This window comes from Jaculus jaculus, chromosome 6 (assembly GCF_020740685.1).
Source record: "Jaculus jaculus isolate mJacJac1 chromosome 6, mJacJac1.mat.Y.cur, whole genome shotgun sequence".
Taxonomy (NCBI): Eukaryota; Metazoa; Chordata; class Mammalia; order Rodentia; family Dipodidae; genus Jaculus; species Jaculus jaculus.
This window is the reverse complement of record NC_059107.1, coordinates 145,264,246-145,408,424: the sequence shown is the minus strand read 5'-3', so window position 1 is coordinate 145,408,424 and position 144,179 is coordinate 145,264,246. Positions and strand designations below refer to the sequence as shown.

At 41.1% G+C, this 144,179-nt stretch overlaps 1 protein-coding gene across 2 annotated transcripts; it reads left to right on the top strand.

The window, feature by feature from the left end:
- The first annotated feature begins 27,331 nt into the window (after positions 1 to 27,331).
- Positions 27,332 to 110,841, top strand: Igf1 (insulin like growth factor 1). 2 transcript variants are annotated; one of them, XM_045151917.1, is made up of 5 exons: positions 27,332 to 27,694; positions 32,732 to 32,888; positions 90,131 to 90,312; positions 91,958 to 92,009; positions 104,967 to 110,841. In XM_045151917.1, exons 1-5 carry the CDS (start codon positions 27,632 to 27,634, stop codon positions 104,990 to 104,992), a joined length of 480 nt encoding a protein of 159 aa, XP_045007852.1. In that variant the 5' UTR covers positions 27,332 to 27,631; the 3' UTR covers positions 104,993 to 110,841. The 2 variants fall into 2 exon arrangements, with proteins under 2 accessions (XP_045007852.1, XP_045007853.1); XM_045151918.1 differs by lacking the exon at positions 91,958 to 92,009 and having other exon boundaries at positions 27,338 to 27,694.
- The last annotated feature ends 33,338 nt before the right edge of the window (positions 110,842 to 144,179 follow it).

Genomic DNA, 144,179 nt, shown 5'->3' with positions numbered 1-144,179 from the left:
AACTCTACACCTAAATTTGGGCCAACCATAAAGGAGCAGCCCAGCTTCAGTGCTGTCCGTGGGGTCAGGCAGGTCTTGACGACATTGCACATGAGCGCCACTTCTCTGTTTTCACAGTCTGCTTCTTTCACTTCCCCTGCAGGTGCTGACCCTCAGAGAGCTCTCCCGAACCCCCAGCCCACAATCTCTGTTGCCAAGTATTTGTAAAGAGCCCAACCTGCCGCACTGTTCTTGACCATGGCGAAAGCATGGTGGAGTGATGTGCTTCCAAAGACAGCCGACCAGGGGGAGCTCAATTAGCAGCAGTTGGTGAGAAAGCGCAGAGGGAATTGAATCTAGATACACATTCTTGATCAAATACACTCACCTATTATGAATACAAATATAGACCCACTACCTTTATCTAGAAAAGTTTACCATCTAATAAAGGGTATTCATAATGAAGCATAAAATTTCAATAGAGTATGCTAAGTACTGTGATAATAGAGACAAATGCCACAGAGGGCCAGCATCTCTGAGCCTAGAAATACAGGGGAAGGTGAGCTTCATATAGTAATTAATTTACTCCATATAGTAAATATTCATGAAAATACAAAACTATGGAAACTGGTAAGTAATATGACTAGAACAGTTGATAGGGGTGGACGATAAAAGGCTTTGAGTATGCTGGCTAGTGAAACTTATTTCACTTTGCAGGAAAATGGAGTGCCATGAAGGTTTCAATAAATGGATAATTAGAGTTAAGTTCATGTTTTAGCAGGATTGCTATACCTATATCTTGGAATGTGATTTAAAAAGTGAGTGGGGCTGGAGGGATGGCTTAGCAGTTAAGGCGTTTGCCTGCAAAGCCAAAGAACCAAGGTACAATTCCCCAGGACCCACGTTAGCCAGATGCACAAGGAGGCACACGTACCTGGAGTTCGTTTGCAGTGGCTGGAGGTCCTGGTACACCCATTCTCTTAATCTCTCACTCTTTCTCTGTGAAATAAATAAATAATAAAATATTTTTTAAGTGGGTGGCTGGGGACATTAAGAGTATGGAGAGTTGTTAGTGTAATGATCTAGATGAAAATTATGATCCTTGTTATTCTGAAACTCCAAGAGACAGAGGGATTCTCTACCTCTATTCATACTGTTTACCAAAATGTAAAACATCCAATCTGGACAGGCTATATTCAGTGTGGCTATCTGTCCTCAGTAAATTGAACAATGAGCTGACTAATCCCATCCTCCGTGAAGAGGCTGAGGCAGCAAGGGAAACGGTTCACCAGTTTCATAAGAGTAAATTTGTTCCTCTACCCCCCTGCCACCAGCTCTCCAGAGAAAGCACCAGTTCCTCAAAACAAATATCTATGCTAATTAGTCACTTCTGTGAAACCACAATACCTAGTCAAATGTTGAGACATCCTGGGCACCCTCGATCAATGGTTGTCCTCCTTGAGGGAGCCACGACCCCTTGAGGGGCTACCTTAAAGGATGAGAACATTTCTACTGGCAACCTGCCACCAAGAGCATTTGGTCTGGCTTGAGCCAGAATTTATCATTTCTATTTGTGTTGAACATTCATCATCCACCATGACTTTGGGTCAAGAAGAAGACATCTTTGAACAATAACAATAGTAAGAGAGACCTAGAGGAGGTCACTGTCATAATTAACTTGGAATGAAAGGATCCCAACATCAGAGGAACGAGGAGCTCCAGAAAATTCCCACAATCCTTTGGAATACCATTCCCTCAAAATTAAAATACAAAAACTAAGGATGGATGAGACGTTTGTATTTTATTTTATTAACTACAACTTATACACATACAACAATAACAATTCCACTTCACTTTAGATTTTAAATTATTTTGCAGATCCCCTGGTTTCTCTTCAGATCATATAAATCTTGTGACCTTAATTATTTTTTTGTTTTGTTAAAATTTTTATTTATTTATCTGTATGTGCATGTGTGTGTGTGATGGGTGGATGTTTATGCCAAGGTCTCTTTCCACTACAAACAAATGTCTATCTGGCTTTCTGTGGGTGGCTTGGGAAGTGAACCCAGGCTCTGCAAGCAAATGTCTTTAACCACCAAACCATCTCCCCATCCCCAAGGTTTTAAGTTCTTTAAAAAAGTTATATATGGGGCTGGAGAGATGGCTTAGTGGTTAAGCGCTTGCCTGAGAAGCCTAAGGACCCCGGTTCGAGGCTCGGTTCCCCAGGTCCCACGTTAGCCAGATGCACAAGGGGGCGCACATGTCTGGAGTTCGTTTGCAGAGGCTGGAAGCCCTGGCGCGCCCATTCTCTCTCTCTCCCTCTATCTGTCTTTCTCTCTGTGTCTGTCACTCTCAAATAAATAAATAAAAATTTTTTAAAAAAAGTTATATATGAACATTTGTTTAAAATCAGCTAATACAACAGATTACAACTCTAAAGTGTTTCCCTTCCATCTTATTCACTTTTCCTTCTATTCTCAACATCTGTAGCAAAGGAATCAACCATCATTTCTAGTTTCTTGGTGAACCCTTCTATACATAAATAAATAAATAAATACAGATCATTTACATTTGGCAACATATCACTCTATTTAAGTCATTTGTATCTCGCTCTTTACAGCTTAATATACTGTAGATTTTTTTATGCTAATACATGTAGATAATTTATCCAGCTCCCTTCTGATGAGCACTGAATTCTGTCTAATATTTTGTTATTTAAATAATTCTGCAATGAGGACCCATGGGTAAAAATGTGCGCATTTATCAAGCATGTGAGTTTGTGTAGAAAGGGTAGGGTCACTGCATGGGAGGGGGCAAGTGCATATAAAATCTTGAAAGATGCGGCCAAATTATACTGTGGCTTTGCTCTTGATGGCCCACCCCAGCCTTTCTTCAGTTGCTCATGCTTTGATCCTGCAAGCACTTGTGGGGTAGGATTTTCCTAGCTCTGAGAATGTCGCTTGTGCACTCACATGTTAGGCTGAAGCGTTGAGTGTGGATATGCACAAAAGTGGTTCTCATCTACTGACAAGCAGGAGTGAGGTATACGTACATGCTCCAGTTTTCTTATCCCTTGGCAGGAGACGACCCCGCACAGTCTCTCATACATGCCCAGGGACAATGAGCATCCATTAATCACAATAATAAGTCTCTCATTAATGCCATCTTTTATCATTGCCTTATCATTCTCCTCTCCCTCTCTTCCCCATTCCCTTATCGGGGTTCCCTGAGATAGCATGCCAAATAAACAACTGCTCTTGTCTGAATTTGTCTCCCAAAATTTATGTGTGGGAAACTTAATCCCCAAAACAGCACTGGGATGTGGGACCCACAGAGAGATGTTTAAGTCACAAGGACTCTACTTCATGAAGGAATTAATGCATCACAAGAAGGGCTTCTGGGAGTGGGATCACTTACTCTCACCTGTCACCTGCTGAATAAAGGCACAGTAAGGCCATCCTTGATGGCAGCTCTCTGAGCTTGGACTTCTCTGTCTCCATAGGGTGAGGATTGCATTTCTGCTCTTTATTGCTTACTCAGTTTCAAGTGTGCTATTACAGCAACACAAGATGTGACTAGGCAACTATTTACCCTAAAGTCTTTGTCTCAAGCTCAACTTCTGAAAAAATTCAAGTAAGGTTATAGCACTCCATACACCCTGCAGCATCTGTTCACCATCCTCACCCATCTCAGTGTCATTCATTCAGCCAATGTTCATTCATTCTATAAATACCTGCTGACTGCTGACTGTACTGAATAGCTTCCCAGCTCCTAGATCTAATGCAGTCACTGGAGATCAGATATACTATCACCTTTAGTGAACTCCCTCTTTCTTTAAGTTGACAAATCTCATTGTCCACATGTTTTATAGCAAAATACTCAAGGTTTAGTATTTTATAAAGAAAAGAGGTTTGGGCTGAAGAGATGGTTTAAGTGGTTAAGGTGCTTGCCTGCGAAGCCTAAGGACCCAAGTTCAATTCTCCAAGTTCCACATTAGCCAGATGTACATCATGGTGCATGTATCTGGAGCTTGTTTGCAGTGGTAGGGGCCCTGGCACACCCATTCTCTCTCTCTCTCTCTCTCTCTCCCTCCATATCTAATAAATAAATAAATTTTTTTAAAAGGGGGTTTATTGAGCTCACATTTTGGAGGTTTAAAGTCCAAGATCAAGTGGCCCTATCTTAACACCACCTAAAAAAAGAAAAAGCCTTCTGGCTCAGTCATAAAATGGCAGATGGTGTCCCATGACGAAAACATGTGTGAGAGATCACATGGTGAGAAAGGAAACAAGGGAGTGAGCCAAGAAAGAGCTTTATAACCACCTGCTCTCCCATAACCACTCCAGTCCCTTGAGACCTAACTTACATGCACACAAAATAAGCATTAATCCCTTCGAGGGGTTGCCTTGGAGGATCTAATAATCACCTCCCACTAAGTCCTCTCTAAAAGATTCCACTAACTCTCAATAATGTCTCATTGGGGGATCAAGTTTCAAGAACCTGCACCTTTGTGGGGACAAATCCCATCATAGCAACACCAAATGTTCCTTAAAGGAAGAAAATTCCAATATCATTCCATAGTCAAACCAAAATGGTAAATCATGCACAGATAGATAGATAGATAGATAGATAGATAGATAGATAGATAGATAGATAGATAGATAGATGACCATAACTAAAGCATACATGATTAGGGATGGCAACAATCTAATCAGCCATAGAAGTATGAATGATTAAATCCTTCACAGGTTTTCTGAGAGGCAGAGCTTTGAGGTGGGTCAAAGAGACCTGGGGCAAAAGAGAATCTGTAGAGATTTTAAATGTTTATCTCGGTGAGAATCTGGTCCAAGTTGAAGAGAAACTGTGTACCAAGCAATTTTGTCATAAGGCTACACGTGTTCTGCTCTTGTGATTTATGGACCTGTTTTTTTTGTTTTGTTTTGTTTTTCAGATGGCCTGTTTTCATAGTAAAGGGTTTTATTCCCAGAGCACTCATTAATGGAGGTAGTAATATTGTTTTCATAAAACAGAAGGTCACTTCTACCCTGAATAAACCCACAGTCAGCCTTCTCTGCTTCTAAACCAGGCTGTTAAAGCACTGTTGGGGAGAAGTGTCTCTGCTCTGTGGCCTTCAAACACAACTGAGCCCTTGGTGTGTTCCTTTTCTCTCTGGCTATTTGAAACGTTCTAATCCTCTGCTCTTCTACTTTCTTCCTTGCTCTAAGCACATCAGCCTGTTTTCTATTACAAGGGGAAAAGACTGGGAAATCCAAGCATAGGCTCCACCATCCATCAACTTTCTACATCCTTCTCTATCCCCTGCTCTCACTTGCTGGACCTCCTGTGATGCTCTTGTCTCTTTTTCTCTGGTCCTACAACTCATTGTGTCAGCTCGTCCCTCCATCCTGCCTGCATCATCTGCTCTCAAGTTTCCATCATAGTTCTTTGATGGCTCAAATCAACATGCTCAAATTTATTCCACCTTTAAAAGGCAAAAGATTTACATGATCTGAAGAGAAAACAGAGTAGTATTCTATCTCTAAAGCAAGAGGCTTTCTATACAACTTCCTTTAGCTCACTTCCTCATTTCCTTGATAATTTCTCATTTAGTAGAATCATCTATTCTGTCTCCACATGACTTCCCAACTCCTTGTATCTTCCCCCACTCAACACAACTTAGCTCTGTTCTCCTTTTACAAACCTTCAAGTCCAATAAGCCCTTTTCAAATCTCACTTTATTCAAAACCTCCATGTCAGTACTTTCAAATATACAAAATTAATATCAACTTGTAAATTGCCAGGCATCAAACTTACTGACTCAACCCAGTCTACTAAGATCTATTAAGGTCCAGTATTTTGTATTTTGTCAAGTCTCCCAAGGGCCTCTGATGTACCACTGGAGTCTGATTCCCATGCTGCTAACCTCTCCTCTTCCTTTACTGAATCTCTTTCTTTACTTGGTTTCTGTAAACTACTCTTCTCCCTCTTTTTACCTTTTCTGCTAATTCTTTGTTGTGTCTTTTCTTTCATCCATTATATATCATAATTCCTTGTGTTCCAGTCTCACATCATCTGTTCTGTCCATGTGACTTTACCTTCGCCTCAGGTCATTTCAGTTACAACTTGTATAAGCCCAGACCCTTTTAGTCTTAAAGGGCAGAAATACAGTAAAGCAAGATTGAGTAAAGCAAAAAAAAAAAAAAAAGATAGAATATATTCACCAACGTACCATGCTTGTCTCAATCACGGGTCCTAACTAAGGTCATTAGAATTTTGCCATATACATTTTCTATCTCAGCTCTGCTTTCATTCAAGTTGGCATTGTTTTCAATCCAGAGTACTTTAGGTGTCTTGAAGTCTCCAACATATCTGCTAATGCTTTCAGGCTGTACTGGTTTATGTGTCCATACTAAACCAGTCAGTGTAAAATTTTTTGATGCCCCTAAAATAGTCACTTCAGTAGTCCTTAATACAAGCATGAGCTCAACCTTATTGCAGAGTGGCAGTTATTTATTTAACATACACTGAATACATATTATGTGCCAAGCATTCTTGGTTCCAAAACATTAATGAACAACAAAGTTTCTAACCTCATGAAACAGACATGCTGGAGGAAGATAGAGATAATAAACAAGATAAACAAATAAGTAAATAAGTAAATCAATGCAAGCCTAGGAGGATAAGGCAAACAAGAGCAATGAGTCTATTGAAGACTGCTCCTCCAAGAATATTATAGTTGTATTAATAGGTTAATGGATTCTATATTGGCAAAAATCAGTAGATACACATTACAATTCCCAATTCTCTTTAACCATTATATCCAACTTCCTAGTAGACCCTTCGCCTTAATATGGAAATGGAAATTTCTCACACTGAAGTTGGCATAATCCTTCCTTCAGTTTGGTTTGAGTATTTTCTTTATAAAGTAGACATAGAGCAAAAATCATTGGAAAGTAGTCACAGGAAGTCATAGGGAAGCCACCTACCACATCTCCAGATGCTGCTGTGCTATGGTGCATACGATACAAAGATATTGTTCAAGTTTAAATCAATAGGCAAATGAGTTTCAGAGCAAAAAAAAAAAAAAAAAAAAGGAAGGAAGAGAAAATAGAGAAATGGGAAATTTTGCTGACAATGTGCAAATAGAGGGCACAGGAAAAGGGGTTGGGGGAGGGTGAAAAAGGTTAAACCAGATTAGAGATGTTCAGGGAAGGGGAGAGACTCCATGATTGGTACATAAAGAGGGATCAAAACATGTAGAGTTAGTCTGTGTGGTCTTCTGAAAGTAAGTGAGTAACCATAGCTCTGCTGATAGCTTCCCTCTTGAGATTAGTCTCAGATGCAGTTTAATGATGAGGTGAGAGGTGCTGGATGGAAGGCAATATAGTTTCAGTAATATATATATATGTGTGTGTGTGTGTGTGTGTATTATATATATTATATGTGTGACATTCATTTGCCTTGTGGGGAACACAAATCAATTAATATCATGTACCCATTGAATCACACCCTTCCTAGAGAGTGTTTATATATTAAGCGAAGTCGTTTTTCTGGAGTAGTCAGAAGGAAAGATTTTAAGCCTTTGAGCCTTACCTCTTTTGACTCACAATTTTTATAGACCTTAGCTTTGACTCAGTACTTACACCTCTGTCCCCAGTTCAGTCAGCTGATCATCTGAAGGGTTAATATGGCAGAACAAAGATTACAACTAAACTGAAATCACCAACACATCAAAATCAGGTGACTACTCAGGCATGGCATTCCCTAATATTTGGTAGGTTATCCAATAGATTATACTTGTATCTGTGACATAAAGGATAATACAACCCATTCCTGATTTGAATCAAATTTCATAACTGTAATTTCTTTGGGATAGCCATTGAGATCAGACACTTGGATTTGTCATCACTTTGGATTAGTGAAAAAGATGGAGAACTTTATAGTAGATGACACATCCTCAGCTTCTCAATTATTCATATTAGATGGATTATATCTCCAGTCTTAATTAAGTTTCAGAATATTAAATCAATTTGAAATAGGTCACCTTGACCTTGACCCTGACTCAACTCTTATACCAAAGACAGGTCATCAGGAAACACTGTCGATAGCCATGTTAAATGGGTTCCAAATTAAAGAATTGTACAAATGAGTGGTTTGCATTAAATATGGACAAATACCCCTTATTAATAACATTTATTCTATTTATACTTTTTATGCGCTTAACCTATGAGATAGACAGAAATATCCTAATTTTATAAGTAAAAGGATTTCCATTGAACATACAAATTGCCCAAGGTCACACTGTAAATGCTGTTGATGGAATTGTGTTTTGTTTGTTGTCTTCCTATGTAGACCATGCAGGCCTCAAACTCATGATCCTCTTAACTCTACAACCTGAGTCCTGAAATGACAGGCATATACCATCACAACAACCCCAGTTTCTGTCGGCCTGAGACAGACAGGAAGGCTGAGAGAATAAGTAAACCACCCAAAACCAGAAAACTAGATAGTGATGCTTTGTGTCCTATCTCAGCCTCACTGACATTTACTTGGATGTCAAATGCAGAAAACCATTACAATCTTCCCTTCTTGTGATTAAACCTGGACACACCTGATGCTACAAAAGAAACCAAAAAAGTGGAAACCCAGTATTTAAAATAACTCTTACCTGTGCTTTGCTTAGGTGCTTAGGGGATACAACAAAAGCACATACCTACTACCAGGATGAAACGTGCCATGTTTTAAGATGAGAATATAATAAAGAGTTTTGGGCTGGAAGAGAAAAAAAGATCACCATAAGTTCAAGGCCACCGTGAGACTACACTGTAAATTCCAGGTCAGCCTGGGCTAGAGCAAGACACTTCCTCAAAAAAAAAAAAGAAAAAGAAAAAGATAGGCCAGAGCATGCCTTCTTTTTTATTTTAATACTGGGTACTATCTTGGAGACTACCAGTAGGTGTGTATTTACCAAATGACTGTGTTATTTCTCTAGCTGTCTAGAGACTGGCCAGTTTGGAAAAAGTTTGGCTGGTTATAGGTTGAGCTTTGCCTGCAGTCATTTTTAATTTTTTTTTTGTTTATTGTAATTTATTTGACAGCAACAGACAGAGATAGGAAGAGACACAGAGAGAGAGAGACAGAGAGAGAGAATGGGTGTGCCAGGGCTTCTAGCCACTGCAAATGAACTCCAGATGCGTGCGCCCCCTTGTGCATCTTGCTAACATGGGTCCTGGAGAATCGAGCCTCAAACTGGGGTCCTTAGGTTTCACAGGCAAGCGCTTAACCACTAAGCCATCTCTCCAGCCCTGTCATTTCTTTTTATTTATTTTTGTTTGTATTTTCGAGGTAGGGTCTCACTCTGGCCTAAGCTGACCTGGAATTCACTATGTAGCCTCAGGTTGGCCTTGAACTCACAACGATCCTCCTACCTCTGCCTCCGAAGTGCTGAGATTAAAGGCGTGCACCACCACACCTGGCTGCTGTCATTACTTATTGTTCATGATTTCTTTTGAATAACTATCCACCTACTTCTAACAGAATTTGGTGCAATTCTATAAGAGATATTATTCACAACTCCTAGACTAAAGTTATCATGGTTCTAAAAGCAGCAATACCTAATCTACTAATTACTTGGATTCTAAATATTCATTGCCTCAAAAAAATCAGAGCTATATATTTTTTAAAAAGGCTACCTGTGGTTATTAATCCATGGGCTAGACAGTTGTCTATGAAGCCACATTAGAACATATAAGCTATGGTTTTATCCCAATACATACTCTACCTTATTGCATTAAGATCTGCAGAAATTCTAAGCACTGTCATACTAATTCTCATAGTTGTACATTTCTTAATTAAATGGAAAAATTCCCATAAAATTATGGAAAAGAGAAAGAGAGACATAAGTGGCAGTAAGAAGGGGAAGTAGAATCAAGATGGGATAATTATCATGATATTTATTCAGTAGAGAGGATACTGCAAGGGAGAGCAACTGGGGATTCAAGAGAGCTGGGAAGCATTTCCGAGTGATGTCCTTGAATGGACAAGAAAAGCTGAGGGTGGACCTCAACTAGGAACATGGAGCTCTTCCCCCACAAACAGGAGGCAAAACAACACGAATGGGGTCAGGGTGGTTAGGTGGGCAGATGGGCTCGGAAGGCTCTCAGGGGATCTCATTGGCAGCTCTTCTTCTTCCATGAAACAGAAAGTAAGCTACTCAACTACATTCTATCCGAATCGTAAGTGGTACGCTTTTATAGGTCACTGTCCTGCCACCACACAGAAATACAGCTCAGCACTGGTATCAATAAAAGCAGGAGGAACTCTTTTTGGCAATTCTGGCTTGTAAGATTGGCTTGAGGGTCATGACTGGGAAAACAACTGTCCCCTCTTAGAAGTGGTCTGTCTGCTCCAGGTACACTTTATATTACACGGTCACTTTGGAAGACTTTACATGTGTTCATTATAAGGTCTCCCAGCAGGCATGATGAAACCCTACCTGCCCCTTGCAAATATACTAAATTTTTTATCTGTTGCATATGGATGAGTGAACTAAGATCTGCTCTCAGTCCATTTGCTTGCTCATTTCTCAAAAGCATGAGCCGATTTGTTTCCACCTCTGTGCCCTCAACCTGTAGGGACTACAATCTCTAATGAGGGGACCATTTGATTCAGCTTGCAATCCTAAATTTAATCTGCTAAACTAAGAAGTTTGAGGCAACTTGAGATTTCAGCTCTTATAATTTCTTTCTTAAAACATGATTATTATAAAAGGTGATCTTACTCCAGGTGTGGTGGCTCACGCCTTTAATTCTAGTACTCGGGAGGCAGAGGTAGGAGAATCGCTGTAAGTTCAAGGCTTCCCTGAGACTACATAGTGCATTTCAGGTCAGCTGGGGCTAGAGCAAGACTAGGCCTCAAAACAAAATTAAAATCTATAAAAGGCAATCTTTACATTTTCATTTTTTTAAAGAACTACCTCTGAATTCTTATATTTCTACTTTTATTTCAACTACAATTATCTTCCACCTTTCAAGTCTAGCCCATTCCCTACTTGCAATAAGAAAAATGGCTTGGGTTCAGGTTATTCAGCCCAAACCCATACCAACCATTTGTCCTTTGTGTTTCTAGGAGCTGTCTTTTCAAAGTGGCTTGATACCATAGTTTACTAATCCGGGTACTGGGTGGCAAAGCACAGGTGGCACAAAGTTATATCACTAATACTATGTACATGAAAATGATCAAATATGGCACCTTGGCATTGAAAAAGCAAAAGAAGCAAGAAGATCTTTCTGGTCTCCCACACCTTCTTTTCTGAATCAAATCCTAAGACCCACATATGAAAGCGGCCATGATGACAAGAACCTGAAAAGACAGGACCTCCTCACTCTCTCCAGTTTCTCACCGTTATGTCATATCTTTAGTACCCTCCCATCATATTTCTAACTGAGCATAAAAGTTCCCATGTGCAACATCCCTCATACAGCCTCCTGTACCAGATAAAATGCATATTGAATAAAGGAAGATGAAGTATGTTCAAAGCATATTATATGCATAGATGGAGACATTGTAATTAAGCCTATCATTTTGTACAATCAGGATATGATAATAAAAAGTTTGCCAGGCATGGTGGCGCATGTCTTTAATCCCAGCACTCGGGAGGCAGAGGTAGGATTGCCGTGAGTTCGAGGCCACCCTGAGACTCCATAGTGAATTCCAGGCCAACCTGGGCTACAGTGAGACCCTACCTCAAAAAACCAAAACAAAAAAGTTTATAGAAGATTCTAACATTTGATAATTCGATAAGTCAAATCATATTTTTTTCTTTACATTTCTTTAATTGTTAAGAGAAAGTAAACCATTTTTGAAATGTTTATTGCCCACTTATTTTCTCAATCATAAACATAAAACTTAAACTACAAATGTGTATTACAGAAATGAATACATTCATTCTGCCTCTCAGTATGCCCTGCATGTCCCTAATTGATAGCAACATTGATACATAAAAATGTAGAATTTATGATAATTAAATAAACACTGTTAAAAGCTTTTAAATACCTTATATTAAATAAATTTGCAAGCTTTTGTTCAGCCTTTTGTTTATAGGGAAATCAGCCATAAACACAGCATAAAAGAGGAAAAAGTTTTTTTTTTTTTTTTCTCCTGCACTAGAGATCAGCTAATACAATGGTGGCTTCTGAAAGGAAGCAGGGAAATGAGACAGAAAAGGGTCCCTCTCCTTCACATGGGGTCACCCTTGGGTCACTTTTCTGTATCTCAGTTAACCCTTGCTAAGCCACTCTACTCTGCTACTGGAAACGTTATTGTGTTCTACTTTCTCAGTTATGTTGAACACTTGTGAAAATTATTACTTTTCTTTTCTGTCATTGTTTTCCACTCCTCCTCACACACACACATGCACACTTACCAAGAATGCAAGCCCCATGAAGGCTGCATCATAGTTTCATTCTCCACCGTATCCCCACAGCATGCAGCAGGGTTCTATAAACACATGATGAATAAGGGAATGATTTGTAAACGAATGAACCATCCAAGTGTTTATTCCTCACCCATGCCATCAGCAGCAAAACAGAACAAACAGAAAAGATGGAGTCCCTCCAGCTTTGCTTGGAACTCTGAGAGACAAAGGTGGGTATTGAGTGAATTCAGTCCATAGTAAAAGAAATAGAGATACAAACCTATAGTCCCTAAGGAACCCTTCTGTGTGTTCTTCCATTTCAGGCCATGCTTTTGATCAGGAACTTTTGTCACACTGCTTAAAGTCATAAACAAATGGCAAAGAAAAACAGCAATTTCCCATGGGATATGTAGCTCTGCTTATAAGTATCCACCCATTCATATGCCTAGTGAAAGGACAGTACGTTCCCTGACAGGAAGGATGGTTTTGCTTGTCATATATCTCGTTCTCAGTGTACATAAAGCTCGGTTGCTATTTTCTGAATAGGAGCATATGTGGACTAGGTGAGTAAATGTGTATGTGCTTACATGCATGCCTACGTGGATAAAGTAATTTAGGAGCTCACAGGAATGAACCATCCCTTCTAGTTGGTGCAGGGGTCAGGGGCACAGAGAAGAGGAGAGGAGGACTGATAGACTCTTAGTAAGGAATATGCTAGAGTTTTAAAGTGTGGAGGCAAGGGGGAGATGGAAATCCAAGGCTCAAACGAGACAAAGCATGTTTTGAGTCCGGTGAGTAGTCCAGTGTGGCCAGAAGAACAGAGGACGCTATGCAAAGCCAGGTGTTTGCTTGAACAGCTGGGGTTGGGCTTCAGATGCCGTGCTGATCCCGTAGCATCCCCAACAAAGAACATTTTGAAGAAGATTTCTGTGGTCTAGAAGACTGCATACTACATAACTTTTTGTGAGAAAACATGGATTGATTTTGCCACTAGCAAAATAACAAGTGTAGGACTTGTTCCAAAAAACTATACACATGTGAATGGAAGTCAACTACATCTAGGCAAGTTTTGTATTTTCACTACTGTTTTAACTGCAATAATTTCTTAAAGGAAAACATACATTCTTTTTAACATATTAGAAGTCACTTAGAACTAATTGTTGTTTGGGGAAAGTCTATGTAATTTAAGCAACATAACAAAGAAAAGACCCATCATTTTCTAGTCGTGCAGGCCATGGAAGAGTCTGGTTTTTACAGGTCAGTTGTTCAGTGATACAGTTGATTCGATTCACATCTAAATTTGCTTTCACGGCCCTGAAACTTTCTGGCAAAAACTCATTTTGACAGTAGAAAATGGCATGGTGTATTCAGCCTGAACTGGAGAGAAATATGTCAGATGGAAAAGTCCCATAACATGACCTTTACTTATCCTTTCTCTTGCTTCTTTTTTTTTTCTTTGTTCCTTTCTTCACTATCTTTCTCAGCCCCTGTCCCCATGCTTTCTATATGTTTGTTTTGTTTGCACTAACAGTTAACTGTAAGACTGGGATTTAGCACTATAACTCCAAATATATCAAATTTCAGCCATGTCTCTGACTCAATTATTAAAGCCAAACTTCATAAAACAAGGAGAAAGCAAACCTCCCCCTTGCTCCCGGCAAAGGCTTGCAGCAGAAGGAACATCTGGCATGGATACTCGACTTTTGTATATGACTGCTGATAGACTCCATCCACTCGGTTTGCCAAGGACTGGGAGATGTGTTAACATAGTTACATCCCACACATCAGTTGCTTTATAACCAATGTGATTTTTCCACAGGACATCTGTTTAAGAAAGCAAGTAATAGACCCATTCAAAGTAACATAGTAGTTCAGGGTGTGACCGCATGGCAGGACGGAAGGTATTCTAAAAGAACACTTGGGCCCTTCCCTTTGCCTATCAGACAGTTGAAAGAATGAACCCCAAGAACTTGGAATTTCCTAAGGAATCTCATGCTTGAGAAGAAAAGGCCATCCCCTGGCCTGGATGAAGGGGAATCCCAACTCCCCAGAAAGGGATTTCACACAATATTGGCAACTTGTTAGGCCACCTTGAAGGAGAAAGTGGAGCCCACACACTGTTGGACGAGACCATGTCTTCACCAGGACTTCTGAGCCGTGCACATCTCTGAGCATCTACTTAAACCACATCTCAAGTCAGGACCCCAAAGATGGACTTGGGGGGAGGCACTGGACCCTCTTGTTCTTCCTTCCCTATGTGGCCACATTGAATGCCTCCTTTCTCCATGTTGCACTATGAATTTGTCTTGCTTAACTGACTTTATTGAAGACAAATGGCCCAGTGGTGGGCAACTCTGTTAGTAAGGGCACCTGTACTGCCCAGCCTGACCTTCCCTGGACTGAGCCAACTTGCTTGGCGATGATTTACCTCAACTTGCTTTCCAGGTGGTGTAGGTGTGTAATCCCAAGACAGCAAAGTTGTCTCTGGTTTGGGGTGCCCCCAGCCTCGACATGGGTGGTTGGGCTGTCTCCCTGATGGGTTGTGCCCCCCAGTTATTTTTAAAGTCACAGCATTTCCATTCTCAAAGAAGACCATTTCCTCCTCCATGTAGGAGAAATGCAGTGCTCATGCCACTGAAATATTTCAAAAGAGCCCAATGGGGATCCCGGGAAGCTGTTATCTATAAACTGCAAAACAATGTGAGTAGAGGGGCTGGGGAGATAGCTGACTGGTTAAAGTCACTTGCTTGCAAAGCCTAACTAATTTAAAGCCTAATTAATTTAAAAAAAAAAAAGAAAGAAAGAGGTGCATAGAGGAGGAGAGAGAAAAGGCATGCCAGGGTCTCTAAGCTGCTGTGGGGAACAGACTTCAGAAGCATATCTGGCTTTACATGGGTACTGGCACAAAGAAATTGGGTCCTTAGGCTTGGCAGGCAAGCACCTTTACTGCTGAGCCATCTCTTCAGACAAAGTGCAAATATATTTTTTTAATTATTTATTTATTTATTTGAGAGAGACAGACACAGAGAGAAAGACAGATAGAGGGAGAGAGAGAGAATGGGCACGCCAGGGCTTCCAGCCTCTGCAAACGAACTCCAGACACGTGCGCCCCCTTGTGCATCTGGCTAACGTGGGACCTGGGGAACCGAGCCTCGAACCGGGGTCCTTAGGCTTCACAGGCAAGCGCTTAACCACTAAGCCATCTCTCCAGCCCCAAAGTGCAAGTATTTTTAAAATGCAAATAGAGGGTCTAGGAGGGGTGCTCAGTGGGTAAAATGCTTACCGTAGAAGCATGAGTGCTTGAGTTGAGTTCTCCAGCACCCACATAAATACTGGGCAGGTTTGGCAACCCTCCTGTAAACCCAGCACTCAGGAGGTAGAGACAGGAAATCCCCAGGGGTGAGGTGGCAAACTAGATTAGCACTGAGCTCTGCATCCAAATGGGTGATCTTGTCTCACGAAAAAAGGAGACTAGTTGAGGAAGATACCCGACATCTAACTCTGGTCTCCACATGCATGTGTTCTCAAGTTTATCTACACAGCATGAGCAGACTTATGTAAAGTCATACATACACACATGCACACTCATGCCCCCTTCACCCTCATACACAAGCAAATTGCCACTGGTGTGGAATGCCAGCATGCTATTACCCAGTTCGTCCTGCCCTCAGTTAGCATCCGCTCTTGGTTCTTCCTTCCCAGTGTAAAGATTCCATTCTATCCCCAGAGGCTTTGGGTTTTATGGTAAGATTGTTTTATATTTGAGTCCTAAGAGTTGGCTGGATTTGTACCCAAAAGCTCTTTGCCCCACTGAGCCTGTACATGGGACAACACTTGGTAAAGGGTCTGCAAAACTCACAAGAGTCAGGCATCTGGAAAAGGCCAGGTGTTGAAAGGCTTGACCTAGCAGCACCTTGGAAACAAGACGCCCTCCCTCGGAAGCCCCGGGGGCTGCTCCAAACACTGCGAATGCTACAGTCATTTCAGGATGCCTCTTGCTTTGCAAGGCAATAGGGTGAGTTTAACAACCATGACACCTTGCAGAGGAGCTTGCCAATCCGAGATGTGGAATTGTTACCTTGATGGGAGCCCAAGTGGGCAGGGAGCCTGCCAGTTGGATTGGCAGAGCTTTAACTCCAACTTGCTCCAAATCTGGAGTCACAGTTTCCCTTGTGAAGAATCAGGGCTGCAAAGCCAGAGTTGGTTGAAGGGAGCCAGTTCAGCTAGAGCCATTATCCACAGAAAGAGAGGAAAGAAAGGGAGGGAAACTTTCTCTCACACACATGCTCACACATACAATACCTGGCAACAAAACGCCAAAAACCAAGTCGGTAAGGGTACAGTCTGCTCCCACCAGTGTGCCTTACTTCCAGGAATGTCAGGAGGGCTCTGGGAACTCAATGCCTTCTCACAAGTACATTTGGGAACTGCCAAGCAGGAAAAATAAGCCTTGTGAGGACACCTAAACTGCACTGTGTCTAGGGCAGGTTGAAGAGACCTTCCCTGTTACCTAGCTAGGGCATCCTGTAGATATTGCCTTAACCTTAGAAAATTATGGTACCAACGGTGAGGTTTGCCCTAGACCCTAGCACTCTGAGAAGTGGGACACTCAGTCATTAAGTGAGAACTGTCAAAGGCTGTGTCCCATCGGAACAAAGCTTTTCAAATCAGAGGATGCATGTCTGGCTCTGTGCACTGTCTTAATACAGCTCCCACATGTAAAGCTTTAGGAATATGTCATGTCAGAAAGCTCGTCCCTTACTCTTACCCAAGCATGTAGGTATAAGTGACTTCAGTCAGAGTCCAGCATTGCTTGGGCCTCTAGCTTGGACTTCTGTACTTCTTCCCTTGAGAGAGAGAGAGAGAAAGGACATGTCAGGGCCTCCACCCAGTGCAAACAAACTCCAAATGCACCTGCCCTTTGTGCATCTGACTTTACCAGGATAATGGGGAAATCAAACAAGGGCCATTGGGCTTTGCAGACAAGTGTCTTAACTGCTGAACCAACTCTCCAGCTCCACAACATCTACTTTTAAAAATCTGGTATATTCCAAGAACTGTACTGAGTACTTTGAAGTAAAAATTGAATAACTCATTAAAGTACATGAAAATTCAATGAGATCATTAAAAACAATGTAAAATAAAAGAGTTGGATGTGAGGCACTAAATAATGGTAGCATTACTATTATCATCATTAATTAACAAATTCTTACTGAACAACTATTAAAGACCAAGTATGATGTTAGGAACTAGGATAACGTGGGTAAATAGGTTAGTATGAGGACGTTATGATGGGTTTTAGCAACGGATGAGGTTGCTGAGGAAGGGGTGGCTTTGTATGTTAAGAGTGGGACTTACAGGTGACCAAAGGACTCTGGGGACCCACAGCACATGTCTAAAGAAGAGTAAGACGCATGAACATGGGACATGAGGAAGATGACCCCAGCAGCCAGACATTGACTAGATGGCCACAGGGAAGATCAGGGAGAAGCCCCCACAAAAATCGGGCACACATCACTTCAGTGTGGAGCAATGCCAGGAAATGGAAGCAAGGAGATGGGCCTTAAAGACTTTATAAGAGAAAGGATGAGGAGGAGGTTTGATGAACACGAACCAAGAAACATTCTATAAGAAGCCATGACCAAGATGATGCCCACAGAGGTTCAAACCCCTTGAAGAGTAAAGAGGAAAACAAGTTGCTAACCCTGCATCTACACAAAAGCACATATGTCTGCTGCAGTTTCCATTAGCGTTAGGGGCAGACAGCAGAGATGGTATCTAGCAGTGCTGTCTTGCAATAACAGCTGTAATGCCTGTTCAGTGACAAAAGAAACCAGAAAAGTATTAAGAATGTTAAAAATTGAGCAGGAGATATGGCTTAGAAGTCAAAGCACTTACATGCAAAGCCAATGGACCTCGGTTCGATTCCTCAGGACCCACATAAGCCAGGTGCACAAGGTGGCACATGCGTCTGGAGTTAGTTTGCAGGGGCTGGAAGCCCTGGAGCACCCATTCTCTTTCTCTTTCTCTTTCTCTTTCTCTTTCTCTTTCTCTTTCTCTTTCTCTTTCTCTTTCTCTTCCTTTTTCTCTTTCTCTGCCTCTCTCTCTCTCTCTCTCTCTCTCTCTCTCAAATAAATAAATGAAATATTTTTAAGAGAATGTTGAAAATTTGGGGCTGAGAATATAGTTCTCTTAGTAAAATATTTGCTTGATGAGTTACCTAAATTCCACCCCCAGAACACAGTTTTAAATTCTGGGCATGATAGTGACACCTGTAATCCCAGCACTGAGGAAGCAGCAACAGGCAGGTCCCTGAGGCTCAATAGCCAGGTCAGTTTACTGGCTACTCCAAGTCAATGAGAGACTCTGTTTCAGCAGAAGTAGACAGTGTTCCTTGAGGATGACAGCCCAGGTTGTTCTTTGCCCTCTACATGCATGTGCACACATGTGCTCCTCCTGTACGTATGTGCACCCCCTGCCCCTCCACACACAAACACATGCATTTTTAAAAGAGTGTTAAAAAAATCATTTGCCATTCTGCTACTATGAAGCTTATGGTTCCTTCAATAAGGCCAAGTACAGAATCAGCCTTCAGATGCAAAAACATGTGCCTTTTCTGTTTTGCCCAATGACTCTATCCCAAACATCACCTTAGGAATGAAATCACCTTAGAATTTCAGTGATTCCAACAGCACATTTTGCAATCTTTTTTTTTTTTTTTAAATCATCAAGAGAAACTAAGCTTAGATGTTTGGGTAGTGTCTTAGAGCAGGTGTTTGGAGTGCTGTGAATGTGTGTATGCATTATACAGATCTATTTCCATCCCTGGTAAGATAACATGAAGCATCCTCAGTAGTGAGCAGCATCTTCATCAAATGCTAACGTTACTGCTAAGACATGTGCCTCGGGACTTCCTTACAGCAATAATCAAGCAACTGTAAGTCAGGAGCCAAAAGTTTAAGAAAAAATGCAGGGCAAGAACAATTTAGAATTAGAAAATACAATTCATTCATTTGAGATTTGTTTATATAACTTTGAAAAAAATGTTATTATTGATATCATTACAATTAAGCTTTAGTGAGGATGGGTAAGTGTACCTTATGAGACCCACAGGTAAAATGGTTAATATGTATGTCAAGTTCAGTAGGTCATGGTGCCTAGATACTTGGTAAACATCCTTCTACATGCTCCTATGATTTTTTTAAATTTTTTATTAATTTATTTGAGAGCAACAGACACAGAGAGAAAGACAGATAGAGGGAGAGAGAGAGAATGGGCACGCCAGGGCTTCCAGGCTCTGCAAACGAACTCCAGATGAGTGCGCCCCCTTGTGCATCTGGCTAACGTGGGACCTGGGGAACTGAGCCTCGAACTGGGGTCCTTAGGCTTCATAGGCAAGCACTTAACCGCTAAGCCATCTCTCCAGCCCAGATTTTTTAAAGGAAGATTAACATTTAAATCAGATTTTGAGCCAAGCTATTCATTTCATAATGACTGGTTAGATCTTGTCTATTTGGTTGAAGGCCTTAATGAGGAATGACTGACTGGTCTCCTTAGAGAAAGAGGAGGACTTCTACCATCAGACTGCCTTTGTTCTAAAATAGCAGCTCTCCCTCGCTCTCCTGGAACCCTGACTAACACCACGGGGCTTAAATATTTATTTTGAACTCTGAAAGAAGCTGAGCCCTTCACCAAGACGTATGAAATAAAGCAAAGTGTAATGTGGGTACATCGTGTCAGCAAGGGCTCACTCTGGGTTCAAGGGTCTAGCCTGGGCAGGGAATGGGGTACAGCTCCAAGGGCATGTGCTTACCTGGTGGCTCATCTCCACAGGCTCACCTACATGCAGAGTACCCTCTTCAACTGAGTATTCAAACTTTTGTTCATCCAAGGGATTCCAACAGGCAATAGTCTGCAAGTTTCCCCAGTTGCCTTCTAGAAGTAAAAGATTGAGGCTGGAGGTCACGCCTTGAGTTGAAAGAGCTCAACATAAGACTTCTTTAACATGACCAGTGGGGTGAACTGACAACGCCCCACAAAAATAAGACCTTTTCACCTCAACTCTTACAGTGGAAAATCATTACAAGTGTAAGCATTTCATTCATTTTTCTATTAAATTATACTTTCCAAAGTATAAGCATTGCAATCGAATTTTTCCAAAGGAAGTGCCTGGAAATGCCATGGGGTGCTTTATCTGCACCTCAGCTCTCCCCCAGAATGGCTCTAATGGACCTGGGTTGTAATGTAACTGGGTCTGCACTTGACCCGGAAGCACCATGCTATTCCCAGCATTCATCAAATATTTAGTTAATGGACAGATCTTTGTGCGTGAGAGAAACAAGTCTTTCAACTATGTGACCAGTCTTTCAACTATTTGATGGGAGCTGTTGAGGGAGGGTGACCAAGGAGCTCCCTAGTCAGGACTCTGAGCACATGGTTAGAGTTTCGTCTCCCACATCACCGCAGCTCTTAGAAGCTCCTCAGTCCTTGAACTTTCCTTGAACTAGCCTTCACTGCTTTTCCAGCTTGGAGGTGAGCTCATGCTACAAGACCCAACTCAGTACTGTTCTCTCTGCCCAGCCTGTTTCAACATCACCAGGTTCTTTGAAAGATTGAAGCCAAACATAAGTGAGCCTAAAGAGAATCTCAATATCTAGAAATGCTATTAATACATTTATAGGGCAGCATTTTTAATACACAGGGCCTCTGCTCCTGGTTGTTTTTTTCTGTGACTGTTTAACCAGCACAGTGGTGTGTTGGTTACGTGGTATGATTCCCGTACACCCGAGCTCCAAATACCATCCTCACATTGTCGTAACTGCTGATCACCTGTAATGTGATTTTCTTGCTTTATGTATACAAATATATTTTCTTAAATTGATACTTTAGGACTTATATACATGCATTTCAAAAATCAACTATAGGGCTGGAGAGATGGCTTAGCGGTTAAGCGCTTGCCTGTGAAGCCTAAGGACCCGGGTTCGAGGCTCGGTCCCCCCAGGTCCCACGTTAGCCAGATGCACAAGGGGGCGCACGCGTCTGGAGTTCGTTTGCAGAGGCTGGAAACCCTGGCGTGCCCATTCTCTCTCTCTCCCTCCATCTGTCTTTCTCTCTGTGTCTGTCGCTCTCAAATAAATAAATAAATAAATTTTTAAAAATCAACTATAAAGTATTTATTTGAAAGTCAAATTTAAAAAGACAGATACTACACATTTTCTCTTATAAATACACTAGATTTAAATTTCTCACACACTCTCTCTCTCTCTTTCTGTGTGTGTGTGTGTGTGTGTGTGTGTGTGTGTGTGTGTGTTTTGTAAGTCATAAAAGTAGAAAGAGGATGTGGGAGAGGAGGAAGAAATATTAAGGGAAAGGAAACAAAGAGAGTAATGGAATACACGTGACATGAAGACAGAGGGAAGGATAACTGGGGAGAAGGAGGAGACCAGCACGAGGCGCAGGAGGACTGGGGAGGGCTGTAGGGTAAGGGGGAGAATTACATCAAAGTTTAATCACACACATGTATGAAAGTGCCATAATTAAACCCATCATGAACTGAAAAATTAAAATAAACTCATTCTAAAAATTAAAAAAAAATCTTTTTTTTTTTTTTTTTTGATGTTTCAAGGTAGGGTCTCACTCTGGTCCAGGCTGACGTGGAATTCACCATGAAGTCTCAGGGTAGCCTCGAACTCATGGCGATCCTCCTACCTCTGCCTCCCGAGTGCTGGGATTAAAGGCGTGCGCCACCACGCCCAGCTTAAAAAAAACTTCTTTTTAAACACGTTATTTGCCGTAAATAGAAGATTTTCCTGCCTAGGGCACACACCTTGAATCCCAGGCAGGGTTAGGAGGATAGCTGTGAGTTTGAAGCCAGCCTGAGACTAAATAGTGAATTCCAGGTCAGTCTGTGCTAGAGCGAGATGCTACCTCAAACAAACAACACAGTAAAAAAGATATTCTTTAAAAAAATAATAAAACAGTATTATTGAAATCTAAATACAAACTGACATCTGCAAAGATTTTGAGCCTGAGTTCTACTTTCTTTTCATTAAAAAGCAACACAAGCAAGGGCTAGTGAGGCACTGGACATAGATGAGAACTAGACAGAAGCTTCCCTCCTTAGTAGGTTTGGGATAGAAAGGGCATTAAAAATGGAATCATTTCTGTACTTGTGTGTTTCTTTAATGCCTTTGACTGCAGGTGTTCTAACCCACATTTTGAAAACTGAGGTGTTAGAAAGTGTGAAGGATGGACATGGAGAGCCTGGATTTGAGCTCCACTTACCAGCACCTATATTTGTCTCATATAGCAACTTACTTTCCTGTCTAGCAATGCCTCTACCCTGTGTCATTTGTCTCATTTATGAAATGAGGAAGTTGGTTGTTTTATCCAGTGTTGATGATATTTAAAAATGCTTTACCTCAAGCTGGTGAGATGGCTTAACCGTTAAGGCACTTGCTTGCAGAGCCTAACGACTCTAGATGATTCCCCAGTACCCGCAAAAGCCGGTTGTACAAAGTGGCACTTACATTTGAAGTTCCTTTGCAGTAGCTGGAGGCCCTGATGCACCCAATCTCTTCTCTCTCTCTCTCTCTCTCTCTCTCTCTCTCTCTCTCTCTCCCCCCCCCTCCCTCTCTCTCCCTTATAAATAAATAAAAAGAAAGAATACTTTACCTTTATCATCACTTACGTTCCATATGTGCATTAATTTACCATAGCAAGCTCAGAGCAAGAGTTTGGGGATTAAGCATGGAGATGGTTCAGTGCCCTCAGGAAGTTTACGGTCGTTTTACCCCCTCATCACTCCTCCGCTTTTTAAATGACAGCGAGTCAAATATCTATGTTCTTTACTTTAAAAGACGTAATTAAACTAAAGATAAGTGCAGTTCATATTCTAGCAGAGTGATTTTCAAGGCCCCCCCCCACACTCCCAGCCCTTTCAGAGGACACGTCCGTGGTGAAAATAAATGTGGCCATTTTCCATAGGGCCACTAGAGGGCGCGCAGAAGTTTCTATTCCCTACGAGAGCGCCTGCCTGGGTCCCTGCCCTGAGGTTGGGATGGGTGCCTCCTTACCCACTTTCTGTTCAACCTGGGGTAAGTGTGGTGAGGCCTCGAGTTTTTTCCCTCCATCCTCTGTCCCTCCCAGTGACGCCTCCTCTGCCATCACGAAGAATTCTTTTGCTCGCAAAACCACAACAATTTCATTTCTCTTTCCAGCATTTGTCCTTTTGACATTTTAGATGAAATAAGATCCAAGTCTAATGTAGAAAAGAAAGCACTAATTTCTCTAGTGAAAGGATTTCTCCTCCCTACACCCATCTTCCCTAGCTGCGGGGAAAATGCTTGTCTAAGCAGTTAGAGGAGACCCCCTTGAGGTCTTTCCCAAATCCGCTGGCGCGCACCCTTTCAAGTTAACAATGGGTCATTTCTCCCCTGCATGTCAAGTTTTAGGGGTACAGCCTTTTCGTCTATTTTATATTCTGTATCAACAAGCTCTTCCCTCAGACACAGGGTAATACACGCGTAAAGAATCCTTTCGCACAAAGACCCCAGAGAGACACCCAGGAGCTTCGCCAAGTTCTTTGCCTAGTGGGCTACACCGAAACCCTACACCTCACCTTGTATTATTTAATTCCAAAGACCCCTTCCCTCCCCATCTCCATTTTGAGCTTCTCTCAGGGCTCAGCAAAGAACATAAGAAAACCATTTGTAAATCCTGCCTCTTGCACAAAGGTGCGGAGTGACCATCTGAGGTGCTTGTTCCTTTCCAAGGAACTTCTGGGAAAACTGGAGCAAAAAGACGGGGAAGTGGGTCTTGCCTTGCCTCCCTCCCCAATATTCTGTGAATCTCAGCCAACCTGCCCTTTCTGAAGAGAACGGGTTCATTTTATCTATTTACTTTTTAAAGAAAGGTGTCAGGAGTCTTCTGAAGCTAAGGCTTTATGCTAATAAGCTCCCCAGTGGAAAGCTTGAGGGGAGAGTTATTTATATCCAACAGGCATTACACATGCAAAAGGTGAAACTGAGGATGTTCGCATGATGATCACATCCTTGCAGACAGCTATTTTTGTGACACACACTTCCCGTATCAAACTGTCAGGGTTTTTGGTTTTTGGTTTTTTGTTTTGTATTGTTTTGTTTTGTTTTGTTTTTCCAGACAGGCGACTGCACAATTATTCAGTAATTTTAGAATGACCCTGGATGTTTCTCTCCAGTGGGATTTCCTGACCTGAACTTTTCCTGGAGCACGGAGATTTACGACCCTCTTGGACTCTACTGATTGGTGTGCGCTTTGCTTTTTCTTCAAACCAGGTACAGCAGTTGACCCTCAGAGAATCATCGCGTGGCAAATTTATGGAACCTTTGGTTCTCATATTGACTTTTGGCTGACTCTGGCTGGAGTCAGCAAACAAAATGGACATTTCACCAGGAATTATGGCCCTGCTCTGTGGCAGGCTCCTCCTCTCCAGAAATACAGACCACTCACCAAATTGAAATACACCCAGACAGCTTCTGGGGAAATTGCTTCTCTACCCCCAACTGGAAACTGATAGCTCACATTAGAATGTTTCCAAGCATAGCTGATGACAATTACAATGCACTGAAATTTCAGGTTTCTTTGATTGTGACATAAAAACTGGGACATAAATTAAAACTCAATTATCCTTTAAGGGTAATTGGGGTTATAAAACCAAGAGAATCGGGGTGCCTGTATTGCGGGAGCATAATGTCTGATGGAATTTTATGTGCTCTGTCCCCAAAGCAACCTTTCAGATGAAACAGTTGAAGATAGAGTAATCTATGCACAGGGTCACAAGATCACAGAAATGCAGCAAGATTCTAGAATACAATGAGACAATTAAAGTGTGTGACAACTCCACTGGGAATTGGTGGGACAGGCGCTGGATTCACAGGCGAGAGGCCTAGCATTGGAACAAGGGAAACAGCAAGTGACTGTACCTGAGTGCACACTTAGAAATCAAGGCACTTTCTTGGAGAGTTGAGAATAGGTCTTTGGTTTCATTTGTTCTACATTGTCTAAGTCTGTAAGGGGAGGCTAGACTTTTATTTCTGGTTGTGTTTGTTTGTTTGTTTTTAAGAAGAGTGTGGTTCACAAAAGTCACAGAAACAGAAAATGGTCTTTGATAAATCAAGTCATCAATCACATACATGAGAAGAGCTTGTCAAGGGAAGCTCGGGCTTACTCCTTAAGTGCAGGGATCACCCACACCATTGCAGACTTGCCAAGACCACCTCATCATGATGGGCCTTTGTTTACTCTGCAGCTCAAATCCGATCCAGGGAAACTTTCCAACCTTTGTACCCCAAAGCCTCTCATATCACTCTCGCTCCTCCCCCATTCTGGATTTTCACAAGATTTTCCCTCCCCTGCCTCTCAGAGAATGTGTTGCTCCTTCCCAGCGTACACTGCTCATGTTTTTAAAACAGAACCTACCCAGCACACAGAGTGAAATCTTCTCTTTATGCCTATTTGTCAAATTCCTTTTTGCTTCCCTAGAGATGTGTGTCACTCAACACATAGTAGGCCCTCACTAAACGGTACCTAAATCACACAATTGTAAGGTCATCCAGCTTTCTAACAGCTATTTCTGAAAGCTACCCTTTGCTATGAGGTAGGAACCACACAGCCAACCTGAACTAACCTTGCAAAACCAGACAGGTTCCACTTGAGGACATCTACCTCTACCAATAGATTTCTGGCCACGGGACAGCAGAAAGAAGCAGTACAGGGTTCCCAGTAGCCCTCTGTTTTCACCTGATGTGTCCAAATCATCACATCCCCTGAGAGTGTGAGACAGAAGCAGGGAGAGGGGGGGAGGTTGGGAAGGAGGGAGGGAGGGAGGAGGAGAGGGAGAGGGAGAGGAGAAGAGGTGAGATCCAGCTTGTCTCCACCACCCCTGGGAAGCCATACTTGGACAGATATCCATGGAAAGTGCAATGTCTGATCTGGGCTTTTGTAACTTTATTTCATAATCCTCATTCTTATCTATTGCCTCGCAAACCCAAAGAGAAATAGGTACAAACTGTATCAATAAAAGATCAGAACGTAATTCTCCACAGCAAAGACAAGTATACATTATAAATAGCAAAACAGCTGGCTTGGACCATGTTGCCAGCCAACCACCCAGTTGAGGGATTTGAATGACATCATAACCCTGGAGAGGGTATTGCTAGCCAGCTGGTGTTATTTGGAATACACAAAAATTAGAGGAAGAAAACACACACACACACATACCCACACACACAGGTTCAAGTTGTGCCGAAAAACCTGACCAACAGGAAAGTAGAGTGCTCCTCGCGTATTCTTTCCTTAGGGCTAAGGAGATGGCTGGCAACCAGCCTAGTAGAAAAATGAAGAAAAAGATTGTTGTATTTTTCAGTTGATTTCACAGCTCAGCATAGTTTTTTTTTTTTTTTCTTTGCACAAAGCACGAGACAGTGTCCTAAAGGGAGCCAAACCCTGCCGCCTGCCCTTCTGTAGGTTTTAGGAAATGAGGTCATTCCCCTGACTTGGCAACTGGGACAAGGGGTCACCCTAGTGCTGGCTTCCAACCTCTTTTACCCCAGTGATTTCAGGGTTAACATCACAGGGCTTCCTGGAGATGGTCTTTTCTGCCTCTTGCCTTCTTTTATAAATTTTGCATTTGCTTTAAAATATAAAACTGCTCCCCTATTCCATTTATGTCTTTTTAACTCTGGTAAGGTATATTAGCAGACACGGATGTCTTCGTGCCTGGCAAAGTTAATATGTGAAAAGATCCTTATTTTCTATGGCAGCGTTAGTATTTGAATGTCTGCTTGCCCTGTCACTAATACACATTCTTTTAAGGGGGAAAAAAAAAAAAGCGCGTCTCTGCTCTAGTTTTTAAAAGCAAAGGTATGATGTTATTTGTCACCGTGCCCAAAAAAGTCCTTAGTCGATAACTTTGCCAGAAGAGGGAGAGAGAGAGAAGGCAAATGTTCCCCCAGCTGTTTCCTGTCTCCAGTGTCTGTGTTTTGTAGATAAATGTGAGGATTTTCTCTAAATCCCTCTTCTGTTTGCTAAATCTCACTGTCACTGCTAAATTCAGAGCAGATAGAGCCTGCGCAATGGAATAAAGTCCTCAAAATTGAAATGTGACATTGCTCTCAACATCTCCCATCTCTCTGGATTTCTTTTTGCCTCATTATTCCTGCTAACCAATTCATTTCCAGACTTTGTACTTCAGAAGCAATGGGAAAAATCAGCAGTCTTCCAACTCAATTATTTAAGTGCTGCTTTTGTGATTTCTTGAAGGTAAATATTTCTTACTCTTTGAAGTCATTGGGGAATTGTGTTTAAATGTTATAGTGTTTTCTTCTGTCTAGAATTGTTATTCAATTTAAAATTTTCATTGTTTCGGGACTGGGAGTTATTTATAAATTGCTGAATGTGCAATTCTGTGAGATCTGAAAAACGAGCTCCGGGAGATGGATGCATTTGCACAGATATTTGTACGAGTAGAAACTATTGTAAGGTACTTATGTTAAATCCTGCACTTCTGCAAGGCTTGCACAGTGTCATTTTCAGAGATTCCTTTATATCCTGCCTTGGGCTAAGGGCTGGAGAGCATGGATAAGAACTTGGGGGGTTATTTTTTTTTCTTTTGCAGGTGCAAATGTTTTCTTTTTTAAACCACGTTCGTGTGTGCATGTATATACGTATGTGTGGCATTCGTCAGGACTTGATTTACAAGGCATGCCCAGATGAGAAGTTACATTTTAGAATCTAGGAAAGCTTTTAAATATTGTCTTTGGAGCCAGGGACCGGGAATTCTCTGCACTTATGCCCAGAGAGTCAAACTTAGAGTGAAGGTTTAATTTGCTCTTCAGAGGGGAAAAAAAAGAACTGCTTGAGAACTTACTGCCTTTGCGTTACTCAGATAAGTTAAACAAATGCATAGTGTAGATGGACAGCAAAAAGTTTCTGGCAGCTGCTTGTCCAGCTCTTCTCTTTGGAAGGGGACTTTCCTGGGCAAAGTTTGGACTTGGAGTTTCATATTGTAAGGCTCTGATTTTATAATCGGTACGGTAAAGTCTCTTTAGGTAAATTTGGCGGCTGTTATCAATGCACTCGGTTCTCGGTTTCAGTTCACTGGCCCCAGTTCAAGTGTCCATTCTCGGCAAAATTTGATCTGTCAAGACTTACGTTTTTCTTTCCTTTCTTCCTTTTTTTTTCTTTGTTTCTTTCTTAATATGCAAGAACTTTTAAGCCACCGTCCCTGGCTCCTGGGAGGCAATTGCCGGAGGGCTCAATTCATAAAAGGTCTCAGCCCCTGACTATAGCTGCTTTTCCCACTAGGACTGTTCTTAGCCAAGAAAGTGGCTGGGGAGTTAGGGGTAGAACCTTGTCAGGTACCTAATTTTGACCTCTTGAGATGCCGGAATGACCCAGCCACCTTACAGGAATGAAGTCAGGGTTCCTGTACTCTGTGTGGTCTGGCAGCTGGGTTTCTGACTCCCTGTCTGATGAGCCTCAAAGAGGCTGTGGAATGTTATCTCGGCATTCATTACAAGTTTGGAAAATTGTCTCCAAATGAACTTTCCATGCTGTGTGCGCGGAATGTTGCGGAAGCGGAGCTAGCAGTGGTGTAGTTAACTTTTTCCTGCCCTGGCAGAAGGAAATGTCTGGAGGGAGCCGCTGCAGGGTCTTGCAAGTGTAATTCAATGACTGACGGTGTTCTGCCTGAAGCAGGGCTCACAGGCTGGTTGTACTCTGGATCTCAGGGTATCTCCTAGTGCTTTGGTGGAGGAGGGGGGTGAGGGGGGAAGGGAGCAGACAGGGACTTGAATCACTGTCCCAGGCAGCTATGATAGGCATACAATGGAAATGGGTGGTTTGATTGGGGATTGGGGGGTGGAGGGCGGGGTGAGGGGGAAATGGACTCCACTGTCAGCTGTGCAATTTGCTCATTGTTTGAATGGACAAAAGGCAGTTTACCCAAGCTCCTAGCATACCTGCCTGGGTGTCCAAATGTAACTAGATGCTCTCACAAACCCCACCCACAAAGCAGCACATGTTTTAAGTCTTCAGTTTTCTGTTCACACTAGCCTCATAATACCCACCCTGACCTGCTGTAAAAGACCTGGAACAAACAAAATAAAAATGATTACACCTACAGTGAGTATTTTCTTATGACTATTGCCCTTGTAATTTTACTGGGCATTTTCATTGTAGCTCAGACATCTGGAATCAATTGATATTCCATTTATTTCAGATAGAAAGCATTTTGAAATGTGGATTTGTGAATGATGTTTGAGGAACAATGTTTTGAATTTTGGATTGATTTTTTTCTCTCTGTTTCTGGTTCTTCTTTTCTGTCACATCTTTCCTTTCTCTCTAGTCTTTCCTTTTGTGGTTGAGCAAATAAGAGGCCAAGGAAATGGTGAACATATGGGGACACTTACTGCAATCTTTTAACTCCTGAGCAAGTTTGTTATTGTTTTCTGCTTTAGGAACATAATGTGATAATTTCTCTGACTTTTCTGTGGGTGTGCTGGACTGCTCCCTGAGCTAAAGGAAAATGCACCAGAGGTTCCATCTTGTTCTAGAAGTATAAATCCTAATACTTATCTGCCAATGTATTTCAGTGGGGGAGGGGGAGAAGAACAATCTATTTTTTTTTTTAATCTTCAGTTCTTAGATTCTAGAGATGTGTAATTTTTGCTACACTTAAATGTGCTTTACCAAAAATAACTATTAAATATAGTTTGTGACATTTCAAGAGGGTTTAACTTCATGAAGAATCTAAGGTTGAACAATATTTTTCCCATAGACATCACAGAAACTGAGGAATTTGGAGGCAGGTGCTCAGTCCTCAACACTGTCGGCAACTCCACCAGAAAGACCTAGATGTAGAAATGGGTTTGGTGAAGTCATATACATTCTAGAATTGGCCTGTTGCCAGAGTTTGGGGGGTATGTTCTGTAAGACCAGTTATGGGGTTGCCATTTTATGAGGAGCCATGAAGTCCAGTTAGATAGGATTTATTGATTGTCATTGCAAATATCGAGGGGAAATACTCTATGACACGTTTTATAACTATGAAAAAGGAGCAGTGATAACTTACTCCTAGCAGACCCCATGTCTCTGGCTGAGTGGAGATGAAGAACTGCAAAGTGGCTAAGGTTCCACTGTGTTCAATTGGGGACTTACCTCATTTCATGTCCACTCTGACAACCTTTTGATTGAGGTGGTTTTTCAGTCAGCTGTTTCATAAGCATTAACTAAATACTTAACCATGTGTGTGTAAAGGGGTTTAAGGTCCCCTCCTCCAATGACTGTACTGAAGGTCTGGGCACAAAAGTGGAAATCTTGTTCAAAATGTTGGATGAAACTTTTCTAGTGATGCACGGCCTCAGAAGTTGAGAGTTCATGTAAGACAGAAAAGGTGGCCAGAAACTAAATGTCTGAGTATGTTTCTACAAAATGAATGGGATTGGTTGGACCTGCTCCTACTGGGAGGTTCAAGAAAGCCTCTTTAAAAAAAAAAAAATTATAGCTTGCAGCATAACTCTATGAGCCTTTTCATAGGGTGGCTCACCTAACCTTCTGCTGGTTTGACAATGCTGCCAAAAGCATAGGCAAGAGAAAGAAGTGAAGCTCCTCACCTTGGTGGCTTTCCTAGGTGAAATCATATCTTGATGTCACAAGCAACATATTGCAAAACATAATGGTCAGTTTAGCTCTTGTCTGCTTTTTAGAGGACTTGAGCCACAGGAATCCTGCCTTTGGCAGGGACACCATTTGGCTGTGGATCATTGACTAAGTCATGCTAACCAGGGGTCCCTTGGAACCAGTGACAGGCAAATGCCTCCAAGAAATGAAGTAAGAACTCCAGTGACTCAAAAAAGAAGGGTGAAAGTGCTACCCGGGTGTCCTGCGCATTGAAAGGGACCCTTTGCATGTGTTGCTTTGATAGTAGACTTGAGAAGAGGGGCTCCAAAATTTAAGAGGAGCTTGTTGGGGCTCAGAAAAGTATGACTCTGACCTGCTGAACAATTAAAAGCCTCTGTCTCTGACCTTTTCACACCCTCCTCCCTGCTTGCCATTCTCTCCCAGGGCAGTCATGGGAACCCAGAGATCTGACTCTAACTTTACCCTGCCTTTCTGTGGCAGAGCTGCCCCAAAGAATTCTATTACTTTGTGTGAGGGTAGGTCACTGGGCCCTTTTTTTAGGAAGGGGGCTGTCCTATAGCCAGGGCTTAGGAATGTTCTATTGGGAGAGAAGAATTAGGGGAGACAACTTACTAGGTTCCCCCACCCCACTCTACTAGTATTAAATTATAGCTCTCTTGTCCAACCACATCTCTATGGAGCTATATCCATGCCCCATTGACCTAAATCATGACAATAAACCTGATAGTTTTCTCTGGCTTTGGGTCATCATTCCAAAAGCTCTCACACCACATAAAACTTTGACCAAATAAAATGTGTTATGCCTTTCTCTTGTTTATTTGCCTTTTGTTATATTATGACCCTTATTATGAATAAGGGAAGGTAGGTACCTTCCTCTCTGCCCCTACCTTAGCATAGAGTAATTAAATTCTTAATCCTTATGTTTTTTTCTGGTTTGGGTTTGTTTGTTTTTCTTCCACATATGGTGTGTTAACTGCTGATAGTCTAAGGTAAGAAATCTATATGTGTGTGTCTGTCTCTGTCTCTCTCTCTCTGTCTCTCTCTTCTGCTATCTCTCTCTTTCTCTCTCTCCTTTTTCTCTCAAACAAAAAGCTATAACAATATATTTTTACAAGTCCCTTTGTTACCACAGTAAAATCTTATTAATCAGTAACCAGAGAATGATGTCTTGGGAAAGTTAATATTCTGATCAATAATGAATATAATGAATGTATATGCCATCTGTGGATGGCCAATTTTTAGAGAATTTAAATTAACAAAACATATTTGGCTCTAAAGATGTACTAAGCACAATTCAACCTTTTTGAGAATTCAAAAGGCTCCTTCAAAGAGGTATGGCATCCCACTGTCATCTTGGCATCTTTGGTTTACCTAGTAAATGTTTGTAGCTCCAATATCCTATTTATTTGTAACAGGAGCCCATACAGAAGCATTTCAAGTGGGCTTCTCCAAAGATCCAGTAGAAAGGGCACAGGTTTTTTAGTGCCAAGACCAGCTCAGCCCAGGACCTACAGTGGTCCCTTTATGGCTCCTCTGTTCCAGAGAGCTCTGAGGAATTACAACAAGAGAATCTGAGAGTCAGTGTGCCCCTGTCCCATTCCAGTTGCCTTACAGGGACCTAGAGGACCCTTGACCCTCCTTCTCTTTTCTCTGCAGGTGAAGATCCACATCATGTCTTCTTCACACCTCTTCTACCTGGCCCTCTGCTTGCTCACCTTCACCAGCACCACCTCTGCTGGACCAGAGACGCTCTGTGGGGCTGAGCTGGTGGACGCCCTTCAGTTTGTGTGCGGAGACAGGGGCTTTTATTTCAGTAAGTACCTCCCCACACTACAAGTCTGAATCCTATAGTTCTGTGGATTTACAACTGCAGAGAGAGTATGAGTAACTGAATGACTGCCCATGGCTGGCAGCCATCCTCCGCCTCTGAGATCCCTCATCTTAAAGGAACACAGCCTCTCAGTGGGTCTTCTGGCAGGTTTTGGAGACTTGGGGTGCAGTTATACTTCTTAACAGTTTGCCTTTTACTGCTTCCTGTGAGGGAACAGCTTTTATGGTATACTTTCCTCGTGCTCTTATTCCTTTCAATGAAGGGATAGGAAAGAATGACTCTGGGGTATTAAAGGTGTTTGAGACACTTAGGTGCATATATAACTAGATAGAAGGCATGTAGGACTGCTCAAAACACTATGTAATTTAGGGTCAGGATTCTCCACTTGTGCAGACTTGGGAACAGAAGAAAGGGCACAACTTAATGTCTCTAATCAAGCTAAAGACACCATGAAAGAATGAAAGGTGAAATTTGACCAGACATGTTTATAAATACATAGGCTTTCCCTAAACACAAACTGAAATTTTGTGCCAACTTCGTCCTCTATGCAAATTGACCTTGGATATTTTTGTCATTACTCTCCTGTGCTATGACTCTTCTCTGGGGTTCTCCAGTGATGATATCACCATCCAAAACAAGGGTCCTTGACAGGTGCAGAGTCACTGATCTCATATGCAGGTCTCGGACAATTAGGAAGTCAACAGTCTCTCAGAAGTAGACAGTGGCATCAAGAATCAGGGTCTGCAACTAGTCAACCTCAACCAGGCAGTGGTCCCCAAGGGAGCTGACCTCTAGAAGGACACTACCTCACAGGCACCTGTCTCACAGCACAGTAAACATTTTCAAGCCAGATGCTCACTCTGCATTTCTCTGAAAGTTTAGAGAGTTCCAGGAAGCATGAATCATCTGCAAAGTTTCCTATCACTCAAATGCAGACAGCTTACCTCAGTTACCCACAGAGCTTCGCAAAGGTCCTGGGCTGACTCACACACTTGATGTCTCTCTCACCGGTTTCCCAAATGTTGCAAGTGGTAAGGGTTGGGGTTGAGGTGAGTGCTGTGTCCACGTGTGTGCATGTGTGTGCGTGTGTGCATGTGTGTGCGCGTGTGTGTTAGTGTAAGACTGGGTGAGAGTGTGTACATGCCAGTTTGGACATGAGAACTGGAGCTGCTATGGGAGCCTGGTGATCTGGATTTACCAGGGATTTGGCAGAGAATAATGATAAGTGACAGAGACTCAAAAGCCCTTTTGACTACTTCAATGGCCAAATTTTCAACTCTGTGCTTCCTGCCTGAGCTTTAATGGAGCAAATCCATTTCTTCTTCTGACAATAAAATCCAGTTATCTGTCGCAGGGCAAATGATGGATTGCCTTGGGTGTGCACTTTTACAATGGCAGACTTGCTTGACCTCTAAAAACTTCCTGTGAAAGGTAGCATGGGGGATCAACATGCCCATCAGCGGGTTGTTACTCTTCTAGAATTTGCTGCCACTGATCCCCAAACTCCTTTTGAAATAACTAAGTGGTGTCACTTACTATGTTCAAGAATATTATTGATTTGTGAAGTCATTGTAATCCATCTGACATGCACAAGCCCCCTCAGCCCAGTTGAGCAGGAAGTTTCTAAACCGGCAATACCTCTGTGTAAGAACCAACTGGACTGTGACGCTCATCTTGATGTGTTCTAGGAGTCCCATGAATGGTACATAGGAACTGGATCATTCTCAGCCTGTGTTGTGTGCATCACACAATGAAAAATAAAAATGGAAAGAATGACTTAGTCCTAAGTAATTCAAGATACATGCTCAGGTTCACACAGACACTTGAGTATTGGAGAAGGACTGTAGAAATCAGTTTCAAAGCACTTAAAAGCACCTTGTATTCTGTCACTACAATGGCAAAATTTTATTTGTTTATATGCTCCAATGATGTCTTAATAACGTCACATGAAAAGTTTTCATATAGCAACTCTGGGTGCTCCCCACTGTAGTTTTGCATACAGTTATGTACATCACTTTACTGTGCTTTCTGTCATGGAGGGTTCTTGTGATGTGTTCTGCCTTATGAAATCCCACAGCTTGGGTTATTCCTCTGCCTGGTAGAGTTCTGCATGCACAAAGGTATTCTTGTTAGATTGTTGGTCAACTCTTCAATCCTCTTTGCCTGAGAGGAGTGAGTTATTCTTTCAGTTGACTTCAAAACACAGATGGAGCATGTATTAAGTGTAAGCACCAGTCGTAGGCATGAATGGGATACCTATACATAAAGGACAGACTGACTAGTATTGCCTTTGGCAGACTCACAGTCTAGTTAGGAGGCTTTTGAAAAAGTACACAGAGCAGTATTAAATAAGTGTCATAAGAGAAAAAATCAGAAACTGTATTCCACAGAGGAGGGAGTTATGCTCTTAATGTTTTTGAATCTGTTGTCTCATTTATGTTTTCACCTTGCCAGGCTCTACCTGACATTTTTGTCCTCTCTGCAGTCTCTCCCAAGGCTAGGTATCTTTACCTTTGAAGCTCATGTGAAGTCCAATGCCTGGCTGATACAATCATTGCTAATATTTATTATTTGAGGTGACAGGGTTGAATCCAGTTGAAACTAATGGAATTGCTTGTGGGGGAATCTCACTTTTAAGAACCATCAAGAACTATGGTTGTCAAATACTTGGAGATATACCTCTCACTTCATACTTAAAAATACTTTGTATTAACTTAGAACTATATTTTGGTCATCCCTAAGCTACATTAATGGTCTGTTTTTGTGCATGAGCCAGTTATTCTTATAGGCATTAACCATTGTCAACAAAGTTTATTGTTTTCTTTTCATTCCCTGAGATTTGCTGTGTGTGGAGAAGTGAGCGCTATGCACTTACAGTCTTCTAAATGCTACTTAGATGGGAGTGCTCTTCCACATTTCTGCACCTTGTTAGTTGACATTTAGGGTTCTTCACTCTTACTTTCCAAGTTTCATTGTGGCTTTGCCTTTAATTTTAAGCAGCTTCAGCTCTACCTTGGAAATATAGATTTTTCTTGTAGTGAAATACAGTTTCTGATCTTAGTTTGAAATTTGAACACCTAAAAGAAATTTGCCTGCCTCTCTCTCTCTCTCTCTCTCTCTCTCTCTCTCTCTCTCTCTCTCTCTCTCTCTCTTTCTCTGGTCAATACAGAATATTTAACAAGGGGAATTTTTGAATCCTATTAGAACTGTTCCAAATAAAAAATTTTGTGATACTTTCTTTGTATAGATTGACCCAATTCTGAGAATGAGCTCATATTCCCCTCAAGCCCATGTTCCACGGAAGCTCAGTAGAGCCAACCTTCTAGATGATCTGTTTTGTGAACATCTTCCCGGCATAAGTAGAACAGTTCATCTATAATTAATGCAGCTTCCCCAGATATTTTATGCAATGCAGGATCCCATGAAGAGCTAATTACTGATTCTTCCTAATGCATCATAGTAAGAGGGCATGTCAGCCAGCCAGGCTGTCCTTAGTCCTGTGAGGAAAATGTGGGCATTATGGAAGTGAAAGTACATTGGAAAAAAGCTAGCTGTTATCTTACCAGTCCAATGGAACCCTCATGGAAAAATGTCCGATTCTGACCTCACTTGACCAGAAACACAGCAATGAGTAAAATGAAATGAGAGAAGCTAAGTTTGCCATAGGTATCATTTTTGACAGGTTTCAATGACTAACCATTTTAATGCACTTTTTAGGAGCTTCTGGAATTATTCTCCTCAGAGATATTAAGAAAAAAATTGATGGACAACCAACCATCTTGGATGGTTTCAATTAAGAACCACCAAAAGAAAGAAAGGTTCTGGGGTCCTTTTTAGTTTTAAGAGTCTATAAACAGTCCCTTAAATAAACTGTATATGCTTACCTCGGGCAGTCTGGGGAAAAGGAGAAGTGAATCAATTAGAAAAGCAAGTTGGATACCCTTTCAGCTACCCCAGATTTATGGCTTTTCTAAAACATCTCTCCAATGCATGGTTATTAAGAACAGATCTGAATAAATGAAGGGCATTCTTCATGTGTTAAAACATACTGTTTTTAAAGAGTTCAAGTGAAACTTTGCAATTAACTTTCATTGTTATTGATTACATAAACCTTGCTAGATTTAGGTTATTATTATTAACTCAGGCTTCTTTCCTTTGATATACAGAGCTCAGAAAACTGCTCCCAAACCTGTCATTCATTAGTTGTAGGACTTTTGGCAGACATTTAAACTTCCTGGACTGAAATGTCCTTGTCTATAAAACAAGGGGATTTTGTTAAAGTAAATGACCTCTTCTAACTTTAACAGGCTTATAGTCTAGGTTGCAATTAACAAGCATTTGGTGCTATTCAAGAAAGGAGAAGCTGGGATTTTAACTAGTGACCAAAGAACCTTAGCTCTCTTTATCTTCTTGATGTCTTTTCTGTTCATTCCCAAAGATGGGCGATTCACTGGCTTCAAGAAGGATGAGCCAATGTTCTTTGCTTCAACTCTTCAGGGATGGGCTAGAAACTCAGACATGATCACATAACAAACTCAGGCCATGAACCCAAAGGAGTGCAAACCTCATGAAAACAGACTGCCAGTTTTCTGTACTGGGAATGATTGCATGATGGTTATCATCTCTACACCTTGCCACACTCTTGATTGTTAGGACAAGTATGTTTGTCTAGAACAGAACTTATTAAATGAGAGGAGGCAAATAGGATTCTAATTTTCTACTCAAAGCCTCTTCCCAGCCTATTAGTTATAACCTTGCCAATAAAAGGAGTGTACAGTTTGGAGCATTCAAATACACCCTCACCCATCAAGAGCATTGCTTTGAACCAGGGCAGATCTGAGCTCCGTCCTTTGCATGACATCCCTCGGACTACCAGGCAGGTATTTGTATGAGAGCCAGTCAAAGGTATTGCTGGCTATGGAAAAGCTATTCACTTTGAAGCTAACTGGTACATGTGGCGTTTGACCTTATGACCCTGGCCTCATTAGTACCAAAAAGCTAATAGGCCACAGATATTGTTAAAGAAAAGCCCGGGGTGTTTATATTGACCCCCGAATGCTTGCTACTACTCTTTAAATGTATCCAAGTGGACTTGTCTGTGTAGCTAGAGAAAGGATGGTGTCTGTATAAAATTGGAAAATTATTTTACATGTTATGACGTGCTAGTACATTTTAAGTACATCTTCTTTGTGATAGAGAAGTATTAACAGGAGAAGTAATGGCTCAAGACCAAAAGTGTGCTGTCTTTTGCCAAGAATCCAGGATTGAGCCTCTGCTCTAAAACTTACTTGGTGACTAATCATGAACCAGCCACTTAACCACATTTATCATCATTGTCCCTATCTATAAAATTGGACTTACTTTACAGTTTGGGTATTAGGATTTAATGAAAGAATAGATTAGGATGTTAGCTAAGAATACTGCCTAGACCATACACCACACACATTAGCTAATACACTTTTTTATTCTCTTTGGAACCAGTTGCAGAACCCACTGCACAGGGTAAGATATCTGAAAAGTCCAATTAATGATACTTTTTCTTATTCTCCTTGAGGCATCTGCTAAGAACTATTATTGATAGTAATGACTTTGTTAGTAGTATGAGTGTTAATGATAAGAAATGACGTTTGTCTTACACAATTTCATTTTTAAAGTCTGAGTGTGCTGGCTCTCTCACTTTGTCTTTCCTCCCATTTTGATGGTCAAATACGATGGCTAAAGTACTTGCAACACTCATATGAGGACCAGAATTCAGATGCCCAGAATGCTAGATGAGCACAGTGGTCAGTTTGTAATCCCAGCCCTAGGAAAGTGGAGACGTGGATTCCTGGGGAAAGCCAGCTGGTGGGCTATGGGTTCAGATGAGAGACACTGCCTCAGTAAAGTCAAGAGTAATTGAGGAAACCACCTGCCATCAATGTCTGGACTCCATACACATTCACACACTCAAGTGCCCATATGCATTTACACATGTGAACACACATGCAGCTCTCTCTCTCTCTCTCTCATACACACACACACACACACAAATGTGAGACATGGGGATTCTGTAATTTATCTCACTAGATGGATCCAGAACGCCAACCACAGTTTCTCATCTCCACAACGTGTACTCATTTGATCACTTGGATTGTTTAGAAGCCCAAGCCTTACAGCATAGGAAAATGTTCTGAAAATCACAGAGCTCCTCCGAGAAATAAGGAGCAGGAATCGTATGCTGACATACTTGGTTTTGAGTATGTCTTTGAAAAGACACATAGGATAGGAAAGTTGTCCCTGTAATGTAATGATCCTGTGTTTTATCTTCTAGGATAATTGAGAAAAGTCTAAGAGGAGTTCCTCATAGGACAAAAGAAAGGTCTTCTTTGATTGGAGGTGACTGCTGTGCAAAAGCCTTCATGGGAAGGACCCCCTAAGACAGAACACAGTCTTGCCTTGTGAGCACAGGAAAGCAGCCATCTTGAACCCTTGGTTCTTCCCAATGTTAAGTTTTTCCTTTGTCAGAAAAACTCATGTTTCATTTCTTTTTAAAAATTATTTTTATATTTTATTTATGTATTTGAGAGAGAAAGAGAGAGAGTGAGATGTAGACAGAGAGAGAATGGGCGCACCAGGGCATCCAGCAACTGCCAATGAACTTCAGGCGCATGTGCCACCTCGTGCGTCTGGATTACATGAGTTCTGGGGAATTGAGCTTAGGTCCTTTGGCACCTTAACCACTAAGCCACGTCTCCATCCCTCACGTCTCATTTCTTGAAACTTTTAGTTTTCTTTCTTTTTTTTTTTTTATAAAGTACTACTAAAGGGCTGTTTAATGGGAGCAGGCATCTCTCTGGGGTACTGCAGAATGGTGTAAGTGTAGGTGGTTGTGAGGCACACAGTGCTGGCAGCGAGCAGTAAGAGACATCCCAGCATGACCATGAGAGAAGTCATGAAAAGAGCCAGGGCTTTGAGATGCATGTTTTCCACCTATACAGCATCACTTGAACAGTTGTTTGAAGACCATGGTATCAGAATATCCGCTACCCTTAGTGGCTAGTGGGTTAGACATTTTGAATCCAAGAGATGGCTTTTGGCCTTCTGTAGCTCCAGTGGTGTTCTGAATACCTTCTCTGTTGATCATGTGTCACGCCAGCATTCTTCAGACACTCCATCAGAACCGGCCTCATCTCTACAGAAGCCTTGCTTCTGATTTCATAGCCCACACCAAAGAACCAGACACACTGAGAACAGGCACAAGGTCTCTCTCAAAAAGATCTTCCATTGTTGCCAGTGACAGCTACCGAGGCTTCATTCTTTTATGTTGCCAGACATCTCTGATAATCATGGTGGCAAAAAAAAAAAAAAAAAAAATCACATTTGGCACTGAGCTGCTACCCTGCCACTGTTCTGCCCTCCACCTCGCCGTGGAAGATCAAGAAGCTCTCACATTCCAAAGAATTACTTTTGGTTGCCTGGAAAGTTCAAACCCCTTATTAGCTGTTAGCCTAAGGAGATGACAACACTGGGGTTTGTTTGTCTTTATCTATATGTGAGATCATGTTTAAAACATAGCAAAGAGCTGTTATTTGACATGCAGTTCCCTAACTGTAGCAAGCTGTATGCCTGTTTAATGCATTGTTTAGTCTCACATTGGCTAGAGCCACTTAAAGAAGCACTTGGCAAGCTCTAGGTTTTCATTCTTGGCATAGCTGCTCCTCTTAGTTTTTCACTGAACCTTAAATACCAAGAAAAACCCTTCAGTTACTTTACATCTGGCCTATTGCTTTATGTAATTCACCAGAGCCTTTGCACGTGGCCTTCAGCATTTGTCCTGTGGTAATTAATGGCTTTGCAATATTTGATCAGCAGAAGCATGGATACAAAGGAAAATTGTGCAACCAGCAGAGACCACACAGTCTTTTAAATTAAAACCTTTTGCTTTAAATGCTCAGGCATTCTGCAGGAACAAGGATTTCCTTAAAAAAAAAAAAAAAAAAAGACATGCTAAAATCCTTGGGAAGACACCCAAGAACCTGAACCTGATTATTGATTAACTACATTCCTCTATCTCCCTTTTAAGACTACTTGATTCTTGAAAGAAAATAAAATTGAAGATTGCTACCAGCTGAGAGCTTTTTGGAAAACAATCTTGTCAATATCTAGACTGAAATCCAAGAGAGAAGTGATATATCCAGTGTCACACAGCTAATTCATGACAGAAGTAGGAGACATTGTTGATTTTGTTTCCTGATCCTGGCAGCATTCTTCCACTTAGCAGGTATTAACCATGCCTACGTCAGTGGTCTGATGAGTGGAAATGATCATGAGAGGCTTCATCTGAAGCACATTCCAACAAACTTACTTGAGACAACAATTTACTCACTTGCTGAGAAAGTTTTACAAACGAAAGTGATTCCTTGTCTGTCTCCATGGTATATGGTATATGGCCTTTGGGTGTATTTGGGTTTTTTCAAGTATACCTAAAATCATAATGTAGACTATTATTATATTACATTATTCTGATTCTCTGGTCACTCTCTCCAATGTCAACTTTGGTAGAACTGCTTTATAATGACTTACTAGAGTGTGTTCCTGGAAAATCTGAAATCGTTTGACAAGTTGTAGGACTGACTTTTTTTCTGGAGATTTCTCTGACTGTCTCCAGCCAAAAGAAATTTACACCTGATTTTTTTTTCATAGACTCCCAAGCAAATCATCTAGGGGTCTCTCCTGGTTTTCTTTACTCATTTGTGGACTGATGAAGTATTAAAAAAGGCTGTCTGAGGAACATTTTTAAGCTCTGGAAATCAGCCTATGTTAGAATCGTCAGCCAATCCTATGAGCACTTCTGGGAAGATGGCACCCCCTCTGTGCCACTTACCCTGATGAAATGGGTCTTTCATCAGAGGCAAGCAATTTAGAAAGATGCTGGGCCAACTACATGCAGCCAACTCTTGAGACTGGGGAAAAGTGCACAAGAGTTAGCATTCTGGGTTAAACAGATCTGAGGACTCTGTAGATTTCTCTTCTTCCTCCTGCCCTTCAGCTCCTTTATGAAACCAGGTAACATATTTAAAAGGTCCATTTCATGCTTATATCCCATCTCACTTTTCCAAGCAATGCTAATGACAAGAGATTTAACCTGGGCAACTCTGCATTGAAGGAAGGGGCTCTCCTGTGCATATAGAATGCTTAGCAACATATCCGGCTTCCCACCAATGATCAACAACCCCATCATCCCAGTTGTGATGATCAAAAATGTCTTCAGATATTGCCCTCAGTTCACTACTACTGAGCTAGACAAGTCTCCGGAAGAGAAGTAACTATCATGATGGTAAAATCTTGCATGGAAATAACACTACCTGGGACAGCTTCCTCGGGGAAGGGTTGTAGAAGCAGTCACTGGTTACTGACGGAGCAGGAGTCTTTACCCCTTTGCCTGGGGTAAGCAATGAGAAGAGTCATTGGGTTTTGAAAACTTTTCTGTGAAAATATGAAAAGCTCTTCATATAGGCTATATTTAAAGTATTTTCAGTCTTTTCTTTCGGCTTTAAAATGATGAAGCTTAGCCATTTTAGTAAGAGAAGCAGCGAAGCCCAGAAATGGTTCAGTAGAAAACCGTGTGGTTAAAAGTTTGTTCAGGACCCCCTAAAACAGATGAGAAAGAAGTTGGCTATTGCTCACCTCAATAATTGTAGCTGTTCCTTTCTTAGTCACATGATAAACTCAATTCCCCACGAGTGAAAGAGCACAGTTCAGAAGAAGTAGTCAATGTTTTTCTCCTCCTTTGCTCTGCCTTTTCTATTTGAGTAGCAACAGATTCATTTTATTTCCAGAAAGTCAGCGGTTTCATGTGTGGGTCTGACCCACATCCCTAGAGCTCTGTGATCTTGCGGAAGTCACCCTGATATTGAACCTCATCATAAAGGTTCCTTCATCATAACATGGGGAATAAAAATTACATCTCAAAACGGTTCTGTGACACAACCACAGAAAGGCTTTGGAAACTAAAAAGGCCATCCAAATATGTCACTTTTAATGGATTGAATTTGATACTTTGCCTTCTGTTCTCACTCACGGCTGACACATTGGTTCGACGGTTCAACTTCTATAAAACCTCTGCAATAATGATGATCCAGAGATGGCAAATTCGCAGTGTCCTTTTAAAAATTCATTAAAAAGAAAAGCATATGGGTATCTCCTTGTCATTTATCACTTTGGATTGAGACTGATGAGGAGTCAATGAATACTTCTTCAAAATGCTCACTCGGTATGGCTCTCTATTTCCTCTTACTGTAAGATACATAAGTGACATGGGGCCTATCATGTTAGCACACTAAGCCAGCTAAAGGAGTCTGTTCCCTAGGAGCTGGCTGGGTAGCCACTGAGGTAGCATGCATAGGCAAAAGATTTCCATTTGCCCAGGTCAGCAATTGTTGCTATCTGCTTAGCCTTAAGACACAGTATGTTCAGTTCAGGGGATAAGCTCATACTTACAAAAGTCTTTCTGCATGCTCAAGATGCCCATTTGAACTGATGCTTTATCTCAGCCTGACTTGGGGGGATTAATTCTCTTTCCTTGGAGCATGAATTTGATGAAATCAAAATTGTGGTTTTATCACCATAGGATCAGTGACCAAAGGATGCTTCTGTCTCGGGGGCTTTATATCCAAGAATACCCAGAGACACAGACTCGATGTAGTAAAGATACTTTTAAAACACACAATGACATATCTGTTACTGCTACTATAAATTTTCATTCTATTTTATAGCTCTTTAGGAAAAAAAAATCAGAGACTAAATTTTAATACTTTTTTTCCCTGTCTTTGACAGTAGCCAGTGTGGAACACTTAATAAAACTCCTGATGTGATGTTGAAAAAGTCATTTCAAAATCTATTTTCTTCCCATCTCCAGAATAAATCCCACAACATTCCAATGGCCATTGCCATCATTATGTGTCTGAAATTGGAAGACTATAAGAATAAGGTCTAGCAGTCTATTTGTGGTATCGCTTCTTGAGATACCCTCAGTGCTGCCCCACCAAAAACTTCCAGTTCAAAAGTAAACTTGTAATACCCAACAGGGAATATTCAAAGTCTACCAGACCCTCACTTAGGGACTCTATGTATTTTGAAAGGAGAAGCCTCCACTCAGTTCTTCTCTTTCATTCCATCTGAATCATTTAAAAGAAGCCACAGCAGGCAAGGGAAGGTCTTCTACAAGTGATGTGCTCCTAACAAATGCACCCCCCAAGAAAAGTAGCACAGTTGGAGGAATAGCCCTTTGAAAACACAAGTAGATCCCATTTGCCAAAGCAGAATTGGAAAATTGGAGCACTAGGAAGAACCACATGTGGAGATCTGATCCAGGGAACCAAGGTCCAGAGAAAACATGATGCACATAAGGTCCTAAAGCGTAGTGGCGGGAAAAGCCAGGACTGCGGTTCAGTCAGCCACACTCAGTTCCGAGAGCTCTTTGCATAGGTAGGGACATTGAACTTCACCTTGAGGTGCTCATGTAAAAGTTTGCCTGGTGACTATCGTCTAAACACTCACAGTGAACTATCCCGTCACAGTCTGTTGCATCAAAATAGGTGAGCTCAAGCCCTTTACCACTCATGAAAACTTGCTTCCAATTGCTACCAACCATTGGATGATATCATTAAGTCTCTTTCCCCCAGTTGATCAATGTGACAGGAAAACTATGGATATCTTCACAAACCCTAGTACTTTGATAGGTTAAGAGCCGTTTAAAAAAGAAAGAAGCAAAGAGCTAATTCCTTTTCAGGGTGAATTTGAAGAAGTGTCAACTGGCTGACTAGTTAATGATTTTCCTATTGCCTACTGCTAGCTCAGGAGCTACCTAAATAAAAAGTACTACGGGCACATTTGCCATGTCCCCCACACATTCCTCACTTGCTAGTCTTGCATGAAGGTCTTCCATGCAGAAGCTTAACTTTTCCTACGTATTTTGAGTTTTATGTTTCTTTCCATTGAAGTTTCCAGCCGTTCGTGGACATATTTAGTTTGGCAGAAGGTAGTGGTGACTCACAGAATGAAGAAATTTGAAGGCAAAACTACTGAAAATGGATCTAATTTCTTTTTAGGGTAATTTGGGAGCGAGAAATTGATAATTTGTCTACTTTTTTCTGGTTTCATCAGCTACCACACTGCCAAATATTTGTTCCATATGGATGCTTTGTTATTCCTTAAGCATAACAAATTTCAGCTGCAACTATATCTAATATGTCAGAGGGTAAGGACTATCATTGGCTCATTGGTTCATTGTTTTTGGCTGGACACCCTCAATCAATGGCTATTGAGCGAAACAACAGGATCAAATTAAAACCATTTTCAGCATGTTTCTTCCTATGGATCCAACCATTCTACCCGTAAGTTTGTCAAACACAGCAAATGGTCCCTATTAAAGGAACAACTATGTGTTCCATTTAGAAGCAACATTGTACTCACCTTATAACTCCATCCTCAGTGTTAGTGTAGAGATATTTTTTGGCCTGCCAAAGATTCTTTCTCTTCTGCTGATTCTTGTCTCCCAATATGGGACAGAATTTGGAAATGAATTCTGGAAAGATCAATGACATCGTCATGGAGTAAGCTTTTCTTAAGGTAGATAGCCCTCAGGTGCTCCGTTTCGTGAGTCCTAATTCTTGTGAAACATATTAGTGCCCCAAGTCAGACTGGCTTTTTTGTAGATTCATACTGCTAACACTTTGCAGGTAATTATGCAAATTTTCTCTTAGCAGATAAGCCACAGTTCAGTAACTATTCAGAAGCAGTATGGTGCATAGGGTAAAGCCACAGAAGGACATGCTTCTAGATGGTTCTGAAGTTATCAGTGCCCAGTGAAAGTCTTAAAGCCCGAGGAGTGGGAGGTTAGTTTCAATTTACTTTAGCCACCCCTCTCCCACCACCACATAAAAAATACAACAGCAATTCTAAAGAACAGAAATGTCTATTTCTTAGAAGAAAATAGATGTGATTAGTAGCTATATAAAGTGTGTTGTGGCAAGAAATAATCTCCTGTGAATATTGGGCCAATTTAGTCTGATTAACAAATGTTCTCAGAGGTAGGCATTAATTATGTCGCTCGGGATAAGAAGCCTTGCTACTGCGAATTTATTGCCAATGCAGCATGAGGGGCTCCCCAAGCTCCAAAACAAACCTATATCTGTATTTCAACGAGATACCCAGGGTGAGGGTTGTATGTTTATTAGGGTCTAAGGAGATCTGTGTTAGAAAATAATTGGCATTCATTTCACAAGGGAGAGAACAAAAACATGCTTAGAGTTCAACTTTCACTGGAGGTCTGAACAATGATGATGGAACCAAACCTGCCTGTAGCCATTAACACCTGAAGTGATTCACCTGTATCTAGTGTCATTCTCTCAACTTGGTAAAGGCTTCTTCAGCTAAAGTGTAGAAATGCTCCAAGGGTGACCCCATAGCCGAATTTCTGTGAGTGGGAATTGGAACTTCAGATGACTGGCTTTAGTAAAGCCACCACTGGAGCTAGGAACTGAAGTCTACTTCTAAAGGCATCACCTGTTTCTTTTTTGGTAGCTACATTTTTCCAAAAATAGCCAACCAAGAATGCCCCATATATATGGTTATGTACACGTGTAGCTGCATGAGTACAGAATTGCATTGAGTGAGGATTGGTTTTATTTATACTGCTTTTTGCATCATTTTCCATGCTCAGTCAGGTTCTAATAGTATTGCTTTCTTTTAATTTATTTCTTATTAGCACACAAAGAATTGGGTGTTACTATGGAGTTTCCAAACTTTTTGTTTGTTTGTTTGTTTGTTTCCTTTCGCTCCTTTCTCCTCCCCCCTCTTGGCTTAGCCCCACCAGCAACTTAGCCTCCTCTCTACTTCCGTACTACTCACAGTACTTCTTATTCCTCTGAGTTGCTTAGTGTCATTAGCATACCTCCTGGGATTTGAAAGAAATGATTTAATATGAGAAAGTTGTTTTTCTGTCACCTATCCAGTGACAAAGGATAAACTTAAACACTGCTTTCCAAAGAGAGAGGGTTGACATCCAGCCTCCACTAGACTCACCTTAGGACATGATATCCTAGTCAAAAGGACAAGGGGCATGAAAGCTGCCCTTCCCCAGGACACGACCCTACATGAGACCAATGACAGTGAGATCAGATCAGCTCAGAACTTCCATTCTTTAAAATTGCACTAGGGAAAAAAAGGAAGGGGGGGTCTTTGAACCATATAGTTAGAATATCTTAGATTTACTCAGAACTCTCCCACTAAAAGAAACTCAGCAAATTTAGTGATCAAACTTGTTGCCAGTGTAGCTCTGTTCTGCCTGCAAGGTGAGTGAGTCATTGTAATCCATTCCCCCAATTATTCAGGAGAAAAAATAAATAAATAAACCATCAATTGAGTTTTTACAGGATTTTTTTTCCTACATTTTCCTAAATTTGTGTTTGCCACCTTTTGAAGACATTGATATCTACGATAAATTGGTATTGTGCTTAGGCCAAAATAATGTATTTGATTCAGTTAAACTCAATTCATATTAGTTGAATACAATCATATCCCCTGCTCCTTGACACTCTGCCCAATGTATCAATGTTGACAAAATAATATCTAAGACTTTTTCTTGAATGAACATAATGTTTGCTCATGGAAATCTCTTAAATCTTTTTTTTTAATCCAGTTACATATGGAACCTACTATTTGTTTCTTTGTTAGCATTCTTCTCTTGTTAACTTTAACTCATTGCTTTGGTTAAAAAATGCATTTTAATCAGCACTTGGGAGGCAGTGGTAGGTGGATCGCCATGAGTTCAAGGCCACCCTGAAACTACATAGTGAGTCCCAGGTCAGCCTGGACTAGAGTGAGACCCTACCTTGAAACCCCACCCCTACAAAAAGTGCGCTTAAGGAGCTGGAGAGATGGCTCAAAAGTTAAAGGTGCTTGCTTGAAAGCCTGATAGTCAAGGTTCAATTCCCCAGTGCCTACATAAAGCCAGATGCACAACGTAGCCCATATGTCTGGAGTTCATTTGCAGGGGCAAGAGGCCCTGATATGTCCATATTCTCCCTCTCTCTTTCTATTTCCCTCCCTTTCTTTTCACAAATAAATAAAATATTTTTACCGTATTTAAGTAAAATTACAATTTAATTGTGGAACATCAGTTAGGCACTTGCTCTGTGTTGAACAATATCCAAAGGAAGATGAAACCATTAAAGAGAGTTTGCTGTTATGCTCAAGGATCCAAGGGGCGCTTAAATACCAATTGAATATCCCCAGGCCGTATCCCTGTCTTTGATGCCTTCTTTTTATTCCACCATCTACTGAGTGCTGTCTGCTAGCACTGACAACGCTAGCCCATGGGGCTGATAAGCAGGTGTCATAGCACGTGTTCGTCCCCACCACTAACCCACCTGAATCTAACCCACAGGTAGGAGTTTGGAATTATAAAGATCAAGATATTTTACATAAAAGCAAAGATCAAAGACCCTCTCTTTAAAAAATAGAGGCAGTAGTGTAGTTTGGCAGTGCCTGTTTTCCTGGGTGGCTGCACTTGACGGGGCCCTTCATGTGCGGTGTCTACCCCACCACTCAAGACAGTGGCCTTGGGAGATTGCCTCACTCATGCAAAGACCCGCCTGCCTTTACCACACAAAGACCCAAGCCCCTTTGGCTCACGTTCAACAGATACGACATTTCCTTGGGTAGCAACTACCCACTTTTCTCCTTTACTCAAGTCATCATGCATGCACTTATGCCCTTCACATACCACCCCCTCCTTAGACCAGCCACCGCTGATTCATGGGAATAAAATACAAAGCTTATCTTTATAGAGCCCCACAGCTCTCCACAAGCATGCAAAAGGCACGACTCATCTAGGACTGAAAAAAAAATAAATAAATAAAATCCTCCAGATTGGAACCCAAATCTAACAAACCAAATATTTACCAATTTAGAGGCCATCAAAGGGATGTTTCTTGAAGAGCAAGTGGAAAATTTGGCCAGCGACTTTGTAAAGCAGGAAAGGCCAGGTTCCCAGCCAATGCAATGGAAGGTTTATGCAATCAGCCTGAGTATTAGGACGGTGCAGACCATCAAACCCAACTCTTCAGACAAAGCAAGCTGTAGCATTATGGCTTGTTTTGCACCAAGATCCAGAACAGCTGTTACCAATTTTCTGGAAGATTCCACATGTGTCCTTCCTTCCAGTCCTGTCACTGCTCAGGTCTCCCTCATCACTCACCACAGCTATTGCAACAGTCTCTCGGTGACGGCTCTATGTCCAGTCTTGCTTGACACCAGCTATCCCACCCAGGAGATTAATCTTTCTAAACACAGTTCTAGTCATTTTACCCCTTTCCTAAACAACTTTGCAGTGATCATCCATGGCTAAATAAGTTGAGTTCCCCCAGCTCCCCAACTTGACAGCAAGACATTTGGATGGGAGGCCTCTGTCTGACTTTCCAACTGTGTTTCTTAATGTTTCCCTATAGCAGAACTCACAAACCAGGAGTCTGTAAGTCATATCCAGTCTTCTTAAGCATTTTTCCTGGCAAAGACAGTGTTTTTATTTTCAAAAAAATTATGAATTATCTGCTAAATTTTACTTACTAGCTCTTCTCTTAATATTGGCATATGCTTCTTGATTTACCAAAATCTCCACCACTCTCTGCTGTCTTCCTCGAGCCCACTGTATTTGCTGATATGATTTGCTTTGATATTTGTATCATGGACTCAATTGAGTCATTAAGTCTGCAAATGATCCCTATATATTCCAACATCCAACCTAAATGACAGCACGACATGTTTTGTTTTTCTGGATGATCTTCCTGTCCTCTCAAATGTCACCTCCTTTATAAAGTCTTCCACCAGATGCCAACTCTCCCCTGAAAGAGGAAAGCAATAACATCATTACTCTTAAAGCACTTATAATATATTCCTTTGTTGTCCTTTTGGTGAGTGTTCGTGCCTCACACCATCTGCTTAACTGTAAGCTTGCCGAAGGTGAGGGCTATATTTCATTCGTTTTTGTAAGAGTCCCCTCACTCCCTCGTACACAGTACATCAATGTCTGCATGGAATTCATTAAGCTACCTATTTTTCTTGGGATTCACATGCCTGGGTTAGTTGTGCGTGCTTGTGAGAAGGCAGTAACTCACTGAAAATGCAGACATGGCTGAGTGGGAAGGTCCCCATGGACTCTTAGACATTTTCAAGTAGAGAGTGAGAAATGCTGTATCTAAAGGAAGCTGCTGAGGGAATTTAGGTAAACAGAACATGATACTTTCTGTTGGAAGCTGGCTGTGATCTCCAGATTCAAGCACTACTGCATGCCTCACAAGGTACATCAGCAAGTTCTTATTGTGCTTGACTTGTTTATAATTATAGGAATCAATCTATTCCTGCCACCCCAGCTGATAACCATGAATTGAGCCAGTGCCACATAGAGCACATTATTATTCAAAAAAGCTATGCCTGCTACATTTAAAACTGCCCATTTCTAAAGTTTCGGAATACCTAGAAAGAGATTCTCACTCCTATTTGCCCCAGCAAGAGAGCTGTCAACAAATCACAAGGTTATAGAGTCAGATTTCAGCTCCAGAAATGGATCCAACTTAATGAGTTCTGAATAGAATGACCACTTACAAATTACTGAACAAAAAGAAGACAGTCACTCATATAAATGGAATTAAACTTAGCAATGTTTTATGGTCTACTAGATACCTATTAGCAAATGCACAAGAAAGCTGATTTGTTTTGTTTTGTTTTGTTTTGTTTTGTTTTGTTTTTTGAGGTAAGGTCTCATTCTAGTTCAGGCTGACCTGGAATTCACTATGTCGTCTCAGGGTGGCCTTGAACTCATGGCAATGCTCCTACCTCTGCCTCCCGAGTGCTGGGGTTAAAGGCATGCGCCACCACGCCCACTAAGAAAGCTGAGTTTTAATAGCCAGGGAGTACATGAATGTTGATGTTGCCATGTTTATCAACCATGTTACCAAAACACCATCTTAAAGTCCTTCAATCTGGTTACAAAAGCAATTCCAACTCATATGCAGGAATAATTACCATAAAACTATAATATTAAAAAATAACACATTAGGAGGTCTGGGGAGATGACTCAGCAGTCAAAAGTGCTTGCTTGCAAGCCTGCCATGAAAAGCTGGATACAAATTGATGCTGGTGACTGTTATCCCAAAGCCTACATCTATGAGAGACAGAACCTGGAGAACCCAGAAACTTGGGGTCAGCTAGGCTGGTGGGCATGCAGTGGGGGGAAAAAAAAAGAAACAAAGGGAGCCTGTCTCAAGCGAAGTAGAAGGAGAGGACAAACACCCTAAGGCTGTCCTCAGATCTTCATGTGCATGGTGGCACACAGGTTCCACCCCTACCCCCACCCCCCACAACACAAACATGGCTCAGTGGTTAAAGGAGCTTCCTTGCAAATCTTTCCATTCCCCAGTACCCACAGAAATCCAGATGCCCAAAGAGACACATAAATCTGGAGCTTATCTGCAAGCAGCAAGAAGTTCTGGTGTGCCCATCCTCCCCATAAATAAATAAATAGCATTTAAATACTAATCCTTTTTTTTGCTATTTTTTCTGCATATGGAAGATTTCAAGTCATGTAATTCAATTTCCACATGTAAACCAGTAATTGTCATTCTGTTTTCCTTATATAGAATCAGGTAAGATCTCTCATTGATGTTTAAAAGGAAGGTGGAATTTGTTACTTTCCAAACTTTCTGTCTGCTTGGGTCCTTGGAAAGGAGAGGTATGGATAATAGTCTGCATTCAGACAGAGACCAGAAATACTGTGTGAATGAGTTACTTTGACTTGGAGTTGGTGCAAATCTCACCTAAGAATCCCTTTTAAAAATATTGTATTTGTTTATTTATTTATTTGAGAGAGAAAAGGAGGCAGAGAGAGAATGGGCATACCAAGGCCTCTGGCTAGTACACACCAATCCCACACGTATGTGCCACTTGGTACACATGTGTAACCTTGTGCACATTCACCACCCTGTGCATCTGGCTTACATGGGTACTGGGGAATCAAACTTGGGTCCTTAGACTTCACAGGCAAGTGCCTTAACCACTAAGCCATCTCTCCAGCCTCAATAATCCCTTTTTTTAAAAAAAAAAAAAACTGTTTTAATTGACATTTTTCATACATGCACTTAATTTATTTTGGTCATAATCCCCTCCCATTACCTTCTTTTATCTCTCCTCAACCCCTTCCACTGAACCAACTAGGCTTTCTTCTAATTTGAGTCTCTTTGTTTTTTGCCCTCCTCCATTTTCCATGATGAAATGTTGCGCATGTCTTGAGCAGGTCACAACAGCTGCTCTCAGGTCATAAATGCAATGGCCACTCTGTGTCCAGAAGACAGTGATCTAAATCACTCCGCCCCATCCTATGCTGTCTGTCTCCTCTTCCACGTTGTTCCCTGAGGGTTGGAGGGCTTGATAGAGATGTCTCATTTAGTGCTAAGCGCCCAACTCTCACTCAAGGGCCTTCGTCTTATGAATTTGCTGGGTCTGTCATTCAATGACACATCCAGACTTACCTGAGGTTATGAAGTGTGCCTCCCATATCCTCTATACCCTGACCTGTATCTCTCATCGTGTTGATTTCTCAAATCAGGAGGAATTTTTTTTTTTCTGAATTAAATGGAGATTCTACAGTGAGTGACTAGGTATATTAAAGTAATATTTATTATACCACCAGAAAAACAACATTGAGTTTCAAAAGGAACTTTTTTTGTTTTTGTTCTTTTGAGGTAAATCTCACTCTGGATTTCACGGTGTAGTCTCAGGGTGGCCTCAAACTCATGGTGATCCTCTTATCTCTACCTCCCAAGTGCTAGGATTAAAGGCATATGCCACCATGCCCAGCTTCTCAAAAAGAACTTTCAACTGGAGATGAGGACACATCTTGATACTCTGAATAGCTTTTAATTAAATACTTGTAAGATGGCTACCTTCAGACAACTCTGTCCCTTAGAAAATGAATACAATCATTGTACCTGCCTGCTAAAAGAGGCTTTTGTGAGCATGGTTGTGAGGTTGTTGTGAGTGTGGAGTAATCACCACAGACTCAAAGAGTCTAGGCCCACTACTGTCTTCCAGAGATAACTTGAGTGAAGAGTTTTCACACTTGAAGGAGTTCTGGAAGTGGGTCAATCAAGATGGCATCCATGCATCTTCCGTTAGGCTAAAGCTTGGGAACCACCATTCCTTTTTTGGGTCATGGATGATTTCTATTGGACCAGAATGACAAGGGTAAAAGTAGGAGCCACTATATGATTGGTCAGTTCTTTTCATATTCCGCCATCCCAAGAGTAGTGATAAGAGGTTAATTAAATACATCTCCCGGGCAACAGAAATAATCATGGCTGCCCCTTGAACATAGTTGCTTCAAAATGTAGGCTTTTGTTTCAGGGAAAGTCTCCCACAGAGAAACATGGGACACCAAAGAGAACTATAAATAGGGCTATCATTTATGTCAATTATAAATAGATTTGTTCCCTTTTGATTAGAAAATTAATGCTAGCTGTAAGTCTGTGCTTGAACAGAAGGGGAGGGAAGAACTCCTGACAAAATATTATTACACACTAACAGTTATACTTGATACCTTTTCCTTCCTGAGGTACTGTCTCTGACTTTCCTTAAGTGAAGACTGCCTTCTCATTCCAATGTAGAATTCAGCGCACTTGTTCATACACAACAGGCCCTTAGGACCTCTCCTTAGCTTCTAGATGAGACAGCACACACACACACACACACACACACACACACACACACACACACACCTTTCCTTAAATGGAAAATTGAGTATCAGTTTCAAGAACTTAAAAGGTGGTAAAACTATTTCCTCAGATATTCTCGAGATGGATACCACATTCAAATTATCCATTTCATATGGAAATATTTTTTGCCAAGTGACTGTGTACCTGATGCTCCTTAGGAAGCATTTATTAACAGTAAGCATAACCCAAGGAATAAAGGAAAGTGCCAGTAGGGGAAAGTCCACTTCCTATAGGTTGTCATTACTGACCACTAGATAGGGCATGAGTTCCTTTACATCCCAAAGACAGCAGAAGCCAAAAGGAACCTGACTCTTTAGATCTGGTTTGCCAAGTCTTCACCCTCTGTTGGCATGCATCACTCATCTTCCCCAGGCCCAGGGAGAGAAATGGCAGCTTCTCATCCAAGCTATCTGCTTGGTTCATCCTTGGACAAGGGGTTGAGGACAGAGCAGCTGGATGTCTCAGTCCCGAGCCAAGCACCATGCAATGCAATGGAATGTGTATCTCCTCCTTGCTAGAATGAGAGGATAGAACATCTTGCCAGAGTCTGCCCACTCTGTCCCATGGGTGTTTTTAATTATAGCCACCCTAGGCTGGTCCTTAATGAGGGACTCTTTTGATGATAATATCTGGGAGAAGAGGGCAGAGACCACTCTGGGAATCCCCCCCCCAACATACCTGAAATGACCTATTATAGTTTCCCTATGGGATATTTTGAAATGAATCTAACTTGTAAGCTGGAAATTCACTACCTGACTAGAGATCCAGAGATTTCTGGAGAAACAGTCATCAGGAATGAGAGACCCTGGGTCCCAACATATGAGGAAATATATCACGCATTTTTAAAGATGTAGAGTTCTTGGAACCGTTGCACAGGTTCCTGCGCATGACCTCTCTCTTCCAAGTGGAGTTGCTCAACTGCCCAGCTCCCATCAGAAGGCTGACGCTGTTGTGTAACTCACAACCATCGTCGTGACGCTCTGCTAACTGCACTTGCTGGGCATTCAACTACTGAGAAACTGAGTGGCTTTAAAAGGTTTGAGTAAGAAGTTGTAAACAGGACCCTTCCTCTGAAACCTTAGCCCTACACTCGTCTAAAAAGTCAAAGTACATTTGGATTTAAGAAAGCAAGAAGTCAGAGTTACTATTTTTGTCCTTAATCAAAACCCAGGAACGGCACTGTGGGTAGCTTGGGCCATGGCCTTCTCTTCCTTCCTTCCCTTCCCCCACTCCCAGCCAAGATTCTACAGGCTTTGTAAGAACTATAAGAGACAAAATAACTCTAGTCCTTACATAGCCAGCCCTGATCCCATCTGCAGAACACTACATTAACCGTAGATTCTGAGGCAATGGGATGTGGAGACATGAGCCTGGGAACACCAATTTGTTCCCAGACTTTTAGGTAAATAGCAAATAGGAAACATTGGCCCCCGTCACCCTTGCATTCTCACCAAGATATTTGAGGCTATGTCCAACAGCCTGTCTTGACATTTATTGAAGGTCTCTGGCTTAGTTGGACTCTTGATTAGAAATCCTCCACCTCTATTAGATCACTTCTCTGGCTCCATTTATGAAAGATTTTTCTTAGTTGAAGATACAAGGTCCTTTTCCATTCTTAAACAGACTGACCTAGACATGCTTGGGAACTTCCCAAAGAGTCGCCAGTCCTGGCTTGTTCACAAAGGTGGCAGTGGCCTTCCGACTCAGTGAAATCAAACATTGGCACATGCCAGCCACCAGCTGATATGTTTGTCTTGTTCCTGGGGTGTTATAGTCATCTTTCAGGGAAATCTAGGAATGGCAGAAAGACCTGTCCTTACCCCTTCTGCATGTCCTTCCCTCCAGGGTCAACTGTCTTCCAGACCCCATGAAGCACACTGCAGGGTCACTGGTAGGCCTGGTTACAGCAAGTTTCTGAGGGCAGCTTCCAAAACACTTGCTCTAAGGTCTGTGGAGTGCAATGATAGGAGACTCACAGTTCTCTGGAAGTCATGGATAGTTGAAAGAGCCTGCTCATGGGGCCAAAGACCCAAAGAGAAGAAGGCAACACAACTGAAATAAGGATTGGAGAGATGGCTTAGTGGTTAAGGCACTTACCTGTGAAGCCTAAGGCCCCAGGTTCGACTCCCCAGTGCCCACATAAGCCAGATGCACAAGGTGATGCATGCTCACATACTCTTCTGGAGTTTGTCTGCAGTGGCTAAGGCCTGGGTGCACCAGTTCGTTCTCTCTCTCTCTCTCTCTCTCTCTCTCTCTCTCTCATTTGCTTTTAGACTTGGGGGACAATGAAAAGGACCTCAGGAGATCAGTTAGAATTAGGAGTACTTTTAAATGAAGACTTGATAGAAGCTATACTTAGTAGTTATCAATAAAGCTTAGTAACATTTAGAGACATTTGTAATAAATCGGTTTTAATAGAAAGGCAGTAGGTATTTAGAAAATTGTTAGCAAAGGCAATTAGAAGTATGATAATATCTTGGTGTCTCTGCTTAACAAATATGCTTTTTGTTAGTATACCTTTAGAGGCAAGCATGTTTATTCCTGGAGGCAATGGAGACAATGTGGAGAGACAGGTCAGGAGTCAGAGTTAGTGAACAGCAGAGAGTAGAAGAAGGCAACTGGCTTCAGCATGTGGCCATAATCTGGAGGAGATATAATGTTCTGAGAGTCAATAAGTTCAGTACTTTTAAGGAATAGGAGCTTGAGATTTTAGAACTGAGATTATCATTTAATTTTAGAACTGAGATTAGCATTGAAGTAAAATCTTGCATTAGAGCTTTGGGTTTTAAATAATCTCTTTGTTTAAGTTATACAAAAATAGAGCCATTAATAAACTGAGTTTGGAGAAGGAAGGTACAGGTAGGCAAATAATGTTAGTTTAATCTTGAAAGAGAAATCTACAGCAATTAATTTGATGTATATTAAAGACGATTTGGTTAACATAAAGCAATTTTATGTTTTACCAATGACTGTTAAAGTAGATGAAGGTTAGTCAAGATACTAACATATTTAAACATTTTTAATTTTTATTTATTAGAGAAAGAGAGACAGAGAGAAAAGGTGTGCCAGGGATAGCCATTGCAGACAAATTCCAGATGCATGTGCCAACATAAATGCATCTAGCTTATGTGGGTTCTGGGGAATCGAACCTTAGGCTTCACAGGTAACTACCTTAATTACTAAGCCATCTCTCCAGCCTACTAACATCATTTTTATATAGCAGGTTCTAGTGTTATAATTTGGAGTTCATTGTAATATCAAAACTAGGGTTTTTTATAAAGTTACATAAAATAAAACCAGTAATGACCATTTGTCAGGGCTAGCATGAACAAGACTGGAGATTAATTATCTTTAGAGGTTCAATGTTTTTAGATATGATATTTAAATATAATCTTCTATTAGAAAAAGCAGAAATCTTAGTCTTAAAATTTAGTTTCTCCAGTAGTGGAAAGCTTCACAGGTAAGGAAACGTAGCTAATTTGATTAAACACTTTAAACTTACCTTCTTTATAATTACTTTCATAAGTAAATGGACGTAAGTGAGCTGACACTTTGCTCTAAGCAAGAAAGGTAGTAGACCAGAGAATCATATCTTTATATATGGCTAACCAACCTTTTAGCTATAACTTAACCTTTTTGTTTTACTATAAGATGACAACCATAAGAACTAGTTGCAAAATCCATTTGTTAGTACATATCTTACTTGGTTCTTTTGTAGGATATTTAGAATATGTATTTGCATGTTTATAAAATGCATTTGAGATCATCTAGTTAACATACCCAAATTTAAACAAAGGTAACATTTTTTGATACATATGAAAAATTTTGGTTTTAAATTAAATCTATAATATAATTGGATAACACCTTAAAATATAGGTAAGGGCTGAAGAGATGGCTCAGGGGTTAAGGAACTTACCTGCAAAGCCTATTTTACCTGAGTTTGATACCCCAGTACCCATGTAAAACCAGATGCACAAAGTGGTGCATGCAACTGGAGTTCATTTTCAATGGCTAAAAGCCCTGGTACACCCATTCTCTTTCTCTCTCTCTCTGTCTCTCTTCTCTCTGTCTCTTTCTGTGTACAAACAAATAAATGAATGAATAATAAATAAAAATATTTTAAACATGTTATAAAAACACCCAAGTAAACACTTTGAAGATATTAATATTTAGCTGTCATATTCAGTTACATAGCTCTTTAACATGAAACTTAGACAGAAATATGAACAAAAAACAGGCATTTTTAAAGGCTAAGTATATGAACATACATGGACACAGTAGCTAGACAGATGTATATGAGCACATAACAGAAACTGTTTGTCTTTAAACTATTAGTTATATTATAAATTTAAAAAATTTGAGCTAATTTAATATGTTTGATTTTTAGCAGTATTCAATTATAAGGTAAGGTAGCAATATATACTCTCAGTCATAAATATGTTAACAAGGACTAAATTAATTGATTGTCGTTTTTCAATTTTTCATTTGTCAGTTTAGGGATAGTAGATTGGACTTTTAACTGTTGAGCCATTTTTAAATGACACATTTTTCATTTGAAATACTTAAGTTGGGGCAGGGCATTTGTAGCTGTAGCTTTGGATTTTTGTTTTGTTTTGTTTTGCTTTGCTTTGCTTTTAGAGAGGACAGGGTGGTGGCCACTCGCTCTGTCCCTGGAGAGTCTGTATGTCTGGGGGTAGAACTCTACTGCGATCTCTAAGCTGGTTGTTTTTATTTTTAGTAGGAGAGTAAGACAACCCCTTTGTTATCATTGGGAGCCAAGATAACAGAAAAATAAATAAATAAATGAAACCGTTGTGAAGGTCTACTACAGTTAATAGCCAATCTTTCAGAACAGCAGCAGGGGATGGCAGGCTGGGTTGTGAAGCGCCCATGGGTTTAACAGCAGCACTCCCGCTCTGAGGGTTAGTAGTCAACCATTTCAGGGAAATGCGTTCAGACAGTTGAGAAGCATCCATGGCCCTTAGAAACACATTCTTAGGAACATAACCACGACCACATATATCTATCCAATGTGCAGGACTCGAAGAGGGGCTTCTTTTTATTTCTTTATTTGTTTGTTTTTTGAGGTAGGGCCTCACTCTAGCCCAGGCTGGTCTGGAATTCACCCTGTAGTCTCAGGGTGGCCTCTAGCTCATGGCAATCCTCCTACCTCTGCCTTCCAAGTGCTGGGATTAAAGACATGTACCGCCATGCCTGGCTAAGAGGGCCTTCTTGATTCTCCAGAATTATTTTCTGTGTCCCTTCCTTCTTGATAACTCCCATGATGCATCATATCTTTAGCCTAAGGAGAACATGGTTTTCCATTAATTATTACCATTGTGCATTGCTCTGGAAGTTCCCTGCCCCATAAGTTAGTTGGATTAGAAATAATTTATAGTAGAAAACTTCTATTTGGCCCTCTGGCCCATAACATTATAAGACCTGAGCACTCTGAGTAAGGCATAGTGAGGAGCCAAGTCTAATCATAGTAGATAGAGCTTGTATTACAAGCCACTTACCAAACTCGTTCTAATATTATGGAAATATCTGTTCTAGTATACAGTAGACCTCTAAAAAGTGTTCCCCTTATTTTTATTTTACACAATGGCCTAGCCTAAGAAATAGAGTGATTCCAATCTGTTTGGTGGGCATGTTGCCAAATTTATCTTTTCATTTGATGTTTGTGTGTGGTTTTCTAGTTGTGTACTGAAGAAGTAATAATTGTGCTACATAATGGTTGAATTTCATCCTTTCTTTTAAAAACTATTCAACACAGCTCTTAGAGACTGAGGCCCCTGACTGTTTCCACATATGTTTTAGGAGATAACAATAATGGTTTTATAATTGAGACTAATTCTTCCCCATGTTACCCTGCTGAGAAAAAAAAAAAAAAGTCCTGGAAGAGTTCTAAAAATTGCCTAGGATTTACCTGAGGAGTCTTGTCTTTCAATGACTCCCAGGAGTTTCAGCAGCCTGCAAATACTGGGTCTGAGCCCCAAAGAGAGGAGAGCCGGGAAACTGAAATAAGGGCTGGATAGATGGTTCAGCAGTTAAAGGTGCTTGTTTGCAAAACCTTAAGGCCTGGTTTCTATTCCCCACTATCCATGTAAAGCCATAAAAACAAAGTGGCACATGAATCTGGAGTTTGTTTACAATGGCAAAAGACCCTGGAATAACTATTCCCCTCCCCCCTCCACTCTCTCTCATTCTCTTTCTCCTTCTACTTGCAAAATAAAAAAGTAATTTTTTTTAAAAAGTCACCTATGAGAATTTATCACAAGAAGAGGGCATGGGACCCCAGTGACAATGGAGTCCTGAGCTTCTACAGCCCTCTGCATTTATTCACAAGGGGTGAGGGTGATGTGATACTTAAGGGAAACATGCTATTTTGTGCAGTGTGGCAAAGTGTGAGAATTAGTCATGGGACATCAGGATTAGAACAGTGTTATAAGGAACTTGAAGTAGTAGGAAGACCAGGTCAAGGAACACTGTAGCCCTCACATTTATTTTTCCCATTTTTTCTGCTTGCTTGCACATACGTGTTAAAAGCAAAGATCTAGCTTCAGGTGTCCCCCAATAGCTAGTGGTGAAATTAGGCATTGGACAGGTAGCATTGTAATAGAAGGAGATTTTCTGGGCAGAAACACTTGAAAAAGATCACTTAAAACTCTATATTTGGAGTGTATACAGATATGTGGCACATACTGTGAGAATTAGACATTTTAGAAAGACTAACCAAAGAGAAGAATTTAGAGCTTTTATTAAATGCATGATAGTAGTCTATGCACCATGAATATTATTGACTCAGTTAATCCTCAACTAACTCTGTGAAATAGGTACTGTCATTATAGAGGTAAGTATATGTTCATCTGAAAATGACATCTAACCTTTAATTGATAGCATGTTCCTTTTTGATATCCCTGGGATGCACCCAGGACAATGCTCTTTGCATGTAAAAAGCACTCAGTTAGAATTGCCTGGACTGATGTAAATCCTTGAAGCTTGTTGTTGAAGCTCCAGGAAAGTCCCTACTCCTGCTATATAACTTTAAAGAAACAAAAGAAGTAAGTGTAAGAAGGGCTGAGGGATGCAGGGAACGCTCCCACTCCTAAGAGCCTACAGCCCATGACCTCTAGTTGGGAAAGGCATAATAGAGAGAGTGAGTGCACCATTCCAGGGTTAGTTATGTGTAGCTGTAAAAGAATGCCAAAGGCTTTAGGTTCTGCTAAAGACCGTCTGTAACGACACACACACATGAGACACCTCACCAAGCCCTGTGCGGTTCCAGAATTTTTGCGAGGGCTCCCTTCATCTTAATAAAGGTCTCAGTTTCCTAATCCCTATACCTGAACTCCCTGACAGAGATTCAAAAACACCCAGTTTAATTAAAACCTCTTTTTTTTTCACATTGAAGTCACAAGTTTTCATAGGGTACAATGTGTTGCTAACCCAGCATTTTCCAGACTAACTGCTCAGCAAGGTATGTGCTGGTTTCTTTTTAGGGTCCATGTCCTTAAATTGCTTTGCAGAATAGATGTTTTGAAGGACCCAATTTCTCTGGCATATTTCAACCCAAGCTCTCTCCCTCTTTCATCCAAATGTTTCTAGCCCAATATTTCCTTCTTCTTTAGGTGAGGTTACCAGCAGGAAGATAACGTCATCTTCTTTTTTAAAATGTAGGCTTTTAATGTTTGTCATTAGTGCCTCAAAACTCAGATGTAGCCCTATGCTTTCTGGAAAGATGTCAAACATGCATGTGAAATGGCCTACAATGACCTCACTTGCCAGACCAACCTTACACAGCTAGAGTGCTACAGATGTGCAAGGCTGAATGCTAAAAGTGTGGCTGGGAAATATATGGATACTTACTGGGCTTCTGTTATGACAGGCTCTGTGGTAGGTGCTGAGGTTATGATGCAAAACTGAACTGATGGGCTTCCTGCCTTAGGTGCTCAGAGTTTAACCAGAAAAGTTCAGATGAGCAGTGAGTGAGCAGTAAGTGCCAATGAATGGCAAGAAAGAGAGAGATCTCTCCACACATTCCCCAAGCTTTCTGTTCTTCCCACCCATTGGAATATTCTCCTGATCTATCTCCTGTCTTCATCAGTACGTTTTCTTACTGCTCTCTGCAGCATGCACTGCTACAAAAACAGTGGGGTAGCAACTGGTTTCAGATTCCCTGTAAGGAAGCCTCACTGGGATGTTCATTTTGTGCTCCTGAGATTTCCCCTTGTCTCATCTCAAGAAGGGAGACAACTAAAATTAGGTCACTGGTTGATCTACTTCTGGAGTCACACTCACTGTGCCTCTGTTTCCTTACATATCTTGGGACAATCTTAATGCTTTCCTCTTGTCCTGAGAAGTGTCAAGAAAAGGAAAAATATCCATGGCCCTATATCTTGTCATCCAGTGCAACTGAGAACAATGGTGAGTCATGGTTCTCACCTTATTTGCTTGAGAAATACTGAGTTGCTCCATAGAAGAGAGAGAAGTGAGCCCACATTCTTGATGATAAGAGTCCATTTGTCTCTAAGCACAGTATTGTGTAGTGGTCAGGTTTCCTCATGCAAAAGCTGCTTGGACCATTGGCATAAAAGAGGCCTCACAGAGAAAGTCATAAAATAGTGCCAAAAGGTGAATACTTCCCTTGTCACATCCAAAATAGTTCGCGCTTTGTGCTACTTTCCTATTCTTTGTCATGGAGCAATTTCTAGAAGAGTTGTGTAAAACCAGAAGATTTTTAGATTTGAGAAGCAAGTGAGTAAACTGGGCAAGGATAGCATAAAACTGAGTAAGGAGAAAGAAGAAGAGTGACTAATATAAAAGCCCTGGAGAATTGCACTTTTTTAGAAAATCTAACCTCTGAAGATTCATACCTAGAAAAGAAATCCTTTGGATAGATTTTTCTCAGGTCAGAAAAACCCATCATTTTAATAAAATGCTCTTTCAGTCTTTGTGTCTTGAGCTCACATTTCACACGTGGGGTACTTCCAGGTTGGGAACTCACCTTCTCTCTACTCTTCTTCGAGAGATGAAATTATATTGCATGATGTGAGGTTCCTTGGAGGCGTCTCTGACCTATCCACATTTGTGCTACTTCACTTCTGTCAGAGGAAAATAACATGACAAGACCTAGAAACCTTACGTTGTCCAAAGGGACAGAGTTAATGTCAAAACCAGAAGGAGACCCACCCCAATCAGAATAGCAGTCATTAAGAAAACAAGTCTGGTGATGATGTAGACAAAAGTGAACCTACTGACTGGAATGTAAAGCAGTCCAGCAACCATGAACCAAAAAACTAAAACAGATAAGCCAGATGATCCAGATATACCATCCTGGGTATGTGCCTGAAGGTAAGTATCACAGAGTCAGCACTTCATAGAGATACTTGCACATCAATGTGTATGCCAACACTCTTCACAATTGCTTGGCCTATGCATCCAAAAACAGAGGGATACCTATGGAAAATGTGGTATATGTATGCAATGGATTTTTTTAACCATAAAGAAAAAATTATTCCACTTATAGGAAAGTGGATGGAGACAATCACATCAAGTGAATTGAAGCAGTCCAGAAAGACAAATGGCTGTTTTATTTTCTTATTTGTGATCTCTAGATTTTATATAGATACAGAAAATCATGTATGTGTATGACTTGAAAGTAAAAGTGAAACTTCTAGAACAAAAGGAACTAATGAAACGGGGAAGGGGACAAAAGTGGAGGGCTGGGACCATGAGATGACTATGTCCAGTGTACATCATATATCGATATCAAACTGTTCTGTGCAACATGACACTGTGTATATTAAACATATACAGTGAAAAATTTAAGAAGGAGAAGTAAAGGAACCTCAGAATTAAAGAATTAGAGGGCTGGAAAGATGGCTTAGTGGTTAAGATGCTTGCCTGCAAAGCCTAAAGACATAGGTTTGCTTCTCCAGGACCCACATAAGCCAGATATGCAAAGTGGTGCATGCATCTGGAGTTTATTTGCAGTGGCTGGAGGCCCTGGTCCCCTTTTCCCTCCCTCCCTCCCTCCCTCCCTCCCTCCCTCTCTCTCTCTCTCTCTCTCTGTCTGTCTCTCTTCACCCCTCTTTCTTCCTCAAATAAATAAATAAATTGGGTAAAAATATTCCAACTCACAACATCCCTCTGCAGAGAAAGCCATTGTTTGCTCACATCCTGACACAGAGTTACACCGGGATTCCTCAGGATCCGGGACAAGAACACCACACACACACACACACACACACACACACACACACACACACACATTCTACAAGCAGAAAACAGTGTCGTGGGCTCAAGTGGAGAGTGATTCAGCAGAATTCCCTCTCTGGACTTTGCTAGTCTGCACCTGGTAAGGCACTGAACCCTATTTGACTTTGTACTTTAGTGAGTTATGGGTTCTCCCATCTCCCTGCTGGGTCATAAACTCCTTGAAGGCTGCAAAATTTGATTACCCTTCCATTTCCATAGATGCAAACACTTGGACCAACACCTTAAACATGGCAGGTAACCAGTGGTTTCACTGACTTTTGAAAGCAAGCTGATTTCAAATTGACAACACCTTAGCTCTGCAAGGAAACGACCTACATTAGAAGGATCAGAAATGATTTTGTAGCCATGGATTTAAATTTCCTTACTATTTCCTTGATACCGTCTCCAATAGAGAATCTGCCTATCACACAAGGACTACTGCTTGTGGAATGGATTTATGATTGGCTAAACCAGTGCAAGGCTGTTGGAGGAGTGTGAGAGTTAAGGCTTTATTTCACCCAAAGTCTCCAGTCTTCGTGTGGTAGTGTAGTATTGCTGACATGGTGGTGCCTTTGTTACCAATAATCTAGTGCTGATGCAACCTGAACTTCTCCCTGTGTGATCACAGATGTGTGGTGAATTTTCTAGAAAAGAACAGCCTCTGGACAAAACAGTTAACTGGAGAAAAATACCAATTGGGTTACTCCTTTACATATTAGAGCAACGAGGCCCCAACTCTGTTCTGCCCTTATCCACTGGGAGAAAAATGCTTGCCATAAAATTGCCTGTTTTTTGCTTCCTCTTGGTCCATTTGTGTACTCCTAATGATCTGTTACTTTCCTTCCAAGAATCTTGATAAAAATGCATACTAATGCAATATTACAAGACATGTAATGGAGCAGTTTGAAGAACTAGTAACTGTTCCAATGTCTATTCCTTTCTTCATTTAAGAAGAGCTTAGCAGGGCTAGGAAGATGGCTCATTCAGTAAAGCTCCTTCCTCACAAGCATAAAGACTTACGTTTGATCCTCAGTACCCACATAAAAAATGCCAGGCATGAGCCTGGTGTGGTGGCGCACACCTTTAATCCCAGCACTCGGGATGCAGAGGTAGGAGGATCACTGAGTTCAAGGCCACCCTGAGACTACATAGTGAATTCCAGGTCAGCCTGGGCTAGAGAGAAACCCTCGGAAAAAAAAAAAGAAAGAAAGAAAAAAGCCAGGCATGATGGTTCACACCTATAATCCTAGATAAGCAGAGATAAAAGGATCTAGTGGATTCATTGGCCAGTCTAGCCTAATTGATGGGCTAAAAGCCAATGAAAGACCTTCTCAAGAGAAAAAGAAAAAAGAAAATGAATAGTACTTAGAAGGATGACACCCAAGGTTGTACTTTGACCTCCACACATGTGTATATGCGTATATACATACACACACACACACACACACACACACACACACATATATATATATACATATATACATATACATAGAAACATGACCATGCACATACACACTGTAGAAATTAGCATGAAAATATTCCATGAGTGAAAGAATTCTAGAACTATATAGACTTGAACAAGAAAAAAGTCCCATTTCTCTCACACAGTATTCTCAACTTACACAGCTCAGGATTGTTATGCAGAGCAGTTCTGTTTCACAAAATCCTCAAAAATTTAGTTTCTTCTGGCTTTCTGTTTCATCATTGTGTGGTCCTCATCTACATGGTCCAAGATGGAGATGCAGATTCAGTATTATGTCCCTGCTACAGACAACAAAAAGATTTAAATTGAAAGAAAGAAAGAAAGAAAGAAAGAAAGAAAGAAAGAAAGAAAGAAAGAAAGAAAGAAAGAAAAAAGAAAGGAAGGAAGGAAGGAAGGGAGATGATATGGCCTAGTTGTCTTCTGAGGAAAACTCAAGAGCTATAGTACTCTCATTTATATTCCCTAGAGCTTAAGCATGTGTACGTATAGAGATGCAAGGTGGACCAGAAGATCCAGGCATCTGAAAGCCAGGACTTCTGCTATTATAGAAAGAGGGAGACTGGATCCTGGGCAGCAGGCAGGAATCCCTGCCAGAATAAATCTTTCTGAGCTTGTTAAGTTCCATCACTTGGCTGCCCAATCTCAAGGTCCTACATAAGCAATGGCTAATCATGTCAGCAAGATCCAGCCACCAATGCCATCAGCATCACTTAATGAGCTGTGTGATCTTGGAACTCTCTTCCATGCTACCAAAGATGGGGAATAGCATCTCTTTCTTAGGTCCTTGTGGGGAGACTGGAGATGACTGGTGGTGCCTAACATAGTGAGAGATGTGTGAGACTCAGACCACATTTATTACTATCATCATGCTATCTGTAAATAAGACTGGCTCTGCTCCAGGCTTCAGATCAACTTTGGGCATGAAAACATGAACAAAGCTCCTGGCGGCTATGTTTCTTGAGCAATTGCTCACCCTCTCCATTTGCCAGATGCATTAAAGCAAACAATCAGCTGCTCTAGAGACTGTCTTTATCCTCATCTGCCCTTTCCTTTATGTCTCTGTGGGATGCTATTGAAGAAGACAGAGGCGATTCATAAACTTCTCAGTCCTAAGAGATAGCAGTTAGGATTAGCAGCATGCAAAATGGAACAGAAGGTGATGAAAAATGGGGTGGTGGCCTGTTTAGAATGCCAAGAGATTTCCTTTTCATTCACCCTCTTAATCAGACCAAGGAAACTGCAGTGAGAAACCACTTGTGGAAAAGTAAAGAAAACTGTACCTCCCATTGCATTGTTTGCTATGCTACGTCAAGTAAATGGGCACTGGGATTTGTTTTACATGGTCAGGTGCTAAATTACTCTTAGAGAATGTTCTACAAATGCACTGAGCTCTTCCCATTGGCTTCTGTATAGGCGAGAAGTTTCCACTCAAGGTGAGACGCCATGTAGTAGAACAAGTTGGTACACAGGAAGATCCAAGTTTGGCTTCTGTCTTAGCCCACTTAACAGGTTGGTGAGCCAGAGACAAATTAATAAACCTTTCTAAGATTTAGTTATTTTTAGCCAGGAATGGGGGACAATAATGACGTCCATTTTGTAGGATTTCTTGTAAGAGCTAAATGACATAGTGTATGTATAGCCACCATGCCCTCAAGTTTTCTAGTCTCCTTGGGTCACAGTTCTCTCCAATAGCTACTTATGGTGGCTTGTGACTTCCCTCCAGCTGTATCACCTGGAGAGAGTAACTTATCCTGGAAGTTCTCAGTTTCCTCCTCTGAGTGGCAAGGGAGTGGGTGTAGAGGCACGCCAACATGTTGTGCATCTCTGACATCCCAAGACTATCGCCAACTGGATCCGTCTTCCTATCCCACCCATGATGGAGAAGCAGGCCCGTGCCGGCAGTTTGGAAGGCCCCAGGGACAAAGGCTGGCCTCTCTCTGTGGGGGCTGCCGAAGACAAGCAGCTGAAGCAACACCAGAAGTTTCCTTCCCGCGCAGAGAGAACAATCGCGCTCCTCCCGAGGGAAGCCATTCGGATCTGGACAGTGTGGGGTCTGTCCTGTGACAGGAACAGAGGATTACTGAGGAACGGGGGCACTTCGTGGCCATGATTCTCTAAACACAGACTTGGAGGTGGAAGGAGAGCCAAGAGGTCCTTAGGTCCAGTCCCCTGCCTCCTGTCGAAGCCTTCCAAGGCAGATGGTTGTCATCCCACGTTTAAAGATCTCCAGGGTAGCAACTGCTCAGCTTCCCACAGCATGCTGGTTCAATGTGCTTCCCCCTCATAATCAAGAACTTCCTGAAGTTTAGTGGAAGCGCTCTGAATGTCGTTTGAGTAGTCCTCAGTGGAGATAAGGGAGTGTGCACTTTATGTGATCGGAGCCCCACTTAGGGCTGGTCACGGTGATTAACCACTCTCTTAGCCTTGTCTTTTTAGAGGCAGGCGCCAGGGGTGGAAGGGTACATCTTAACTTTATTTTCTACTCAGTTAATCTTTCTTTCTTATTACTCCTTACTGGACTCTTTCCAGCTTCTCCAAATGAACGTTAAAATAGGCTGAAACCTGAGTTCCTGCTCTAATTAAAACCTCAGCCACGCCAAGTTTTGTGGAAAGATGACTCTCTGGGTTTCTTTCCACGATCTTCTGCATACGCCTGCCTCACATTACCACGTGTTGCAGTACGTTCTCGTTCACTCAGGGCCCACAGACATTTTGTTACAGTGGTTGTCAGATGGAGTCTATTTCTGTCCATTTTAAGCACGGTTTGTTTTTAATAGTGCTCCTTTCTAAATTGTTCAGTTCTAATTTTACCTTTAAACATTTTGACAATCTTTTTCTGATTTAGGGCATTCTGAAAAGATGTTATTTCCTATTATTTGTCAACCATCTTAATAAGGGTCTGAATATCACACCTTCATCCAAATGCCACATGAGGGTGAATAACAATGAATGCAGATCACTCATCTCTGTTCACTTATCTACCATCTTTTGAGTACCAATGAGAGGCACTGGGGATACAAGAAGGAACAAATCCATTTCTTTATCCATTCATTAACTTGTTCGTTCAATTTCAAAATGTAAAAATGTATTCATGAAGTACTCACTCCACAAAGAGCTTATTTTGAGTGCCATGGCTATAGCAGGGATTGCGAATAAAATGTTCTTAACCCCACAGACTTCACATTCCAATGTATCTTGGAGGTGGAGGGGGACAAAGTACAAGCCATCCAGTAAAGAAACATGACCTTGTCCAATTTTGATAAGTGTCTTTAAAGAAACAATAGGATAATGGATTTGAGGGTGGTGACTACTTTAGATGGGGGGGGCACTAGAGACCTCCCTGAGGAGAAAAAAATCCTGAAGGCCTTACACCTTAACAGAGTCTAGTATTCTGAACCAATCCCTTTTAGCAAACGAACCCTCCTCCTGTCCTCTCCAATGCAGAAAGTCACTTTTAGTGGGATGTTAATGGTGGCTAACACATTGTTCATCAGTACATTATTGACCTTCCCAATGGATTCTTTCAGAATCTTCATCAAAAGAAGTGATAAACAGAAAGAATTTCAGGATGCAGGTCATTAGCCCCTCAGTAAGTTAATAGACACGAAAATGGAAGTATGGTGGCCCTTTCAGTACGGGGAGAATGACAAGCAGACAGAATTTTTTTCCCCTACAGAACGTCACACAAGCGTATACATCTGTGGGTTCCTCCTAAGCTTTCTGCATGGAATCTCCTGAAGGATACTCCAGTAAATGCTAAACTTAGAAACTATCGTAACGACTTGGTGTCTTTTGACAGTAAAGTTAGCATTGGGCATGTGACGCCACATGACAAGCAGCCAACATACAAGCAGTCTTTGAAAAAGAGTTACAGAAAGAACGCGGTGGGAGGTGCCAGGGCACACTGACTCGGCCTCAGTTTCTACGTGAAGCTGGGCCAGAACCTCTCCAGGTTTCTCAGACCACAGAGCTTTCTGACGAGCTCCTAAGTTTTTGAATTTCCTCTTTCTAGGAAAATCCACTGACAGACACAATTAGACGTCACCTGAAGGGTTCACATGCTTCCTGCCAGCACATGTCACATGGGCTAGATTTCTAAGGACCCATTCAGTGCTCAGTTTGAATAAATCTTGGCTCTTGGGTCATGGTGACCACTCGGTCATGTTTTCCATTAGTCTGTGAGTGCTCTGAAACCAGATTCAGTGTCTTACTGCCTCTCAAGTTCCTGTTAGCTTTGGTGGAGCACTCCACATGCAAAAGATGTTCATACGTATGTCTGCCCCTGCATCTGGCCCTCTCCAGAGGGTCCTGAGAGGACTGCTGCTTGAGAAACATCTCGGGCAAAAAGGGAAACATCTCAGCACAGAGGCACCAGCCAACTCTGACAGTGCTCAGTTGATTTCTCAGTGAACAAATGAGACCACTTTCCATCTTATTTTTTTCCCACATATACATCCTTGAACAATTCATGTGTTGAAATGTCCCAAGGAGGCAATGAAAAGAAAGTGACTAGACAGAGAATCTTTTTTTTTTTTTTTTTTTTTTTTGCTTTTTTATTTTAAGGTCTCACTCTAGGTCGGGCTGACCTGGAATTTACTCTGTAATCTCAGGGCAGCCTCGAACTCACAGCCATCTTCCTACTCTGCCTCTGCTTCCTGGGTTTTAGGACTAAAGGCAGGCACCACCACACCCAGCCTAGAAAACCCCTTTTTTTAAAAAAAAAATATTTTTTGTTCATTTTTTATTTATTTATTTGAGAGCTACAGACACAGAGAGAAAGACACATAGAGGAAGAGAGAGAGAATGGGCGCACCAGGGTCTCCAGCCACTGCAAACGAACTCCAGATGGGTGCGCCCCCTTGTGCATCTGGCTAACGTGGGTCCTGGGGAACCGAGCCTCGAACTGGGGTCCTTAGGCTTCACAGGCAAGCGCTTAACCGCTAAGCCATCTCTCCAGCCCTAGAAAATCCCTTTTTAAGAATTTCAGTTTTTCTTAAAGGGGGAATGGAAGTTGAGACTTAAAGGAGCTTTGCTGTTACCAAGCCAGCCACAGACTCTGCCTCAACCTCCTCATGCACTCACTGTGGAGTTCCAGCCTGCGAGGAACTGTGTGAGAACCTCGTACAAACCTTATGAGAAGGGCTCAGAAATAGAGCATCATTTTCCTCCCTGTCACTTCTGCATGGGATCAGTTGGATTAACTAATCTAGTTTCTACAGTGAGATTGAGCCTAACATTCCCTCAGGAAGTGGGGATCATGATGTATACTCTGATTGACATATGACAAATTATAATTTTTCTTTCTGCAAAATCAAATTTCATGTGGTTTGTCTTAAAACATTGGTTCTACAGGCAATAATCAGTAGTATGCCTCACTTCTGTTCTTTTATTGCCAGAAGTTTGAATGGTTCCTGAAAGGATATTTTGATGGTGCTGTCCTGGATATGTGCCCCAAGTTCACCCCACCTTTGTATCTTCTCTGTGTCACCCTAGGAAGTAATAAAATGTCAAGACATAGAAAAGGCACATGTGGGTTCTCATGAAGCCTATTTTTTTTGAGCTGAGTTTTACAGCTGAGCAAATAGGCTTGAATAGCCACTCAAAAAAAATAAAATAAAAGCTTAAAAATAAATTGAACTTGATACTTAGAAAAGGCAGTTTTCAAAGTTACAGGACAGACATACTTGTGCTTCTGGCTTTCCATTTGCCTGAGGAACTTGTTGAAACTATAATTTCTTCCCTGATACCTGGCTTGCTGTTTTCAGGTGCTAGATGATATTCAGAATAGTACAGACTGAAAATTTTAAAAATAACAGAAAAAGGGGAAAAGGTCAATGTGTGTTTTTGTTTTATTCCAGTTTCTTAGTTTCAAAAATTATGATAATTTTTCATCTGTGTTTTATAATAAAATTGGTCCTGCTATCCGACTAACATACAGATACCTATATTAGGCACTTATCAAAAGAGATATGAGGGCTGGAAAGATGGCTTAGTGGTTAAGCACTTGCCTGAGAAGCCTAAGGACCCCATTTCGAGGCTTGATTTCCCAGGACCCACGTAAGCCAGATGCATGCACCACCTTGTAAATAAATAAATAAATAGTAAATAAATAAAAGGTAAATAAATAAAAATAAACAAAAATTTTAAAAGAGAGATGTGAAAGCTTTCTGACATTTTTTAAAGGTCTGAAGGAGGTCTTTCCCAATTCTCAGAGGCTCTTCCCCTCCACTCCCCCCCCCACCCCCAGTGCTCAATACTTGCTTTGGCATCACATCTACTTCTGAGAATGCAATCTCGCACATAAGCAGTACCTGAGAGCTTCCACCAACCCAGACCCATAATAGGAACAGAGCTGCGAGGGTAAGGCCCATTGGTCCATGTTTTAACAGCCCCTATGGGTGATACTAGTGAGGCTTGAGGTTGGAATCACTGATATATGTGCATCACTAGGAATTCATCCATCCCAGGGGTTATTAGTCCCATCGGGGCACTAGCTGCTTTAGGAACCTCCATGGATTTACAAGCTTGACATTCATCCTGCTGTGGGGTTGAGGGAATAAGAACGTGAGTAGAGAAGTCATCATTTGAAAGGAAAGGCGCTTCCAGATTCATGAATCATCAATTGGACTCTCCATTTGTTCATCTATATATTGGGAGCAATTCCATGCCCTCTGCAGGGTTACTGAAAGGGCGGGAGGACAGAAGGTGTGTGACCATAATTTGCACGGCCAGGCCCTCTCTGGACATAACTGTGGAGTTGGCTGTATGGATCGATAATGCTGACGTACATTAGGAAGTGCAGGTGCCAGAGTGAGGGAAGGAGGCAGGGACTGTGTGTCTCATTTGTCCTCTTCTGTATTCAGAGCACCAAGTCCAAGCACATCCATGGCTGATCACTGGCTCTTGGCTGCATGACATTAACTAATCTTGTTAAGTATTTACTCTTGCATTCATCACGAGCAACTTGTGGAGCATCTGTCTATTTTGGGGTGAGAACAGCGTCATGTAGCTAGAAATGGTAGAACCAATGTCTCATCTCTAGAAGAACTGGCTATAGAACCTGTATTCCAACCACCTCTCCTACCGAACCTTACATGAAAGTTATAATGGGGATGCTGAGGAGGGTGATGCGAGATGGTATCCTGTGAGTGCTGTGTCACATGATTGTCTGAGTTCTCTGACTTAATTCACAACAGAGATAAATACTGTAACCATGCCCTTTAACAAGTGAAGAGGTACAGGAATAGATACTGGTCCTGATATTATTGGTTTGGTTTAACTTTTCCTGTTGGGTGTTTGTGTGTGTGTGTGTGTGTGTGTGTGTGTGTTACTTGAGCTCAAGCTAGGGCCCCACACATGTTAGACAAGCACTTTATCACTATGCTACACACCAGCTTTGATATTAGGTCTCTTCACGGCACCCATGTTTTCCATCTTGCTTCTCTGTGCAATGCACCTATCAATCAGCATTCAGGAGGAGTCTGTGGGCCTGGAGTTGTGCTTTTTGATACAGATGCATGAAGATGCCATTTCTGTCCTTAAGACACTTAAAACCAAGATGGGAAATATGTGGTGGGTCTTCATTAAATCATAGATAAGTAACACATAGAAAGTTAAGAGATAGTTGTGCCTTATTTCACATATTCAAAAAAGTTAGTGGAAACAAAATGGTTAGAACAGGATGCTCCCTGGGACCCGAAGGAACTTATGTTGTTGCAGTAGATTCAGATGTAAGCACTTTCTTTGAGCAATGGTCATGGAATTGTTGAGGTCAGCATCACCACACTCCAGTTTCTACTCAAGGTGCCACAGTAACCAGGGCTATAAAGGGAGACTGACCTGTCATTGGATTTGACCTAGAATAGTGTCTAGAGGAGAGGTGCTCAGTAAAAACTTTTTCAACTTTTATTATTTATTTATTTATTTATTTATTTATTTGAGATAAAGAGAGAGAGATGAGAGAGAGAGCCCTGCAAACGAACATGTGCCCTTTTGTGCATCTGGCTTATGTGGGTTCTAGGGAATTGGGTCCTTGGGCTTTTCAGACAAACACCTTAATCCTGAGCCATCCCTCCAGCCCACTAAACACTTTCAATTGAACCATCATGAGCAGGTCAGGAGATAGGATGGCAATTCCACTTGGCCAAGTTTGGGTTGGCTGAGAAGACAGCTTGTCAAGCATCTTATACCTCAAAAGAAAATTGAACAGGAGCCAGGTTCTTCACACAGGACCTTGGCTCAAAAGGAGAATGAGAGCAGAGCACTTGTTAGTTCGGAAGCAAAACACCACTCCATCCACCGGGGTGTAGTATTGTCTTGACAGCTGCAATCCTTGAGTCGTCTGTGTGAAGAAACCTCATAGGTACTTAGTGATTTTGAAAGTTGAAAAACAGGATCTCTTGTCATCAATTTCATTTCCCTTAGTCTTTCTTCTACTTAGCAAACCTTTGAATGCCAAGCCCATGGCATTGGTTACACCCCATGTTTCCTCCAGAGGAAACAGCACTAGTAATTGAAAACAGAAAAATGTTTCATTCACCCTAGCTCATGGGACACAGGTAAGATTTCTGTTTGGGCTCCATCATGGCTTCCTCCTTCCCAATGTTGGGAGGAAATCTGGATATAATTCTCTGTTTTGTTGATTAAATTATTTCTGGTCCTTATACAAAACTGTAGGATTTCAGTATTCTTTGACTCAGAATTCCTGAGGATTTATTCTTATAAATGATCTATAAGTACTTATCTTCACAAACACACTTAGTTCTGCATTAATTCAAACATTGATACAACTGGAACTAGCCCCAAATATCTAGTAATAGAAAATAGTTAAAGAAACAAATGTTGGCAAACCTACCCAACAAAATATTCTGCAGCCTAAAAATTATAATGGTGAAGATCATGTAGCCACATGGGAAATGCTTACAACATAACATTATGAGGAAGAAATACAATACTACATTAAACATAGGCTGTGACTGTAGCTATGTCAAAATAATGTATAGCTGGGTGAAAATGAGAAAAAAATATAAAAATGAGTATAATGTGATTTTTTTTGAGGGTGAGATGTTCAAGTTATGGGTAAAATTTCTCTATTACTCTGTCTGTTGAAGTTGTTACAACTTTGTGATTGGGAATGGAATTGTCTGGTGACATGACAGAACTGTCTGCCCCCATCTGACATGGAAAGGGTCCTGGAGTACTGAACGGGATATGAGCATACAATATCCATTTAGCCATGTAGTCAACTGCAGAAGTACATAGACTTCTGTCACAAGAGCAAAAGCCCAGGGGACACTCCATGAAGAAGGCATTCTGCAAAATGGCCAGAGTCTAATTCTCTCCTGCAGAGATAAATTCTTTGGCCGGTGGGCCATCTCAGAAGAACACACCAATATTTTTCATGATTTTGATTAAGTTACTACTTAACCTTTGAGCCAGCTTCCTATTATGTTAAATGGAATAGAATCATAATGTCTAGACTATGTACTTCCTCTATTGATGTAAATGAAATAAGACATGAAAAGCAATTGCTTAGTAGAAAGCACTGTTGGTAGTGTTATTTGAAAAGACTCTGATTTTTTTTAATGTAATGAGGAAAGTTTGTTTAATGAAAAAGATTCTTATTCATTCTGGTCATATCTTTGGCTATTATAATGACTTCTTTCTGGCTAGCTAATCAGTTTTCTTTTGCCCTGTCTCCATAAGAGGTCTCCCTTGCATAACGGCATTGTCCGTATAAGTCATTTTGGAGATCTTGGCTAAGTTTCAAACCAGGAGTCATAACCTGCATCATAACTCTGACATTTGGAGAAGTGCAACATTTCAGTCCAGGTAGGAAGCTGGGAGAGATGACACGGGAGATGCCACAGATGACTAACCCAGATGAGGGATACGAGAATGCTAAGACGCCAAGAGCCACCGCCAAGGACTGGGGAAGAATTTGGTTCAAAAGAAGAGTGTTAAGACATCAGCAGTCTGGAAAGAGAAGGAAAGGATGATTTGTGGCTTGTTGAGTACCAGGAAAAAGATGTGGCAAAAGAAGGCACAGATGTTCTGAAGAATGTGAGGAATTTATGATAGTTCATAGTCCCATTGCAGCAAATGTCGGCCAAGAGCAAATCTCAGTAGACCATGGGAGTTCTGGCTCAGGGAGAAGATATGAAAAATCTAGGACCTCACAAGTGACCTTTTTTCCATGGTATCCTCTTAAACCAGAAGCAAAACGATGACAAGCAGACATTGTATGAGGAGCAAAATTAATGGGCAAGTCTTTAAGAGCAGATTAAAACATACATGAGGCAACACCTTGCTTTCCCTGAAATTCTTCTCTTTAGAAGTCATTGTAGGTGACTTGAGATTTTATAGTTCAGGAGGAAGTACTATCGTTTGAATATGAAGTGATCCCCTGAGACTTCTGTGTTTCAGGACGAAGTCCTGAGCTGGCAATGATCCTGAGAAGTGATTGCAGCATGAGGACATTACCTTCATCAGCGGATGAGGTTAACTCATAGCTCAGTGGTTAGAGGAAGGAGGTCCCTGAGACATTCTTTTGAAGGCTATATCTTGTCCCTGAAGTACCTTTCTCTCTGCCTCCCTCTTCTTTTCCTGCTTCTGTCATCATGAGAGCCACACTTCTCCATCATGGCTGTCTACTGTATGATTCTGCCTTGCCACAGGCCTAAAAACAACGGACCTAGCTGATCATCAGCTAAAACCATGAGCCAAAATAAACCCTATTCCCTTGTGTTGTCTCAGGTATTTTGTCACAATAGCAAGCTTCTGACACAGTGAGAAGAGTAAGAGGTGCTCTGCACATGTTCTCATGAGAGCTCCTTCTGCTAAAAGCCAAAAGCTTCCCTTCTTTCCTCCTAACTTTATTATATAGAAACTTTGAGAGTCATCTCTCATCAGCCGAAAGGTTTATAGATGCAGTTCTCATACAAATGTATATGTGTTTGACATGGTGGCAATCATGTAGAACATACCCATCAAGAGGTCAATGGGCCTTATAACCTCCTTTCTTCTAAGGATGAGAAGCTTTTCATGGGATTATGCGGAATAAGGTCCTGGAGGTAAGGCTTGGAAAGGAAGCAGAAGCTTCCCTGATGCAAGACTATATCAGAAGAGACCATTTGACTCCTGAACTTGGGCTCTCACTTCCTGCAAATGTCAGAGCAGTCATAACATCTAAGTACTCACATAAGTGGTGTTCATAGTGGCTGCTTTTCCAAGCCTAGATCTGAGCCAAATAGAAAAGACAGAGGTGGTCAGGGGAGATAAAATGGCCCACAGGCAGTTTTGCTGGCCCATTGTCCCTGCACCAAGGGTCCTCCCCAGCTGTGTGTCCTATTGGACCTCACATCACTTGTTCCCAATGAGGCCGACTCATTCTGCAACTGTGGATGGGGCTTGTGATGAATTGGAAAATGACTTCTGAGGCAACAGTCTCCAGTTCTCAGAAAGGAAATTCACAGAAGTGAGTGATTGGCCAGAAGGCCAAAAGGTCATTGCCTCAGAGCAGGTCCCAGGGCAGAGTGCTGTTGGCCATCCACAGTGCATTTGAGTGTGTAATAAAAAATACAAATAAAAAGTGTGATTTCTCTAGCCAATATCACAACCCAACAAGATTTTTCTATGCTGACTTTCATAAAATAATTAAGGGAACCAGAGATTTTTCTTGGTGGATAATTATGTTTGCTAAAAAGCATTTAATGAGCTTTGGAGATGTAGGCATGATATTGGTCCCAGATGAAAAAAAAAAAAAAAGATGAGAACATCCTTTATTTTGGAGTCAAGCTGTAACTCCGTCTCTCTGTCTCTCACTCTCTCTCTCCACTTTTCTCTCAGCTCTTACTCAGAGTTGATACTCAGAGTTCTTATTCAGAGAAAATAATATTGGGAGCAAGGGGGAGAGGAATATGATGGTTCAAAACAAATAGCCTCAATGGTTTCCAGAAGATTCCTGAGAGACTTCTTTAGCTTATTTTGAGTTTTCTAGAACATCCAAAGATGTAGAAAATGCTAAAATGCAAGAAAAAAATCATAGAAGTAAAATTTCACAAAAGGAAAAGAAATGGTCTTCAGATACTTATCTGAACTAGTTCTGAAATAACGTAATTATACTTAAAATGAACCACTCAACCTCAGTCTTAATATTTTGATCAATAATGTACTCCAACTTGCTTGAAAATTTATTGTTCAAAATTAAGACATTTGATAACCTTAGTATGAATTTATTTTACAGAAAGAACATTTAAAAACCCATGTTTACAATCTATGATCTGATTTTGTCCCCTGGGCACATGTTAAGGACCAATGGCATAGGTTATGGCCTGTTTAGAATCCCATCCATATTATCTGAGGTGACATGAGCTTTAGGTAGTAATTTCCAGAGAAAGTGTGTGTGTGTGTGTGTGTGTGTGTGTGTGTGTGTGTGTGTGTGTGCACTTGTGCGCATGTTTACCTCAAAGGAAGTAGTTGCTATTAAAAGGTTTCCTATGCCCTGGACAGACATCATGGAAATGATTGACATAAAGCAATGGGTCTACATTGAGCACTAGAGGTTAAGCATACTGGATCAACAGTATTAATTAACCCTCCTATCCACATCAGATAGCACTTATTCGCCCTTTAAAGATGAAACATTATAAAAAGTAATAGTAAAAAAAAAAAAAAAACTGTCAAAAGAGATTTCCAGGGCTGGAGAGCTGGCTTAGTGCTTAAGATGCTTGCCTATGAAGCCCAAGGATCCATGTTCAACTCTCCAGGTCTCACATAAGCCAGACGCACAAGGAGTCACAAGTGCACAAGATCACACATACACACAAGGTGGCACATGCATCTAGAGTTTGATTGCAGTGATCGGAGGCCTTAGAGCACCAATTTTCTCTTTCCCTCACTTTTGCTCTTGCTCTTGCTTTTTCACATAAAAGAAAAAGTCAATTTGTTGGGCTTCCTTTAAAAAAAAAAAATTAGAAAAAGAGATTTCTAAAAGGACCTTTCTCTTACCCAATCTCCTTTACAAATCCCACCAACGAGAGCTATTCCTCTTCCGTTGGCACCCTGGTTATCAACCTATAGTTAATTTCTGTTTCAACACCTCCAACACATGGCTTGCTGAAAGGCTCTTTCTTATCCTCCATGGAATTCACATGTGTACCCTACCTTGAACTGGTCTCTAAATCACCATAGACTGTCCTGTCTCTTCCCCTCATTCAAGTTTCAACGTTTGATGCTTCCATTCTTCTCATCAAATCCAACATTGACCCTTACTCTCTCTGCTTTTACATGAAATTAAACCATACTGAGGGGAATCTTCCAGTTTTCTTATCGAACGTGTATTCATTGCTACGCTGCTCTGTTACTGCAGAGAAGCACTGATAGGCTATGTGTGTGCTATTTATTCAAAGAGTGGCTAGGACAGCCATCACAATGATGTGGACAGCTGCCAGGAGGGTTCTCCATATTACCCAGGACTTTGGTTGTTCACGTAAGAATACTGATTTTCGGGGAATCTGGGTGACTTGTGAGTCCATACGAAGGATCGCCAACTGCAAGTCAGTGTTTTTCTCAATTTACCATTTTTCCTTCTCTCTTTGTCCTCTCTGCATCTGTCATGGTCCTCGGTGCTATAGAAACACTACCCAGGATCTTCCGATCTAAAAAGAATACTGCTGACCCGACAGCATTAAGGAGACATCACGCATGGCACCAAGTGTACAGCAGGCATTTATGCCATAGAGCACTCTAGTGGTCCCCTCCCACCCTCCCTCCACCTTCCCTCTCTTGGTGTGTTCAGCCTATCGCTGACTCTCTGGCTGTTTCTTCCTCTGCCACAGTGCCAAGGACTGTTTGCCGCTGTGGGGGCTGTCTTCCAACAGTTCACTCCCTGGTACAGGCCCAGATGCCTCCTTTATGGGGCCTCCACCTCCCAATGCTCTCCCCTCAGACAAGCCAGATTTCCTTGGCAGCTATCACTCCTTCACCTGCCATCCTGACCCTGTCACACCCACCCATGGGAAAATGTCCAGATGTGCCCTGAGCAAAAAAAAAGAAAAAAAGAGGCCTGACTGGGGAGACTGACAGGGAACAGGGAGCCGGGCCCCTGAGAACATAGGGTAGGTGCCAAATTGAAAAGAAAGGAGGAATGATAGACTCTGGAGTGAAACTAAAAATAAAGGAAATGCTTTTTAATACCTCTTTGGCACCAGAAAGAGGGGTGTTGCCCTGCAGTCATGAATGCCTTGTGTTTTGCCTACAAGTCTCCTCTCACCCCAGAGAGCAAACTTACAGTAACAGTGTAAGCACAGAAGATGACTCTGATGGCAGAGTTACAGTCTCAAGCTGGGAGAAAGCCTCTGCTTACAATTTTCATCGCAGTCTTTCTTGAAGAGAGGAAGAAAAGAGGAAAGGAGGGAGAGAAAGAAAAAAGAAGGAAGGGAACGAAGCATAGGAAATAACCCAGACTTGTGTGCTATCCCTCAATATTCCCTCTAACTCTTTTTCTCTTTCCATCTCACCCAGACACGAGTCCACGGTGGAGTAATGATCAAGTGGGTCCGGTAGTACTGCCTACTTGGTCACTGCTTACTCCCAAGGCAGACCTAGCAGGAAAGCAAACCAATATGTGAGCTTTTCAAGGGAGGGGACTAGTATCTAGTTCTTACTTTACCATGAACTGTGCTTGACATGAGCGTTTGCCCTAATATTCATCGGTGAGGAGAAAATAATGCCACGGGTTGATGATAGCAGGAAATGAAAGGAAAGAGAAGCAAAAGAAGGATAGGAAAGGTGAACAAAGGAAGAGAAATATACTCATGGTCAAAAGTGAGGAGGAATTGGGATGGAGAGATGGCTTAATGGTTAAAGCACTTACCTACAAAACCTAAGGACCCAGGTTTGATTCCCCAGTAGCCACTTAAGCCAAATACACATGGTAACTCATGCATGTGGAGTTGATTTGCAGTGGCTAGAGGCCCTGGTGCACCCTTCCTTTTTTATATTTATTTATTTATTTTGATTTTCGAGGTAGGGTCTCACTCTAGCTCAAGCTGATCTGGAATTCACTATGTAGCCTCAGGTGGCCTCAACCTCATGGTGATCCTCTTACCTCTGCCTCCCAAGAGCTGGGATTAAAGGTGTGCACCAACCACCATATATATATATATATATATATATATATATATATATATATATATATATCCTCTTCGTTTCTCAAATAAACAAAATATAAAATATTTTTATATTAGGAGGAACCTTTCTAACAAAGCATTTCACCCACACTCATCTCACTCCTTGCAGATAATTTTGTAATAGGATAGATGAATACTAACACTGGAAAGCAACAACTTGAACCACCAGCAGGATAAATCAAAGGTAATAAGAGGCCAATACAAGCCCATATGATGTTGCATGATTACACCTGAAGTTCTAGTCTCACGATGTAGACAATAAATGAGTCACGTTGGGATATCCTTTCAATGTTAACAGTTATTCATTTATTTCAATGCAGTTAGTCCTCTATGTCAAAAATCCATTTGTTTCAACCAAACTTTGTAGGGGCAGAAGAAGTGCCGTTGAAACAATACCTGCCTGGCTCACTCTGCTAAACAACGGTGCTCAATAACACAAGTGGCTTACATCCATACAGTTGACTGCATGCCAGATATTGTGCAAAGCATAGCGCGTTTGCATACATTTTGGCCTAACCCTCACAAGAGGTATTCTTGTTTTTCCGCTCTACCTGTGAGGACCTGAGTTTTGAAAGAGCTGGTGCTATACCAAATCCAGGGGAGTAAGCAGTTAAGTAAGTGGTGGAGTCTAACCCTATCTAACTCCAAAAACCACTTTTAACTCCCTGTTCATTATCTCCATCGTTGCTATAACAGACATCACTGGCTGATCTGACTCATATTCTGGAATCTGTTGTAAATGGAAGAAACTACTAGAAAATAGTAGCTAACTTACATAGAAAGCCCCACCGAAATAATTCAAACATGAAAATGACCTCTTGGCATTTGATTATCTTTTACCTTAGACGTTGATAAACTGAACCATTCCCTCAGGACAACATTTCTGCACAGCAAAGCAATTCTCTTGCCAAAGTATAATTTTGTTGGCTACATCCACCTCCTCCAAGCCCTGGAATAAGACCCAGGCTAGTAAATTGTGCTGTTCTGGCAAGATGCTCATCCTCTAGGGTATTGTCTCAGCTCAAGTAATACATCACGTTGCTTCCCACTCTGTCGGCCCATTTCTCCAAAGAGTCTTAAAACAGTAATGTTTCTGATTTGAATCTCTAGTCTCTCTTGTCCCCTAAGCCTTGTACTTTACCCTCCCCCCCCCCCACCCGACACACACACATAGACCCGTCTTTGGAAGCCAAGAGGAGCTGAACAAGCATCCTTTTCACACCTGCCCTTGGTTTGGCTTCCAAAAGAAGGGAGGATCTCTAGAAAGGAGCAGCCCTATAGTGCGTTGTGTTATTCTGTGCACACTCACAGATATATGCAGTTGATTTGATTGGTGAACAAGCAGACTTCAGCCTTTGCGGTTATGGACATTTAGTAGCTGAGAAAGAGCTGCTGAGTGGTGGTGGGGTGGGGTGGTGGTGGCAGGTCATATAGGACCATGATTCCTAGAAAAGATGACCTCGTCCAAATAAGAGGTAGTGGGACCAGCAAACACTGCCAATTAAAAATTAACACAGACCAAAGTGAAATCGATGCCCAAATTTGATAGGTTTTCAAGAAAAGTTTCGGACACACAGTTCATAGAAAACAGAACACTTTCTCGGGGTTCACTTTTACAGATGACAAAGGTCAACCTGACTTGGAAAGATTCTTCTACAGAAAAGCAGAAACGTGTAGGGTCCACAGGCAAATAGAAACTAAGCTATACGTTTTTAGAAAAACCTTCTGCAGATACTTCTAATTTCAAAAGCACAGACACTAACAAATTCACTTAATTCCATGAAATGCAGTTGAGTATATATGTGTATATAGTCCATGTTGTTATAAACACATGATGTTATAGCCAGCAATAAAATTTCTTTTTGAATTTTTATTAAGTAACCAGTGTATATGTCAATAATTTGTCTAAATAACATATTATTTCTACCAAAAAAATTAAAGGCAAAATAGTGGCTCTCAAAAGACTTCAAATACACATTCTACTAATTCAAGAACTATTAACCATTCAATATTTTATCATGATTTTCCTTATATTGGGAGTCATGGAAGAAGTGAGTTTTCAATATAAAGACATCAAAAGTTGGGATGATTGGAAAGTGATTTCAAATTATGCAAATAAAAATTAAAATGTTGGGCTGGAGAGATGGCTTAGCGGTTAAGCGCTTGCCTGTGAAGCCTAAGGACCCCGGTTCGAGGCTCGGTTCCCCAGGTCCCACGTTAGCCAGATGCACAAGGGGGCGCACGCGTCTGGAGTTCGTTTGCAGAGGCTGGAAGCCCTGGCGCGCCCATTCGCTCTCTCTCCCTCTATCTGTCTTTCTCTGTGTCTGTCGCTCTCAAATAAATTTAAAAAAAAAATTAAAATGTTGCCAGGAGTAGTAGCACACACCTACAACTTTAGTACCCAGGAAGCTACCAGACCCTATCTCCAAGAAAGAAAGAAAAAAAGAGGAGAGGGAAGGAGGAAGCAAGAACATGAAAATATAAAATGTAAGAGTAATGCTATCATTCAGTGGAATAGCCTGTGCCTAGCATGTCTAGCATCCTGAGTTTTGTCTTCAGAACCACAAAAAAACAAAGAAATGCTAATAGACAACGTCAAGATTAATCACATCTTCAATAACATTCAGAGCTTACCTATAAGTATCCCACTCAAAATTATTCCAATGGGGCTGACAGATGGCTTAGCAGGGAAGGCGACTGCCTGTGAAGCCTAAGGACCCATGTTCCACTCACCAGACGCCACACAAGCCAGACAATACAAGGTGATGGTGACATATGCACAAGGTCGCACATGGGCAAAAGGTGGCATGCACATCTGGAGTTTGATTACAGTGGTTGGAGGCCCTGGTGCACCAATTCATTCTCTCTATCTCTCTCATACAAAAAGACCAGCCTGTGGAGCTTGCCTCAAAAAACAATTTTTATGCCAACTTAGCCTCTTATTTTTAATGTTGCCCAAAGAACAACATTGCCCTAGGAAACCAATCATTCTAGGTTATTCTAGGTTGTCAATGTGTCTGGAGGATGTATAATAACTAATTGGTGTAAGAAAACTAATTTTCTGGCTTCTATAGAACTTAACTATGATAGCTGAGTCAGTAGTCAGTCTCAAAGGCTAATTTGCCATCTAATAATCCCATTTGTGTTTGCTGTAGACACCTAACTGAAATTTTTCTACAAATATCTCAACTTGAGTTTTCTTTCCTCTTTTATTCTGTTTCCAATTTAAAAAAAAAAAAAAAATCTACTTTGGTACATTGACATCCTGTTGGCAAATTTCTTGAGACTATTCTTATTCCTGGTAAGCCAAAAAGAGTATGCACTATGTGTCCTCAAAGTTAGGTGCATCCCTACTGGGGAAAAAATGCTTGCATTTTTTATTATGTAAATATTGATTCTTCAAATCAATATTTTCTCTTTCCAATAGTAGAGTTAAAATAAGCTTTCTGAAAAAAAAAAAAAAAAAAAAAGCTTTCTGAGTAGGCAAGAGGGAAAATTTCAAAGGAACCCCAGGTCAAGCACAGTGTCTCAATCGCGTTTGCAGAAACAGACTTATGGAGCACTGGGGGCGGCGGGGGGTCTCACCAGTGACGAGTGCAAGAACTCTTTGCTCTCAAAGCGATGACTCAGTCAGATCTCAGCATTCAGCCTTCTTCTCTCCAATAGACTGAGTTGCTCCCATGCATGACAAAGTGTGAGACTAAGCTGGTGGGTGTGGTTTTGACCAAAAACCTTGTCACTAGCAAGTTCACCCTGAAGATGATTGAATCACTCCACTGACCAATGCATTATTTAAAGGGAAGTGATGTTATTACATAAGCCAGCTTAAACCGTTGGAATTCTATCTGTTGGCCAACATTCAAGATGTGTTAGTGCACTGTGGCTAAACATTGGGTCAACTCATAGACGAGTCAAAGTCTCCATTTGTGTTAAGTGTTGGGTTAAGGGTTGGTCAACTTGTCTGGTCAGAAACCTTTGTTGTACATACTAGGAAACCTCCAAACTAAAACTGCTGACAAAAAGAAAATATAAACATATAAATTTTTGATGTCAAGCTAACAGAACACTGAGACTGTATCTCATTGTAAAAGGGACGATCCAAGTAACCTGCCATCTGTTCCTACACTGAGGAAGAATGATGAAGTATATTGTGAAAATTTTGGTGGGACTCAAATGAGGAAGAGAAAACAAATATTTATCTCCTAAATTTGAAAAGATCTGAACCTATGTCTTAAAGTCAATGTAAGTGGTCCCCAACTACACTGAATATTTAGCCTGGATTATTTGTAGAATCCTTGGAATAGAAGAGACCATGGAAGCAATCCACTATATTTGACACAGGAGTCTGCACTTAGGATCTCTCATAGGTGTTTATACAGCCTTAACATAATTGCTTCCTGCATTTCAAAAACAGCTGTCCATTTTAGCATTCTTGAGTTAAAAATTATTTAGAAATTTTTCTTATACTAAGCTAATATTGTTTCCCACTCACCTCCCAATTCTCATTCTGCACATAAAAGCAGAATACACAATGAGGAATTCTAAAGAGCAAGAATGTACCAATAAATCACATCTGATTTAAAAAAAATACTCAAGTGATTAAAATTAACTGTAATTTAGAGGTCCTCTAAAATATTTATTCCTTTAAAATATGTTATAGCCTGAGTTGAGGATCATAACATAAGCAGCAAATATCTTTATTATGATTCTCAGGACAAAAATAAAGGAAAATGAGGCATTTGAAGATGAAAGACAAAACTCTGATCCCCAATTATGATCTCTCATTTGGTCAGAGAAGATGATTGTTTATTGAATTTCCTGATGTAGATGCAAAACTTGAGCCTATAGGACACTTGAAACAATGAATTAAGTTTAAAAAGCAATAGGTAAACACTTGTTATATTCACATTTTCTGAATAGGATACAATGGCTCCACTGAAGTCATTATGAATAGACAAAGAAAAACAACCCTCCAGACTTGCACCTAGAGATAACCGGCAGTTGTATTCATGGGAAAATCCAAATCATGTATACCATGACTTCAGTAGCATATTTAAAAATGGATATGGACATAAGATCAAGTTTCTTTATGGAACATTATAGAAAAGCCCAAAAGCTCTATGCTCCAAAATTCATCTGTCTATGAAGGAACAGCTACCTTCACAGAGGGAGCTAAAGTCTGAGCTCCTCTAAAAGAAATAGCAAACCAGGCGCTAGGTGGGTGCTGTTGTTTTCTCCTATGAGGGTGATGACTTCTGTATAGATGACAACAATCTACCACCTAGAAACAGGCTCATGGTGAGGCTCATGGATCTTGATAATCACCAAGAAGAGACATTCACTGCACACAAATGCTGTTTGCCAGCCCAAGATAAGGATTAGTGTCTTCCTCTTAGAGCAAGCAGGAACCTCTGAAGGAGGATTAAGTTAGAAGTGCTTGAAACATAAATACTAAATAGATTCTGAACTCCCAGAAGCTCTCCATTTTCAACCCATAAGTATGAATCCTAATGGCAGTTGTCTCTGAGATGGCCAAGTTTAAAAGTTTCTAGAACCATTCCTATAATCCCACCCACGAACATCAAATTACTATCCCATAATCAATGGATAACTCCCAATGATGTCCCATTAAGAAATGGAGAGATGGCTTAGCAGTTAAGGCTCTTGCCTGTGAAGCCTAAGGACCCAGGTAATATTCCCTGGTACCCACGTGAGCCAGATGCATAAGGTGGTGCATATGTCTGGAGTTCATTTGCAGTGGCTGGAGGCCCTGATGTGACCATTCTTTCTATCTCTCTCTCTCTCTCTCTCTCTCTCTCTCTGAAATAAATAAGTAATAAATACAATAGTTTTTAAATACAGAAATGCATACTCTACAAGGAGCAGTCATTACTTAAGGGGACAAGCAAGATAGTTATAGCAAAATAGGCAAAATTACCTTCTCCTTTCTTCTTACCCCTAAAGAAAAACCCAAGTGCATCCTCCAGCCTTGACTGGCTACCCATTTAGCAAAACTATGTAGAAATCCTTTGTGGATTACAAAGAACCATGTAAGTCTATTTGTATCTTTCCTCTAATTTATAGTCCCAGGAAAAGATTATTTAAAAAAAAAAGCAAAAAACATTGTTTACATTGCCCAGGGGACCAGCGAGTCTTGGCTTGCCAAGGCCCAGCTGGCAAAAGAAATCACAGCGTAGTTCTGCACTAGTCTTCCTTACAATGGTAAAATCAATGCGGAGGCTCCATGGGGGCCAGCTGCAGGGTCCTTCCCAAAGCCCATAACGATGAGGAGTCCACAGGGTTTCCACCAAGACAGAGCAGGAGATCCCGCCCAGAGAGACCACAAATGAACCCTCTCCACGTTACTACCTCCAGCTGCCCTAGGAATGACAATAACCCTGCCTTACGGGAGGAAGCAGCCACCAGGCTCCTGTGCCAAGCATCAGGAAAACATTTGAGTTCTTAGAGGATGCCATGAACAGTTGGCCTCTCCAATGGTGAGGCAGCCAAACTCGTTTGGTAGCAGGCCATTGCCATGGGCCAGACCTCCTCCAATGAGGAAGTGGAAAAGAGGCTTGAGGGTTTTGACTTTCACAACCCCATCTTTCAGTCTAGTGTCATTTTTACACGCACGTGAGACTTCAGTTAATTTCTGGGATCAGTAAGTAAAATTATGTATATGTCAGATTATTAATTAGATTCTTACTAATCAATTGTTCACAAATTCCCTTCCCTGAAGCCTGGACATCAGTGAAGATAATCCAGCCAGCCCAACTACCAAGGGAGGGAAGGAAGCTGAGAACAGACCAATGTCCAGGCTTTCTAGCCTTGCCTAAGACAATGCAGCTTCTCACTTTGGCTATTTTATATACTGGTAGATAGGCAAGATATGGTTTGACAAATTGGAGACAAAAAATTGACAATTCAAAGCTGGGCATGATGCCCAGTAAACCTTTAATTCAGCACTCAAGAGAGAGGTAGGAAGATCCCCATGAGTTCAAAGCCAGCCTGAGCTAGAGGATGAATTCCAGGTGAGCCTGAGCTACAGTGAGATCCTACTTCACAAACACCAACAACAGAGCCAGGCATGGTGGCGCATGCCTTTAATCCCAGCACTGTGAGTTCAAGGCCACCCTGAGAATGTAGAGTGAATACCAGGTCAGCCTGAGCTAGAGTGAGACCCTACTTCAAACCTCCCCACCTCCAAAAAAAGAAAGAAAGAAAAGAAAAAAAAATGACAATTCAGTTCCATGTAAGCTTCTTTTACTCTTAGGGTTTGTTTGTTTGTTTGTTTTGGTTTGGTTTTGGTTTTTTGAGGTAGGGTCTCACGCTAGTCCAGGCTGACCTGTAACTCACTATATAGTCTCAGGGTGGCCTCGAACTCTCGGCGATCCTCCTACTGATCCTCCTACCTCTGCCTCCCGAGTGCTGGGATTAAAGGCGTGTGCCACCACACCAAGCTCACTCTTTTTTTGTTTACTTTTCAATGTTTTTTTTTAATTATTAACAACTTCCATGATTATAAAAAATATCCCATGGTAATGCCCTCTCTCCCCCCACTTTCCCCTTTGAAACTCCACTCTCCATCATATCCTCTCCCCCTCTCAACCAGTCTCTCTTTTATTTTGATGTCATGGTCTTACTCTTTCTTTTTAATTCTAAGAGCCAACGATAGTGTGGTCCAAAATAACACAATGTAGAATAAAGTGTATACAAAATCCACTTGCAAGTCAAGAGGTATGATTAACAAGTATCAAAAGAGATTTGATTTATGGACTTCCTTCTGGGCAATAAGAATTACACAAAAAAATAGGCATTGAGCTCATTCAGTCTGTGTCTGGCAGTTGTCCTGGGTTCACTGGCGTGAAGTCCCTTTTCCACTGGTATTCATCTGAGTCTTAAGTGTCAAAGCTTCTGGATGTGGTCAGTTAGTAACCTTGGGTTTTAATTGATTCATTAAGACTCTGGACTCAGAGGAAGCAAACTTATATTTACTTAAGACCTACTGTGTGTCAAGTACTGTACTAGACACTTCTCCAACATTATTTTATCCAATGCACTTACAACTTATCCTTAGTTCTGATGAGGAAGATGTTACTAAACCCATTCAACAAGTGAGCTGAGACTTAGAGAGTTACTATTCAGAGCTGCACACCACATCTGCTGGGCTCCATGAGGCCACTCAGCTTGGCAAGCAAGTAGATCAGAGTTTTCAACCCTGATTCCAACACTGACTGAGTAAATGACCTTGAGCAAGTCATTCAAACACTAAGTCTCAGTTTTCACATCAATAAAATAAGGATCCTTTTCCAGACTTAAAACCTCTTTCATATGCAATCTGGTTTTACAGTAGAAGCAGTTAAATAGAAGAACAATTGAGCTGTCCTATTTATAAAAACTGTACAGATTTGCTAAAAAGATTAAGAACACTCAATTTTCCCAGCACTCTGAATCGAAGAAAGCATTCTTGCCCAAATGTTTGAGATGATGGATAACCCTAAATGCGCTGAGTTGATCACTCCACAATATATTTGTACACCAAAGTGTATACAACAAATATGTATCATTATTATATTTCAGTTTAAATTAAAATTTTAAGGAATCTTGATCTATAATTTTCTGTTGACTAGCATTCCTGAAGGCCTCCCAACCAAGACCATAGATAATAAAAGAACAGGACTGGGGGCTGAAGAGATGGCTTAGCTGTTAAGGAGCTTGCCTGAAAAGCCTAAGGACCCATGCTCCACTCTCTAGACTCCACATAAGCAAGAGGCACAAAGGTGAGGCAAGTGCAAGGCTGCGGATGCCCATCTGGTGGCGCAAACATTTGGCATTCAATTTCAGTGGCTGAGGCCGTGGCGTGCCAATTCTCTCTCTTTCTCTTAAAATAAATAAAAATAATTTAAAAAATTTTTTTGTTCATTTTTATTTATTTATTTGAGAGTGACAGAGAGAGAGAGAAAGAGGCAGATAGAGAGGGAAGAGAGAGAGAGAAAGGATGGGCAGGCCAGGGCCTCCAGCCACTGCAAACAAACTCCAGAAGCATGCGCCCCCTTGTGCATCTGGCTAACGTGGGTCCTGGGGAACCGAGCCTCGAACCCGGGTCCTCAGGCTTCACAGGCGAGCGCTTAACCGCCAAGCCATCTCTCCAGCCCAATAAAAATAATTTTTTAAAAAAAAAGAATAGGATTGGACACAGGCAAGATCCTTGGCTACCGATTACTGAGTAACAACATAGAATTGATGAAAACGGAAGTGTGCGGTGGCTGAGTTCAGGCTAACTATTGCGGTGCGGCTGCAGGGCACACACGGGGGTCCAGAGGAATCCTTGAGGCTCACGCGTTGCTGGGCAAGCCTCAAGCAGAGTGTGACATTTCGAAGTCTGTAGGTTCCACGTAGGGAGAAGGCAGCCCTCCCAAGCTGCCTTGAAGACGGTGATCATAGCCAGTGTCTTCTAACGCCAGGCCACTCTGATTTGTGTAGACAAGCCCACAGGCTACGGCTCCAGCAGTCGCCGGGCACCTCAGACAGGCATCGTGGACGAGTGCTGCTTCCGGAGCTGTGACCTCAGGAGGCTGGAGATGTACTGCGCCCCGCTCAAGCCTGCCAAGGCGGCCCGTTCGGTCCGTGCCCAGCGCCACACTGACGTGCCCAAGACTCAGAAGGTAAGCCCGCCCGAGTGGGTTCCGGTCATTGTCCAGGGCTCTTTTCCACGGGCATGGCGGGGCCCCAAGCAGAAATGCCGCCCTGCTTCCTGGATGGCACGACAAAATGCCCCCTTCCCGCCAAGAGGGTGGCTTTCGTACCCAACCTTTCACTCGGTCTCCCCTGCAAGCTCCCCCTTCCACTGCTCTGCACTGTATGGCAACTGGGAAGACAGTGGAAAACAAGAACTAAATACACTTGAACTCGAGTTCACCCAGAGACCCCATAGCCAATTAATATATACCTTATGTAACCCTTGGTTTTATCAGTGAAATAGGAACTCTGAAAATCAATGTCACGCAAGTTGCTGTAATTTTAAGTCAGTTGATGCTTAGATTCCAAAACGTTTTCCACATGCTTGGACCGCACACCTGTTAGACCAGTATAACTAATAACAAAACTTGTAAGTTGGGCTGGAGAGATGGCTTAGCGGTTAAGCGCTTGCCTGTGAAGCCTAAGGACCCTGGTTCGAGGCTCGGTTCCCCAGGTCCCACGTTAGCCAGATGCACAAGGGGGCGCACGCGTCTGGAGTTCGTTTGCAGAGGCTGGAAGCCCTGGCGCGCCCATTCTCTCTCTCTCCCTCTACCTGTCTTTCTCTCTGTGTATGTCGCTCTCAAATAAATAAATTAAAAAAAAAAAACTTGTAAGTCCTGAGACTCTATAATGGCACAGAGAGACAAACGACTACCTAGTGGGAGTGACTCATGATCAGTGGCAAATATAAGTTAAAGAGATAAAATTAAAATGAAAGTCTTTGTTTGACTGTAAGACTGCCTAGAAATGAATAAAATTCGGAGGCATCCTTCCTCCTACTAGTCATACTGTAAACCTACCCCGGAGGTACTTACATATGCCATCAGAAACTCATAAAGCATCTGAGGCATCTTATGTCAGCCACTTGACAAGACTTTTGTTTAGTGAATGAATGAACAAATGGACATCAAGACCTAAATAAAATTAGAGTCCTTAAGTAGAAATGTGGAAAACTAACAAGAAGACAAAGGGGAAAAAAAAAGGAAGGAAGGAAGGAAGATGAGTGAGGAAAGAAAAAGCTCCCTTCGAGGACACTGTTTAAAAAAAAATGTCAATAGGTGGTTTTAATCTTTGATGCCAAAAATAACTTGATATAAAAAGCACAGATAAGAGACCCAAAATTGGCAATGACATCTTGATGCTTCCTGGCTCTAAACCACAAGTGAGGTGGAAGGAGGACCATGTGGTTTAGTGGAGATGTCACCACAGGGTGTCACCTCAGGTGACAACAGTGGACTTTGGGGGTCTAGTGCACGCATCCTCAGTAGCCACAGAGAATCAGAGAGTATGGCCAGAGGGTGTGACTGAAAGGTAAAGGAATATTGTTTCTTTATCTTCTCAAGTGACCCAGTGCCTCTTCAGGTCTACTTGGGAGGAAGTGGGTGTTAGAGTTGAGGTCCAAAGCTCTGGAAAGTCAGGTCTGTGTCTGAGTTAACAGACCTTCTCTGGCACCAAGGCTTTCTCCTGCTTTCTATGGAGCCCAGGCATTCTGGGCTGATACAAAGACTCTGTCTTCAGGGACAGCATGGGAACCACCTATTCTCAACACAATTATTTTTGTGATGTTTACAGTCCCAGCCCCCATCTACAAACAAGAGAATGAAGCCTCAGAGGAAACGGAAAGGTGGGCCAAAGACACACCCAGGAGGGACACAGAAGGAGGGGGAAGAAGCAAGTCAGCAGATCAGAGGAAAGAAGAAAGAGCAGAAGGGGGAAACTGGAGCTAGGAACTGTGAACACAGAGGACCAAAAGGAAAATGGATGAGAGAAGGACTAATAAGACAGAGGCAAGGATGGGAGAGGAGCAGAGAGCAGCTGAGAAAAGCAAGGAAGTGTGGTAGAGGAAACAAAGAATAGCAGTCCTGACAGAGCTAGACAATGCACGTGGTGGAAGTAGAAATGATCTGTGATGGAATGTGGCTCAAAAACAATGAAAAGAATGGGAAAGGAAAGTGTAATGCCTCAACAAGCACAAAGAAAGTGGCAAGAATGTTTTTAAAAGAACAAAAAAATTTAACGATGCCTACAAGACATACCCATCCCTTCCTCCAAAAAAATATTAGAGTAAAAGAATTCAGATAAAAATCAAGTGTTTTGTATGCATTTTAAATTTTGTACCAATCTGTCATTAAAGAATTGCCCGTGTCAATATATGTTCAGAGTTAAATATTAGCCCTAAATTCTCAGCAAGACTGAATTGTGTCATAGAAGTTCCCAGATATCCTTTCCTAAAATGTCATTGGAGGCTGTGTTTCTTAGTCAAGTCCAGGGTTTAATCAAAGAGCATCTAGTATTTACATAAAGACCTGTGAGGTAACCTTTGAGAGGTGACTGAACTTCTTTTTTTGTACTTTGATACTCAGATATAAAAAATGTATTAGTTTGCTATGGCTTCCATAACAAAGTACCACAGATTACAGACTGAGTGGTTTGAATCAAAGATATTTTTTTTCTAATGGTGTGGAGCCTGGAAGTGTGAACACAGTCTTTCAGAGGGCAATTGGGAGGATGAGTCTTAGCCTTCTCTCGGTGTCTGAGTCATCTTCCCTCTCTGCATATGTTTGAGTCCTAACTTTGTTTGTATAAGGACACTAGTCATACTGGATTGGAATTCATTCTGATCTGATAATCTCATTCTAATTTGATTACCTGTAGACTGACTTTATATCTAAATGCAGTGTATTTTTGAGGCATATGAATTGGGAGGCAGAGGATACCATTCAACCTATAATTAAGATTTCTGTTGTCCAGCTACTACCTTTTGGCCGTGTGTGTGTGTGTGTGTGTGTGTATACATACATACACACATGTCCTATAAAACATGGACTGTTTTAGCTCTCTCAGCTATTTATCATCTTTCTATCTGTGAATCTCATGCTCAACCTCATCAACTCTTCTCACATAAATACACAAGTAGATTTCTACATTTGAAATCCTGAATTTCTGCTCCATGAAACACCCTAAGACCATGAAATATTAGAGTAGAAAGAAGACTTGGAAGTCAATTGACTCAGACCTTCATTTCAAAAACTAAGATCTGGACACAGGTGAAGATGTACTTGGATTCTCAAATTTTTTGCTTCTGGGCAGCAGACAACAATTTATGGGTTCGAGTATAAAAGAATTAAAAAGTAGAAGAGAAGAGAGGAGGAAATGGACACCTGAGGTATCCCCCTATGATAGCTTTTGGCCAGAAGGCAGGCTGTGAGGAGGATCGAGGGTGGTATGTCTCTTCAAAGGTGAGGCAAAGCTCAGTGTGGACTCAGTCTGGTCTCAGAGATCAACTTCTCTTCCTTGGTACAAGGAATCTTCAGAGAGCAAAACACAAAGTCTCAATTGTTAACTGAAGTGTGCACTATAGCACTAAGAGAAGGTAGAAGTCTGAAGTCCTCTGCCAGGAATACGATGGCACTTCGGGATAAAACCCACGAGTGAAACACAGTCCAAGTACTTTGAGGAAGTTATGTCAGTCCTGCTATGTTTTCTACTCCACAATCACCTTTTTTCTGTAGCTTCCTGAAGACCCAGTATCACTTGAACTTAACAGAAATGTCCAGGACTCAAAAAAGAGAAAAGAGCCTAATTACAAGCATGTCCAGACCCCAGTGGGTACCAAGCTTCTGCTGAGGTGATTGCAAAGTGGATCCTGGATTGCCAGACCAAGCAAGAGCCAAGCTGAAATCAGAGGCATCTTCAGTCATCTTACTCATAGACACTAAATTCTGCTACAACCAACCACAGGCTTTGGGACCAACCTCGGGACAAGATTAACACCACTGCATCATCATCTTAACAGAGCAGTTGGCACTCCAGGGCCCACAGTTCAGCAGAAGAATTCAGAATTTATGTCCTGTGGAATCATTTGGGTAAACTATGAGTATACCCAATCATAAACTTTATTGAAGAAGAACTTTAACAAAGTGATAGAACTTTCTAGTTAAAATAAGTTCCCATCATCCACACTGGGGGTTAAATTATACCTATATTTGAAATGGGTCTTTATCAGCTCTAAAGGAATCCCTAGAATGCTTATTCATGATTGCCGCATAATAGGAATGCTGAAAAGATAAAGAGAGAATCATTGTCTTTCTGCCTGCATTGTAGGACTGATAGGCAGGGATATATAATATTAGACATGTGGGTGGGTGATGAATGGATGAACAAGTGAGTGACATAAGCAGACACACCCATGGTAGAGTGACCATAAAAACAAGAGCACTGTTGAGATGAAGATTCCTCCATATCCTACACAGGCAGGAGAAGCTAGTACAGGGGAAGTCAAGAATGTCAGGGGAGATTTGCTGAGTTTCTCTCGTATCCTTCTCCAGCCTAAACTAAAATCCCTCAAGGACTTCATGTAATGGGTTGCAATTGGTGAAAATACTTTATGGTGGATGTTAATCAGTCCCTTCAATGTTTTCTTGAAGTAATCCGAGTATCAATCCATATTTACAATCCCCATGTTGCAGCTTCAAGTCTTTCTCTTGAGGCCAATTGATTATGTGAAAAACAAATTAAGATATGTATAGACACATGAATCTGAAATAAAATTGCTGGAAATTTTTTTTATTAAGCATCCATAACAGAAAACCTCTGTACTAGGCAAGGAGGAGTCCTCTAAGATAGAGGAGCAGGGTGATACACTCATAGAGAACATGGGGTAGAGCCAGGTTGTCTGAATTCAAACTGTGGCTCTCTTACTACCTGTATAGCTTCAGGCAAATCCTCTCACTCATGTACGCCTAGCCTCAGTTTTCTCATCTGTCAACTGTAGGTAGTCACTGAATCCCTTACTGTTGTAAGGTCTTATTGAGATTATTACATATGTGTGTAAACACGTGAGTGTATACACAAACATGGCACATGTATGTGATAAGCATTATCAAAACATAAGCTGATAATTATTATGCTTACTTCTGAAAATTAGAACCCTTTTTTTTTAAAAAAAAAAAAAAAGAAGAGGTCTATGGAAGTAGAAATGAATCTCATATCACCAAATGTCATGCCCACGCCTGCCAATATTTCTCAGGGTGTGGCAGTAGCTCTTTAGTATCTAACAGAAAAGAACTCAGTGGCCCCAGGCCCCTTCTGACTTAGAGAACACCTGATTCTATGAATAATTCCAACCTAAATGGTAGCCTGGGTCTTTTACATCAAGAACCATGAACATTTATTTCAGGGTCATACAATGAACTTTTCAGAAGATCACCATTTTCCTCAAGTGGTTAAAATCAAATGTAGTATGTGCTTTCATTGCACAGTACCTGGGAAAAACTTAATTGTAGCCTGAACTCCAGCTCTTGCTAGTTGTAACTGAACGTGCCAAAATAAATAGAAATGTGGGATATTTCCGAGCTCACACAGCTTCCGGACGCTTGAGTTTCTGGGACCGCCAGTCCAGGTCCTTGCACAGCATTCAGTCTTCAAACATTTCTTAAAAACAAACAAACCTCACACAGCTTCGAATGTGTGTACTGTGAAGATGTAAGGGTTGAAAAAGAGGCAAAGAAATATTATTCCAAAGAATAACTCCCCTTCTCTCCAGCATCCACTGGCTACTCCAACCCACAAGAGAAACAAGGTTACTTTCTTAGGTAACAGTTTGCAGATTCTCAGGTCCATTCTCATCTATGGGGGAAGATAAGGTCTATCCCCTTTGCTTGCCCCTAGAAAAGCATAGAATTGTTTGCAGTACTTAATAGACAACATGGACTTGACTAAGCCAGCACAATGTTGATGGTGTGAAGTCAAAGCAAAAGTCTTTGGAAGTGACAGAGACTGCAAGCTTTAGCAGAATTAATTCCCTTTTATGAGTTTTAGAATACCCACTATAAAATCTTTCACCTTATATTTATGCTTACCTCTGGGTGGAAAGCTATGTTATTGATTCCTTTGACCAAAGCAACACAAATCTACTTTTAAAGAAGAGTGATGCTAGTTTAACACAGATTCTTCTCTGAACAAGCATGTAGAAACAAATCAGGTTCTCCTTTCCAGGCACCTAATTGAAATCTGAACCCCCCTCCCGAGGTCCACATATTTGGGGTCCTTGAAAGTGACTTCTTAATGCCTTTAGGCCTAGCTCATTTTGATTCAAGCAACCAAAATATAAAACTTAGGAATAGAAACTTGGATTTACCCTCTCAAAGACAGACCTGGAGATTGGAAACTAACCAAAAGCATGAGATAACAGGTCTATGAAGCCATGCCTGGTACTTTTACGTGGCACCAAGAAAGTTCACCCAATATCAGACACTCACTTATAATTTCCATGGGCCACTGGATGAGTAGCAAGAACTGGAAACATTTTGGAAAATGCCCATCTCTATCTCATTAAACATTAAGGTTGGTAATTGCTGGCCAGCAAATCTTAAAAGTAGGAGTTTGCTGGTTAGTAAAATGATTACTAAAATGTGCTTGCAACTGATTTTAAGTCAGTTGGTAGTGATTTGGAATCTGTAATTAATGACAGCAAATATTGTTCAGGGATAGAGGAAAGAGAGAGGGAGAGAGAACATGCACGTGTGTTCACATAGCATTGTTGTACTCAGTAGGGTTAAGGATGAATGGCTTTCTAAACTCCTGGGTAAATGCAGTGTTCCTGCCTTTTCTTTAAGTGAGTGTAAATTCCTCTTGTCCTTTGAAAGACCCTGGGTTCCTAAATATTACTCAGAAAACAAACGGAACATTTTTGGAGCCATAGAAAGAGATTGATTGTTCTGTTACTGTATCATTTAAGGACCCAAGGGCTTCAACCATTCCCCATTTAATCTATTGGGAAGTCTGCAAACCACCCCCGCCCTTTCCTTTAGATCCTACCAATTTTTCTATAGAATCAATTTGCACCTCGAGAGACTTCCCAGTCTAATTCTTCACCCATAAGATGGGGCCATGCATCCGGCCAACGCTCCTCCCATCACCTGCTCCTGCTTTTGTTAGAGATAGGATTCTGGGCAGCAACTATCCCCCACCTCTGCTCCCACTTTTCCCTCTGTGAGTCATAAGTCTCTAACTGCCTCTCTTCACCCTGGCATGTGCACTTTTGTTCTCATTAGGTCAAAAGAAAAGGGGTAAGGATGGGTTATGCTGTCCACCTTGGCTCCTCTCACCAGTGTGATCAGAACTCACAAAGAAGGTGAGTGATGAAGAGGAAGACCTATGGGATCTGGGGACATGGCTCAGTGGATCAAGTGCTTGCCAAGCAAGCTTGAGCTCAGATCCCCAGAACCCACAGAAATGCAGGGTGTGGGGGTGCAGCCTATAGCCCTAGCACTTGAGAGACATAGGGGATTCCAGAGCAAGCTGGCTAGTTAGACAAACCAAACACGTCAGTTCTGAGTTCAGTGAGAGCCTCTGTCTTAGTAAGTAAGGTGGAGGGTGATAGAGGAAGACACCTGACTTCAACCTCTGGTCTCTGCATGAACACCACACACACACACACACACACATACACACACGTACATGCTTGCCACTTACATGAATGGCTAAGCATGATAACAACTCTTTTTCTTTGTTAAAATATCCCCCAAATTCCCATCCACAGACCAAGAAATTTTACATCAAAACTTAAACTGGCTGAATAGCCCAAATTTCTAAGCTAGACTTCATTAGCCAAACATTTTTATATAAAAAAAAATCTGTATAAAATGTAGAAATGTTTAAATGGGGCTTTCTGTCTGGTCAACACCAATAGGTTGAGCAATCAAAGAGCAACCAGCCTTGCCATCTGTGACAAGATATTTTCACAGCTGTAGATAACAATTATGGCAGGACAAAAAAAATTACAAATAATTAAGAGTGAGATGAGGGCAGGTTGAGGGTTGGGAAAGATTCCTAATCATTTGACAATTGTAGACTTGGGAACACACAATGGTGACATCATGGCCTGCTTGACTACTTCGCAGAGCATTGCAGGACAAGAAGAAGTGAAGAACTTCAGTAAGTGGAGACACGTGTGGCATCACTTCTCAGGGTTAGTTGACCCGGTCACTACTAAATGCCCTGCCTTGCCTCTGCAAATCCGATTCATTTCCTTCTTCAAAAGAATACAAGGGAGGAGGTAGAGGTGCTTTTGGCAGCACAAAACAATTCTGACTTCTTACAACTGTACGCACATATGAACAGCTCTTGCAGCATGGTATGCCTTGGAAAAACACTGGCTGGCATCCGCTGTGTTTACTTTTCTATGCTGAAGGCTCCTTTCGACCTCAAGCAGATGCAAATCACTTCAGCTTGTCATAGTGTTATTTTGTTCATCCTAAAAGTTCACAGGAGTCTTCCAAGCTTCCAAATTTCCTCTCAATTCAGTGAGAAGGAAAATTCAGAACACAGAGTTTGAGTGTTCTGCCCAGATTTGTCACACACACAAAGCGCGAGTGGAAGAGGGTAACACCCTTCCCTACTAGGTCTGTGAACCCATCACGATTGCACTGAAGTCACACCAAAAGTCTCCTAAGGGCCTCAGGTCTCTCAAGGACATGGGAATATAAATTACCTTACACACTAGCTTGACGCTACCGTATTTCACGTGACAGATGAAACAATGACCTTCTAAAGTGTAAAGGAAAGAGAATAATCAAACCCAGTTCACACATAACAATACACTAAATCTTTAGCACAGATTATTAGTAAAATCTCTAGAATTAGCTAATGGCTCGCTTTTTGAAACGCCACATTTGAACTTTTCAGCACTGCCCAAAACAACTCCTTCAGGAAAAAAGACAGTGTGCTTAAGTTGTCTATTATTATATGCAAATAGCTAATGAAACAACCTGCCCATAAGTTCCACAGTCTAAAAACGACACTGAACCCTGAAGGATTTTACAACATTCTTCTAGACTATTAAAGCCAACATAAATACCTCTTACCAGCAAGTAGTCTTCAGCATTGCTTCTTATTCTTTTTTTTTTCCCCCCTCTGGTCAGGTAACTTTTAAACTATTTTACTAGTGATTTCTGATATTCCAGGCATATACACTGGAAATAGAATCAGGAGTTGATTTGAAAAGTAAGGAAGTGGCTAAACCAGGCTACCCTTAGAATAATGATGGGGTGACTATAAGCTCCCTGACTACTGAGGACTCCTAATGACATGCCAGTCACTGAGAGGAGGAAAAATACTTTAAGTATGTTGTCCTAGCACTTTAAGGAAACTCTGGAAATCCAGTAGATAGATACTTTTTCCCCTGTACTCGGCCAGAAAACAAAAAGGGGAGGGGGATAGCAGCCTAGCATGGAAAGCGCTTTGGCAGTAGTAACTGTTGAAAATAAAAAGAAAAGAAAGAAACAGATAATCATAGCTGACATTTAGTAGGCACAAACCCTGTAGAAAGGACTATAGTGAATCACTTCATTTAATCACCATAAGCCTGTGTGGTAAATACTAGAATTACCTATTGAATCAGCCTGCAAACTCCAGATGGATAGCTGTGTGCTAACCAGGCCTGCACTCCCTGTTGCGCTTCTTAGTTGATATTTAGTGTGTTGCGACCTAGTGCATGTGAGTCCTAAGCCAGAAGAAGGTTCTGTAATATTTTGCTTTGTGTAGAGTACAACAGGAAGTGTATGGCCATGCAATGATGGCTGTTGACCTGAGCCTGATTCCAACAGGCTTGCAGAAAATGGAAATCAATGTAAATGAGAACTAGTATTTTCCTATGGGCTGTTTTGCTCAGAATACCAGGCTTGAATTTGGAAAGGATACGGAGACAAAGGAAACATGCTACCTGTCTTCAGGGAGCGCTCCCTCCAGTGGGAGGATAAACACAGGCAGAATTTACTCTAAGACCTGTCAGAGGAGACCTAAAAATGTCCTCTGGCAGCACATATGCCATAGTACATTGATGTTACTAAGAGTGAAGATTGGCAATGGGCTTGTTGCATAAGAAGTGGTACATTCAATCAACAACAAGAGGCCAGTGCTTTTACTCCATTCTTTCAAGTGACAAAAGAAGAAACTGAGGCAATAATGAGGTGATGATTTTCTAAAGCCTCACAAATCCTGTGAGGTGAGGTGAGGTGAGCTGAGGAGCTAGGCTCCAAGGCAAGTATGTAAGCCCAGGTCCTCTGAGAAATAGAAGGTGAGACTGGGAGCCAATTGAGCAAGGATTTGATTAGATGTGAAAGAACATAAGACAGAGTTTGGAAGGCTGGGAAACTCTCATAGAGTAATGTGGGTCCTATCCCAAATAGAAAAAGATGGGGAGAGGAGCTTGGGAAGAAATGTGTGAGTCTGCTTTCAGATCTATGGAAAGTGAACTATTGGACTTAGGGAGTCTTTGAGCTAAATCGGCCCCTAAAGGAATGTGTTTCCAAGGGATGGATCTGTCTCGGTCTCCTCATAGCACTTGATCATCAGCTTATGGGAGGTTGCCTGCCTGGGCCAATCCAAGATGACCAAAGGAAAATGTCATACAGAAGAAAACAAATGGACATTCCCACCACATTAAAAGTAGAATGGGGTTGTTCAAAAAAAAAAAAAAAAAGCCCCCAGGCTGACCAAAGTAGCATTGCGTCCTGTGTGCCCACACTTGCCCTTCCATTTAAAGAGAGAGCCCCGCGCCCAGGAGAACAGGTCTCTGGAATGGTGCACTTCGTCCTCTGGTTTTGAGGTCACATCCAACACAGACAGATCATATCATTGCACTCACTCATCTTGACTCCCAGAGCTGACCTAACTCCCCTGGAATTTGAACTTGGGATTCCCTGAAGTAAAAAAAAAACGGTATCAAAGCAGATATTGAGACATCAAAATCAACCGCCACAATCTCACATGTTCCTAGGCCAACTCAGAAAAGAGAACAGCTCATCTTTTTCCGTAAGTGAGGAGTTGGTGCCCGGGCCATCTCGCCACTGTTCTTTTGTCCCTTGTCCTGCTCTCAGGGAGGGAAGGTCATTTTGAGTTAGGACTTTTGTAGTACAACAGGCTGCTCATGCTCTATGGTGGGCAATCTTTCTCCAGTACTTTTTATGGGATGCCAGGCTTTTCTTAGATTTCATGTCTTACAATACTTACTTGTGTGAAAAGGGTGGAGATGGAAATGTAAAGTATTGAAAATATCACTGCTTCCTCCCTGAAACTGGAAGAGCCTCTTTTGACATTCTGTCTCTTGGGCAAAGATCTCACAGAGATAGGCAGGAAGGGAGAAAAAAAAAAAGTAGTTGTGGTTTCCAGGGAGTTAGCTTTAGCTAACTGAATACTATGTTTCCAGAACCCTAAAACTCACCATAGAAATGGGGCTTAGCTGACCCTCACGGTCAGGGTGGACACTCACCCTCTTAGCTTAGAATTCTCTCCCCACCAGGATTTGCTTTGCTCTCTGAACGAGCTGAGCTCGTAGACAGCTCATGACATCAGCTGCTGCTACTGGAAAGAAAGTTGGATTCTGGGGTACCAGGTGTTGTTCTACCTGTTGGAACAGTAGGATATCAAAGCAACTAGCTGCTCAGCTCCAAACTAAAAAGAGACTATTGCAAATCAGCCCATCTTCACTATAAGAAGTTAGGGAAGGGTTTTTATTGTGTTTTTTTTTTTTTAACCTTTTCAAAGTTTCCAATTCCTTAAAAGTCAAATGGTCAAAATACTAGTACCCATCCTTAAGAGAACTATGAAAATTAGTGAACATGAACAATGTAATAACTCAGCACAAAATAAATGCTCCAGCCATAGGTAGCATGCTTACCCAGTGTGGGGTTATCAGTTGGTTACTATGCACCCCTAAGCACAGTTCTAAACCATGGCAAGGCTCAACTTGAAAATGAGATATACGCAAGTGTTGTCACCTTACCAAGTAGTGAGGAGTCCGTGAGAATAGTCAGTTAACTGTCAGGTCTCAGCAAAGGGCGAGCAAGATTATTATTATGTTCATCATGATTAATCTTTGCTCTCCTTCTTCATCAAAAAAAAAAAAAAAATCTGGGGATAACTTCCCAGAGGAGAGTTTGGGAGATAATGGGAGATAGTGAAGGACTTCTCCGGGATGTATGTGCATAATACATAATAACATCTTATTACAAATTGATCCCTCCCCCTGCTTATTCCATAATGAGTTGGTTAACTCTGCCTTCAGGAGGACCGATTTCTCCTATCAGTCCCAGTGAGCTGGAAGACCAACATTTGAAAAACTAATCTTACCTTCTCTGGTGTCAATAGGAAATAATAGTTCCTCACTACTGCTTTCCTTTCAAAAATCTGTCTAGTTGCATACTAGAAGCAGTTTCGGCTGGTTTGTTTGTCTTGGAAAAGCTGCTGAAGTGAAAAGTTTTTGCTTGGCTGAATGTGGGACAGTTTCATAACCCTTCAAGAAGTGCGTAGAAGGTGGGTGCCAGCTCTGAGGATGGCTGCTTGTAATGGCCTCTGCTCACAGCCTATTCTCAAGAGTAGCCAGCATAATTAAATTGACAATAAGCAAGCAACAGATGCGACTGAGACCAAATCCCTGGTGCCTTTGTTTCGTCACTGTCATTGTCTGCAACAAAGAAGTCACATGTGAGAGCCTGGGAAGAGAGCCAAATGCAAAGCAGACAACATCACAGCTGGGTTTGAAAGCCCTCTTCTTCCTCTTCTTCCTCCTTTTCTTCCTCCTCTTCCTCCTCCTCCTCCTCCTCCTCTTCTCTTCCTCCTCCTCCATGTGTTCATGGGAACCATGCTACTTGAATCAGTGATGTTCCTTGCCATGGTGGTGGGTCACTTTCAGCCCAGACCTCTGCTGTGATACTGAGATAGACCAAGAAGAAAATAACCCGAGGCCCCTCCTGCTCAACCTCGCACTGTGTTGCCTTCTGCTCTGAGAAAAAAAAGAAGACATCGAAAGATAACTATCTGTAGGACCGGACTCTAAACTCGGATTCTTCAGGCACAGCCCTCGTGCTTTCAAAGAACAGAGCACTGGAGATACCTGGATGTTTTCTTGATGCGTTTGCAATGAATTCATCTTGAGAGAAAAACAGAGGATTCAACAGCTTACTAGGATTTCTTTTTCATTGTTATCATGTCATTCTTGAATGTGTTCATTTGTGCTTTTCAGGCTCATCCTTTTTAATTTCTATAAGCTGGTAGGCACATTAACCAGAAAAAAAAAAAAAAAGTTAAACTCATATTAGTGTGTTTCTCTGCCTATGAGGTAACTCAGTTTGGACACACACACACCGGGCATGCATATGCACGCCACATCCCCCTCGATTTTACGTCGTAACTCCATATGTATATAGATACTTTACTATTGAAGCATATTCCAAACTAAAATAGTATCTAGAGGAAAAGTGTACTGACTTGCTTGTCCAGATCATGAGATTGTACCAGATGTTCATTCACTCATTTAGTTTATCTGGCAGATAACTTACTGAGTGCTTGCAACATCCCAGACGCTGTTCCAAATGCTGGAGCCATCACAGCAAACAAGCAAGTCTCTAGTCTTCCAAGGGTTTTGTTCTAAACAAACTTCAGTATGCCTTCAGGAACATGTCCATTGATTGAGTAGTGGATGGAGGCACTTGGTTACTTTTTAATAATGATGGCATAACAATAAGGGTGAAAATGAGTAAATAATAACCGTTCACATGCAAGTCATGTTTACCATGTCCCAGACCTAGTAAAGGGATTTTATGTTAATTACTTCCTTAAGCTTTAACCTTATAAGGCATTATTGTTATATTTTATGGGTGAAGAAACAGAGACAAGAGACTGAAAGTTACACCAGTTCACATGACTGGAAAGTGGAAGAGGGGAGGATTTGAGCTTAGTTCCTGATGCTGAGATTCACCAAACTTCCCAGTCTTCTACTTCTGAAGTCTACTCCTCCCCAGAAGGAAGAAAAGAACAAAAATTAAGAAAAAAACAAAACAATATCTCCTTTTCACAAAAACTAATACTGAACAGATTGTAATAAGACAGCAAAGAAAAACCCTGGAGTGGTTTTTTTCTTCTTCTTCTCCTCCTCCTCCTCCTCCTTCTTTTTGCTCATTGGGCAAAGGTACTACAGGCAGGAGGCAGCTTTTAGGATCCTCCTCCCTGTCAATGTGTCTGGGTTAGAGGCAAAAGCATAGAAGTTGATCTCTGTGTAATTACAAACCACTGATATCCATACCACAGGGGCACTCAGAAGTAACCTAAGGTTTAGTCAATGTTGGGTCCTTGCATAGGTATTTCTTCCTCAGAAAACCAAGGACCAAAGTTCTTTTGACTGGATTGGTACAGCATAATACACAAAAGTTTGGGACCCAGTATTATACAACTATGGGGGAATAGTTATGTAGAAAGAATACTAGTCCAGTACAGCGCAATAGGGGACTATAAGTTACAACAATTAGTAACATAGATTCCACAAAGAACTGCAAGAGAATTTGAAGGTTACCAACATGAAGAAGTGATGAGTCTTTAGAGGTGAAAATGCTAATTACTCTGGTGGGATCATTATACATTGTATAGGTATATAATCAAAAAAAGTAATGCATGCATTTAATTACCATACTGTATCCATACACACTTAAAATGTTAAAAAGGAAATGAATAGATTTTAAGAAGGAAATCAGTGGGCATCTGAAACACCATCCAGCTAATGGTAACTTTTCTGGTTTCTTTCTAGGAAGTACATTTGAAGAACGCAAGTAGAGGGAGTGCCGGAAACAAGAACTATAGGATGTAGGAAGAGCCTTCTGAGGGAGGAAAGGAGCGTGGCATGTCACCGCAGGATCCTTTGCTCTGCGAGTTAACTTGCTAAACATTGGAACACCTACCAAAAATAATAATACTAATAATAACAAGTTCAATTACGTTTCAAAGATGGGCATTTTCCCCCAATGAAATACAGTAGTAAACATTCCAACATGGTCTTTAGGAGTAATTGTTTAAAGCTTCGCACCTTGAAAAAACAAAAAATGGTCCTGGAGTTGGTAGATTGCTGTTGATCCTTTATCAATAATGTTCTATAGAGAAAAATATATATATATGTATCTTAGTCCCTGCCTCTTAAGAGCCACAAATGCATGGGTGTTGTATAGATCCAGTTGCACTAAACTCCTCTCTGGTCTGGGCTGCTGGAGCCATTCATTCAGCGACCTTGTCTAAGTGGTTTATGAACTGTTTTCTTATTTGCACTTCTTTATACGTAACACAAGCTATTTGTCTTACAGAATCTAATAACCCTGTCTATCTCCATCACTCTCTCCCACCTCATAATATATGCACCTGTGAAATGTGCCCTCCTCAAGAGCAATAGCAAGTTAAGGTAGACAAATGGCCCACCAATTTTTAACCCACATAATGCCATCTGTGGCATTTGTACCAAATATAAGTTGGATGCATTTATTTTAGACACAAAGCTTTATTTTTCCACATCATGCTGCAAAAAAAAAATAGAATGCATATTGTTGTGACTTTGAGGCCAATCATTTTTAGGTGTGTTAGAAATATACAATGTCTCTTTAAACTCTCCATCGTTCCTTCCAATGATGAGTTAGTGTGCAACCTGTGCAACCTGATAAGTACCTTTTTTGTTTTATCCATATACAGCACTATGTAAATTTAGCATATCAATAATACAGGATATATCAAACAGTATGTAAAACTCTTTTTTTTTTTTTTTTTTTTTTTTAGTACAATGGTGCTATTTTGTAGTTTGTTATATGAAAGGTCTGGTCAAAAAGCCGTAAAAGGTGAAAGCAAAACAAAAGGTAAAGCCTGGAGCCAAAGATGGCCAAAGCTGGGGAAGGGGACTGAGAGCATTGCTGATTTGGGAAAGAAGGCTGAGTCCGCACAGGCATGCCTGCCAAGAGAAACTCAAGACACAAAGTCCACCAATGCAAACTTGACTGGCGAGTCCAGACAGGAAGCCCTGGAGTGGGTAAAGCAGGGTAAAGCAGAAGCGTAGGCATTTTCACAGTCCCGCTTTTGTCTTCTCACTGAAGATACAAACTGCTAGCTATGCCATGGACTCACCACTGTGTGACCTTGGGCAAGTCACTTCACCTCTCTGTGCCTCAGTTTCCTCATCTGCAAAATGGGGGGGCAATATGTCATCTACCTACCTCAAAGGGGTGGTATGAGGATTAGGAAGAAAAAGTTCAGATTTTTACCTTGGGTTGCCAGGGAGGTGTAACATCAGATCCATTGACTTGTTGAGAACATAAGGGATTCTGGAAACAACTCATTGACAGTATAGTGGGATATCATTATAATAGCTAAATCCGTATCAATGAAACTGTCCACGTTTGAAGAACTCACAGATTGATCTCTTTTAAAACTTTACTCTTATCATTTACTTTTTGTTTTATATGCTGGCTAGAGTTGCTCTTTTGAGAGGCAAAAAAAATTTCCTTTCAACCCTGAAGTTTCCTCCCTTGTCTACTTAGAAAAATGTACCTTAAACACTCAACTGAACATTGATATCCAGAAAAATCTACAAAAATGTTCCCAGTTTACTGATTAATTTTTTCTCTCTTTAAGCAACGAATTATCTAATATTCTTTTTCTTAATCTACCTGGGACATTTTGGGCAAAGGTATGCAGTTTTGATGATGATATATAAAATATCCCTAATGTTTGTGGAACGTGTATGTGAAAAACAAGAACACCTTTAGTATTCCTTCTACTCAATTGCCTCAAGATTCAGAAAGAAAGACTTCTTGGCTCTGGGTCTCTCAGGAAAGGCAGAAAGAAGACCCTGTCCAGTGGAGCCCCAAGTTACTTAGATGTACCCCTTGGACATGCTCTGAATACTATGGAGAGGTGGAAAGGAATTGTTGTTAAGTTTTGCCCTCTGCCTGTTTCCAGAGGTGTGCTGGAATGAAATGTCAACCCTCTCCCCAGTGTGGCACTTCTGATTTTTATTTCTTGGTCCTAGTGTGAACCTTTGAAAATTGTTGACTCCCCACAACACCCATAGGCAGTCTTCTACAGATTTGTGGATTACCTGACAGTTGATATGGCAATTCAGAGTGTCTGTGGCTTTTAACTTTCAAATGAATGAACACTACAAAATCAACCTATGTAAACTCTGGAAACCAGCTAATCACTACATAATCTAGCAGGATGATCCCAAATAGAGGAAAGGACCTAAAATGTCACAACTCAAAAAACTTCATAAGCTTTGCTATGGAGTTATATTTCCTTAGTATCCAGAATTGGGGCAACCAAAAAGCCAGGCGTGGTAGTGCCCGCCTTTAATCCCAGCACTCAGGAGGCAGCGGTAGGAGGATTGCTATTAGTTCAAGGCCACCCTGAGACTACAGAGTGAATTCCAGGTCAGCCTGGGCTAAAGTGAGACCCTACCTCGAAAAACCAAAAATCAAAAAAAAAAAAAAAAAGGAAAGAAAGAAAGAAGGAAGGAAGGAAAGAAATGGGGCAACCTTGAGACATTTGCCAAAGAACAATGGCATTGGGAGGAATGTGCTTTGGCTCATGCATATATTCTCAATTTAATTCCCAAATTTGATCCTACCTCCCCAAGTAATATAACTCATCATCTGAATATTTTAACATGAGGCAGGTTAATGCATCTCTTCATCAAAATTTACTTTACTAGGGTTAAAAAAAACAAACTACTCTAAACCTACCCTACACCCCCGTGTGCTTCCATGCATGTGTGCACACACATATTATGCACACACTTAGCCCTAAAAAGTCCAAAGGAATATGAAGAAGAAAACACTTCTTTAAAAAATAATCCAACTTAAAATCAATCCTTCCCCTCCTTGGAATGCCAGTGTTTGTGCAGATGAAACCACTTCATGCTCTGTGGCTCCAGGCTTCCTGTGACTAGGTTACGCACTCGGGAGAACGCTAGGCATGGAAGATGTAGCATCTTTTGCTTTCCCATGTATTGTTTGGCCAGCTATGCCAATGTGGTGCTATTGTTTCTTTAAGAAAGTACTTGACTAAAAAAAAAAAAAAAAAAAAAAAGAAAGAAAAAAAGAAAGCATAGACATATTTTTTTAAAGTATGAAAACAACAATTCTATAGATAGATGGCTTAATAAGATAGCGTTAGATCTAGCCACCATCACCTTTCAACCTTTTATTACTCACAGTACTGTTCACCAAATTGTAAGTTTGGGGGCTTGGGGGGCAGAAGGCAGATTTTGTTTTTTAAGTTACAAGGCTCCATTATTTTGTTGGTTCTCAAACTCAACAAGTTAGCAATAGATCACCTAATGTGAATCTTTGATCAAGAGCTTGGAGTAAAAATTGGGGGTGCAGGAAAGATCATATAGGCAAATGCAGAACTGAAAGGAGGATTATGTTGTTTATTGGGTGGGTTTTTGTGTGTATGTGTGCACTGCTCTAAAACAAATATTCAGCAAATGGAGAAAATAAAAACCCAGAGAAAAACATGCATAGCTTTGCTTACTACCAAAACCAATTTCTACCACAGCTTCCTGTGGTATTATTCACTGTTGTTTTCTGAATTGTAGAAGATAGTTTCCCATTGCCCACACATCTCAAAGAGCAGTAGCTCTCAGAAAAGCAATCACTGACCTCATTAGGAAATGTTGGGAAAATTTCCTTATGAGATGAGGGTTATCTACTGATAAAGAAAGAAGAATTTATGAGAAATTGTTACAGAAGATGACTAACAATCTGTGAAGACTTTTGGATTTTATGTTTGTTTTTTTCTTTTGGCTTTTGTTTTTATTTTTCACTTTATTTAGTCCTTATGGATGGCTTAATATTCAAAAAATGACTTGGTCCTCTTTTTTTAATTTTGGAATAAAAGATGATAAGTTAAACTCACACAAACTCACTATAGGTTAGATAGAAATGTATGTTTCACTTATTGAATCAGACTATTTAAAAAGGTTTTTTATCTATTTTCATTTTTAAAAGATTGTCCTAATTTATTAGAGGAGAACCTGTTTGGCTCTCCTCATAAAAAAGAACATTCCCATTCAAATCATATGGATTTTGTGATACATGTTTTCAAAAGATAAATTGATTCATGCAATGGAATTATTTACTTAAAACACAGTGAAAGAATTGTGAGTCTTTATGCCCTTCCCCAGCAATGATCATAAAGTCCAGGATCTGAGGCATGTGGGAGTGGAAACTAAAGGATATTTTAACTGATGTTTTGTTCTTGTTTTGTTTTCAATGCTAGTGTTTAATCCTATTATTCATATATGCTTATTGCTATTTTAATATTCTACAAGACTGTCTTGTTAGGTATTAGAAATTGATACATAGATATCTTTTTGTGTGATTTCTATTTTAACAAAAGGAGACAAAGACTGAAGCTTTAAGTGCTTATGTACAGGATAAAGGTATCAATTCAAGTAACCAAGTCATAGCTGGTCTAATCCTTTGTTTTGTATCTTAAGGAAAACAAACTCACAGATAAGACAGAGAGTGGCCCAGGAGATTTCTGAAACTGTCTTTATTCCTCCCAATTCTTTTGTTTGGTTCTTCTAGTATCTCGTTCAGAGAGGGCTGACCAAGCCAAAAAGAAAACGCTAAAAGAATCTCTTCAAAAACGTGCATTCCACATGTCCGCTGTTAACATATAAGTACACTAATTTTGAACATAGTTCTCCTCTCTCCCCATTTTTCAACTGTCACTGGAGTGGATTTTTAAAGGGAAAAAAATTTTGTTGACAAAAAGAGAGTGAACACAAAACTGTAACTATCACCGCCCCATTGAAGCAGAAGCTAAGATGAAAATCATTTCTCGTACTTAAAAAGACTAACTCACCTTCAAAAATGACCTTGCAGGGTCCTTAGAATTTGCCTTTGTTTAAGTTACCCAGGCCTAAAAGCAAGCATTACTCATTTTCTTTTGGCCAAAATGCACTGCTATAAAGTAGGAATTGAAAGTAGAACTCTAAAACCCTTCCAAGCTGCCCACAGACCCCGCTCCCCGACTCATCAGTCACTTCTGTTCATCTCTTAATCTGGTTTTGTTTGAATATTTATCTTGTACCTGCTGCTAAACTCACTGCAGGAGGGACTCTGAAACCTCAAGCTATCTATTCACCTTTCTTATCTGTGTCTGTGTATCATTAAAATGTCTATTCAAACCTTCCAAATATGCAGCTTATATTCAGTTTACATAAAAGACCCAAATATCGTGTCAGATCTCTTTTTACTAAGAGAGTTAATGAACTATGAGAATTGGGATTACATCATGTATTTTGCTTCATGTATTTTTATCACACTTATAGGCCAAGTGTGTGATAAATAAACTTCCAGACACTGAATTAAATTTTCATGCTTCCTTCAAACCCAAAAATAATAATTGGTCATTCATTGTATCTGTTTTATTCAAAAGCATATTTTTATTAAATTAATTCTGATTGTTATTTGAAATTATTATTATTCAATTCACTTGTGGCAGAGGAATATCATTCCTAATGACTTCAAAAAAATGTAACTAACTGAATCATTATCTTACATATACTGTTCAGTAAGCATATTTTGAAAATGTATGGCTACAGTGTCATAATAAAATGGTATATCTTTCTTTAGTAATTACATTAAAAATTAATCATGTTTGATTAATTGGTCCTTTTGGATAATGTTGGTGTAATGTGTCATTCCTTAAAAAGTCTACTGGTATATAGTATTTCCATTCATGAAGGTCATTGCAACAAATAAACATGAAAATACCCAGATAACATAGTGTAGATATCTTATAGAATTTACAGATTATCATAAAAAAGTCTCAAAGGATTTGTACAATGTGTAAAATATGTATGAATTGTATAATATATTCATGAGCAATAAAGTAGGTTGAAGAAACTGACCTTACTCACTGTTACCCAACAGTGAGTTATAATCCATGATGCACAGTAGTTAGGAAGACTTTCTTACCAAAGCATCCAAGTATATCTTATAAGGCACAGAGTATATAAATATCCTTTAATACACTCCCATACCAAGAAACTTTTTGTAACAATGTGATTTCATAATATTGAGTTTTTATTTAAATACCTAATTTTTAAATTTTTAAATACCTAATTATTTTACTGAGTAGATAGTGTCGATATCACATAACAGGATTAGTACAAGTTTAAGGTATAGAGTTAAATATTTTTTCCTATTTAAAAGCATCTGATTCTATTGTCTTTTTTATAAACCAATCATTATTGAAAGTTACTCAGATATTATTTAAAAAAAAAAAACAAAAACAGTCCGTGAGCTTTGCAATTGGATTTAGGGAAACAAAACAGAATTCTTTTAATATTTTCCTACGTACCATTGGTAGCTCAGTTCACCTTGGCTTCCAAAGCCCACTCTTACAAAATTCCAGATTTTCCCCAAACAAACATTTTGCAGCCCCTCATCTCCCAAATGTCCTAATCATGCTTTCTTTTAGCACCTTATTTCCTGTAGCCATTGTCTTCCATGTGGCTTTTCTCTCCCCTCCTCCAAGGATAATACATTTTCTTCTCTATTCACACTCAGCTAGTTACACTCTTTTGCAAAAGGGAGATGTGAGCAGGCCTCTAGTAGCTTTTGTAAAACCCATTCTTATTCTGCAAACTCCCAGAAACTATAAAACTTCATATCCAACCCTTCATTCCCTCCTTTATAAAAAGAACCTAGGCTGGAGGGATGGCTTAGTGGTTAAGGCATTTGCCTGCAAAGCCAAAGGACCCAGGCTCAATTCCCCAGCACCCATGTTATCCAGATGCACAAGGGCACACACACATCTGGAGTTCGCTTGCAGTGGCTGGAGGCCCTGGAGTGCCCGTTCTCTCCCTCTCTCTCTCTCTCTCAAATAAATAAATAAAAATTTTTTAAAAACTTGCAAGAGTATTCCATTATATTCTTCTGCAGAGCCGTCTTCTTCCCTCACAGCTTTGCCCATGGTAGGGGTGGTGGCAGGACACTTACTTTTTTTTAATTAATTAATTTATTTATTTTTATCTTTTCAAAAGTTTTATTAACATTTTCCATGATTATAAAAAATATCCCATGTTAATACCCTCCCTACCCCACCCCACACTTTCCCCTGTGAAATTCCATTCTCCATCAAATTACCTCCCCATCTCAATCATTCTATTTACATATATACAATACCAACCTATTAAGTACCCTCCTCCCTTCCATTCTCTTCCCTTTATATCTCCTTTTTAACTTACTGGCCTTTGCTACTAAGTATTTTCCTTCTCACACAGAAGCCCAATCATCTGTAGCTAGGATCCACATATGAGGGAGAACATGTGGCACTTGGCTTTCTGGGCCTGGGTTACCTCACTTAGTATAATCCTTTCCAAATCCATCCACTTTTACTTTTTAATTGCTGAATATGTCCAAAGTGTGCCCCTCCTCACCAGAGAAAACAAAGGAATGAGTCTATCCTTAGGAGGAATTCTCATTCTCCAAGGTCATATAAGTCTAATTACCACCTCTCTTAAAAATAGCATTCCAGGGCTGGAGTGATGGCTTACTGCCTACAAAGCCTAAAGACTTAGGTTCGATACCCCAGGACACACATAAGTCAGATGGACAAGATGGCACATGCTTTAGGAGTTCTTTAGCAGTGACAGAAATCCCTGGTGGGCCCATTCTCTCTCTCGCTCATAAGAAAGTTTTAAAAAAAGAATAAAGTAAAACAAATACTATGCTATAGGCTAGGAAAGTGGTTCAGTGGGCAGAGCAGATGCGATGCAAGCATAAGGACCTGAGTTTGGGTCCCTAGAACCTATGTAAAGACAAGCATGGTAGCACATCTGCAACCTCAGCACTCCTACAGTGAGATGGAAAGGAAGCAGAGACAGGAGACTCCCCAGGAGCTCATAATCCAGCTTAGCTTGGCACACACAGTGGTGAACAAGAGACTGTGCCTCAAACAAGGTGGGAAGCAAAGACTGACAGCTAAAGTGATCCTCTGACCTCCACATACCTACCCTGGCATGAACATGCCCAGACTCACGTACACATACATACATATACAGATTTTTTTTTCAAAAGCATTGCTTCTTGTTTGATTTCTTTTTTTTAAGATTTGTTTTTATTTATTTATTAGAGAGAGAGAGAATGGGCATGCCAGGTCCTCTAGCTGCTGCAAACGTACTCCAGATGCATGCGCCACCATGTGCATCTGTCTTATGTGGGACCTGGGAAATTGAACCTGGGTCTTTAGGCTTCACAGGCATGTTCCTTAACTGCTAAGCCATCTATCCAGCACCCTGCTTGATTTCTATCAGTTATAATTATCACTAACTATAACAATAATGATGGCTAATATTACTGAGCACTTGCTGTGGACCAGTCCCTATGCTGTGGTCTGCCTACACTGTCTCATTCATCTTTATAAAAAATTATTCTCTGTCAAGAGCTATTACAAACTCTATTTTAAAGACTAGATTAGTAATGGAGGCTCAAGCACATTATCTAATATACTGAAGGTCAGAGAAAGGCAAAGCAGACTTGAATCTTGTCTGAAAACATTGAAGCCTATGTTCTTACAACTTCACCATCCATGCCCCATCCAGACATAGGACAGCACGATGACTGGCTGATACCTTTCCATTCAATTTTGGTTTTACATGCTAGAAGCAGAAATATTGGAGTATGATCTCATCAAGATGAATATGCATTCCCGCACAGTAGCCAATATGTCTAATGAAGCTTCCAGCATACCACTGCCCCTCCTCCACTCTTCCAGGTTGCAATGTTAGTGTCTGACAGTGCTTCGCACAGAGTTTAGAACATCCAAGGGCAAAATGATCTCAGGAGAACTCAGTGAGCAAGGTTATGGGCCCTTATACAGTCCAGAAATAAACAATTTCCACATGAGTCAAACTATAAGTTGATCGTAAAGAATCTTACCAGAGCCTTGGCAACAGTCCACCTGTTTTTTTCCCTTGACAACTTATCAAAGTCAGTGTGGTCCCAAGGGGGAACTGGTGAGTCAGAACTTCTGGAGAATGAAATGTGCCCTGACAGCCTGGAATTTTATGACACGAATCCACCTGTCTCTGCCCTTCAAAATAACCTGTCAGGCCACACTAGAGGCTCTCAGTAGGAAAAGGGCTGGTCCGACATGGCATTCTGAAAACATGTGAGGACACTAAGAGTGGTTGCAATGATAGGGGACTACTACTGGCATTTACTGGGCAGGGGCCAGGTATTTAACCTTTTTTATATAGGTGATAACTCTGTTTACAATCACCTAAGTCTAGAATATAATAAATTTAAAGTACATTTATACTTTAACTTAAGCTGAATTTTACAAGAATAGGATGACCAAATAAACAAAGGGAAGGTTACAGTCTTTTGTTTGGGACTATTATCTGCCAGTTTGAAAAAAAATCCTATCAAAAATGCTGATATTCGGGCTGGAGGGGTGGCTTAGCGATTAAAGCATGTGACTGCAAAGCCAAAGGACCCAGGTTCAACTCCCCAGGACCCATGTAAGCCAGATGTATAAGGAGGCACACACATCCGGAGTTTGTCTGCAGTGACTGGAGGCTCTGGCACACCCATTCTCTCTCTCTCTCTCTCTCTCTCTCTCTCTCTCTCTCTCCCTCTCCCTCTCCCTCTTTCTCCGTCAAATAAATAAATAAATAAAAATATTAAAAATGCAGACATTCACTAAGCTTTTTGAGGTCTCCATTCTGCACTGTATCAGACCTCCCACTGACAATTCTTCACATGGGCACTATCTAACTGCACCATGATGCTTTCAAGAAGAAGTGTGTCACAGAATTCCTACCTTATATGTTATTTTATTATATTTTCCTCTTATTTCTCCTTGATATTGCAATTCTTGTATCATTGAAATGAGTTTTCTGCTGCCATTGCATGCTGATAATATCTTTGAATTTCATGTTGGGGTATCAAAGGGCAGGCATATCCAAAAATAGTCATTGCAAAAAAGGGAGCTGTGAGTCTAACAGGGTTGAACAACCAGAATGGTAAGTTGTGACTGTCATTGGTCATGATTGTGGATGGGTGATCATAACTGTCACTGGGTCATAATGGCAGATGGGTGAATGTGACAGTCACTGGTCATAATGGAAGATGGGTAACTGTGACTGCCACTGGGTCATGATGGCAGATGTGTGAATGTGACTGTCACTGACCATGCTGGAAGATGGGTGAATATCACTGTCACTGGGTCACAATGGCAGATAGGTGATTATGATAGTCACTGGTCATAATGGAAGATGGGTAACTGTGACTGTTACTGGGTCATGATGGTAGATGGGTGAATATCACTGTCCCTGGGTCATAATGGTGGGTGGATTAATGTGACTGTCACTGGGTCACAATGGCAGATGGGTGAATGTCACTGTCACTGGGTCATGATGGTGGATGGGTGGCAGAGCCATTACTTCCTCTGCATCCTAACTGAAGAGCTGAACTTAAAAATGGTCTCTTGTTCTCCTGTTTATAGAAATAATCCAAACTTCCTCAGGGTCCAACAAAGCATAATGGTTATGGTTACTACAACATCTGGTTTCTAAATGTTCCTTCACCCTGGGATAGGATGAGTGACTTTGAAATGAATACAGCACTCACTGAAAACAGAAACAGATGTAAATTGGAATTGAAACAATTCAACAGCACACCAGAAGTAGAATTTGACTGTGGGTTTCAAGTAAGATAGGAAATGTGGACTGTTAGGGAGGTCCCTCTTTTTACTTGAACTAAAAAAAAAAAAAAGAGTTAAAGATTGAGTAGCTCTCCTGAAACTCCTGACTTTACATTTTTTAACTTGATGGCTCCTGAATCTGTCAGAGGGAACAACAGAGAGTCTTTCCCACTCTCATTGAAAACTTGAGGGCAGGGTCATAGGCTCTACTCAGGGCAACTTCTCCACAAATATTCTGACTGAGCCTATCATTCTATTCTTACCAACCCCAAATTTCTAAGGTAACAGAAGGTGGGACAGCTCTTTGAAGGAAGTCACAGTAAGAGAAGCCAAAACATTGCCCAGAGTTTTACTTCTCAGTCTTATTTGGCTCAGAGCTTCAACTTCAGCCATCCTTATATAACCTAAAATACGCACAGTTAGAGCTACCCTAGAATCAAATTTCTCTATTTCTTCTTATTTTCTCTGCTTTAAAGGTCATTTGGAAATAGACATTCTTATCCCTCTCCCACAGCCAAATAGATTCTCTTACACTATTAATATCAAAATGTCTCTTCTGGGTATCTCTAGACTCAACTGCTATAGCTAAAAGCTGCAGTGAAATAAATTATGACAGATTTCCACTTGAATGTGCTAGTTGCCTAACTTTTTGCTTTTCATAACTATTTTGCAACATTCCCTTGATCTGCATCATAACAAGTTTCATTTCATAGCACCTCTGGTCCCTCCGATGTCTGGGTATATGTGGCCAATGGAAGGTACTGGCAAAAGATGAAGGACACAAGAAGCCAGAAAAGTTTTTCCCCTTTTCTCTCTACTTCAAAGCAGCACTTTCAGAGGAGATAAAGCTCTTCTCTCCATGGATCTTGCCTCCCAGTCCAAGAAGCAACCTGTCCCTTCCAATGGACCTAGATATATCCTGATGATTGTCCCCAAATGGGAACACCACCTCTTTTCTGTGTTCATCTAGCCCTATACATAGTGACTTTCTGAGGCATATTAATCTCTGGATTGGTTCCTCTTCTTTATTTGACTATTGATCTCTTCATCACTTACATTAAAATCTTTCTGTTTAAATAGTTAGGATGGTTTCTGTTTTCCTTCCTGGACCCTACCCAATAAAAACAAAAGTTAAAGAAGAAACTGAAGTGCTGAAACCAGGCAGCTGTGGGGTTGTGTCACAGAGCTGACATTTTCTGCTCAGAGCTTTGGACAAATTAAACAATTTCCGTAAGGCTCTTTCCTTATTTACCAAGTGATAATAATAGTCACTTCTCCTTCATATCAGTGTGAGGATTAAACATTATTATGGGCTAGGGGGATGGCTCAGTGGATAAAACGTTTGCTGTACAAGTGTAAGAAACTGAATTTGAATACCCAGCCCCCACATAAATGCCTGCTGGGCATGGCAGCCACCTATAATCTCAGACTTGAGAGGCAGAAACAGGAGATTCTGGGTGTACACTGGGTAGCTAGACTAGCTGATTTGGTGAGTTCTTGGTTCAAGTGAGAGAGCCCATAGCAGTAAAATCAAAGAGGGCAGTGAATGAGGAAGTAGCTCAAGGCTAAACTCTGGCCTTCACATGCATACATGTGCATACATACCACAAATATATATGCTTACAAAAAAACTATCATCTAGTTTTCTCAAAAGTAGTGAAATTCCTAAAAGTCAAACTATTAATTGGAGGATTATTGACACAAGATGGAAAAATCTTTATTTGGCTAATGAAGATACATATTAGTCACTTTCTTGTTGCTGTGAACAAATATCTGAAAGGAGCAATTAAGGAAAGAGAGGTTTGCTTTGGCTCATAGTCCAAGGTCATAATCCTTTGTGGCAGGGAAGGAAGGTGGGCTCATTCAGTACACAGTGAAGAAGCAGCGTGATAAATGCTCAGCCAAAGAGTTCCTTTTTAGACAATGCAAGACCCCAGCCCATGGAACAGTATCAACTACATGTAGCATGGGCCATCCATTATAGAAAATCCCTCACGTATAGGCCAAGAGATGTATTTCCATGGTGATTCTAAATGCTGTCAAGTTGATAACCAGAGATTAACTGTCATGGGTAATGAAAAATAATCAACACCACTAATTTCATTAACATGGAAATGATACAATAGAGGGTGCTTCTTTGAATTAAATACATTAATGTTTTGGAAAATTCATTACAGTCTCTTCTTTCTTCTGTTTCTAATTTCTCTGTGCCTGTGAAACCACTACACAGTCTAGCACTCATCTTTGCACTGGCTCTTGTGTTTGTGTGGTGCCTGGAATTGCTGTCACTATTTTTATTATCACTGTGCCTATTATCATTATTGAGAATGAGAAAATTAAGGACTTAATATTCCCACCATAGAATTCTGTCCACTAGCTTTCTCATGACTTTTTCTATAAAGTTCATACTGACTCATGGCTTCAGTTTTTCAAACACTAACCAAGTGGCCATCTTTACCTCTAATCTGGGTCTCACTTAACAGCATCCAAGGAAAAATGCTGGTTCAAATTCTTGCACCACACGGAATTCCTAATCTAGCATTTTCTTGCTATGACTTTCTCCTTCTTTCTCCCAGCCCAGCCTAGCCAGCTGAGCTAGAATCTCCTTATCACGACTTCTACCCAGTTCTTGTTAATTTCAGGTTATCTCTAAATCACAAATAATTACTCTTGTCAATATCATCAATTCAAAAGAACAATGCAAATATAAAAACACCAGTTTTTTTCAGCCATTTTTACTAAATGTATCAGTATATTACTGCAATTTTTCTGTCTCTTACTTCTAAGCATGTTTTATTTCATAGAACACTCTTCTAAGACATCACTTATTCTTTTTTATTTTATTTTTTTTATGTTTTGAGGTAGGGTCTCACTCTAGCCGAAGCTGACCTGGAATTCACTACATAGTCTCAGGGTGGCCTCGATCTCACAGCAATCCTCCTACCTCTGCCTCCCAAGTGCTAGGCTTAAAGGCGTGAGCCACCACACTTGCTAGTCTTCCTAATCTATTATATGGTATTTGGTCATCTAGTTTCTTATGCCTCACTCAGTCTTTAAACTGTTTTCATAATATCAAATAACAAAAATACTATTATGTTTATTATTTGATATTATGGCAAACTCTAATTCCATGAGAGAGAAGGAAGTCTATTTTCAAGTCTTTCTTAAGCTTTAAGGGTTTCTGTTAGTGTCTGTCAAGATGTCTGTAATATTATTCCAAATCCACCTCAGGGTCATTCCTATATGACCTTGAGGTGTATCAGTGATATGGAAAGGCAATTTGAGAAACCCTAAGATCAATTTTTGGAAATGCAGTATCAACAGAAACAGACCCTAGATGCTCCGTTAGCAAGTCTTCCTGGAAGCTCATCTTAAGGCCATTTATTCTACGGACACCATCACAGCACATTGATGCTACAACCTTACATGACTACTTCACAAGATTTTTTAGTGTGGATTTGTATTTCCCATAGAATGTGCAGCAAAGTAAAGCAGTCTGATAAGATAGAGAAAATGTGTCTGTCAAAGTTTCCTTTAGAGCCCTTGGAGCACATGCTTAATCTCCAGGGTTTATTTGCACCTTAGAAAAATCAGATCTCTGAGTTAAACCAATGATACTCCAACATGTGTGAGGAAGAACTTCCCACAAAGAACCACAAATGCCTGGCTCAGCACACTGCCCTTTAGCAGAGAAGTAAATGGATACAGTAAGGCAGATATAAATAGGTATGCGTGTGATCACTCAGTGTTCATTTGGTTGCGATACCATCTCTGAAAATGTGATCTCTGTCCCAAGAGGGAAGGTGGGGAGAAAAGGCACATAATGCTTCTCAAAGAAGCAATACAGATAAACCCGCTTGAAGCTGTTCTTCCAGTAGTTTTAATGGACTATACATGACCACTCACACTTTCTCACCAGGCCCTCTTGGGGTAGTACTACATGGTTTTGTGACAAGTAGATGGGAATGGAGGTGAAGTCTCTGAACCATGAAATGCTATTTTCATCTTCATGAAACTAACTGGCCCTTCTGGGGATCACACCCATGGCCTTGCGTTCATTAGCACTCCACTCCAACCATGCCCAAAACAAATACAGGTTTGAAGCCAGAGGAGCTTCAAACCAAACATAAGAATGTAATCAAATGAGCCACAGGGAAACTAATGAGGTAAACACCTTCTATATAGGCAATAAATAAATAACAGAAGAGTTGGAAAGAACCTACATTTTCTGAATCCCTTAGCCATCTCCAGGCTTACTGGAAATTTCCACTTTGATATCTTCCAATACTTTGACTTCAACCCATTTCCCTCTCTTAGACCCTACCTCTTATAGCAATTTTCCTTTTAAAATGTTCAGTCTATGGTACCACCACTCTGTACATGAGTTAAGAATTCTGAATCATCCTGAGCCACACATTCGGCCAACCTATACCACACTTAAGTCACCAAATCATTCCAGTGAGGTGTCTGATCAAACACTGGTCAGTATTTCTCCTCCTGCCTATCCCCAAAGGCACCATCTCAGACCAACCCTGTTACTCTCTAGACAGGTGAAATGGTTGCCTACGAACCCACTGTCTCTAATACACTGTAAATACCATTCCCCAGATGCTGCTAAACTTACCTCAAATTTTTTAGTCACTATTCCAGTCTGATAACTTACTTTTTTTTTTTTTACAATATCTATTACAATTTAACAATCCATATGCATTCTGCCTTTGCATGTCATTTGCCCTGACTGGAAAGTGTCCCCTTTTGCATTTCCAAATATTCAAAGGCCAGCTTTGAATGCTCAGTCAAAGACACAGGCCATATTCTAATTCTGCCTCTCTAGGATACTTCCTGTTGAACCCCTAGATTCCACATTTGCAATACCCTTTATTAGGATCGCAGTCCTTTAAAATATAAGTGGGATTGTCTTTAGTCTATGTAATTCTCCTCTATTTATTATATTACAAATTCTGGGAAGGAAAGAGTATGGCTTTTATGTCACAGGCATTTGTTAATTCTTCATGTGTGAGAGGTACTATCCAGGGAATACTGCCATAAGGAAATCAGCTTTGAATTACACTCATGGAGATATGGTCAATAAAAAGATATGTAAACAAATGTTATGATAGCTTTTCCTGGGGAGATGTAAACAAATGTCTGCCCACTCCAGATAAGATAGAATGACAGAACAAGGAAATAATTCTATCAGATTCTAGCTCAGTAAACTGATGAGTTTAATTGGGGTCACTTTACAGGACTGCATGAGTATGGTGTGACCTACAAGAGCATTGGGCAATTTACAGGGGGCTACTAGTTTACCCCCACCAACACCTGACATCAATTAACAGTTTGTATATCCTCAGGGGGAGGGGTGGAGCCTTATGCACAGAGGAGCCCCTCCTTTCTTGCAGGGGTTGTTGGTGGTTGTTAAGACAGTCCCATGCAGCACAGGCTAGCCCCTGAACTGAAGGTAACCTTCAACTCCTGATTCTCTTGTCTGAGCCTCCAAAGTGGTGATAGGATTCCAGGCATGGCCCACCACACCCAGCTGTCTACGCCACCTCCTGTGTTTCTTACACTCTCCCCACCCTTCAGAAGGGTCTGTTAATGAGTCCCTTCTTGGGAGGGTTTCAAGTCAGTAATCACAGCTGCCCTGATTACAAGATACCAACATCCCTGTTCCACAATAAAACATTTGCAAATAGTGAAATAAAGAAAACAAGGGGAAGAAACTGAAAAAAAAAAAATCCATGAATTGGTTCACTACTACTAATTCATCATTCTCTGGGGCCAGGCAATCTAATAAGGAAATGGAGATTTTTAGGAAATAAAGTATTTCCCAATCCTGGCTGGAGAATAGCAGCCTATTATTATTTATTAGTTTATTATATTATTAGTTGTCTCTTCCATACAAGCCATGACAAATTTTCCTCTTTTGAAATTCAGTCACTCTGGCCCTCTTTGATAGTTATCTCCGCCTCTAACTGCACTGCCTGGTACCATAACTGTTATACTCAAAGGGTGGTGGGTATAAGTTTGAATGTGCAGTAATTATAAAATGCATATCAGGTATCAAAGACTCATCATAAAAATTACTATTTTACATTGATTATATGTTAGAATGATAATATTTTAGCTGTGATGTGTTACAATAATTTATATTTGTGTCATTTCTTTTTGTCACCTTTTTTTCATTGCGGGTTTTTTTTTGTTGTTGTTTTTGTTTTTTTTTTGAGATAGGGTTTTGCTATAGCCTAGGCTGGCCTGAAATTTACAATGTAGTCTCAGGCTAGACTCGAACTCACTGTGATCCTCCTACCTCTGCCTCCTGAGTGCGGAATTAAAGGTATATGCTACCACACTGGCTTTCTTGTCATTTTGTTGTTGTTGTTCATTTTTTTAAATTTATCTATTTGAGAGAGACAGACACAGAGAGAAAGACAGAGAGAGAAAGAGGGAGAGAGAATGGGCGCACCAGGGCCACCAGCCACTGCAAACCAACTCCATACGCGTGTGCCCCCTTGTTTATCTGGCTAACGTGGGTCCTGGGAAGTCGAGCCTTGAACCAGGATCCTTAGGCTTCACAGGCAAGCGCTTAACCGGTAGGCCATCTCCCCAGCCCTTTCTCGTCATTTTTAAATGCAGCTACTAGAAAAAAAAAAATTAAATCGCATGTGGAGTATACTTCTGGCTCTCCTCATATTTCTTCTGGGCAGTGCTTGCCGTGAACATCCACCAGGCATTGCAGCGCAGAGGACTGACAGCAGCCCGTCACTCTCCTGCTGCCAGGACTTCAGCGCGGGATGACTGAGCATGCCCTATCTCCTCCCAAGACTGTTCTACAAAGACTCCCTTCCAAGTTTCCACGCTTAGGAAGTCATAAATCTTTTATCTTTTCTCACAGTTCACCTTGTGCCAAGCCTTGGGTAGCTCCCGCTCTCTTTTCTCCTTCCTCTCTACTTTCAGGCAGCGCCCTAACATCTCTCACAGGACAGCTTCTCCCTGCCCCATAGTCTTCTTGACACTGTTTCCTACACACGACTTCATATAGGTTTCCTTAATCCACTACCAGAATCGAAGAGTGGTACCCTCCAAGAACTGTGTGGAAACCTTACAAGTCCCTTTTCAAAATTAGTTGCTTAGATGAGAATTTATAAGAGGAGGAGCATTATCTGGCTGGCAGTGAGTATTCTGCCACTCACATGCATAATCATATTTAACCACCCCAACAACATGATGACAGAGATAATATTATTAAACACACTTTGAAAATGGAGGTCAAGGTACAACAGCATCTCTGAGCCCAGTCCACTTGGCCCCAGAAATCTTGCTCTTACATTCTATGCTATGTTGAGTTGACTAGGTAAAGTCTTCACAATCTTCTCCTCTATTTAGATAAACGTAACAGTTCCAAAGTCTTCCCAGGGGCTTATTTTAAAAGCCAGAGTCAGGTTTTGCAGAGATGGCTTCCTTAGAAGACACAAAAGCGCGTGACCTGCAAACATGAGGACCTGAATTCAGATCCCCAGCACCCATATTTAAAGAAAAATTTAAAAAAATATGCTAGCTTGAGAGATGGCTTAGTGGTTAAGGTGCTTGCCTGTGAAGCCAAAGGACCCATGTTTGACTCTCCAGATCCTACATGAGCCAGACGCACAAAGGTAAAGCAAGCACAAGATCACATGTGCGTACAAGATGGTGCATGTGTCTAGAATTTGATTGCAATGGCTGGAGGCCCTGGCATGTCAATTCTCTCTCTCTCTCTCTCTCTCTCTCTCTCTCTCTCTCTCTCTCTCTCACACACACACATACACACACACACACACACACACACACACACACACACTAAAAAAAATTCATGGGGGTGGCATGTATCTGTGATCCCAGTACTGGGGAGTCTGAGGCAGAGATTCTCTGAAGCTTGCTCAATAGCTAGTCTAGCCAAACAGGTGTTGTCTAGGTTCAATGAGAAATTGTCTCAAACAATTTCTCAAACAAGGTGGGGCTGGAGAGATAGCTTAACAGTTAAAGCATTTGTCTGCAAAGTCAAAGGACCCAGGTTCAATTCCCCAGGACCCATATAAGCCAGATGCATAAGGTGGCACATGCATCTGGAGTTCGTTTTCAGTGGCTAGAGGTCATTCTCTCTCTCTCTCTCTCCCTCTCTCTCTCTCTCTCTCTCTCTCTCTCTCTCTCTCTCTCACAACCTCACTCCCTCCCTCCTTCCCTGTGTCTTTCTCTCACTCAAATAAATAAATAAAAATAAAAATATTTTAAAAAAATAAGATGGAGGGCTGGAGAGATGGCTTAATGGTTTAGGCACTTGCCTGCAAGGCCTAAGGACCCAAGTTTGATTCCCCAGGACCCAAGTAAGCCAGATGTACAAAGTGGCATATATGTCTGGAGTTCATTGGCAGGGGCTGGAGACCCTGACACATCCATTTTCTCTCTCTCTCTCTCTCTCTCTCTCATAAATAAAATAAATATAATTTTTTAAAAATAAAAGAAAAATAAGGCAGAGTGACTAAGGTAGGTATCTACCTCTGGGTTTCATGTGCATGTACGCACACACCTACATACAAATGTGTCTTCATATACAAACATGCAAATACACACATATACCACAAACACACACACAGAAACAGAGAGAGAGAGAGCCTCAGTTATTTTGGATGTCTTTCTTTTGGTCACACTCCAAATTGAATCCATCAGCAAATCCTGAAATCTTTCTCTTAAAGATATATCTCAAATCTACTTCCCCACAATTTCATACATGCACTCTCGTACAGCCCTGACCAGAGTGTTGTTAAAATTTTAACTTGACTCTTTACTGCTACAGGGAGTTGAAATGCATCAGTTGAAAAGACGAATTCAAGCTCCCAGACACCCCTCATACCTGTGGAGACAGGCATTAGGAAATCATGTTGGAAGATGTGATGAGTCAAGGCTCTTGGGATCTAATCATCCCAGGTCCAGATGACCCCAAATCACTAGGCTCTTTACAAGGAGATCCTGATGAAAGGTAGAGATTTGGACACAGAAATACTGAGGGAGAAGAAGACAGAGGTGATACTGCCAGAGGCTAAAAATGCCTGAAAACGCTGCAATAGAAGAAGCAAAGAGGGAGTCTTCTCAAATCTTAGAGAGAATGTAGCCCAGTTCACACCTCGATTTCATACGCCCAGGGGGAAATTCATAGGAAAGCAAACTGTTGTCTTAAGCTGTATCGTTTGTGTTATTTTATTGGTACATCTCTACAACACTAACAGCATGTCTAGTTAACCCCAATCTGAGGCCTCAAACTACTAAGTAGCCCAGGCTAGTTCAAACACATGGTAATTCTCCTGCCTCAGCCTCTCAGTTACTGATACTATAGACATGGGCTACCACATCCAGCTTACAGTCTGCTCGTTTATTTCATTTTCTTTTGTTTATTTGCACAAGTGTGTGGGTACGCCAGGGTGTCTTTGCCACTGCAAATGAACTTCAGATGCACGTACCAGTTTTTGCATCTGGCTTGATGTGGGTGCTGAGGAATTGAATCTGGGCCAGCAGGGTTTGCAAGCAAGTGCATCTAACCACTGGGAAATCTCTTGCCAGTCCTTACAATCTATTCTTAAAACAGGTATTTTAAGTTTCAGTTTCTGTTTTTAAGAAAACTGTAAGTTGAAACTATAGTAAAAAGTAAAAATTGCCAGTCGTGGTGGTACAGCCTTTAATTCCAGCACTCAGAAAGCATAGGTATGAGGATTGCCACGAGTTTGAGGCCACCCTGAGAGAAACTACATAGTGAATTCCAGATCAGTCTGGACAAAAGAGAGACCCTACCTCAAAAAAAAATAAACAACAAAAAAAGTTAACCAGAATAAACTGCAAAATGGATAGCTTCTGGTGGGTTCAGAAGAGAGGGAAGAGCCCAAGACAAGCCCAGTGAACACAAGGAATTTACCAGAGCAGAGAAGCCCATGCAGACGTTGCTGTGGGAAGCAGAACCAGGATAAGAAAGCCTGGACTGTCACTGGTGGATTGCTGCAGACTGAGGGTTGAGAGCAGTGACTTACAAACTATAGGGCAGTTACAGCGAACCCCTGAAGTACTGTGTAATTTCCCTTCAGGAATTTAACCAGGGTGCTTCAGAGATATCAGAGCAAAGTCCCCTCATGCTTATAGCAAGGGGGACGGGAATATCCTCAGATAAGACAGTTAACCAGAATTTGATCTGCTGCACTCTGTCAATGCTGAAAGTACCTTAGGAATGGGAAATACCTAACTCGGGTCATCTCTAGAGTTCTATGTGGGACAAGGGAGATATCTCTTCTTGCCATTCTGCCGCACCTCAGGGGTAGAAAAACTGAGAAATACCTGTGAAGTTTGTTAGAGTCTAAGAGTTCTCTGTCTCCCCAATCCCCTCTCATGCTCCCCTACCATCCTGGCCATGTTAACCCTGGGCCTCTGGGACGGCCTCCCGAGATGGAGGTTGAGTATCCCTCTGGGCTAAGAGAAGGGAAAGTTACCTACTACAGCCCGCAGCTCTGCACACGGCCCCGGGCCCCTCCCTCACAGAGCCGTTTCTCAACTCTTGACATAAAACCCACTTTCTGGCCTGCCTTTATTATCCTTTCTGGATCTTCTGCTTCTCAGGTGCATTTATCTCCCTCCCCCCACCCCTTCTACTTCTCTAGTGCATGCACCACCTTTCCCCATCTCCCTTCTCTTCTTTCTCTTCTCTCTCCCCTTCTCCTGCTCCCCTGTTACAATAAAATCTTAGATCCAAGAACTTGTCTGTTTTGGTGCACTATCGCAAACCCTGAAATCTAACGAAACTAACCGTCCAGAGGCATAGGCTCAGTACGAGACTGAAACTTAATCACTGAACTGCCAATTATTTCCCCTCTCCCCAACATCTCGCCATCACATTGTCATACTAAAAACTTTTTCACATCAGCTTTTATCCAGCATATCATATCCAACTACTAAAAAGTTAAAAGGTGTACCAGGCAGCTGGAGAGATGGCTTTTTGTGCAAGCAGGAGAACCTGAGTTCAGATTCCCCAGCACTAACAAAAACCGAAAGAGCCATCATGGTAATGCACGCCTGTCATACCAGTACTGAGGAGGTAGAAACAGGAGGATCCCTAGGGCTTGCTGGCTAGTGTCCACACAAAAGACAGTTCTCACCTCAAAGGGGTTAAGAGATAGTTTGTTTGATTTTTTTCCTGGAGCCATATATGATGTCTATGGTCCAGGAATACAGATTTAAGTTACCCCAATTTCATGTTCCATCATGTTAACAAGTTTATGAAGGTTTTATAGGTACAGTACAAAAGAAAGTCACAAATCAAAGCACCTTTCAAGTGCATTGGCAGACCATCAGGTAGGTGGGATACAGCAAAGTGGGAGAAGTCTCCACCATAGGCCCAGATGCTATGGGATGACATTCTTAGCTCTGGGGTTGGTAGACACTGGGGGTCTGCATTCCAAAAAGGTCACACCTGATCAAATGATAGTCACCAGGATGCTGGGTCAGACACAGAGGTGGGCAATAGTGGCTATCAAGGGGCTAAAGGCAGCCCAAGGTAAAGTGGCTCTGACTTGTAATATTCCATCTCTCTGTGGTCACAGGAGGTCTGTCCATCCATTCAGCCTTGTTGGGAGTAGGTGCAGCAGATGCAAAGCATTTCTGGGAACTTGAGTTCACACCAGCTAATCTAATTTAGCCAACTCGATGAAGCCTGGGTTCAGTGAAAGACCCCATCTCAAAAAAACAATATAAAAAGTGACAAAGCGACATCATGCCCAACATCAACCTCTGGCCGACACAGACACACGCATGCACACACGCACACTAAACGGGCACACACACTTATACCTGCGAAAGACAGAAATTCCATATCAAACACACTGCAATAGAAATGAAGGGTATCTACCTCTTCGGGATTATTAGTAGACTGGAAAAAGCTAAGGGAAGTGTCTCTGAGTCTGATGACATACCAACAGCAATGTTAAAAACTGAAAAAACAATAAGAACAAAGACTGGAAAAACATGTCAAGCCTGTGGGTGGGACAACCGGGAAAAGTTCAACATATGCATAATGGGAATAGCAGAAGGAGAAGAACGAGACAGAAACATGTGAAATAAAAATGAGAATTTCCCCAAAATTAATGCCAGCCACCAAGCCACAGACCCAGGAAGCTGAGGGAAAACCAAGCAGATATCTGCCAATAAATAAATCAAGTTTTAAACACATCTGGAGAAACAAAGATAAGAAATGCATCTGACTTCACCTCAGGAGCTACTCAGGCAAGAAAAGTGTACAGCAAGAGATGTAAGATGTTCAGAAAATTAAAAACGTCATAAAAGCTATCATTCAAAAATGAAGGACAGGGCTAGAAGGGATGGTGTAGCAGTTAAGGTACTGGCCAGAAAAGCCAAAGGACCCAGGTTCTATCCCTAGTTCCCACATAAGCCAGATACACATGGTGGTGCATGCGCCTGGAGTTCATTTGCAGTGGCTGGAAGCCCCAGCATGCCCATTCTCTCTCTCTTTCTCTCTCTCTCTCTCTCAAATAAATACATTAAAATCTTAAAAATGAAGGAGAAATAAAGACCCTCAGAAAAATTGAGAGAATTTGCTGCCTGCAAACCCACCTTTTGGAAATGCTAAAAGAACTTTGAAGAGAAGAAAATATTATGGGTCAGAAACTTAGAACTACATAAAGAAAGAAAGAAATTGAGGAATAAAGAAGTAAAATAAAATCCCTGGTTTTTCTTACTGTATTCTTAAACCAGAACTTTCTATCTGATACATTCTGTCTGGCACATCTCTTTATCACCTTATCTCTTGTGATTTCTCATCACACTTCAAAAAATACCCAGTGTCCTGTCTGTTGTTCTCTGAGCATAGTGTAGCCTGGCCCCGGGCAACCCTCAGACCTACCACTGTGTACTCTATCTATGTGCTCTGATCTCATCTCTGTGGCCTTTGGGTGCTCCCTGAGGTACAAGCATACTCCAACTTCAGGCTCTCTGCCTTTGCTACTTTTGGATGGAATTTTCTTCTCCCAGTCATTATTCCCTTAGTTCCTTCTTACTTCATACAGTTCTTTGTTAAATAAAGACAGGAGAGGCATCCCTGATCTCCTAAACTAAGACAGGGCAGCTCACTCACAGTGGTCTTTTAAATCCCACTTCCTCTCCCCAGTCCTTTTCACTGGTCCTCTATGATACATGTACTGATATGTTCAAGGAGTTCCTACAAACACACCAGCTTCCTAAACACAGGAACTTGTTCCTGAATGTCTCCCAGTACCTGTCATAGCCTCTGATTTATAAGAAGCCACCTGCCAAGATTCATGGAATGTGAGACTCATTGAACACATGAGTTGTAGTAAAACTAAGCAGGGTTTTGTAAAGGGCCAGGGATGGCCATCAGTTCAGTAAAAAATATATATATAAACAATACCAGCAACTACTCTTTAAGGAAATTGTATACAGCAGGTAGTATGTGGAGGAGTTAATACTTTGTCTCAACCAATTCTAGCAGTGGATTAGCATTCACCTATGTAGTAAATTGAGATTTAAAAGTGTCATCATAGAAAATAGAAAAAAGTACTCAGAATCTATCCAGACTTCCTATAAATCAACATAAAAATACAAACCATCCAGGTGAAAAACTGGAAAAGTGTAAAGTGAACCAACAAATGGCTGAAGGTCACATAGAGGGAAAAAAGTGATACTTTCATTTATAACCAGAAACACAGAATATTAAGCCACAAGGAAGTAATATTTACTCATAAAATTAGCAAGCATTTGAGGTTTATTAAAGGCAAGAATTGATAACAATGTGTCAAAACAGGCTATGCATTCCCTGCCTATAGGTGTGCCCTCGTGCATTAAAAAGATAGTGAGCCATGTTGGGTCATGATTTGCAGAGACATTTAGCATACCAATAACTGGGGACTAACTCCACAATGCACGACCCATTTACATCAACAAGGAGGGTCTAATGGGAGGGGGTAGATCATAGATGAGCCTAAACAATGGTACCAAACTGCCTGTATTTGATGAAAAGAAAACTAATAAATCAAATTAAAAATAAATAAATTAATTAAATAAAATAAATTAAAAAAAGGAAGTGAGCATCAATATTAAAATTGTAAATACCCATATGCTATGTCTATGCATTCTACTTCAACCTGGAGAAGCTCTCACATGCACGCATGTACAAAGAGGAGAGCACACATGTTCATATGCCATGATCTATGCATTCTACTTCACCCTGGAGAAGCTCTCACATGTATGCACGTACAAAGAGGAGAGCTCACATGTTCATATGCCATGATCTATGCATTCTACTTCACCCTGGAGAAGCTATAACATGTATGCACATACAAGGAGGAGAGCACTCATGTTCATGTGCTATGTCTATGTGTTCTACTTCACCCTAGAGAAGCTCTCACATGTATGCATGTACAAGGAGGAGAGCACACATGTGCATATGCCATGATCTATGCATTCTACTTCACCGTACAGAAGCTCTCACATGCATGCACGTACAAGGAGGAGAGCACACATGTTCATATGCTATGTCTATGCATTCCACTTCACCATAGAGAAGCTCTCACATGTATGCATGTACAAGGAGGAGAGCACACATGTTCATATGCTATGTCTATGTGTTCTACGTCATCCTAGAGAAAATCACAAGATGATTCAGTATAGCTCTGTTTGTCAGAGCAATGACCTGTCAACAGTATTACTGTGCACTATAGAGGACTGCTTAAACAACTATGAACATATCTGTCCTAGTCCATTTGTACTAATGTAAAACAGTGAGTGGTTTGTGAACAAAAGAAATTTATTTGTCACATTTGGGGATTTTTTTTTAATTTTTTTTGTTCTTTTTTATTTATTTATTTGAGAGTGACAGAGAGAGAGAGAGAGGCAAATAGACAGAGAGAGAGAGAATGGGCGCACCAGGGCCTCCAGCCACTGCAAACGAACTCCAGACGCGTGTGCCCCCTTGTGCATCTGGCTAACGTGGGTCCTGGGGAATCAAGCCTCGAACCGGGGTCCTCAGGCTTCACAGGCAAGCGCTTAACCATTAAGCCATCTCTCCAGCCCCACATTTGGGGATTTTTTAAAGTCCAAAGTAAAACAGATACCAGGAGGTCTGATATCTGCTGAGGGCCACTCTCTGTTTCCAAATTGGTGCCACCTTGTTGCTGCATCCTCCCAGGTTACAAAGCTGTATCCTCAAACAGAAGAAAGAATTGACAGGCAAATGTGAATGGATTATGCCACTTCCTTATAGCCCTTCTGTAAGGTACTCAAACATTCACAATGCTAGAGTTCTGATGAAGTAATCACTTCAAAATGTCCTGTCTCCTAATAAATACCACAACAAGAATTGCTTTAACAAATTAACTTTAGGGGACATTAAGACACAGTATTCACAGTAGTGGACAGCATGGAACCATTCAAGAATTGGATAGATCTCCATGAAACATACGGCTAGAATCACAATATATATATTGTTACATGAATAATCAAGTTGCAGAATTATATTTAAAACAACATACTATGTACACAAGGACTGACAAAATAATTCATTTCCTGTGGAAAAAGTGATGGATAGATAGACAGATAGAACAAAGGCAGGAGAAAAGACAAGATGAATATATATTTTGTATAGCAATGGAATGAATGAGAAAACCTATGAATGAGGTATGGGAGGCTAAGACTTAATCCAAAAGAACTATTTCTCAATTTTGGTAAAAGTTGGTTCTGAGAAGTTTCATCATAGATAGAAAAAGAAAACCAGAAGACTGTCATGCTACAGTTGGGATGGCGAAGTGTTTCAAGGAGACAGTATCCTACTGCATTGGAAGGCAGTAAGATGCACAGCAAGATGTCTGTAGGATAAAAGATAGTTTAGAGTTGGGAATACTGCTCAGTGGTTAAACTAGTTTACTGGAATCAGAGAAACAGTGAGTACATGATTGAGAGATTTATTTGTTTATTTACTATTTGCTTTTTATTAACTTATTGATCACATTTCATTGGTCTCATCAATACTAGGCAAGTAAGTGGTCTACCATGAAAAGTGTACAAATTGGGCTGGAAAGATGGCTTAGTGCTTGAGGCGCCAAGGACCCATGTTCAACTCTCCAGGACCCACATAAGACACACATGGTGACTCAAGCATGCAAGGCTGCACATTCCCACTAGGTGGCACACATGTCTGCCATTCAATTACAGTGGCTGGAGGCCCTAGCACGCCAATTCTCTCTCTCTCTCTCTCTTTCTTTCTCATGAGCGCATGTACGCACACCCACACACAAGGGCCAGTCTGTTGGGTTTGTCTAAAAAAAAAAAGCATACATTATGGTTTGAATATGATATGTCACCCACAATCTCATGTGTTAAAAAGCCTAGATCCCCAGATGGTGGGTGGCTCTGAAAAGTTTAGAAGGTGGGACCTAACTAAGGAAATAGGTTACAAGAGGTATCTCACTGACTCCTCTTCCCTTCCTTTCCCTTCCCTTCTGTCCCCTTTCATTCCCTGCCATTTGCTCTCCTCTCTTCCCCTCTTTTTCCTTCCCTTCTCTTTCTCTGCCTCTCTTTCTCTCCCCCTCTCTCCCTCCCCTTTCCTGGCGGCCATCAGGCAAACAGTTCTGCTGTTGCTATGTCACACCATCCCACTGCGACGGACCTCCTCCTCTCAATCCACGAGCCCAAAGAGACATTCCTTCCTTTACAATGTCTACAGAAGGAGTTCCATCATTGTGACGTGAAGGTCACTAATTCAGTATGTATACTAACAGAAATAATCTACTCAAAATATAGAAGTTTAAGTTTCAATTGAGTACATACTGGTAGACACCTTTAATCCCAGCACTTGGAAGGCTAAGGTAAGAGGATCACCATGAGTTCAAGAACAACTTGGGATACAGAGTCAGCCTGGGCTAAGGTGATATCCTATTCAGAAAAACAACAACAACAACAAAAAAGGAAGTACTATGGAAGCAGAGGAAGGAGGATCACTGTGAGTTGGAGGCTAGTCTAGAACTACACAGTAAGTTCCAGGTCAGCCTGAGCCAGAGTGAAATCCTACCTGGAAAATAATGAAGGAAAATTTGAAGAATGAAGTCCTTGAAAGGATGTGACAATATAAGATCTAGAATCTTGTAGAAAATAAATGGTGCTTAATTGAAGACATACTACTTCATTGATAATAGCAGAAGAGAAGATGACAAAAAAAAAAAAAGGAGTGTAGCTTCAAGTAGGTTTCCAGGGTTGGTGGCAGAAATTATTCAGACATGCCTAGCTGATAAAATCTTCATTCTTCATGAAATGAAATTCAAGACCATCATCAAAAGTGAGGCAAACAAGAGAGGAGGCTAGAAATGTGAGGTAGGAGTAAATGGTTGTTATGGTTGGAAGGATAAACTGAGTAGAAAAACATATCAATAGAGAATGTTCATTTGAAGTTGAGGCTTATAAACACAAGAATGATACCAATATTATCATTTTTCTATATAGCCACAGGTTGACTGGACCAGGGAGAAAGTTCAGTGGGGGGGGGGGCTTTGCTAAATACAGAATTGAGGTTTACTTTCTTTAAGCCTCAGTCACCTCCATGAAGTACCTCAAAAAGCACACATTAGGCTAGGGAGATAGCTCTGCCGGTCATGTGCTTACCTGGAAAGCATGAGAACCTGGGTCTGCTCTGCAGCACTCACACAAATGCCAAGGTGTCATGGTGCAGTGCACACTTGTAATCCCAGTACTGGGGAGGCAGAAACAGTTGGATCCTAGAGCTCCCTGGCCAACCAGCCTAGCCTATTCAGTGAACTCCAGGACAATGAGAGAGCCTTTCTCAAAAAGAGGTGAATGGCAGGCCCGAGGACCATGTCCAAGATACTTCTCTGGCCTTCGCACACATGCACTCATACACATATGAACATGCATGCGCACACACAAAATATACACTGAGCCTGGCATCTATTTTTTGAAATCAAAGGATTTCTCCAGCCCTGAAATCTCCATTTTCAACAAGCTCCCAATGTGATACTTTTCCAGTCAATATCCGTGCGTGTTTGTAATCCTATCGACCATATACAACAGGTACTTTGACCCCCCTTGACTTTAGAAACCCCGCCCCCAACTAACAGAGAAACAAATGTTAGGAACCAAAATGGCTTTCCATTTCTGAACCAGTACATGATTCTCACGTATGAAGGACAAGGCTCACACCTGTATGTGCATGTAGTGTGTGTGTGTGAATTAAGAGTATAGAATGAATAACTGCATAGATAATATCTGAGCCCCTGGGAACCAATGAGGATATGTTTCACTCAGCAGTCGTCTATAGGATTGGTCAAGAATCTAGCATATCTTGTGTCGCAGGGCTGCCAGGGAAAAGAAGAGCCCAAAGCCAAGGAAAAGTTTTGTAAGAGGAAAACTTAAAGAGGAGTATGGAAGCTTTGAGAGAATTGCATATGAAATAAAGTGTCATTCTTTTCTAATCACAACTTGGTTTAATGAGGAGATTTGGCAGGGAGGAGGCCCCTGGTTGGAATAAGGATGCTCTACTCATCAAAGAATCCAGTGGAGATTACAGTAGCCAAATGAACTGTACTGGCCTCTCCTAACTTACCAGCTGTTTCCTTTCTGTTGAATGGAAATAGAAAAATTAAACCTTCTAAACTCAATATGGAAATGTCTTTTTCAGACTCTAGAGAGCATGATCGGGTCCTTACAAGAGAAACGACTTAACAGTGACTTAATGATGCATCCGCAGAATACAAATCCAAGTGGCCAGACATGGAATGTTCATCAGCCTTTCTAATGACATTCACAGAGTTATTTTTATGCTTAATCAAATGAGTCTCAGACAGCTTTTGAATATGGAAAGGATGATATGCAAGTGTTTGCCAATTTCTGGTTATGCACTTTGCTTAAAAATTGACTTGGGCTAGCTGAAATTTTGGCTGAGGAGTTTTTTTTGGTGAGAACACAGTAAAATATGCAATCATTTCTTCAAAACTGAGGGATATGCCACTTTAATTTAAGTCTCTAGGCTGTCAAAGGTCAGGTAGGTGACAAAGTGACAAATTTTCATTACAGTATTTAACAAGATTTTATAGATTGCATTTTGAAATAGGCAATTTCCATTACTAGCTCCTGGATAAGGGATGCATTGAAATTCTCTATTAAAAGCATAATAAATGACTGAAACATAAAAATTAAAGCCCGTTCCCTTCATTTGTTTTTATCCGAGAACCAAAACAATTATAGTGTGATTTAGAACTTTAAAAAAAAAAAATAAAACATCTAACTGAAAACATTTGTTTCACAATTAAGAAAACCTTTCAAATTTTGTTCAGAATTACGAGCACTCGTAAGGTGATGGGTTCACAGCCCTGCCACCTCTGACTAAAAGCAGTTTCCATTTTCCATATTTGCTGAAGCTGGTGGCAACACAGGCTCACAAATGCCCTATGAATGGACAGTGTCATTCCTTCAAGTCCTGGTCATTGTGTCTTACCAGCCATGTTCTGGTTTCTAGGAAATACCTGGTAGGAGATAGTAAAGAGAGGAAGGGAAGACCCCAGTAAAACCTTACCAAAACTAATTCATTTGAAGGAGAAAAAAAAAATCATTTTTTCCTTGGCTAAAGTAATTTGGTTTGGCTTTCCACATGACCCAAATTCACCAGATAATTACCAGTTTTCTGTTTCTCTTCGTGTCATTTTGGTCTGGCCTTTGAATCCTGGGTGTACCCACAGTCCAAGGGATTAACTGAAAATTTCCCCTGACATTATTAAATCCATATACCATGCATTTTATGGCCTGCTACAGAACCCTAGGTTGCCAGCACCAGGAACTCTGCTCAGGAGATTGGCTCAAACCCCCAAATCAGATAAAGGGAAAGAAATTACTGGAATAGACTAGTTGGGATGATGAACTACATAAAGACAAAGTTATACCTATCTTCAGCACCATTTTATTCCCAGCATCTAGCATAATGCCAGAAGACAGACACATAGGAAGAGCTCAGTAATTACTTATTAAAAACATCTCCAAATCTATGCATAGAAAATCAAGTGAGCAGCACCAGAAAGTTGAGATAATGAACATGCAATTTCCCTTTTGGGCATTGATTTTTTAAAAAAAGATTGTTATCTCTGACCACAGACACACACACACACACACATATATAAAACACACACACACACACACACACACACACACAAATTTGCCCTCATGTGGCCGAGCACAAGCAATAAGAACTACAACTTGTAATTACTGCTCTCTACTGTGTACCAGGCATTGTTCTAACAAAGCCCTCCCTGTGTATTAATTCATTTAATCACTGCAAACCCAAGTGGCAGAAATTATGATTATGCCATCTGGCAGATACAGAAGCCAAGGCTCTGAGAGTTTCATAAACTTCCTCAAAGTTTCCCAGCTAATAAGGGAAAAGAACAAGATCTAAGGCAGTCAGCTGGCTCCAGAGACCACACTCTTAATCACCAGGCTGAATTAATTTCTAAAATAAAACAAGTGATGTAGATGGTTGGTACCCACAGCACAAATGCTGGGAGCCTACCTCTCATATCTCCAAGAACCTTCCAGAAACTAGATCTGTGTTTCATTGTGTTTATAAGTGTCCTTGGTCCTTGAAGAGGAATGTCCAATTAGGTAGCTCATATGGACCTTGGAAAAATCTGGACTATTGCTTATGCTGACAATGGATGGCTTGACATGCAGGTGTTGATGGAAGATTCTCAGCAGAAAGGACCATGGGAAACAGTTACTATGCCCCTTCCACAGATGCCAACACATGCTCTCTAGTGGACACCAACTCTAAGTTCATCAGCTCCATCCATGTGGTCTCCTAAGGTGGGTCTCCTCATCTCAGCCCCTGCCCACCATTCCTCCTTTCTGTCTTCCAATGGGGAAATCATTATAGCCTTGCGAGAAGAATGACATAACCTAGCCCTCCTCTGTTCCCTTTATAATAGAATTTTATGACATTAATGCTACAACGTGCTTCCTGAAGGGCCTCCTTTTCATAGATCTTTTCCTATCTCCACAAAACCTAACCCTTGTGAATAAAAGGTGAGGCATTCAAATCTATGCTCCTGTTGTGAGCTGTAAGGACCCATTATACCGGATTCTTTCATTTTCTTTTCCTAATCTAAATGTCATAACTCTCCTCAAAGCAATAGGGATACCTTTCCCCAGAACAGGAAAAAGATGTCATACGCATAAGCTGTTTACTATTTCCAAAAGAAAAGCCTCTTTTCCACCTCAGTTAACTCACACACTTAGTCGAGGAAGTCACCAACACATAATAATAATTCCTCTCCTTTTGTTTCATTTTGCTCATTTTGTTTTGCACTGTTGCTTCCTCTCCAGACATGCAGGAGCAATTCTTGGACGTGGCCCTCTTTGCCCCAGAGTGGGACGGAGCCCTGGGCCACAGCTCTTCTACCAGGACTATCGTTCACTTGCTACGAAGCATGGGCTAGCCACTGTCCTGTGCAAAGTGATCGGTCCCAGCTGCACCATCTGCGGCATCATCATCCCACCCACTGTTTGTGGAGTAATTACTGCGGCCCAGACGGCTCTCAGCCATCATGCACATGGATCGACTTCCTTGACATTAGGAAAATCCCGAAAACAAGGTTGATATTTTACTCCAGTCTTTTTTTTTTTTTTTTCAAGTGAAGAAGCTAAGAATCATCATCCAGGTACTGTGATAAATTTAGATTCAGATCCATATTTGCTGGTCTCTGAAACTGCTCAATAACTATGCAGTGTTTAAATCCATTTCGTGTGTGTGTGTGTGTGTGTGTGTGTGTGTGTGTGTGTATGTGTCCATGTGCTGCTGCAGATCTGCTAAAGCTTGATTCAGTGGTCAAGTGCCGAGTGTGAAATGTCTCTGTGAGTAACACTGTAAAGGGAATGCCTATCAGTTAGCACCAGTCAAAGGACAGAGCCATGAGGAGATCCTCAAGCAAGACAACAAACACAGAAATGTGAGGACCAAGCAAATTCCCTCTGGTTGACCAATCTGGGTTGATTACATTGATGGGACAATTTCTCACCCTGCTAAGATGAGACCTGGTGTTGCAAAATCTTGAAAAAGGCCAAGTCAGAGACCGCAAGCATTCTGGCAAAGTCCTGAATTGCAGTGACTTCTCAGGCTGAAATGATAAGGCTCTCTGGGCAGGAAACTCCAGTGCTGAGGGAGGGAGGGAGACTAATTGGGTAATGCCCAAGGACCCATATGCAGACCCTTGGATCCCTAACACAGAGAAGAAGAAAAATATGAAACTCCCTTTGCTCTGGATGACAAACTTTTTTTTTTTTTTTTTTTTTTTTGCGTGGGAGAGCAGTGACGCATTCTGTGACAGTAACTGCGAGCAGGTGGGGGAAAAACAAGGGTCTCTTCCAAGAGGCCTGTTAAAACTTTCCCTTTTCAAACTTGGAGGAAATAATAACGCGGCTGCCCAGATGAAAACCTATCTGTTGCTATGCGTTCAGTGTACACCTTGCTTAGCCATCCCAAAGGCTCAATGACAACCACAGCTGCTCTTTGTGTGGGTTCAAAGGCTCTCCCGCAGTCATGGCAAAGGAAGAAAGGGAACTACCCTTGCTGGTGGCTACACCTGCAACTGGCATGAATGGTGGTTGATGTCAGCTGCGTAGATGTTGAAGCTGGGATAATAAGATCGCTGCTCGTATGAACAGACCTTTCAGTCCTTTAATGCACATTCCATGCATTTGCTAAAACAAATATGCTCTTTCACTGCCTCCTGGTAAACAATACAGGAGGTGCTTTTGAAAAGAAAAATAGCTTCTGCAACATCTACATAGCCAAGCCTTCCAGAGTATTTGAAAGCATTTGTTGTATAGCCCTAACAATTTCTTCATTATAACAATAGTAACTAATGCACACACACAAACACACACACACAGACAAATCAAGTAACTCATTTTTGACTGGGTTAAAATCTCTCTTTCTTGGCTGGATAGATGGCTTAGAGGTTAAGGCACTTTCTTGCAAAGCTTAAGGACCCAGGTTTGGCTCCCCAGAACCTATGTAAGCAAGATGTACATGGTGGCACCTGCTTCTGGAGTTCCTTTGCAGTGGTTGGAAGCCCTAAGGTACCTATATTCTCTCTCTCTCTCTCTCTCTCTCTCTCTCTCTCTCTCTCTCTCTTTCTCTCTCTCTCTCTCAATAAGTAAAAATAAACACTAATTTTTTTTTAAAAAAATCAACTTTTAAAAAAATCTCATTTCTTATTGATTTGTAAGAATAATTTGTATATTCTTAGCATGATATCTTTGTCAGATATGTGATTTGTGATTGTCTTTCACTTGTCTGTCGGGCCTTCAATGCATATACCATTCATTGACCTTTAAAAACAAAACAAAATACTAGTGATTCTTTAGTCCACCATCTTCATTCACAGATGAGAAAAACAGGTCCAGAGTAAAATTTACATAGCTACTAAGTTAACATCTAATAAATTCATCTTTTTAAAAAAATGGACTATAGCTAACTAGTGAATTCTTAACTTGTAGTAGTCGTACATTTCACAACTAGCAATGGAAGAAACCATTGATGTGTGCAACAGTATGGCTGGATCTCAAATAGAGGTACATCATATATAACTCGCAGTATAATTCATATATTTAAAGCTCAAAACTAGACAAAACAAACCTGTAGAGATATGAATGAATTTCTGGCTCTTGGGAAAGGTTAGTGACTTAAGAAGGCATAAAATAATTTTTCTCCTGATGTCAAAATGGTCTTTTTAAAAAGACTTTTTAAGTCAGTGTCTTGCTGGCCTCAAACTTATAATCCTCCTGTCTCAGCCTCCCAAGTACTAGTATTACAGGCATGCATCACCAAGCCCAGCCTTAAAGTGGTCTATATCTTGACTTGTGAGATAGTTAATAGACGGGTGCATAAGTAAAAATTCATCAACCAATACACTTATGGTGTATGTTATACAAGAAAATAGAGGACAAGGGAAAACAATGCAAAGTAGCAATTTAAATTTCTTATTAATGTGACAGATATTTAGCAAAAAAAGGAATAATTTTGGCTCTCAAGTGATTTTTAATCCAAATTATTCATTTTGGCTGACATTTTACCAATACACAAACATGAAGCTGCCAAATTTTTACTTCTTTGAATAATCTGGCTCTTTCTTGAGCCAGCTGTGGGTTGGGCTCATTGACCTTCAAAGTGTCTCTTAGTTTCAAATTTTTGGGATTTTTTTAAAAGATGCCAATATGTATAATCTCTGAGTGGGAAGTAGCATCAGAGACTGTCTGGTTCTTGTCCATTATGTTGAAGGAAATTGGAGTGAGCTTGGAGACCAGAACCAACTTGCTCAAGGTTGTACTGACAGTAATTTGATGCAGATCTACAGGCTTTAGCTCAGATCCATTCAACAGATAACACTTGTGTAGTGGCTTTGTGCTAGGTATTGAGTCAGACCCTGCATTGGATTCCCAGATTCCATAATACCTCATATCTCAACCGAAGCCTTGCTGTGTGAGAACAGTAATGAGTTCATCTCAACATACTCATGTGAGGGCAATAGACAGGGTCAGAAGACTTATAAAAGGAACCGTGACCCAAGCCAAACAACCAAAGAAACATAACCACAACATGTCTTGCCCCATTCTCAACCACACAACCATTAAATTCTCTCCTTCTCTTAGCATTAATGGTTCTGGGACTCTACATTATAACAATGGTAAATAGGAAAAGACTAGACTCTATGAAAGTCCTATCAGTGGCTGGGGAGAGGACACCAGTTAGTAGAGGGTTGTCAGTACAAGCATGAGGACCTAAGTTTGAATCCCCATTACCCACATAAAATTAAAAAAAAAAAAAACAAGAATGGTTGTATGTGCCTATAATCCTAACACTGGACACGCAGAGACAGCTAGCTGATCCATGGCTTTTGCTGGCCAACCATCTAGCTGAATCAGTAAGCTTTAGGTCCACCACGAGACCCTGTCTCAAAACAAGATGGAGAACAACTGAGGAAGACACCTGAAATTGACCTCTGTGTTCCACATGCACACTCACACATATGAAACTGCACACATATGTGAGCCCACACACATATGAACATGTATGCACACATGTCACTCACATACACAAAATTCTTGACTCCTGGAATCTTAACATGGCTCAGAGTTTACCTGAGATTCAAATAAGTAGTATTGAACAATGGTCACAGAGTATATGTCCACTGTGTCTCTGAAGAAAGAGACATGAGTATTGAAAGCCCAAGTACTAGGGAAGAAGGACTATTCTAAGGGCACAGCAGAGCCTACTTCATGGAGAGGCTGCCAGTACAAAGAGTTTACGAACCAGATTTGGTCTTATTTCCTGCTATCAATACTTATGTGATCTAAATAGGAAGAAGAGCTTCTAGAAGCTTTGGTTTCTCCATCACTTGCAAAGTCAAAACCAAACTTTCCAGCACACTGTGGAAAACACTACATGAACATCTCACACCCGTCATAATGTATAGCAGGTCGACATGGGCCTGCTTTGGCTCCTGGAATATGTTCCTGAGGTTCTCTCTATCTTGGATGTGATGATTCTCCACATCAGAACAACCAAGAGAACTTTACAAACCCAGTTGCATAGGCCATATTCCACATCCATGAGAACCTCTGAGATTAAAGTGAGGCCTCAATGTTTTATTGACCGTCCTGATGATTTTAGTATACCCAGGTAGAAAAGCATTGTTTTAATTGATTTAAAATTCTCCAAGGGGGGCAAGTAACAGTAAAGATTACCAGGTACTACTGCTCATATTCCAGATCACTATGAGCTGGTCAGTTGAAATATGCATTTCCAACAACTCCAAGGAGTTATGAAGCAGATGGTCTGAAGGCCACACTTGGAAAAAAACTATCCAAGTTGCCTAAGGACATCAAGCATTCAGTCTCCTTGGCTTTCTCTTGGCTTTGCTTTCTGCCTGGAATGCCTGTTCCTCCCCATGACCTCTGAGAGAACTTCTGATCACCTCCCAAATGTAAACTCTTCTCTATGGCTTTTCCTGACCCTTCCCGGGAAGAATTAATCACTCCCCATCTGAGTTTCCATAGCACTTTGTACAAGCTTCTGCTAAAGCATTTATCACATAGTATGTTGGTTGCTTGGTTAGGTGTCTATCACACCCTTTAAACTCTATTTTCCCTTTTTAATCTGGCCAGCACCTAGCACAGTGCAAGGGACATAACTCAAACCTACAAATGTTTATTGAATTAAATGAAGTTGTTTGTGAAGTTGTTCATCATATCAGATATCCACCCATGTGTGGCAAGACTCCAGATGTTGGGATTGGGCACAGGAAAGATCCTGGTGCCAGACAAGAGTGTTGGCCATGATTAGGCTGGGTAAAAGTACTGCCAACTCCAGGATTAGAGCTACGGCCTGATTCCACCAACACAGAGGGTATACAAAACATTATCAAGTTTGTTCCCTAACCCTAGAAGAGTCAAGAACAGTGACTGGAAGTGAGAATCAGATGTGAGAACCCTGGGCACCTGGCTCTTGTGGATATTCAGATTTACTGGGCCCTTTGCTATTTAAATCTAGTTCAAATAAAATAGACTGATGATCCAAAAACTCAGACCTGCAAATACAAACCAGACATGCTAAAAATCTGAATGTTTAATGAGAGTCCCAGGTGATACTTATAGTCACACAGGTTTGTAAAACACCTGGATAAGACAAATCTTCAAGGGCTGAGAGTAGGAGCGAGTTTTTAGTCCAAAGGGGCCATAGGCACCTCACCTAATGATCTACCCTGATGGAAATGAAGAGCATTTGAAGTTGAGGAGACAGTGATCAGTCAATCCTGGGTCCCAAGAGGCCAAGTGTGACTTGTGAGAACCTTTGTAATGAACTGTAGTTGAGTTACAGTCCTTCCTATAATGCTACCTCCACAAAGCCTGGACTGGGGTGGTGATGTATAGGAGGTGGGGACATTGTGGAGAGAGGCCCAGAAGCAGAGAGAGTCTGTAAGATGGAGACCAACAGTAAATGGGTACACAGGAGAATAATCAGAGCACAGGATAGGTCATGCCTATCTCTCCCACACTACAGTAACATAAAGGCACATTTCAGACTCTGGAAAAGCAAGAAAATATGAGTATCATGACCCAGAGTTAGCAAAATTGCCAAGTATTAGGACACAGTCTCCCAGACGGCCCTAAGTTCTGACAGTATCTGTTGGCTTGGTAGAATGCCCAAACCACCCTCAGAGTTGATCATTCACCAGGAAGATTCATTGAAAGTTGTTATTACAGAGAAAAGATTAGAACCAACTAGAGGAAAGGACAGAGAACAGAGTTTAGGGGGGCTGCAAATATGAGGTCCTCTGTACCCAGGATGCATAGATGAGGCACAATATAAACAGAATAGTGCCAACATTGGAAATTGAGCTTCAGTGCCCAGAGGCTTTTGTTGATGTTGTTGTTTTTCAAGCTAGGGTCTCAATCGAGCCCAGGTTCTCCTGGAACTCACTGTAGTCTCAAACTAGACTCAAACTCACAGCAATCCTCCTACCTACTCCTCCTGAGTTCTCGGATTAAAGGTATGCATCACCATGCCCCACAGAATGAGAAAGAGTAAGAGAGAGAGAGAATGGGTGTGCCAGCGCCTCTAGCCGCTACAAATGTGGCTCTACATGGGCATTGGGGAATTGGACTTGGTTAGTTGGGTTTTAGAGGCAAGTGTCTTAACCACTGGGCAATTTCTTCAGACCCATTCTCAAAGTTTTTATTGGGACTTCATTGTGTGGCTTTCTTTAGATATGTCCCCCTTTCACTAAAACTCAGTTTGGACTTTGGTGTGTGGTGGGGGGTACTGAGGAAAGGCATGGATTCCTGGTCTTTGCTGTCTTTAGAATGGAGCTGATGCTTGTAGAATCAAAATTGTATTTTCCATGGAGGAATAGGCCTACCATCCACACTGCATACTCCTGGGATTGTCCCAAGCACAGAGTAGAACTGCTGTAGCTTCACTGAAAGTTTAGGATGGGGCAATGGCATTCAAGTGCATCACAAACACATGATGACTCACGTGCATTTCACAAGAAAGATACTTCAGTATGACTCACTCAAAACACAGTCAGTGGGCTGGAAAGATGGCATAGCGGTTAAAGTTTTTGCCTGCAAAGCCAAAAGACCCCGGTTTGATTCCCCAGGA

What these genes read in the sequence shown, in the direction of transcription:
- Igf1 (XM_045151917.1), top strand. Translation starts at nt 27,632, where the DNA reads ATGGGAAAAATCAGCAGTCTTCCAACTCAATTATTTAAGTGCTGCTTT. An exon ending in AGACAGGGGCTTTTATTTCA is followed by an intron (nt 32,889 to 90,130) that starts GTAAGTACCTCC and finishes TGATTTGTGTAG; the next exon opens with ACAAGCCCACAGGCTACGGC. An exon ending in GCCTCAGAGGAAACGGAAAG is followed by an intron (nt 92,010 to 104,966) that starts GTGGGCCAAAGA and finishes GTTTCTTTCTAG; the next exon opens with GAAGTACATTTGAAGAACGC.